This window comes from Triturus cristatus, chromosome 4_1 (genome assembly GCF_964204655.1).
Source record: "Triturus cristatus chromosome 4_1, aTriCri1.1, whole genome shotgun sequence".
NCBI classification, from domain to species: domain Eukaryota; kingdom Metazoa; phylum Chordata; class Amphibia; order Caudata; family Salamandridae; genus Triturus; species Triturus cristatus.
Genome location: NC_140585.1, coordinates 1,197,493,502 through 1,197,637,680, shown reverse-complemented (window position 1 = coordinate 1,197,637,680; position 144,179 = coordinate 1,197,493,502).

Sequence of the window (144,179 nt, the reverse complement as noted above, 5' to 3'; positions counted from 1 at the left end):
CCAATCCCAGTGTATCTAAGAAGCCGGACAGCCACGCCTGCGCCCGGGGGAGGTCCCTAGGGGGGTGACGATCCACGGTCCCAGAAACCACCGCATTGAAGTCCCCCCCAACCACCAGAAGCCCCCCCGGAAGGTCAAGGAGGAGGCGCCCTAGGTCTGCAAAAGTCGTAGACTGTAACCCCGGTGGGACGTACACTGATACAAAGACAACTACTTTACCCTCCATTCTCCCCACTAAGACAGTGTAGCGTCCCCTCTCATCATGGCGCACCCCGTCTATTTCCAACGGGAGCGAGTTCTTCACCATGATTCCCACCCCCCGTGAGCCCGACGTGAAGCCCGAGTGGGCCACCAAGCGATAGCCACGCCGATTCATGGCACAAAAGGAATTACCAATAAGGTGTGTCTCCTGCAGAAAGACCACATCTGGCGAAAGTCGTTTCAAATACTGCAGGACCACACCTCGCTTAATCCTATCCCCCAGTCCGTTAACGTTCCAGGACAATAAAGTCAGGTCCCTACCCCCCATCACATACAGAAGCCATCATTCGTCCCCCCGAGAGCACCTTAAAAACACCAATACAATAAAGGGTTTGCCTTGCGGTAAAAACGAACAACACCCCACCCCAACCCACCCATCCCAACAGAACTCCCCCCTCCCTGCACCCCTGCATGAGCCCAAACAGCCCCCCCAAAGTGCAGTGTGCCTGTCGCCCCATGAATGATTAAACTAACTAGTCCCCCAGAGGAGGAGGGAGAGCCCCTAAGAGACCCCGTACCACCTCCACAGGAGGGAGACTTAACAAACAGTCAAAAATGACGACAATGTTGTCCAGAGCGAGGCCTACTATTAGTCCCTCAGTCCTGATCCGGCGAGCCCTCCCCTCCAACCGCGCCCCCCCCACCCCCCCGGCCCCGATCCCCGGGCAAGGAGTCCAACCAGTCCCCGGCCGCCTCGGGACGATCAAAAAAGTGCGTGCGGCCATCCACCTCCACCCGCAACTTAGCTGGAAAAAGCATCGCATACTTGAGGTTCAGGTCCCGTAGACGACGTTTGACTCCGAGAAAGCTCAGCCTCTGCTTCTGGACCGCTGGGGTGAAATCAGGATAGAAGTTTACGTCCATATTGTCAAGTCTGACCGGTCCTTGTTGCCTAGAAGTCTGAAGGATAGCGTCTCTGTCCCGAAAGTTGAAAATCCGGGCAATGAGAGGCCTCGGAGGGGCTCCGGCCTTAGGTCTTCCTCCGGGAACCCTGTGGGCACGTTCCACCGCAAAGAATTTACTCAGCCCCCGGGGCTGGAGATGGGTGAGAATCAGGTCCTCCACAAACAGGTCCGCCGCCGCCTCCTCACGTCCCTCCGGCACCCCGACAATGCGGACATTGTTCCTCCGGGCCCGACCCTCGGAATCCTCCAGTCGACGATCCATCAGGGCGCTCGCCTGGCCAAGCCGGCGCACCTCCTTTTGGAGGGCCGCCACGTCCGCTGCAAGACCCGAGGTGGTGTGGGCCAAAGAATCGACCCGGTCATTGGTCTTGGATAAATCGGCCCTCACCAGGCCAACATCCACGTGGACCGAGTCAATCTTTTGCGCCAGTGTGTCAAAGCGCTGGTCCACCGAGGCCTTCATCTCGGCGATAGCGCCCATGACATCTCGCAGGGTCAGATCCGCGGGCAGCGCAGGAGCATCAGTCGGGCCCTCAGGGGACCTACGCGGTACCTCGGGAGATCCCTTCTGGAGGGTGTAGCGGTCCATGCTGTTGGACTGATGGGCTGCGCCACGGCGGGTCGATTTCACCTTTGCCCGGTCGCCATCTTGCTTTGTGGACATGGTTTCAGTCCCCAAATCGTGCCAAGCACCTCGGAAAAGGCCGACGAACCAGTTCACGGGCTCCGGGGGGGGGGGCAACCACAGGTCCGCAGGACGGATCACAGCCGGCGGGCCAGCAGGGCACCCCAACGAGGCCACACCACCGCACACCGCCCCGCAACCCAACCTCGCCTACGCAGCAAGGAGGGTGCAAAAGCGAAAGTGAAAGTGCGGGGTACGCGAGTCGCCCAGCCCTGCCCGCCGCTGTTGATCACTTTGTCTCCGGATCGCCCCGCAACTCCAATCCGGGGGGCCGGCGTGGAGAAGGCCGCAAACCTCAATCGGTGCTCCCGCCGGTGTCCGAGGTCCAATTTGGAAGCAGAAAACGGGTGACACCTCAGCTCGGGCTCACCAACACAGTCCCCTCATCTAGGACAGGATATTTTCAGGATTTATGTAGGAGGTCACGGAGGTCCTCGGGAGCCTCGCACCTACGCGGCCATCTTGGTTGCGCGCTAGGCTCCTCCTCCGAAATGGTAATTTTTTAATGTTTAATTTTTTGACTGTAAATGACTATTGCTTGTGAATTATCACTTTTGGAACTAAAAGAAGAGTGTTTAGAGTCATTTTAATGCCTGAAATTGGTCGAAATAGAAGCTTCTGAGTAGGAGAAAAAGTGTGTAAAAATGGCAATTTTGGTCACATTGAGGCTTTAAAAAGTAGTTATTCAACATGAGGCACAATCCAAATGACATTTTCAATCAATTTTTCTACAGTCCAAAAATAAATTTTCTGTTGAAAATGAGGACCTGTGACCTGTCGAACTTTCTCCAGATGGTCAGAAACGGTAATTTTTGAATGTTTAATTTTTTGACTGTGAATGACTATTGCATGTGAATTATCACTTTTGGGACTAAAACAAGAGTGTTTAGAGTCATTGTAATGCCTGAAATTGGTCGAAATAGAAGCTTCTGAGTAGGAGAAAAAGTCTGTAAAAATGGCAATTTTGGTCACATTGAGGCTTTAAAAAGTAGTTATTCAACATGAGGCACAATCCAAATGATATTTTCAATCAATTTTTCTACAGTCCAAAAATTACATTTTCTGATGAAAAACGAGGACCCGTGACCTGTCGAACTTTCTACAGATGGTCAGAAATGGTAATTTTTTAATGTTTAATTTTTTGACTGTAAATGACTATTGCATGTGAATTATCACTTTTAGACTAAAACAAGAGTGTTTAGTGTCATTTTAATGCGTGAAATTGGTCGAAATAGAAGCTTCTGAGTAGGAGAAAAAGTCTGTAAAAATGGAAATTTTGGTCACATTGAGGATTTAAAACGTAGTTATTCAACATGAGGCACATTCCAAATGACATTTTCAATCAATTTTTCTACAGTCCAAAAAATCTATTTTCTGATGAAAAAAGAGGACCCGTGACCTGTCGAACTTTCTCCAGATGGTCAGAAATGGTAATTTATTAATGTTTAATTTTGTGACTGAAAATGACTATTGCATGTGAATTATCACTTTTGGAACTCAAGCAAGAGTGTTTAGAGTCATTTGAATGCCTGAAATTGGTCGAAATAGAAGCTCCTGAGTAGGAGAAAAAGTCTGTAAAAATGGAAATTTTGGTCACATTGAGGATTTAAAAAGTAGTTATTCAACATGAGGCACAATCCAAATGACATTTTCAATCAATTTTTCTACAGTCCAAAAATCTATTTTCTGATGAAAAATGAGGACCCGTGACCTGTCGAACTTTCTCCAGATGGTCAGAAATGGTAATTTTTGAATGTTCAATTTTTTGACTGTGAATGACTATTGCATGTGAATTATCATTTTTGGAACTAAAACAAGAGTGTTTAGAGTCATTGTAATGCCTGAAATTGGTCGAAATAGAAGCTTGTGAGTAGGAGAAAAAGTCTGTAAAAATGGCAATTTTGGTCACATTGAGGCTTTAAAAAGTAGTTATTCAACATGAGGCACAATCCAAATGACATTTTCAATCAATTTTTCTACAGTCCAAAAATTCCATTTTCTGATGAAAAACGAGGACCCGTGACCTGTCGAACTTTCTCCAGATGGTCAGAAATGGTAATTTTTTAATGTTTAATTTTTTGACTGTAAATGACTATTGCATGTGAATTATCACTTTTGGAACTAAAACAAGAGTGTTTAGTGTCATTTTAATGCCTGAAATTGGTCGAAATAGAAGCTTGTGAGTAGGAGAAAAAGTCTGTAAAAATGGCAATTTTGGTCACATTGAGGCTTTAAAAAGTAGTTATTCAACATGAGGCACAATCCAAATGACATTTTCAATCAATTTTTCTACAGTCCAAAAATTCCATTTTCTGATGAAAAACGAGGACCCGTGACCTGTCGAACTTTCTACAGATGGTCAGAAATGGTAATTTTTTAATGTTTAATTTTTTGACTGTAAATGACTATTGCATGTGAAATATCATTTTTGGAACTAAAACAAGAGTGTTTAGAGTCATTGTAAAGCCTGAAAATGGTCGAAATAGAAGCTTCTGAGTAGGAGAAAAAGTCTGTAAAAATGGCAATTTTGGTCACAATGAGGCTTTAAAAAGTAGTTATTCAACATGAGGCACAATCCAAATGACATTTTCAATGAATTTTTCTACAGTCCAAAAAATCAATTTTCTGATGAAAAACGAGGACCCGTGACCTGTCGAACTTTTTCCAGATGGTCAGAAATGGTAATTTTTTAATGTTTAATTTTTTGACTGTGAATGACTATTGCATGTGAATTATCACTTTTGGGACTAAAACAAGAGTGTTTAGAGTCATTGTAATGCCTGAAATTGGTCGAAATAGAAGCTTCTGAGTAGGAGAAAAAGTCTGTAAAAATGGCAATTTTGGTCACATTGAGGCTTTAAAAAGTAGTTATTCAACATGAGGCACAATCCAAATGATATTTTCAATCAATTTTTCTACAGTCCAAAAATTCCATTTTCTGATGAAAAACGAGGACCCGTGACCTGTCGAACTTTCTACAGATGGTCAGAAATGGTAATTTTTCAATGTTTAATTTTTTGACTGTAAATGACTATTGCATGTGAATTATCACTTTTAGACTAAAACAAGAGTGTTTAGTGTCATTTTAATGCGTGAAATTGGTCGAAATAGAAGCTTCTGAGTAGGAGAAAAAGTCTGTAAAAATGGAAATTTTGGTCACATTGAGGATTTAAAACGTAGTTATTCAACATGAGGCACATTCCAAATGATATTTTCAATCAATTTTTCTACAGTCCAAAAAATCTATTTTCTGATGAAAAAAGAGGACCCGTGACCTGTCGAACTTTCTCCAGATGGTCAGAAATGGTAATTTATTAATGTTTAATTTTGTGACTGAAAATGACTATTGCATGTGAATTATCACTTTTGGAACTCAAGCAAGAGTGCTTAGAGTCATTTGAATGCCTGAAATTGGTCGAAATAGAAGCTCCTGAGTAGGAGAAAAAGTCTGTAAAAATGGAAATTTTGGTCACATTGAGGATTTAAAAAGTAGTTATTCAACATGAGGCACAATCCAAATGACATTTTCAATCAATTTTTCTACAGTCCAAAAATCTATTTTCTGATGAAAAATGAGGACCCGTGACCTGTCGAACTTTCTCCAGATGGTCAGAAATGGTAATTTTTGAATGTTCAATTTTTTGACTGTGAATGACTATTGCATGTGAATTATCATTTTTGGAACTAAAACAAGAGTGTTTAGAGTCATTGTAATGCCTGAAATTGGTCGAAATAGAAGCTTGTGAGTAGGAGAAAAAGTCTGTAAAAATGGCAATTTTGGTCACATTGAGGCTTTAAAAAGTAGTTATTCAACATGAGGCACAATCCAAATGACATTTTCAATCAATTTTTCTACAGTCCAAAAATTCAATTTTCTGATGAAAAACGAGGACCCGTGACCTGTCGAACTTTCTCCAGATGGTCAGAAATGGTAATTTTTTAATGTTTAATTTTTTGACTGTAAATGACTATTGCATGTGAATTATCACTTTTGGAACTAAAACAAGAGTGTTTAGTGTCATTTTAATGCCTGAAATTGGTCGAAATAGAAGCTTGTGAGTAGGAGAAAAAGTCTGTAAAAATGGCAATTTTGGTCACATTGAGGCTTTAAAAAGTAGTTATTCAACATGAGGCACAATCCAAATGACATTTTCAATCAATTTTTCTACAGTCCAAAAATTCCATTTTCTGATGAAAAACGAGGACCCGTGACCTGTCGAACTTTCTACAGATGGTCAGAAATGGTAATTTTTTAATGTTTAATTTTTTGACTGTAAATGACTATTGCATGTGAATTATCATTTTTGGAACTAAAACAAGAGTGTTTAGAGTCATTGTAATGCCTGAAAATGGTCGAAATAGAAGCTTCTGAGTAGGAGAAAAAGTCTGTAAAAATGGCAATTTTGGTCACAATGAGGCTTTAAAAAGTAGTTATTCAACATGAGGCACAATCCAAATGACATTTTCAATGAATTTTTCTACAGTCCAAAAAATCAATTTTCTGATGAAAAACGAGGACCCGTGGCCTGTCGAACTTTCTCCAGATGGTCAGAAATGGTAATTTTTTAATGTTTAATTTTTTGACTGTAAATGACTATTGCATGTGAATTATCACTTTTGGAACTAAAACAAGAGTGTTTAGTGTCATTTTAATGTCTGAAATTGGTCGAAATAGAAGCTTGTTAGTAGGAGAAAAAGTCTGTAAAAATGGCAATTTTGGTGACATTGAGGCTTTAAAAAGTAGTTATTCAACATGAGGCACAATCCAAATGACATTTTCAATCAATTTTTCTACAGTCCAAAAAATCCATTTTCTGATGAAAAAAGAGGACCCGTGACCTGTCGAACTTTCTCCAGATGGTCAGAAATGGTAATTTATTAATGTTTAATTTTGTGACTGAAAATGACTATTGCATGTGAATTATCACTTTTGGAAGTCAAGCAAGAGTGTTTAGAGTCATTTTAATGCCTGAAATTGGTCAAAATAGAAGCTCCTGAGTAGGAGGAAAAGTCTGTAAAAATGGCAATTTTGGTCACAATGAGGCTTTAAAAAGTAGTTATTCAACATGAGGCACAATCCAAATGACATTTTCAATCAATTTTTCTACAGTCCAAAAATAAATTTTCTGTTGAAAATGAGGACCTGTGACCTGTCGAACTTTCTCCAGATGGTCAGAAATGGTAATTTTTGAATGTTTAATTTTTTGACTGTGAATGACTATTGCATGTGAATTATCACTTTTGGGACTAAAACAAGAGTGTTTAGAGTCATTGTAATGCCTGAAATTGGTCGAAATAGAAGCTTCTGAGTAGGAGAAAAAGTCTGTAAAAATGGCAATTTTGGTCACATTGAGGCTTTAAAAAGTAGTTATTCAACATGAGGCACAATCCAAATGATATTTTCAATCAATTTTTCTACAGTCCAAAAATTCCATTTTCTGATGAAAAACGAGGACCCGTGACCTGTCGAACTTTCTACAGATGGTCAGAAATGGTAATTTTGTAATGTTTAATTTTTTGACTGTAAATGACTATTGCATGTGAATTATCACTTTTAGACTAAAACAAGAGTGTTTAGTGTCATTTTAATGCGTGAAATTGGTCGAAATAGAAGCTTCTGAGTAGGAGAAAAAGTCTGTAAAAATGGAAATTTTGGTCACATTGAGGATTTAAAACGTAGTTATTCAACATGAGGCACATTCCAAATGACATTTTCAATCAATTTTTCTACAGTCCAAAAAATCTATTTTCTGATGAAAAAAGAGGACCCGTGACCTGTCGAACTTTCTCCAGATGGTCAGAAATGGTAATTTATTAATGTTTAATTTTGTGACTGAAAATGACTATTGCATGTGAATTATCACTTTTGGAACTCAAGCAGGAGTGTTTAGAGTCATTTGAATGCCAGAAATTGGTCGAAATAGAAGCTCCTGAGTAGGAGAAAAAGTCTGTAAAAATGGAAATTTTGGTCACATTGAGGATTTAAAAAGTAGTTATTCAACATGAGGCACAATCCAAATGACATTTTCAATCAATTTTTCTACAGTCCAAAAATCTATTTTCTGATGAAAAATGAGGACCCATGACCTGTCGAACTTTCTCCAGATGGTCAGAAATGGTAATTTTTGAATGTTCAATTTTTTGACTGTGAATGACTATTGCATGTGAATTATCATTTTTGGAACTAAAACAAGAGTGTTTAGAGTCATTGTAATGCCTGAAATTTGTCGAAATAGAAGCTTGTGAGTAGGAGAAAAAGTCTGTAAAAATGGCAATTTTGGTCACATTGAGGCTTTAAAAAGTAGTTATTCAACATGAGGCACAATCCAAATGACATTTTCAATCAATTTTTCTACAGTCCAAAAATTCCATTTTCTGATGAAAAACGAGGACCCGTGACCTGTCGAACTTTCTCCAGATGGTCAGAAATGGTAATTTTTTAATGTTTAATTTTTTGACTGTAAATGACTATTGCATGTGAATTATCACTTTTGGAACTAAAACAAGAGTGTTTAGTGTCATTTTAATGCCTGAAATTGGTCGAAATAGAAGCTTGTGAGTAGGAGAAAAAGTCTGTAAAAATGGCAATTTTGGTCACATTGAGGCTTTAAAAAGTAGTTATTCAACATGAGGCACATTCCAAATGACATTTTCAATCAATTTTTCTACAGTCCAAAAATTCCATTTTCTGATGAAAAACGAGGACCCGTGACCTGTCGAACTTTCTACAGATGGTCAGAAATGGTAATTTTTTAATGTTTAATTTTTTGACTGTAAATGACTATTGCATGTGAATTATCATTTTTGGAACTAAAACAAGAGTGTTTAGAGTCATTGTAATGCCTGAAAATGGTCGAAATAGAAGCTTCTGAGTAGGAGAAAAAGTCTGTAAAAATGGCAATTTTGGTCACAATGAGGCTTTAAAAAGTAGTTATTCAACATGAGGCACAATCCAAATGACATTTTCAATGAATTTTTCTACAGTCCAAAAAATCAATTTTCTGATGAAAAACGAGGACCCGTGGCCTGTCGAACTTTCTCCAGATGGTCAGAAATGGTAATTTTTTAATGTTTAATTTTTTGACTGTAAATGACTATTGCATGTGAATTATCACTTTTGGAACTAAAACAAGAGTGTTTAGTGTCATTTTAATGTCTGAAATTGGTCGAAATAGAAGCTTGTTAGTAGGAGAAAAAGTCTGTAAAAATGGCAATTTTGGTGACATTGAGGCTTTAAAAAGTAGTTATTCAACATGAGGCACAATCCAAATGACATTTTCAATCAATTTTTCTACAGTCCAAAAAATCCATTTTCTGATGAAAAAAGAGGACCCGTGACCTGTCGAACTTTCTCCAGATGGTCAGAAATGGTAATTTATTAATGTTTAATTTTGTGACTGAAAATGACTATTGCATGTGAATTATCACTTTTGGAACTCAAGCAAGAGTGTTTAGAGTCATTTTAATGCCTGAAATTGGTCAAAATAGAAGCTCCTGAGTAGGAGGAAAAGTCTGTAAAAATGGCAATTTTGGTCACAATGAGGCTTTAAAAAGTAGTTATTCAACATGAGGCACAATCCAAATGACATTTTCAATCAATTTTTCTACAGTCCAAAAATCTATTTTCTGATGAAAAATGAGGACCCGTGACCTGTCGAACTTTCTCCAGATGGTCAGAAATGGTAATTTTTGAATGTTCAATTTTTTGACTGTGAATGACTATTGCATGTGAATTATCATTTTTGGAACTAAAACAAGAGTGTTTAGAGTCATTGTAATGCCTGAAATTGGTCGAAATAGAAGCTTCTGAGTAGGAGAAAAAGTCTGTAAAAATGGCAATTTTGGTCACAATGAGGCTTTAAAAAGTAGTTATTCAACATGAGGCACAATCCAAATGACATTTTCAATGAATTTTTCTACAGTCCAAAAAATCAATTTTCTGATGAAAAACGAGGACCCGTGACCTGTCGAACTTTCTCCAGATAGTCAGAAATGGTAATTTTTTAATGTTTAATTTTTTGACTGTAAATGACTATTGCATGTGAATTATCACTTTTGGAACTAAAACAAGAGTGTTTAGTGTCATTTTAATGCCTGAAATTGGTCGAAATAGAAGCTTGTGAGTAGGAGAAAAAGTCTGTAAAAATGGCAATTTTGGTCACATTGAGGCTTTAAAAAGTAGTTATTCAACATGAGGCACAATCCAAATGACATTTTCAATCAATTTTTCTACAGTCCAAAAATTCCATTTTCTGATGAAAAACGAGGACCCGTGACCTGTCGAACTTTCTACAGATGGTCAGAAATGGTAATTTTTTAATGTTTAATTTTTTGACTGTAAATGACTATTGCATGTGAATAATCACTTTTAGACTAAAACAAGAGTGTTTAGTGTCATTTTAATGCCTGAAATTGGTCGAAATAGAAGCTTCTGAGTAGGAGAAAAAGTCTGTAAAAATGGAAATTTTGGTCACATTGAGGATTTAAAACGTAGTTATTCAACATGAGGCACAATCCAAATGACATTTTCAATCAATTTTTCTACAGTACAAAGAATCAATTGCCTGATGAAAAAAGAGGACCCGTGACCTGTCGAATTTTCTCCAGATGGTCAGAAATGGTAATTTTTTAATGTTTAATTTTTTGACTGTAAATGACTATTGCATGTGAATTATCACTTTTAGACTAAAACAAGAGTGTTTAGTGTCATTCTAATGCCTGAAATTGGTCGAAATAGAAGCTTCTGAGTAGGAGAAAAAGTCTGTAAAAATTGAAATTTTGGTCACATTGAGGATTTAAAACGTAGTTATTCAACATGAGGCACAATCCAAATGACATTTTCAATCAATTTTTCTACAGTCCAAAAAATCAATTTTCTGATGAAAAAAGAGGACCCGTGACCTGTAGAACTTTCTCCAGATGGTCAGAAATGGTAATTTATTAATGTTTAATTTTGTGACTGAAAATGAGTATTGCATGTGAATTATCACTTTTAGACTAAAACAAGAGTGTTTAGTGTCATTTTAATGCCTGAAATTGGTCGAAATAGAAGCTTGTGAGTAGGAGAAAAAGTCTGTAAAAATGGCAATTTTGGTCACATTGAGGATTTAAAAAGTAGGTATTCAACATGAGGCACAATCCACATGACATTTTCAATACATTTTTCGACAGTCCAAAAAATCCATTTTCTGATGAAAAACGAGGACCCGTGACCTGTCGAACTTTTTCCAGATGGTCAGAAATGTTAATTTTTTAATGTTTAATTTTTTGACTGTAAATGACTATTGCATGTGAATTATCACTTTTGGAACTAAAATAAGTGTGTTTAGAGTGATTTTAATGCCTGAAATTGTTCGAAATAGAAGCTTCTGAGTAGGAGAAAAAGTCTGTAAAAATTGTAATTTTGGTCACATTGAGGCTTTAAAAAGTAGTTATTCAACATGAGGCACAATCCAAATGACATTTTCAATCAATTTTTCTACAGTCCAAAAATCTATTTTCTGATGAAAAATGAGGACCCGTGACTTGTCGAACTTTCTCCAGATGGTCAGAAATGGTAATTTTTGAATGTTTAATTTTTTGACTGTGAATGACTATTGCATGTGAATTATCATTTTTGGAACTAAAACAAGAGTGTTTAGAGTCATTGTAATGCCTGAAATTGGTCGAAATAGAAGCTTCTGAGTAGCAGAAAAAGTCTGTAAAAATGGCAATTTTGGTCACAATGAGGCTTTAAAAAGTAGTTATTCAACATGAGGCACAATCCATATGACATTTTCAATGAATTTTTCTACAGTCCAAAAAATCAATTTTCTGATGAAAAACGAGGACCCGTGACCTGTCGAACTTTCTCCAGATGGTCAGAAATGGTAATTTTTTAATGTTTAATTTTTTGACTGTAAATGACTATTGCATTTGAATTATCACTTAACTAAAACAAGAGTGTTTAGTGTCATTTTAATGCCTGAAATTGGTCGAAATAGAAGCTTGTGAGTAGGAGAAAAAGTCTGTAAAAATGGCAATTTTGGTCACATTGAGGCTTTAAAAAGTAGTTATTCAACATGAGGCACAATCCAAATGACATTTTCAATCAATTTTTCTACAGTCCAAAAATTCCATTTTCTGATGAAAAACGAGGACCCGTGACCTGTCGAACTTTCTACAGATGGTCAGAAATGGTAATTTTTTAATGTTTAATTTTTTGACTGTAAATGACTATTGCATGTGAAATATCATTTTTGGAACTAAAACAAGAGTGTTTAGAGTCATTGTAAAGCCTGAAAATGGTCGAAATAGAAGCTTCTGAGTAGGAGAAAAAGTCTGTAAAAATGGCAAGTTTGGTCACAATGAGGCTTTAAAAAGTAGTTATTCAACATGAGGCACAATCCAAATGACATTTTCAATGAATTTTTCTACAGTCCAAAAATAAATTTTCTGTTGAAAAATGAGGACATGTGACCTGTCGAACTTTCTCCAGATGGTCAGAAATGGTAATTTTTGAATGTTTAATTTTTTGACTGTGAATGACTATTGCATGTGAATTATCACTTTTGGGACTAAAACAAGAGTGTTTAGAGTCATTGTAATGCCTGAAATTGGTCGAAATAGAAGCTTCTGAGTAGGAGAAAAAGTCTGTAAAAATGGCAATTTTGGTCACATTGAGGCTTTAAAAAGTAGTTATTCAACGTGAGGCACAATCCAAATGACATTTTCAATCAATTTATCTTCTGTCCAAAAAATCAATTTTCTGATGAAAAAAGAGGACCCGTGACCTGTCGAACTTTCTCCAGATGGTCAGAAATGGTAATTTATTAATGTTTAATTTTGTGACTGAAAATGACTATTGCATGTGAATTATCACTTTTGGAACTCAAGCAAGAGTGTTTAGAGTCATTTGAATGCCTGAAATTGGTCGAAATAGAAGCTCCTGAGTAGGAGAAAAAGTCTGTAAAAATAGCAATTTTGGTCACAATGAGGCTTTAAAAAGTAGTTATTCAACATGAGGCACAATCCAAATGACATTTTCAATCAATTTTTCTACAGTCCAAAAATCTATTTTCTGATGAAAAATGAGGACCCGTGACCTGTCGAACTTTCTCCAGATGGTCAGAAATGGTAATTTTTGAATGTTTAATTTTTTGACTGTGAATGACTATTGCATGTGAATTATCATTTTTGGAACTAAAACAAGAGTGTTTAGAGTCATTGTAATGCCTGAAAATGGTCGAAATAGAAGCTTCTGAGTAGGAGAAAAAGTCTGTAAAAATGGCAATTTTGGTCACAATGAGGCTTTAAAAAGTAGTTATTCAACATGAGGCACAATCCAAATGACATTTTCAATGAATTTTTCTACAGTCCAAAAAATCAATTTTCTGATGAAAAACGAGGACCCGTGGCCTGTCGAACTTTCTCCAGATGGTCAGAAATGGTAATTTTTTAATGTTTAATTTTTTGACTGTAAATGACTATTGCATGTGAATTATCACTTTTGGAACTAAAACAAGAGTGTTTAGTGTCATTTTAATGCCTGAAATTGGTCGAAATAGAAGCTTGTGAGTAGGAGAAAAAGTCTGTAAAAATGGCAATTTTGGTCACATTGAGGCTTTAAAAAGTAGTTATTCAACATGAGGCACAATCCAAATGACATTTTCAATGAATTTTTCTACAGTCCAAAAAATCAATTTTCTGATGAAAAACGAGGACCCGTGGCCTGTCGAACTTCCTCCAGATGGTCAGAAATGGTAATTTTTTAATGTTTAATTTTTTGACTGTAAATGACTATTGCATGTGAATTATCACTTTTGGAACTAAAACAAGAGTGTTTAGTGTCATTTTAATGCCTGAAATTGGTCGAAATAGAAGCTTGTGAGTAGGAGAAAAAGTCTGTAAAAATGGCAATTTTGGTCACATTGAGGCTTTAAAAAGTAGTTATTCAACATGAGGCACAATCCAAATGACATTTTCAATCAATTTTTCTACAGTCCAAAAAATCCATTTTCTGATGAAAAAAGAGGACCCGTGACCTGTCGAACTTTCTCCAGATGGTCAGAAATGGTAATTTATTAATGTTTAATTCTGTGACTAAAAATGACTATTGCATGTGAATTATCACTTTTGGAACTCAAGCAAGACTGTTTAGAGTCATTTTAATGCCTGAAATTGGTCGAAATAGAAGCTCCTGAGTAGGAGAAAAAGTCTGTAAAAAAGGCAATTTTGGTCAAAATGAGGCTTTAAAAAGTAGTTATTCAACATGAGGCACAATCAAAATGACATTTTCAATCAATTTTTCTCCAGTCCAAAAAATCAATTTTCTGATGAAAAACGAGGACCCGTGACCTGTCGAACTTTCTCCAGATGGTCAGAAATGGTAATTTTTTAATGTTTAATTTTTTGACTGTAAATGACTATTGCTTGTGAATTATCACTTTTGGAACTAAAGAAGAGTGTTTAGAGTCATTTTAATGCCTGAAATTGGTCGAAATAGAAGCTTCTGAGTAGGAGAAAAAGTGTGTAAAAATGGCAATTTTGGTCACATTGAGGCTTTAAAAAGTAGTTATTCAACATGAGGCACAATCCAAATGACATTTTCAATCAATTTTTCTACAGTCCAAAAAATCCATTTTCTGATGAAAAACGAGGACCCGTGACCTGTCGAACTTTCTCCAGATGGTCAGAAATGGTAATTTATTAATGTTTAATTTTGTGACTAAAAATGACTATTGCATGTGAATTATCACTTTTGGAACTAAAACAAGAGTGTTTAGTGTCATTTTAATGCCTGAAATTGGTCGAAATAGAAGCTTGTGAGTAGGAGAAAAAGTCTGTAAAAATGGCAATTTTGGTCACATTGAGGCTTTAAAAAGTAGTTATTCAACATGAGGCACAATCCAAATGACATTTTCAATCAATTTTTCTACAGTCCAAAAAATCCATTTTCTGATGAAAAAAGAGGACCCGTGACCTGTCGAACTTTCTCCAGATGGTCAGAAATGGTAATTTATTAATGTTTAATGTTGTGACTAAAAATGACTATTGCATGTGAATTATCACTTTTGGGACTAAAACAAGAGTGTTTAGAGTCATTGTAATGCCTGAAATTGGTTGAAATAGAAGCTTCTGAGTAGGAGAAAAAGTCTGTAAAAATGGCAATTTTGGTCACATTGAGGCTTTAAAAAGTAGTTATTCAACATGAGGCACAATCCAAATGACATTTTCAATCAATTTTTCTACAGTCCAAAAATCTATTTTCTGATGAAAAATGAGGACCCATGACCTGTCGAACTTTCTCCAGATGGTCAGAAATGGTAATTTTTGAATGTTCAATTTTTTGACTGTGAATGACTATTGCATGTGAATTATCATTTTTGGAACTAAAACAAGAGTGTTTAGAGTCATTGTAATGCCTGAAATTGGTCGAAATAGAAGCTTGTGAGTAGGAGAAAAAGTCTGTAAAAATGGCAATTTTGGTCACAATGAGGCTTTAAAAAGTAGTTATTCAACATGAGGCACAATCCAAATGACATTTTCAATGAATTTTTCTACAGTCCAAAAAATCAATTTTCTGATGAAAAACGAGGACCCGTGACCTGTCGAACTTTCTCCAGATGGTCAGAAATGGTAATTTATTAATGTTTAATTTTGTGACTGAAAATGACTATTGCATGTGAATTATCACTTTTGGAAGTCAAGCAAGAGTGTTTAGAGTCATTTTAATGCCTGAAATTGGTCAAAATAGAAGCTCCTGAGTAGGAGGAAAAGTCTGTAAAAATGGCAATTTTGGTCACAATGAGGCTTTAAAAAGTAGTTATTCAACATGAGGCACAATCCAAATGACATTTTCAATGAATTTTTCTACAGTCCAAAAAATCAATTTTCTGATGAAAAACGAGGACCCGTGGCCTGTCGAACTTTCTCCAGATGGTCAGAAATGGTAATTTTTTAATGTTTAATTTTTTGACTGTAAATGACTATTGCATGTGAATTATCACTTTTGGAACTAAAACAAGAGTGTTTAGTGTCATTTTAATGTCTGAAATTGGTCAAAATAGAAGCTTGTTAGTAGGAGAAAAAGTCTGTAAAAATGGCAATTTTGGTGACATTGAGGCTTTAAAAAGTAGTTATTCAACATGAGGCACAATCCAAATGACATTTTCAATCAATTTTTCTACAGTCCAAAAAATCCATTTTCTGATGAAAAAAGAGGACCCGTGACCTGTCGAACTTTCTCCAGATGGTCAGAAATGGTAATTTATTAATGTTTAATTTTGTGACTGAAAATGACTATTGCATGTGAATTATCACTTTTGGAACTCAAGCAAGAGTGTTTAGAGTCATTTTAATGCCTGAAATTGGTCAAAATAGAAGCTCCTGAGTAGGAGGAAAAGTCTGTAAAAATGGCAATTTTGGTCACAATGAGGCTTTAAAAAGTAGTTATTCAACATGAGGCACAATCCAAATGACATTTTCAATCAATTTTTCTACAGTCCAAAAATCTATTTTCTGATGAAAAATGAGGACCCGTGACCTGTCGAACTTTCTCCAGATGGTCAGAAATGGTAATTTTTGAATGTTCAATTTTTTGACTGTGAATGACTATTGCATGTGAATTATCATTTTTGGAACTAAAACAAGAGTGTTTAGAGTCATTGTAATGCCTGAAATTGGTCGAAATAGAAGCTTGTGAGTAGGAGAAAAAGTCTGTAAAAATGGCAATTTTGGTCACATTGAGGCTTTAAAAAGTAGTTATTCAACATGAGGCACAATCCAAATGACATTTTCAATCAATTTTTCTACAGTCCAAAAATTCAATTTTCTGATGAAAAACGAGGACCCGTGACCTGTCGAACTTTCTCCAGATGGTCAGAAATGGTAATTTTTTAATGTTTAATTTTTTGACTGTAAATGACTATTGCATGTGAATTATCACTTTTGGAACTAAAACAAGAGTGTTTAGTGTCATTTTAATGCCTGAAATTGGTCGAAATAGAAGCTTGTGAGTAGGAGAAAAAGTCTGTAAAAATGGCAATTTTGGTCACATTGAGGCTTTAAAAAGTAGTTATTCAACATGAGGCACAATCCAAATGACATTTTCAATCAATTTTTCTACAGTCCAAAAATTCCATTTTCTGATGAAAAACGAGGACCCGTGACCTGTCGAACTTTCTACAGATGGTCAGAAATGGTAATTTTTTAATGTTTAATTTTTTGACTGTAAATGACTATTGCATGTGAATTATCATTTTTGGAACTAAAACAAGAGTGTTTAGAGTCATTGTAATGCCTGAAAATGGTCGAAATAGAAGCTTCTGAGTAGGAGAAAAAGTCTGTAAAAATGGCAATTTTGGTCACAATGAGGCTTTAAAAAGTAGTTATTCAACATGAGGCACAATCCAAATGACATTTTCAATGAATTTTTCTACAGTCCAAAAAATCAATTTTCTGATGAAAAACGAGGACCCGTGGCCTGTCGAACTTTCTCCAGATGGTCAGAAATGGTAATTTTTTAATGTTTAATTTTTTGACTGTAAATGACTATTGCATGTGAATTATCACTTTTGGAACTAAAACAAGAGTGTTTAGTGTCATTTTAATGTCTGAAATTGGTCGAAATAGAAGCTTGTTAGTAGGAGAAAAAGTCTGTAAAAATGGCAATTTTGGTGACATTGAGGCTTTAAAAAGTAGTTATTCAACATGAGGCACAATCCAAATGACATTTTCAATCAATTTTTCTACAGTCCAAAAAATCCATTTTCTGATGAAAAAAGAGGACCCGTGACCTGTCGAACTTTCTCCAGATGGTCAGAAATGGTAATTTATTAATGTTTAATTTTGTGACTGAAAATGACTATTGCATGTGAATTATCACTTTTGGAAGTCAAGCAAGAGTGTTTAGAGTCATTTTAATGCCTGAAATTGGTCAAAATAGAAGCTCCTGAGTAGGAGGAAAAGTCTGTAAAAATGGCAATTTTGGTCACAATGAGGCTTTAAAAAGTAGTTATTCAACATGAGGCACAATCCAAATGACATTTTCAATCAATTTTTCTACAGTCCAAAAATAAATTTTCTGTTGAAAATGAGGACCTGTGACCTGTCGAACTTTCTCCAGATGGTCAGAAATGGTAATTTTTGAATGTTTAATTTTTTGACTGTGAATGACTATTGCATGTGAATTATCACTTTTGGGACTAAAACAAGAGTGTTTAGAGTCATTGTAATGCCTGAAATTGGTCGAAATAGAAGCTTCTGAGTAGGAGAAAAAGTCTGTAAAAATGGCAATTTTGGTCACATTGAGGCTTTAAAAAGTAGTTATTCAACATGAGGCACAATCCAAATGATATTTTCAATCAATTTTTCTACAGTCCAAAAATTCCATTTTCTGATGAAAAACGAGGACCCGTGACCTGTCGAACTTTCTACAGATGGTCAGAAATGGTAATTTTGTAATGTTTAATTTTTTGACTGTAAATGACTATTGCATGTGAATTATCACTTTTAGACTAAAACAAGAGTGTTTAGTGTCATTTTAATGCGTGAAATTGGTCAAAATAGAAGCTTCTGAGTAGGAGAAAAAGTCTGTAAAAATGGAAATTTTGGTCACATTGAGGATTTAAAACGTAGTTATTCAACATGAGGCACATTCCAAATGACATTTTCAATCAATTTTTCTACAGTCCAAAAAATCTATTTTCTGATGAAAAAAGAGGACCCGTGACCTGTCGAACTTTCTCCAGATGGTCAGAAATGGTAATTTATTAATGTTTAATTTTGTGACTGAAAATGACTATTGCATGTGAATTATCACTTTTGGAACTCAAGCAGGAGTGTTTAGAGTCATTTGAATGCCAGAAATTGGTCGAAATAGAAGCTCCTGAGTAGGAGAAAAAGTCTGTAAAAATGGAAATTTTGGTCACATTGAGGATTTAAAAAGTAGTTATTCAACATGAGGCACAATCCAAATGACATTTTCAATCAATTTTTCTACAGTCCAAAAATCTATTTTCTGATGAAAAATGAGGACCCATGACCTGTCGAACTTTCTCCAGATGGTCAGAAATGGTAATTTTTGAATGTTCAATTTTTTGACTGTGAATGACTATTGCATGTGAATTATCATTTTTGGAACTAAAACAAGAGTGTTTAGAGTCATTGTAATGCCTGAAATTTGTCGAAATAGAAGCTTGTGAGTAGGAGAAAAAGTCTGTAAAAATGGCAATTTTGGTCACATTGAGGCTTTAAAAAGTAGTTATTCAACATGAGGCACAATCCAAATGACATTTTCAATCAATTTTTCTACAGTCCAAAAATTCCATTTTCTGATGAAAAACAAGGACCCGTGACCTGTCGAACTTTCTCCAGATGGTCAGAAATGGTAATTTTTTAATGTTTAATTTTTTGACTGTAAATGACTATTGCATGTGAATTATCACTTTTGGAACTAAAACAAGAGTGTTTAGTGTCATTTTAATGCCTGAAATTGGTCGAAATAGAAGCTTGTGAGTAGGAGAAAAAGTCTGTAAAAATGGCAATTTTGGTCACATTGAGGCTTTAAAAAGTAGTTATTCAACATGAGGCACATTCCAAATGACATTTTCAATCAATTTTTCTACAGTCCAAAAATTCCATTTTCTGATGAAAAACGAGGACCCGTGACCTGTCGAACTTTCTACAGATGGTCAGAAATGGTAATTTTTTAATGTTTAATTTTTTGACTGTAAATGACTATTGCATGTGAATTATCATTTTTGGAACTAAAACAAGAGTGTTTAGAGTCATTGTAATGCCTGAAAATGGTCGAAATAGAAGCTTCTGAGTAGGAGAAAAAGTCTGTAAAAATGGCAATTTTGGTCACAATGAGGCTTTAAAAAGTAGTTATTCAACATGAGGCACAATCCAAATGACATTTTCAATGAATTTTTCTACAGTCCAAAAAATCAATTTTCTGATGAAAAACGAGGACCCGTGGCCTGTCGAACTTTCTCCAGATGGTCAGAAATGGTAATTTTTTAATGTTTAATTTTTTGACTGTAAATGACTATTGCATGTGAATTATCACTTTTGGAACTAAAACAAGAGTGTTTAGTGTCATTTTAATGTCTGAAATTGGTCGAAATAGAAGCTTGTTAGTAGGAGAAAAAGTCTGTAAAAATGGCAATTTTGGTGACATTGAGGCTTTAAAAAGTAGTTATTCAACATGAGGCACAATCCAAATGACATTTTCAATCAATTTTTCTACAGTCCAAAAAATCCATTTTCTGATGAAAAAAGAGGACCCGTGACCTGTCGAACTTTCTCCAGATGGTCAGAAATGGTAATTTATTAATGTTTAATTTTGTGACTGAAAATGACTATTGCATGTGAATTATCACTTTTGGAACTCAAGCAAGAGTGTTTAGAGTCATTTTAATGCCTGAAATTGGTCAAAATAGAAGCTCCTGAGTAGGAGGAAAAGTCTGTAAAAATGGCAATTTTGGTCACAATGAGGCTTTAAAAAGTAGTTATTCAACATGAGGCACAATCCAAATGACATTTTCAATCAATTTTTCTACAGTCCAAAAATCTATTTTCTGATGAAAAATGAGGACCCGTGACCTGTCGAACTTTCTCCAGATGGTCAGAAATGGTAATTTTTGAATGTTCAATTTTTTGACTGTGAATGACTATTGCATGTGAATTATCATTTTTGGAACTAAAACAAGAGTGTTTAGAGTCATTGTAATGCCTGAAATTGGTCGAAATAGAAGCTTCTGAGTAGGAGAAAAAGTCTGTAAAAATGGCAATTTTGGTCACAATGAGGCTTTAAAAAGTAGTTATTCAACATGAGGCACAATCCAAATGACATTTTCAATGAATTTTTCTACAGTCCAAAAAATCAATTTTCTGATGAAAAACGAGGACCCGTGACCTGTCGAACTTTCTCCAGATAGTCAGAAATGGTAATTTTTTAATGTTTAATTTTTTGACTGTAAATGACTATTGCATGTGAATTATCACTTTTGGAACTAAAACAAGAGTGTTTAGTGTCATTTTAATGCCTGAAATTGGTCGAAATAGAAGCTTGTGAGTAGGAGAAAAAGTCTGTAAAAATGGCAATTTTGGTCACATTGAGGCTTTAAAAAGTAGTTATTCAACATGAGGCACAATCCAAATGACATTTTCAATCAATTTTTCTACAGTCCAAAAATTCCATTTTCTGATGAAAAACGAGGACCCGTGACCTGTCGAACTTTCTACAGATGGTCAGAAATGGTAATTTTTTAATGTTTAATTTTTTGACTGTAAATGACTATTGCATGTGAATAATCACTTTTAGACTAAAACAAGAGTGTTTAGTGTCATTTTAATGCCTGAAATTGGTCGAAATAGAAGCTTCTGAGTAGGAGAAAAAGTCTGTAAAAATGGAAATTTTGGTCACATTGAGGATTTAAAACGTAGTTATTCAACATGAGGCACAATCCAAATGACATTTTCAATCAATTTTTCTACAGTACAAAGAATCAATTGCCTGATGAAAAAAGAGGACCCGTGACCTGTCGAATTTTCTCCAGATGGTCAGAAATGGTAATTTTTTAATGTTTAATTTTTTGACTGTAAATGACTATTGCATGTGAATTATCACTTTTAGACTAAAACAAGAGTGTTTAGTGTCATTCTAATGCCTGAAATTGGTCGAAATAGAAGCTTCTGAGTAGGAGAAAAAGTCTGTAAAAATTGAAATTTTGGTCACATTGAGGATTTAAAACGTAGTTATTCAACATGAGGCACAATCCAAATGACATTTTCAATCAATTTTTCTACAGTCCAAAAAATCAATTTTCTGATGAAAAAAGAGGACCCGTGACCTGTAGAACTTTCTCCAGATGGTCAGAAATGGTAATTTATTAATGTTTAATTTTGTGACTGAAAATGAGTATTGCATGTGAATTATCACTTTTAGACTAAAACAAGAGTGTTTAGTGTCATTTTAATGCCTGAAATTGGTCGAAATAGAAGCTTGTGAGTAGGAGAAAAAGTCTGTAAAAATGGCAATTTTGGTCACATTGAGGATTTAAAAAGTAGGTATTCAACATGAGGCACAATCCAAATGACATTTTCAATCAATTTTTCTACAGTCCAAAAATTCCATTTTCTGATGAAAAACGAGGACCCGTGACCTGTCGAACTTTTTCCAGATGGTCAGAAATGTTAATTTTTTAATGTTTAATTTTTTGACTGTAAATGACTATTGCATGTGAATTATCACTTTTGGAACTAAAATAAGTGTGTTTAGAGTGATTTTAATGCCTGAAATTGTTCGAAATAGAAGCTTCTGAGTAGGAGAAAAAGTCTGTAAAAATTGTAATTTTGGTCACATTGAGGCTTTAAAAAGTAGTTATTCAACATGAGGCACAATCCAAATGACATTTTCAATCAATTTTTCTACAGTCCAAAAATCTATTTTCTGATGAAAAATGAGGACCCGTGACTTGTCGAACTTTCTCCAGATGGTCAGAAATGGTAATTTTTGAATGTTTAATTTTTTGACTGTGAATGACTATTGCATGTGAATTATCATTTTTGGAACTAAAACAAGAGTGTTTAGAGTCATTGTAATGCCTGAAATTGGTCGAAATAGAAGCTTCTGAGTAGCAGAAAAAGTCTGTAAAAATGGCAATTTTGGTCACAATGAGGCTTTAAAAAGTAGTTATTCAACATGAGGCACAATCCATATGACATTTTCAATGAATTTTTCTACAGTCCAAAAAATCAATTTTCTGATGAAAAACGAGGACCCGTGACCTGTCGAACTTTCTCCAGATGGTCAGAAATGGTAATTTTTTAATGTTTAATTTTTTGACTGTAAATGACTATTGCATTTGAATTATCACTTAACTAAAACAAGAGTGTTTAGTGTCATTTTAATGCCTGAAATTGGTCGAAATAGAAGCTTGTGAGTAGGAGAAAAAGTCTGTAAAAATGGCAATTTTGGTCACATTGAGGCTTTTAAAAAGTAGTTATTCAACATGAGGCACAATCCAAATGACATTTTCAATCAATTTTTCTACAGTCCAAAAATTCCATTTTCTGATGAAAAACGAGGACCCGTGACCTGTCAAACTTTGTACAGATGGTCAGAAATGGTAATTTTTTAATGTTTAATTTTTTGACAGTAAATGACTATTGCATGTGAATTATCACTTTTGGAACTCAAGCAAGAGTGTTTAGAGTCATTTCAATGCCTGAAATTGGTCAAAATAGAAGCTCCTGAGTAGGAGAAAAAGTCTGTAAAAATGGCAATTTTGGTCAAAATGAGGCTTTAACAAGTAGTTATTCAACATGAGGCACAATCCAAATGACATTTTCAATCAATTTTTCTACAGTCCAAAAATAAATTTTCTGTTGAAAAATGAGGACATGTGACCTGTCGAACTTTCTCCAGATGGTCAGAAATGGTAATTTTTGAATGTTTAATTTTTTGACTGTGAATGACTATTGCATGTGAATTATCACTTTTGGGACTAAAACAAGAGTGTTTAGAGTCATTGTAATGCCTGAAATTGGTCGAAATAGAAGCTTCTGAGTAGGAGAAAAAGTCTGTAAAAATGGCAATTTTGGTCACATTGAGGCTTTAAAAAGTAGTTATTCAACGTGAGGCACAATCCAAATGACATTTTCAATCAATTTATCTTCTGTCCAAAAAATCAATTTTCTGATGAAAAAAGAGGACCCGTGACCTGTCGAACTTTCTCCAGATGGTCAGAAATGGTAATTTATTAATGTTTAATTTTGTGACTGAAAATGACTATTGCATGTGAATTATCACTTTTGGAACTCAAGCAAGAGTGTTTAGAGTCATTTGAATGCCTGAAATTGGTCGAAATAGAAGCTCCTGAGTAGGAGAAAAAGTCTGTAAAAATAGCAATTTTGGTCACAATGAGGCTTTAAAAAGTAGTTATTCAACATGAGGCACAATCCAAATGACATTTTCAATCAATTTTTCTACAGTCCAAAAATCTATTTTCTGATGAAAAATGAGGACCCGTGACCTGTCGAACTTTCTCCAGATGGTCAGAAATGGTAATTTTTGAATGTTTAATTTTTTGACTGTGAATGACTATTGCATGTGAATTATCATTTTTGGAACTAAAACAAGAGTGTTTAGAGTCATTGTAATGCCTGAAAATGGTCGAAATAGAAGCTTCTGAGTAGGAGAAAAAGTCTGTAAAAATGGCAATTTTGGTCACAATGAGGCTTTAAAAAGTAGTTATTCAACATGAGGCACAATCCAAATGACATTTTCAATGAATTTTTCTACAGTCCAAAAAATCAATTTTCTGATGAAAAACGAGGACCCGTGGCCTGTCGAACTTTCTCCAGATGGTCAGAAATGGTAATTTTTTAATGTTTAATTTTTTGACTGTAAATGACTATTGCATGTGAATTATCACTTTTGGAACTAAAACAAGAGTGTTTAGTGTCATTTTAATGCCTGAAATTGGTCGAAATAGAAGCTTGTGAGTAGGAGAAAAAGTCTGTAAAAATGGCAATTTTGGTCACATTGAGGCTTTAAAAAGTAGTTATTCAACATGAGGCACAATCCAAATGACATTTTCAATGAATTTTTCTACAGTCCAAAAAATCAATTTTCTGATGAAAAACGAGGACCCGTGGCCTGTCGAACTTCCTCCAGATGGTCAGAAATGGTAATTTTTTAATGTTTAATTTTTTGACTGTAAATGACTATTGCATGTGAATTATCACTTTTGGAACTAAAACAAGAGTGTTTAGTGTCATTTTAATGCCTGAAATTGGTCGAAATAGAAGCTTGTGAGTAGGAGAAAAAGTCTGTAAAAATGGCAATTTTGGTCACATTGAGGCTTTAAAAAGTAGTTATTCAACATGAGGCACAATCCAAATGACATTTTCAATCAATTTTTCTACAGTCCAAAAAATCCATTTTCTGATGAAAAAAGAGGACCCGTGACCTGTCGAACTTTCTCCAGATGGTCAGAAATGGTAATTTATTAATGTTTAATTTTGTGACTAAAAATGACTATTGCATGTGAATTATCACTTTTGGAACTCAAGCAAGACTGTTTAGAGTCATTTTAATGCCTGAAATTGGTCGAAATAGAAGCTCCTGAGTAGGAGAAAAAGTCTGTAAAAAAGGCAATTTTGGTCAAAATGAGGCTTTAAAAAGTAGTTATTCAACATGAGGCACAATCAAAATGACATTTTCAATCAATTTTTCTCCAGTCCAAAAAATCAATTTTCTGATGAAAAACGAGGACCCGTGACCTGTCGAACTTTCTCCAGATGGTCAGAAATGGTAATTTTTTAATGTTTAATTTTTTGACTGTAAATGACTATTGCTTGTGAATTATCACTTTTGGAACTAAAGAAGAGTGTTTAGAGTCATTTTAATGCCTGAAATTGGTCGAAATAGAAGCTTCTGAGTAGGAGAAAAAGTGTGTAAAAATGGCAATTTTGGTCACATTGAGGCTTTAAAAAGTAGTTATTCAACATGAGGCACAATCCAAATGACATTTTCAATCAATTTTTCTACAGTCCAAAAAATCCATTTTCTGATGAAAAACGAGGACCCGTGACCTGTCGAACTTTCTCCAGATGGTCAGAAATGGTAATTTATTAATGTTTAATTTTGTGACTAAAAATGACTATTGCATGTGAATTATCACTTTTGGAACTAAAACAAGAGTGTTTAGTGTCATTTTAATGCCTGAAATTGGTCGAAATAGAAGCTTGTGAGTAGGAGAAAAAGTCTGTAAAAATGGCAATTTTGGTCACATTGAGGCTTTAAAAAGTAGTTATTCAACATGAGGCACAATCCAAATGACATTTTCAATCAATTTTTCTACAGTCCAAAAAATCCATTTTCTGATGAAAAAAGAGGACCCGTGACCTGTCGAACTTTCTCCAGATGGTCAGAAATGGTAATTTATTAATGTTTAATGTTGTGACTAAAAATGACTATTGCATGTGAATTATCACTTTTGGGACTAAAACAAGAGTGTTTAGAGTCATTGTAATGCCTGAAATTGGTTGAAATAGAAGCTTCTGAGTAGGAGAAAAAGTCTGTAAAAATGGCAATTTTGGTCACATTGAGGCTTTAAAAAGTAGTTATTCAACATGAGGCACAATCCAAATGACATTTTCAATCAATTTTTCTACAGTCCAAAAATCTATTTTCTGATGAAAAATGAGGACCCATGACCTGTCGAACTTTCTCCAGATGGTCAGAAATGGTAATTTTTGAATGTTCAATTTTTTGACTGTGAATGACTATTGCATGTGAATTATCATTTTTGGAACTAAAACAAGAGTGTTTAGAGTCATTGTAATGCCTGAAATTGGTCGAAATAGAAGCTTGTGAGTAGGAGAAAAAGTCTGTAAAAATGGCAATTTTGGTCACAATGAGGCTTTAAAAAGTAGTTATTCAACATGAGGCACAATCCAAATGACATTTTCAATGAATTTTTCTACAGTCCAAAAAATCAATTTTCTGATGAAAAACGAGGACCCGTGACCTGTCGAACTTTCTCCAGATGGTCAGAAATGGTAATTTATTAATGTTTAATTTTGTGACTGAAAATGACTATTGCATGTGAATTATCACTTTTGGAAGTCAAGCAAGAGTGTTTAGAGTCATTTTAATGCCTGAAATTGGTCAAAATAGAAGCTCCTGAGTAGGAGGAAAAGTCTGTAAAAATGGCAATTTTGGTCACAATGAGAGTTTAAAAAGTAGTTATTCAACATGAGGCACAATCCAAATGACATTTTCAATCAATTTTTCTACAGTCCAAAAATAAATTTTCTGTTGAAAATGAGGACCTGTGACCTGTCGAACTTTCTCCAGATGGTCAGAAATGGTAATTTTTGAATGTTTAATTTTTTGACTGTGAATGACTATTGCATGTGAATTATCACTTTTGGGACTAAAACAAGAGTGTTTAGAGTCATTGTAATGCCTGAAATTGGTCGAAATAGAAGCTTCTGAGTAGGAGAAAAAGTCTGTAAAAATGGCAATTTTGGTCACATTGAGGCTTTAAAAAGTAGTTATTCAACATGAGGCACAATCCAAATGATATTTTCAATCAATTTTTCTACAGTCCAAAAATTCCATTTTCTGATGAAAAACGAGGACCCGTGACCTGTCGAACTTTCTACAGATGGTCAGAAATGGTAATTTTGTAATGTTTAATTTTTTGACTGTAAATGACTATTGCATGTGAATTATCACTTTTAGACTAAAACAAGAGTGTTTAGTGTCATTTTAATGCGTGAAATTGGTCGAAATAGAAGCTTCTGAGTAGGAGAAAAAGTCTGTAAAAATGGAAATTTTGGTCACATTGAGGATTTAAAACGTAGTTATTCAACATGAGGCACATTCCAAATGACATTTTCAATCAATTTTTCTACAGTCCAAAAAATCTATTTTCTGATGAAAAAAGAGGACCCGTGACCTGTCGAACTTTCTCCAGATGGTCAGAAATGGTAATTTATTAATGTTTAATTTTGTGACTGAAAATGACTATTGCATGTGAATTATCACTTTTGGAACTCAAGCAGGAGTGTTTAGAGTCATTTGAATGCCAGAAATTGGTCGAAATAGAAGCTCCTGAGTAGGAGAAAAAGTCTGTAAAAATGGAAATTTTGGTCACATTGAGGATTTAAAAAGTAGTTATTCAACATGAGGCACAATCCAAATGACATTTTCAATCAATTTTTCTACAGTCCAAAAATCTATTTTCTGATGAAAAATGAGGACCCATGACCTGTCGAACTTTCTCCAGATGGTCAGAAATGGTAATTTTTGAATGTTCAATTTTTTGACTGTGAATGACTATTGCATGTGAATTATCATTTTTGGAACTAAAACAAGAGTGTTTAGAGTCATTGTAATGCCTGAAATTGGTCGAAATAGAAGCTTGTGAGTAGGAGAAAAAGTCTGTAAAAATGGCAATTTTGGTCACATTGAGGCTTTAAAAAGTAGTTATTCAACATGAGGCACAATCCAAATGACATTTTCAATCAATTTTTCTACAGTCCAAAAATTCCATTTTCTGATGAAAAACGAGGACCCGTGACCTGTCGAACTTTCTCCAGATGGTCAGAAATGGTAATTTTTTAATGTTTAATTTTTTGACTGTAAATGACTATTGCATGTGAATTATCACTTTTGGAACTAAAACAAGAGTGTTTAGTGTCATTTTAATGCCTGAAATTGGTCGAAATAGAAGCTTGTGAGTAGGAGAAAAAGTCTGTAAAAATGGCAATTTTGGTCACATTGAGGCTTTAAAAAGTAGTTATTCAACATGAGGCACAATCCAAATGACATTTTCAATCAATTTTTCTACAGTCCAAAAATTCCATTTTCTGATGAAAAACGAGGACCCGTGACCTGTCGAACTTTCTACAGATGGTCAGAAATGGTAATTTTTTAATGTTTAATTTTTTGACTGTAAATGACTATTGCATGTGAATTATCATTTTTGGAACTAAAACAAGAGTGTTTAGAGTCATTGTAATGCCTGAAAATGGTCGAAATAGAAGCTTCTGAGTAGGAGAAAAAGTCTGTAAAAATGGCAATTTTGGTCACAATGAGGCTTTAAAAAGTAGTTATTCAACATGAGGCACAATCCAAATGACATTTTCAATGAATTTTTCTACAGTCCAAAAAATCAATTTTCTGATGAAAAACGAGGACCCGTGGCCTGTCGAACTTTCTCCAGATGGTCAGAAATGGTAATTTTTTAATGTTTAATTTTTTGACTGTAAATGACTATTGCATGTGAATTATCACTTTTGGAACTAAAACAAGAGTGTTTAGTGTCATTTTAATGTCTGAAATTGGTCGAAATAGAAGCTTGTTAGTAGGAGAAAAAGTCTGTAAAAATGGCAATTTTGGTGACATTGAGGCTTTAAAAAGTAGTTATTCAACATGAGGCACAATCCAAATGACATTTTCAATCAATTTTTCTACAGTCCAAAAAATCCATTTTCTGATGAAAAAAGAGGACCCGTGACCTGTCGAACTTTCTCCAGATGGTCAGAAATGGTAATTTATTAATGTTTAATTTTGTGACTGAAAATGACTATTGCATGTGAATTATCACTTTTGGAACTCAAGCAAGAGTGTTTAGAGTCATTTTAATGCCTGAAATTGGTCAAAATAGAAGCTCCTGAGTAGGAGGAAAAGTCTGTAAAAATGGCAATTTTGGTCACAATGAGGCTTTAAAAAGTAGTTATTCAACATGAGGCACAATCCAAATGACATTTTCAATCAATTTTTCTACAGTCCAAAAATCTATTTTCTGATGAAAAATGAGGACCCATGACCTGTCGAACTTTCTCCAGATGGTCAGAAATGGTAATTTTTGAATGTTCAATTTTTTGACTGTGAATGACTATTGCATGTGAATTATCATTTTTGGAACTAAAACAAGAGTGTTTAGAGTCATTGTAATGCCTGAAATTGGTCGAAATAGAAGCTTGTGAGTAGGAGAAAAAGTCTGTAAAAATGGCAATTTTGGTCACATTGAGGCTTTAAAAAGTAGTTATTCAACATGAGGCACAATCCAAATGACATTTTCAATCAATTTTTCTACAGTCCAAAAATTCCATTTTCTGATGAAAAACGAGGACCCGTGACCTGTCGAACTTTCTCCAGATGGTCAGAAATGGTAATTTTTTAATGTTTAATTTTTTGACTGTAAATGACTATTGCATGTGAATTATCACTTTTGGAACTAAAACAAGAGTGTTTAGTGTCATTTTAATGCCTGAAATTGGTCGAAATAGAAGCTTGTGAGTAGGAGAAAAAGTCTGTAAAAATTGCAATTTTGGTCACATTGAGGCTTTAAAAAGTAGTTATTCAACATGAGGCACAATCCAAATGACATTTTCAATCAATTTTTCTACAGTCCAAAAATTCCATTTTCTGATGAAAAACGAGGACCCGTGACCTGTCGAACTTTCTACAGATGGTCAGAAATGGTAATTTTTTAATGTTTAATTTTTTGACTGTAAATGACTATTGCATGTGAATTATCATTTTTGGAACTAAAACAAGAGTGTTTAGAGTCATTGTAATGCCTGAAAATGGTCGAAATAGAAGCTTCTGAGTAGGAGAAAAAGTCTGTAAAAATGGCAATTTTGGTCACAATGAGGCTTTAAAAAGTAGTTATTCAACATGAGGCACAATCCAAATGACATTTTCAATGAATTTTTCTACAGTCCAAAAAATCAATTTTCTGATGAAAAACGAGGACCCGTGGCCTGTCGAACTTTCTCCAGATGGTCAGAAATGGTAATTTTTTAATGTTTAATTTTTTGACTGTAAATGACTATTGCATGTGAATTATCACTTTTGGAACTAAAACAAGAGTGTTTAGTGTCATTTTAATGTCTGAAATTGGTCGAAATAGAAGCTTGTTAGTAGGAGAAAAAGTCTGTAAAAATGGCAATTTTGGTGACATTGAGGCTTTAAAAAGTAGTTATTCAACATGAGGCACAATCCAAATGACATTTTCAATCAATTTTTCTACAGTCCAAAAAATCCATTTTCTGATGAAAAAAGAGGACCCGTGACCTGTCGAACTTTCTACAGATGGTCAGAAATGGTAATTTTTTAATGTTTAATTTTTTGACTGTAAATGACTATTGTATGTGAATTATCATTTTTGGAACTAAAACAAGAGTGTTTAGAGTCATTGTAATGCCTGAAATTGGTCGAAATAGAAGCTTCTGAGTAGGAGAAAAAGTCTGTAAAAATGGCAATTTTGGTCACAATAAGGCTTTAAAAAGTAGTTATTCAACATGAGGCACAATCCAAATGACATTTTCAATAAATTTTTCTACAGTCTAAAAAATAAATTTTCTGTTGAAAAATGAGGACCCGTGACCTGTCGAACTTTCTCCAGATGGTCAGAAATGGTAATTTTTGAATGTTTAATTTTTTGACTGTAAATGACTATTGCATGTGAATTATTACTTTTGGAACTAAAACAAGAGTGTTTAGTGTCATTTTAATGCCTGAAATTGGTCGAAATAGAAGCTTGTGAGTAGGAGAAAAAGTCTGTAAAAATGGCAATTTTGGTCACATTGAGGCTTTAAAAAGTAGTTATTCAACATGAGGCACAATCCAAATGACATTTTCAATCAATTTTTCTACAGTCCAAAAATTCCATTTTCTGATGAAAAACGAGGACCCGTGACCTGTCGAACTTTCTACAGATGGTCAGAAATGGTAATTTTTTAATGTTTAATTTTTTGACTGTAAATGACTATTGCATGTGAATTATCATTTTTGGAACTAAAACAAGAGTGTTTAGAGTCATTGTAATGCCTGAAAATGGTCGAAATAGAAGCTTCTGAGTAGGAGAAAAAGTCTGTAAAAATGGCAATTTTGGTCACAATGAGGCTTTAAAAAGTAGTTATTCAACATGAGGCACAATCCAAATGACATTTTCAATGAATTTTTCTACAGTCCAAAAAATCAATTTTCTGATGAAAAACGAGGACCCGTGGCCTGTCGAACTTTCTCCAGATGGTCAGAAATGGTAATTTTTTAATGTTTAATTTTTTGACTGTAAATGACTATTGCATGTGAATTATCACTTTTGGAACTAAAACAAGAGTGTTTAGTGTCATTTTAATGTCTGAAATTGGTCGAAATAGAAGCTTGTTAGTAGGAGAAAAAGTCTGTAAAAATGGCAATTTTGGTGACATTGAGGCTTTAAAAAGTAGTTATTCAACATGAGGCACAATCCAAATGACATTTTCAATCAATTTTTCTACAGTCCAAAAAATCCATTTTCTGATGAAAAAAGAGGACCCGTGACCTGTCGAACTTTCTCCAGATGGTCAGAAATGGTAATTTATTAATGTTTAATTTTGTGACTGAAAATGACTATTGCATGTGAATTATCACTTTTGGAAGTCAAGCAAGAGTGTTTAGAGTCATTTTAATGCCTGAAATTGGTCAAAATAGAAGCTCCTGAGTAGGAGGAAAAGTCTGTAAAAATGGCAATTTTGGTCACAATGAGGCTTTAAAAAGTAGTTATTCAACATGAGGCACAATCCAAATGACATTTTCAATGAATTTTTCTACAGTCCAAAAAATCAATTTTCTGATGAAAAACGAGGACCCGTGGCCTGTCGAACTTTCTCCAGATGGTCAGAAATGGTAATTTTTTAATGTTTAATTTTTTGACTGTAAATGACTATTGCATGTGAATTATCACTTTTGGAACTAAAACAAGAGTGTTTAGTGTCATTTTAATGTCTGAAATTGGTCAAAATAGAAGCTTGTTAGTAGGAGAAAAAGTCTGTAAAAATGGCAATTTTGGTGACATTGAGGCTTTAAAAAGTAGTTATTCAACATGAGGCACAATCCAAATGACATTTTCAATCAACTTTTCTACAGTCCAAAAAATCCATTTTCTGATGAAAAAAGAGGACCCGTGACCTGTCGAACTTTCTCCAGATGGTCAGAAATGGTAATTTATTAATGTTTAATTTTGTGACTGAAAATGACTATTGCATGTGAATTATCACTTTTGGAACTCAAGCAAGAGTGTTTAGAGTCATTTTAATGCCTGAAATTGGTCAAAATAGAAGCTCCTGAGTAGGAGGAAAAGTCTGTAAAAATGGCAATTTTGGTCACAATGAGGCTTTAAAAAGTAGTTATTCAACATGAGGCACAATCCAAATGACATTTTCAATCAATTTTTCTACAGTCCAAAAATAAATTTTCTGTTGAAAATGAGGACCTGTGACCTGTCGAACTTTCTCGAGATGGTCAGAAATGGTAATTTTTGAATGTTTAATTTTTTGACTGTGAATGACTATTGCATGTGAATTATCACTTTGGGGACTAAAACAAGAGTGTTTAGAGTCATTGTAATGCCTGAAATTGGTCGAAATAGAAGCTTCTGAGTAGGAGAAAAAGTCTGTAAAAATGGCAATTTTGGTCACATTGAGGCTTTAAAAAGTAGTTATTCAACATGAGGCACAATCCAAATGATATTTTCAATCAATTTTTCTACAGTCCAAAAATTCCATTTTCTGATGAAAAACGAGGACCCGTGACCTGTCGAACTTTCTACAGATGGTCAGAAATGGTAATTTTGTAATGTTTAATTTTTTGACTGTAAATGACTATTGCATGTGAATTATCACTTTTAGACTAAAACAAGAGTGTTTAGTGTCATTTTAATGCGTGAAATTGGTCGAAATAGAAGCTTCTGAGTAGGAGAAAAAGTCTGTAAAAATGGAAATTTTGGTCACATTGAGGATTTAAAACGTAGTTATTCAACATGAGGCACATTCCAAATGACATTTTCAATCAATTTTTCTACAGTCCAAAAAATCTATTTTCTGATGAAAAAAGAGGACCCGTGACCTGTCGAACTTTCTCCAGATGGTCAGAAATGGTAATTTATTAATGTTTAATTTTGTGACTGAAAATGACTATTGCATGTGAATTATCACTTTTGGAACTCAAGCAGGAGTGTTTAGAGTCATTTGAATGCCAGAAATTGGTCGAAATAGAAGCTCCTGAGTAGGAGAAAAAGTCTGTAAAAATGGAAATTTTGGTCACATTGAGGATTTAAAAAGTAGTTATTCAACATGAGGCACAATCCAAATGACATTTTCAATCAATTTTTCTACAGTCCAAAAATCTATTTTCTGATGAAAAATGAGGACCCATGACCTGTCGAACTTTCTCCAGATGGTCAGAAATGGTAATTTTTGAATGTTCAATTTTTTGACTGTGAATGACTATTGCATGTGAATTATCATTTTTGGAACTAAAACAAGAGTGTTTAGAGTCATTGTAATGCCTGAAATTGGTCGAAATAGAAGCTTGTGAGTAGGAGAAAAAGTCTGTAAAAATGGCAATTTTGGTCACATTGAGGCTTTAAAAAGTAGTTATTCAACATGAGGCACAATCCAAATGACATTTTCAATCAATTTTTCTACAGTCCAAAAATTCCATTTTCTGATGAAAAACGAGGACCCGTGACCTGTCGAACTTTCTCCAGATGGTCAGAAATGGTAATTTTTTAATGTTTAATTTTTTGACTGTAAATGACTATTGCATGTGAATTATCACTTTTGGAACTAAAACAAGAGTGTTTAGTGTCATTTTAATGCCTGAAATTGGTCGAAATAGAAGCTTGTGAGTAGGAGAAAAAGTCTGTAAAAATGGCAATTTTGGTCACATTGAGGCTTTAAAAAGTAGTTATTCAACATGAGGCACAATCCAAATGACATTTTCAATCAATTTTTCTACAGTCCAAAAATTCCATTTTCTGATGAAAAACGAGGACCCGTGACCTGTCGAACTTTCTACAGATGGTCAGAAATGGTAATTTTTTAATGTTTAATTTTTTGACTGTAAATGACTATTGCATGTGAATTATCATTTTTGGAACTAAAACAAGAGTGTTTAGAGTCATTGTAATGCCTGAAAATGGTCGAAATAGAAGCTTCTGAGTAGGAGAAAAAGTCTGTAAAAATGGCAATTTTGGTCACAATGAGGCTTTAAAAAGTAGTTATTCAACATGAGGCACAATCCAAATGACATTTTCAATGAATTTTTCTACAGTCCAAAAAATCAATTTTCTGATGAAAAACGAGGACCCGTGGCCTGTCGAACTTTCTCCAGATGGTCAGAAATGGTAATTTTTTAATGTTTAATTTTTTGACTGTAAATGACTATTGCATGTGAATTATCACTTTTGGAACTAAAACAAGAGTGTTTAGTGTCATTTTAATGTCTGAAATTGGTCGAAATAGAAGCTTGTTAGTAGGAGAAAAAGTCTGTAAAAATGGCAATTTTGGTGACATTGAGGCTTTAAAAAGTAGTTATTCAACATGAGGCACAATCCAAATGACATTTTCAATCAATTTTTCTACAGTCCAAAAAATCCATTTTCTGATGAAAAAAGAGGACCCGTGACCTGTCGAACTTTCTCCAGATGGTCAGAAATGGTAATTTATTAATGTTTAATTTTGTGACTGAAAATGACTATTGCATGTGAATTATCACTTTTGGAACTCAAGCAAGAGTGTTTAGAGTCATTTTAATGCCTGAAATTGGTCAAAATAGAAGCTCCTGAGTAGGAGGAAAAGTCTGTAAAAATGGCAATTTTGGTCACAATGAGGCTTTAAAAAGTAGTTATTCAACATGAGGCACAATCCAAATGACATTTTCAATCAATTTTTCTACAGTCCAAAAATCTATTTTCTGATGAAAAATGAGGACCCGTGACCTGTCGAACTTTCTCCAGATGGTCAGAAATGGTAATTTTTGAATGTTCAATTTTTTGACTGTGAATGACTATTGCATGTGAATTATCATTTTTGGAACTAAAACAAGAGTGTTTAGAGTCATTGTAATGCCTGAAATTGGTCGAAATAGAAGCTTCTGAGTAGGAGAAAAAGTCTGTAAAAATGGCAATTTTGGTCACAATGAGGCTTTAAAAAGTAGTTATTCAACATGAGGCACAATCCAAATGACATTTTCAATGAATTTTTCTACAGTCCAAAAAATCAATTTTCTGATGAAAAACGAGGACCCGTGACCTGTCGAACTTTCTCCAGATAGTCAGAAATGGTAATTTTTTAATGTTTAATTTTTTGACTGTAAATGACTATTGCATGTGAATTATCACTTTTGGAACTAAAACAAGAGTGTTTAGTGTCATTTTAATGCCTGAAATTGGTCGAAATAGAAGCTTGTGAGTAGGAGAAAAAGTCTGTAAAAATGGCAATTTTGGTCACATTGAGGCTTTAAAAAGTAGTTATTCAACATGAGGCACAATCCAAATGACATTTTCAATCAATTTTTCTACAGTCCAAAAATTCCATTTTCTGATGAAAAACGAGGACCCGTGACCTGTCGAACTTTCTACAGATGGTCAGAAATGGTAATTTTTTAATGTTTAATTTTTTGACTGTAAATGACTATTGCATGTGAATTATCATTTTTGGAACTAAAACAAGAGTGTTTAGAGTCATTGTAATGCCTGAAATTGGTCGAAATAGAAGCTTCTGAGTAGGAGAAAAAGTCTGTAAAAATGGCAATTTTGGTCACAATAAGGCTTTAAAAAGTAGTTATTCAACATGAGGCACAATCCAAATGACATTTTCAATAAATTTTTCTACAGTCTAAAAAATAAATTTTCTGTTGAAAAATGAGGACCCGTGACCTGTCGAACTTTCTCCAGATGGTCAGAAATGGTAATTTTTGAATGTTTAATTTTTTGACTGTAAATGACTATTGCATTTGAATTATCACTTTTGGAACTAAAACAAGAGTGTTTAGTGTCATTTTAATGCCTGAAATTGGTCGAAATAGAAGCTTGTGAGTAGGAGAAAAAGTCTGTAAAAATGGCAATTTTGGTCACATTGAGGCTTTAAAAAGTAGTTATTCAACATGAGGCACAATCCAAATGACATTTTCAATCAATTTTTCTACAGTCCAAAAATTCCATTTTCTGATGAAAAACGAGGACCCGTGACCTGTCGAACTTTCTACAGATGGTCAGAAATGGTAATTTTTTAATGTTTAATTTTTTGACTGTAAATGACTATTGCATGTGAATAATCACTTTTAGACTAAAACAAGAGTGTTTAGTGTCATTTTAATGCCTGAAATTGGTCGAAATAGAAGCTTCTGAGTAGGAGAAAAAGTCTGTAAAAATGGAAATTTTGGTCACATTGAGGATTTAAAACGTAGTTATTCAACATGAGGCACAATCCAAATGACATTTTCAATCAATTTTTCTACAGTACAAAGAATCAATTTCCTGATGAAAAAAGAGGACCCGTGACCTGTCGAACGTTCTCCAGATGGTCAGAAATGGTAATTTATTAATGTTTAATTTTGTGACTGTGAATGACTATTGCATGTGAATTATCATTTTTGGAACTAAAACAATAGTGTTTAGAGTCATTGTAATGCCTGAAATTGGTCGAAATAGAAGCTTCTGAGTAGGAGAAAAAGTATGTAAAAATGGCAATTTTGGTCACAATGAGGCTTTAAAAAGTAGTTATTCAACATGAGGCACAATCCAAATGACATTTTCAATGAATTTTTCTACAGTCCAAAAAATCAATTTTCTGATGAAAAACGAGGACCGGTGACCTGTCGAATTTTCTCCAGATGGTCAGAAATGGTAATTTTTTAATGTTTAATTTTTTGACTGTAAATGACTATTGCATGTGAATTATCACTTTTAGACTAAAACAAGAGTGTTTAGTGTCATTCTAATGCCTGAAATTGGTCGAAATAGAAGCTTCTGAGTAGGAGAAAAAGTCTGTAAAAATTGAAATTTTGGTCACATTGAGGATTTAAAACGTAGTTATTCAACATGAGGCACAATCCAAATGACATTTTCAATCAATTTTTCTACAGTCCAAAAAATCAATTTTCTGATGAAAAAAGAGGACCCGTGACCTGTAGAACTTTCTCCAGATGGTCAGAAATGGTAATTTATTAATGTTTAATTTTGTGACTGAAAATGAGTATTGCATGTGAATTATCACTTTTAGACTAAAACAAGAGTGTTTAGTGTCATTTTAATGCCTGAAATTGGTCGAAATAGAAGCTTCTGAGTAGGAGAAAAAGTCTGTAAAAATGGCAATTTTGGTCACAATAAGGCTTTAAAAAGTAGTTATTCAACATGAGGCACAATCCAAATGACATTTTCAATAAATTTTTCTACAGTCTAAAAAATAAATTTTCTGTTGAAAAATGAGGACCCGTGACCTGTCGAACTTTCTCCAGATGGTCAGAAATGGTAATTTTTGAATGTTTAATTTTTTGACTGTAAATGACTATTGCATTTGAATTATCACTTTTGGAACTAAAACAAGAGTGTTTAGTGTCATTTTAATGCCTGAAATTGGTCGAAATAGAAGCTTGTGAGTAGGAGAAAAAGTCTGTAAAAATGGCAATTTTGGTCACATTGAGGCTTTAAAAAGTAGTTATTCAACATGAGGCACAATCCAAATGACATTTTCAATCAATTTTTCTACAGTCCAAAAATTCCATTTTCTGATGAAAAACGAGGACCCGTGACCTGTCGAACTTTCTACAGATGGTCAGAAATGGTAATTTTTTAATGTTTAATTTTTTGACTGTAAATGACTATTGCATGTGAATAATCACTTTTAGACTAAAACAAGAGTGTTTAGTGTCATTTTAATGCCTGAAATTGGTCGAAATAGAAGCTTCTGAGTAGGAGAAAAAGTCTGTAAAAATGGAAATTTTGGTCACATTGAGGATTTAAAACGTAGTTATTCAACATGAGGCACAATCCAAATGACATTTTCAATCAATTTTTCTACAGTACAAAGAATCAATTTCCTGATGAAAAAAGAGGACCCGTGACCTGTCGAACGTTCTCCAGATGGTCAGAAATGGTAATTTATTAATGTTTAATTTTGTGACTGTGAATGACTATTGCATGTGAATTATCATTTTTGGAACTAAAACAATAGTGTTTAGAGTCATTGTAATGCCTGAAATTGGTCGAAATAGAAGCTTCTGAGTAGGAGAAAAAGTATGTAAAAATGGCAATTTTGGTCACAATGAGGCTTTAAAAAGTAGTTATTCAACATGAGGCACAATCCAAATGACATTTTCAATGAATTTTTCTACAGTCCAAAAAATCAATTTTCTGATGAAAAACGAGGACCGGTGACCTGTCGAATTTTCTCCAGATGGTCAGAAATGGTAATTTTTTAATGTTTAATTTTTTGACTGTAAATGACTATTGCATGTGAATTATCACTTTTAGACTAAAACAAGAGTGTTTAGTGTCATTCTAATGCCTGAAATTGGTCGAAATAGAAGCTTCTGAGTAGGAGAAAAAGTCTGTAAAAATTGAAATTTTGGTCACATTGAGGATTTAAAACGTAGTTATTCAACATGAGGCACAATCCAAATGACATTTTCAATCAATTTTTCTACAGTCCAAAAAATCAATTTTCTGATGAAAAAAGAGGACCCGTGACCTGTAGAACTTTCTCCAGATGGTCAGAAATGGTAATTTATTAATGTTTAATTTTGTGACTGAAAATGAGTATTGCATGTGAATTATCACTTTTAGACTAAAACAAGAGTGTTTAGTGTCATTTTAATGCCTGAAATTGGTCGAAATAGAAGCTTGTGAGTAGGAGAAAAAGTCTGTAAAAATGGCAATTTTGGTCACATTGAGGATTTAAAAAGTAGGTATTCAACATGAGGCACAATCCACATGACATTTTCAATACATTTTTCGACAGTCCAAAAAATCCATTTTCTGATGAAAAACGAGGACCCGTGACCTGTCGAACTTTTTCCAGATGGTCAGAAATGTTAATTTTTTAATGTTTAATTTTTTGACTGTAAATGACTATTGCATGTGAATTATCACTTTTGGAACTAAAATAAGTGTGTTTAGAGTGATTTTAATGCCTGAAATTGTTCGAAATAGAAGCTTCTGAGTAGGAGAAAAAGTCTGTAAAAATTGTAATTTTGGTCACATTGAGGCTTTAAAAAGTAGTTATTCAACATGAGGCACAATCCAAATGACATTTTGAATCAATTTTTCTACAGTCCAAAAATCTATTTTCTGATGAAAAATGAGGACCCGTGACTTGTCGAACTTTCTCCAGATGGTCAGAAATGGTAATTTTTGAATGATTAATTTTTTGACTGTGAATGACTATTGCATGTGAATTATCATTTTTGGAACTAAAACAAGAGTGTTTAGAGTCATTGTAATGCCTGAAATTGGTCGAAATAGAAGCTTCTGAGTAGGAGAAAAAGTCTGTAAAAATGGCAATTTTGGTCACAATGAGGCTTTAAAAAGTAGTTATTCAACATGAGGCACAATCCATATGACATTTTCAATGAATTTTTCTACAGTCCAAAAAATCAATTTTCTGATGAAAAACGAGGACCCGTGACCTGTCGAACTTTCTCCAGATGGTCAGAAATGGTAATTTTTTAATGTTTAATTTTTTGACTGTAAATGACTATTGCATTTGAATTATCACTTAACTAAAACAAGAGTGTTTAGTGTCATTTTAATGCCTGAAATTGGTCGAAATAGAAGCTTGTGAGTAGGAGAAAAAGTCTGTAAAAATGGCAATTTTGGTCACATTGAGGCTTTAAAAAGTAGTTATTCAACATGAGGCACAATCCAAATGACATTTTCAATCAATTTTTCTACAGTCCAAAAATTCCATTTTCTGATGAAAAACGAGGACCCGTGACCTGTCAAACTTTGTACAGATGGTCAGAAATGGTAATTTTTTAATGTTTAATTTTTTGACAGTAAATGACTATTGCATGTGAATTATCACTTTTGGAACTCAAGCAAGAGTGTTTAGAGTCATTTCAATGCCTGAAATTGGTCAAAATAGAAGCTCCTGAGTAGGAGAAAAAGTCTGTAAAAATGGCAATTTTGGTCAAAATGAGGCTTTAACAAGTAGTTATTCAACATGAGGCACAATCCAAATGACGTTTTCAATCAATTTTTCTACAGTCCAAAAATAAATTTTCTGTTGAAAAATGAGGACATGTGACCTGTCGAACTTTCTCCAGATGGTCAGAAATGGTAATTTTTGAATGTTTAATTTTTTGACTGTGAATGACTATTGCATGTGAATTATCACTTTTGGGACTAAAACAAGAGTGTTTAGAGTCATTGTAATGCCTGAAATTGGTCGAAATAGAAGCTTCTGAGTAGGAGAAAAAGTCTGTAAAAATGGCAATTTTGGTCACATTGAGGCTTTAAAAAGTAGTTATTCAACGTGAGGCACAATCCAAATGACATTTTCAATCAATTTATCTTCTGTCCAAAAAATCAATTTTCTGATGAAAAAAGAGGACCCGTGACCTGTCGAACTTTCTCCAGATGGTCAGAAATGGTAATTTATTAATGTTTAATTTTGTGACTGAAAATGACTATTGCATGTGAATTATCACTTTTGGAACTCAAGCAAGAGTGTTTAGAGTCATTTGAATGCCTGAAATTGGTCGAAATAGAAGCTCCTGAGTAGGAGAAAAAGTCTGTAAAAATGGCAATTTTGGTCACAATGAGGCTTTAAAAAGTAGTTATTCAACATGAGGCACAATCCAAATGACATTTTCAATCAATTTTTCTACAGTCCAAAAATCTATTTTCTGATGAAAAATGAGGACCCGTGACCTGTCGAACTTTCTCCAGATGGTCAGAAATGGTAATTTTTGAATGTTTAATTTTTTGACTGTGAATGACTATTGCATGTGAATTATCATTTTTGGAACTAAAACAAGAGTGTTTAGAGTCATTGTAATGCCTGAAAATGGTCGAAATAGAAGCTTCTGAGTAGGAGAAAAAGTCTGTAAAAATGGCAATTTTGGTCACAATGAGGCTTTAAAAAGTAGTTATTCAACATGAGGCACAATCCAAATGACATTTTCAATGAATTTTTCTACAGTCCAAAAAATCAATTTTCTGATGAAAAACGAGGACCCGTGGCCTGTCGAACTTTCTCCAGATGGTCAGAAATGGTAATTTTTTAATGTTTAATTTTTTGACTGTAAATGACTGTTGCATGTGAATTATCACTTTTGGAACTAAAACAAGAGTGTTTAGTGTCATTTTAATGCCTGAAATTGGTCGAAATAGAAGCTTGTGAGTAGGAGAAAAAGTCTGTAAAAATGGCAATTTTGGTCACATTGAGGCTTTAAAAAGTAGTTATTCAACATGAGGCACAATCCAAATGACATTTTCAATGAATTTTTCTACAGTCCAAAAAATCAATTTTCTGATGAAAAACGAGGACCCGTGGCCTGTCGAACTTCCTCCAGATGGTCAGAAATGGTAATTTTTTAATGTTTAATTTTTTGACTGTAAATGACTATTGCATGTGAATTATCACTTTTGGAACTAAAACAAGAGTGTTTAGTGTCATTTTAATGCCTGAAATTGGTCGAAATAGAAGCTTGTGAGTAGGAGAAAAAGTCTGTAAAAATGGCAATTTTGGTCACATTGAGGCTTTAAAAAGTAGTTATTCAACATGAGGCACAATCCAAATGACATTTTCAATCAATTTTTCTACAGTCCAAAAAATCCATTTTCTGATGAAAAACGAGGACCCGTGACCTGTCGAACTTTCTCCAGATGGTCAGAAATGGTAATTTTTTAATGTTTAATTTTTTGACTGTAAATGACTATTGCTTGTGAATTATCACTTTTGGAACTAAAGAAGAGTGTTTAGAGTCATTTTAATGCCTGAAATTGGTCGAAATAGAAGCTTCTGAGTAGGAGAAAAAGTGTGTAAAAATGGCAATTTTGGTCACATTGAGGCTTTAAAAAGTAGTTATTCAACATGAGGCACAATCCAAATGACATTTTCAATCAATTTTTCTACAGTCCAAAAAATCCATTTTCTGATGAAAAAAGAGGACCCGTGACCTGTCGAACTTTCTCCAGATGGTCAGAAATGGTAATTTATTAATGTTTAATTTTGTGACTAAAAATGACTATTGCATGTGAATTATCACTTTTGGAACTAAAACAAGAGTGTTTAGTGTCATTTTAATGCCTGAAATTGGTCGAAATAGAAGCTTGTGAGTAGGAGAAAAAGTCTGTAAAAATGGCAATTTTGGTCACATTGAGGCTTTAAAAAGTAGTTATTCAACATGAGGCACAATCCAAATGACATTTTCAATCAATTTTTCTACAGTCCAAAAAATCCATTTTCTGATGAAAAAAGAGGACCCGTGACCTGTCGAACTTTCTCCAGATGGTCAGAAATGGTAATTTATTAATGTTTAATGTTGTGACTAAAAATGACTATTGCATGTGAATTATCACTTTTGGAACTCAAGCAAGAGTGTTTAGAGTCATTTTAATGCCTGAAATTGGTCAAAATAGAAGCTCCTGAGTAGGAGAAAAAGTCTGTAAAAAAGGCAATTTTGGTCAAAATGAGGCTTTAACAAGTAGTTATTCAACATGAGGCACAATCCAAATGACATTTTCAATCAATTTTTCTCCAGTCCAAAAAATCCATTTTCTGATGAAAAACGAGGACCCGTGACCTGTCGAACTTTCTCCAGATGGTCAGAAATGGTAATTTTTTAATGTTTAATTTTTTGACTGTAAATGACTATTGCTTGTGAATTATCACTTTTGGAACTAAAAGAAGAGTGTTTAGAGTCATTTTAATGCCTGAAATTGGTCGAAATAGAAGCTTCTGAGTAGGAGAAAAAGTGTGTAAAAATGGCAATTTTGGTAACATTGAGGCTTTAAAAAGTAGTTATTCAACATGAGGCACAATCCAAATGACATTTTCAATCAATTTTTCTACAGTCCAAAAATAAATTTTCTGTTGAAAATGAGGACATGTGACCTGTCGAACTTTCTCCAGATGGTCAGAAATGGTAATTTTTGAATGTTTAATTTTTTGACTGTGAATGACTATTGCATGTGAATTATCACTTTTGGGACTAAAACAAGAGTGTTTAGAGTCATTGTAATGCCTGAAATTGGTTGAAATAGAAGCTTCTGAGTAGGAGAAAAAGTCTGTAAAAATGGCAATTTTGGTCACATTGAGGCTTTAAAAAGTAGTTATTCAACATGAGGCACAATCCAAATGATATTTTCAATCAATTTTTCTACAGTCCAAAAATTCCATTTTCTGATGAAAAACGAGGACCCGTGACCTGTCGAACTTTCTACAGATGGTCAGAAATGGTAATTTTTTAATGTTTAATTTTTTGACTGTAAATGACTATTGCATGTGAATTATCACTTTTAGACTAAAACAAGAGTGTTTAGTGTCATTTTAATGCGTGAAATTGGTCGAAATAGAAGCTTCTGAGTAGGAGAAAAAGTCTGTAAAAATGGAAATTTTGGTCACATTGAGGATTTAAAACGTAGTTATTCAACATGAGGCACATTCCAAATGACATTTTCAATAAATTTTTCTACAGTCCAAAAAATCTATTTTCTGATGAAAAAAGAGGACCCGTGACCTGTCGAACTTTCTCCAGATGGTCAGAAATGGTAATTTATTAATGTTTAATTTTGTGACTGAAAATGACTATTGCATGTGAATTATCACTTTTGGAACTCAAGCAAGAGTGTTTAGAATCATTTGAATGCCAGAAATTGGTCGAAATAGAAGCTCCTGAGTAGGAGAAAAAGTCTGTAAAAATGGAAATTTTGGTCACATTGAGGATTTAAAAAGTAGTTATTCAACATGAGGCACAATCCAAATGACATTTTCAATCAATTTTTCTACAGTCCAAAAATCTATTTTCTGATGAAAAATGAGGACCCATGACCTGTCGAACTTTCTCCAGATGGTCAGAAATGGTAATTTTTGAATGTTCAATTTTTTGACTGTGAATGACTATTGCATGTGAATTATCATTTTTGGAACTAAAACAAGAGTGTTTAGAGTCATTGTAATGCCTGAAATTGGTCGAAATAGAAGCTTGTGAGTAGGAGAAAAAGTCTGTAAAAATGGCAATTTTGGTCACATTGAGGCTTTAAAAAGTAGTTATTCAACATGAGGCACAATCCAAATGACATTTTCAATCAATTTTTCTACAGTCCAAAAATTCCATTTTCTGATGAAAAACGAGGACCCGTGACCTGTCGAACTTTCTCCAGATGGTCAGAAATGGTAATTTTTTAATGTTTAATTTTTTGACTGTAAATGACTATTGCATGTGAATTATTACTTTTGGAACTAAAACAAGAGTGTTTAGTGTCATTTTAATGCCTGAAATTGGTCGAAATAGAAGCTTGTGAGTAGGAGAAAAAGTCTGTAAAAATGGCAATTTTGGTCACATTGAGGCTTTAAAAAGTAGTTATTCAACATGAGGCACAATCCAAATGACATTTTCAATCAATTTTTCTACAGTCCAAAAATTCCATTTTCTGATGAAAAACGAGGACCCGTGACCTGTCGAACTTTCTACAGATGGTCAGAAATGGTAATTTTTTAATGTTTAATTTTTTGACTGTAAATGACTATTGCATGTGAATTATCATTTTTGGAACTAAAACAAGAGTGTTTAGAGTCATTGTAATGCCTGAAAATGGTCGAAATAGAAGCTTCTGAGTAGGAGAAAAAGTCTGTAAAAATGGCAATTTTGGTCACAATGAGGCTTTAAAAAGTAGTTATTCAACATGAGGCACAATCCAAATGACATTTTCAATGAATTTTTCTACAGTCCAAAAAATCAATTTTCTGATGAAAAACGAGGACCCGTGGCCTGTCGAACTTTCTCCAGATGGTCAGAAATGGTAATTTTTTAATGTTTAATTTTTTGACTGTAAATGACTATTGCATGTGAATTATCACTTTTGGAACTAAAACAAGAGTGTTTAGTGTCATTTTAATGTCTGAAATTGGTCGAAATAGAAGCTTGTTAGTAGGAGAAAAAGTCTGTAAAAATGGCAATTTTGGTGACATTGAGGCTTTAAAAAGTAGTTATTCAACATGAGGCACAATCCAAATGACATTTTCAATCAATTTTTCTACAGTCCAAAAAATCCATTTTCTGATGAAAAAAGAGGACCCGTGACCTGTCGAACTTTCTCCAGATGGTCAGAAATGGTAATTTATTAATGTTTAATTTTGTGACTGAAAATGACTATTGCATGTGAATTATCACTTTTGGAAGTCAAGCAAGAGTGTTTAGAGTCATTTTAATGCCTGAAATTGGTCAAAATAGAAGCTCCTGAGTAGGAGGAAAAGTCTCTAAAAATGGCAATTTTGGTCACAATGAGGCTTTAAAAAGTAGTTATTCAACATGAGGCACAATCCAAATGACATTTTCAATCAATTTTTCTACAGTCCAAAAATCTATTTTCTGATGAAAAATGAGGACCCGTGACCTGTCGAACTTTCTCCAGATGGTCAGAAATGGTAATTTTTGAATGTTCAATTTTTTGACTGTGAATGACTATTGCATGTGAATTATCATTTTTGGAACTAAAACAAGAGTGTTTAGAGTCATTGTAATGCCTGAAATTGGTCGAAATAGAAGCTTCTGAGTAGGAGAAAAAGTCTGTAAAAATGGCAATTTTGGTCACAATGAGGCTTTAAAAAGTAGTTATTCAACATGAGGCACAATCCAAATGACATTTTCAATGAATTTTTCTACAGTCCAAAAAATCAATTTTCTGATGAAAAACGAGGACCCGTGGCCTGTCGAACTTTCTCCAGATGGTCAGAAATGGTAATTTTTTAATGTTTAATTTTTTGACTGTAAATGACTATTGCATGTGAATTATCACTTTTGGAACTAAAACAAGAGTGTTTAGTGTCATTTTAATGTCTGAAATTGGTCGAAATAGAAGCTTGTTAGTAGGAGAAAAAGTCTGTAAAAATGGCAATTTTGGTGACATTGAGGCTTTAAAAAGTAGTTATTCAACATGAGGCACAATCCAAATGACATTTTCAATCAATTTTTCTACAGTCCAAAAAATCCATTTTCTGATGAAAAAAGAGGACCCGTGACCTGTCGAACTTTCTCCAGATGGTCAGAAATGGTAATTTATTAATGTTTAATTTTGTGACTGAAAATGACTATTGCATGTGAATTATCACTTTTGGAAGTCAAGCAAGAGTGTTTAGAGTCATTTTAATGCCTGAAATTGGTCAAAATAGAAGCTCCTGAGTAGGAGGAAAAGTCTGTAAAAATGGCAATTTTGGTCACAATGAGGCTTTAAAAAGTAGTTATTCAACATGAGGCACAATCCAAATGACATTTTCAATGAATTTTTCTACAGTCCAAAAAATCAATTTTCTGATGAAAAACGAGGACCCGTGGCCTGTCGAACTTTCTCCAGATGGTCAGAAATGGTAATTTTTTAATGTTTAATTTTTTGACTGTAAATGACTATTGCATGTGAATTATCACTTTTGGAACTAAAACAAGAGTGTTTAGTGTCATTTTAATGTCTGAAATTGGTCAAAATAGAAGCTTGTTAGTAGGAGAAAAAGTCTGTAAAAATGGCAATTTTGGTGACATTGAGGCTTTAAAAAGTAGTTATTCAACATGAGGCACAATCCAAATGACATTTTCAATCAATTTTTCTACAGTCCAAAAAATCCATTTTCTGATGAAAAAAGAGGACCCGTGACCTGTCGAACTTTCTCCAGATGGTCAGAAATGGTAATTTATTAATGTTTAATTTTGTGACTGAAAATGACTATTGCATGTGAATTATCACTTTTGGAACTCAAGCAAGAGTGTTTAGAGTCATTTTAATGCCTGAAATTGGTCAAAATAGAAGCTCCTGAGTAGGAGGAAAAGTCTGTAAAAATGGCAATTTTGGTCACAATGAGGCTTTAAAAAGTAGTTATTCAACATGAGGCACAATCCAAATGACATTTTCAATCAATTTTTCTACAGTCCAAAAATAAATTTTCTGTTGAAAATGAGGACCTGTGACCTGTCGAACTTTCTCCAGATGGTCAGAAATGGTATTTTTTGAATGTTTAATTTTTTGACTGTGAATGACTATTGCATGTGAATTATCACTTTGGGGACTAAAACAAGAGTGTTTAGAGTCATTGTAATGCCTGAAATTGGTCGAAATAGAAGCTTCTGAGTAGGAGAAAAAGTCTGTAAAAATGGCAATTTTGGTCACATTGAGGCTTTAAAAAGTAGTTATTCAACATGAGGCACAATCCAAATGATATTTTCAATCAATTTTTCTACAGTCCAAAAATTCCATTTTCTGATGAAAAACGAGGACCCGTGACCTGTCGAACTTTCTACAGATGGTCAGAAATGGTAATTTTGTAATGTTTAATTTTTTGACTGTAAATGACTATTGCATGTGAATTATCACTTTTAGACTAAAACAAGAGTGTTTAGTGTCATTTTAATGCGTGAAATTGGTCGAAATAGAAGCTTCTGAGTAGGAGAAAAAGTCTGTAAAAATGGAAATTTTGGTCACATTGAGGATTTAAAACGTAGTTATTCAACATGAGGCACATTCCAAATGACATTTTCAATCAATTTTTCTACAGTCCAAAAAATCTATTTTCTGATGAAAAAAGAGGACCCGTGACCTGTCGAACTTTCTCCAGATGGTCAGAAATGGTAATTTATTAATGTTTAATTTTGTGACTGAAAATGACTATTGCATGTGAATTATCACTTTTGGAACTCAAGCAGGAGTGTTTAGAGTCATTTGAATGCCAGAAATTGGTCGAAATAGAAGCTCCTGAGTAGGAGAAAAAGTCTGTAAAAATGGAAATTTTGGTCACATTGAGGATTTAAAAAGTAGTTATTCAACATGAGGCACAATCCAAATGACATTTTCAATCAATTTTTCTACAGTCCAAAAATCTATTTTCTGATGAAAAATGAGGACCCATGACCTGTCGAACTTTCTCCAGATGGTCAGAAATGGTAATTTTTGAATGTTCAATTTTTTGACTGTGAATGACTATTGCATGTGAATTATCACTTTTGGAACTAAAACAAGAGTGTTTAGTGTCATTTTAATGCCTGAAATTGGTCGAAATAGAAGCTTGTGAGTAGGAGAAAAAGTCTGTAAAAATGGCAATTTTGGTCACATTGAGGCTTTAAAAAGTAGTTATTCAACATGAGGCACAATCCAAATGACATTTTCAATCAATTTTTCTACAGTCCAAAAATTCCATTTTCTGATGAAAAACGAGGACCCGTGACCTGTCGAACTTTCTCCAGATGGTCAGAAATGGTAATTTTTTAATGTTTAATTTTTTGACTGTAAATGACTATTGCATGTGAATTATCACTTTTGGAACTAAAACAAGAGTGTTTAGTGTCATTTTAATGCCTGAAATTGGTCGAAATAGAAGCTTGTGAGTAGGAGAAAAAGTCTGTAAAAATGGCAATTTTGGTCACATTGAGGCTTTAAAAAGTAGTTATTCAACATGAGGCACAATCCAAATGACATTTTCAATCAATTTTTCTACAGTCCAAAAATTCCATTTTCTGATGAAAAACGAGGACCCGTGACCTGTCGAACTTTCTACAGATGGTCAGAAATGGTAATTTTTTAATGTTTAATTTTTTGACTGTAAATGACTATTGCATGTGAATTATCATTTTTGGAACTAAAACAAGAGTGTTTAGAGTCATTGTAATGCCTGAAAATGGTCGAAATAGAAGCTTCTGAGTAGGAGAAAAAGTCTGTAAAAATGGCAATTTTGGTCACAATGAGGCTTTAAAAAGTAGTTATTCAACATGAGGCACAATCCAAATGACATTTTCAATGAATTTTTCTACAGTCCAAAAAATCAATTTTCTGATGAAAAACGAGGACCCGTGGCCTGTCGAACTTTCTCCAGATGGTCAGAAATGGTAATTTTTTAATGTTTAATTTTTTGACTGTAAATGACTATTGCATGTGAATTATCACTTTTGGAACTAAAACAAGAGTGTTTAGTGTCATTTTAATGTCTGAAATTGGTCGAAATAGAAGCTTGTTAGTAGGAGAAAAAGTCTGTAAAAATGGCAATTTTGGTGACATTGAGGCTTTAAAAAGTAGTTATTCAACATGAGGCACAATCCAAATGACATTTTCAATCAATTTTTCTACAGTCCAAAAAATCCATTTTCTGATGAAAAAAGAGGACCCGTGACCTGTCGAACTTTCTCCAGATGGTCAGAAATGGTAATTTATTAATGTTTAATTTTGTGACTGAAAATGACTATTGCATGTGAATTATCACTTTTGGAACTCAAGCAAGAGTGTTTAGAGTCATTTTAATGCCTGAAATTGGTCAAAATAGAAGCTCCTGAGTAGGAGGAAAAGTCTGTAAAAATGGCAATTTTGGTCACAATGAGGCTTTAAAAAGTAGTTATTCAACATGAGGCACAATCCAAATGACATTTTCAATCAATTTTTCTACAGTCCAAAAATCTATTTTCTGATGAAAAATGAGGACCCGTGACCTGTCGAACTTTCTCCAGATGGTCAGAAATGGTAATTTTTGAATGTTCAATTTTTTGACTGTGAATGACTATTGCATGTGAATTATCATTTTTGGAACTAAAACAAGAGTGTTTAGAGTCATTGTAATGCCTGAAATTGGTCGAAATAGAAGCTTCTGAGTAGGAGAAAAAGTCTGTAAAAATGGCAATTTTGGTCACAATGAGGCTTTAAAAAGTAGTTATTCAACATGAGGCACAATCCAAATGACATTTTCAATGAATTTTTCTACAGTCCAAAAAATCAATTTTCTGATGAAAAACGAGGACCCGTGACCTGTCGAACTTTCTCCAGATAGTCAGAAATGGTAATTTTTTAATGTTTAATTTTTTGACTGTAAATGACTATTGCATGTGAATTATCACTTTTGGAACTAAAACAAGAGTGTTTAGTGTCATTTTAATGCCTGAAATTGGTCGAAATAGAAGCTTGTGAGTAGGAGAAAAAGTCTGTAAAAATGGCAATTTTGGTCACATTGAGGCTTTAAAAAGTAGTTATTCAACATGAGGCACAATCCAAATGACATTTTCAATCAATTTTTCTACAGTCCAAAAATTCCATTTTCTGATGAAAAACGAGGACCCGTGACCTGTCGAACTTTCTACAGATGGTCAGAAATGGTAATTTTTTAATGTTTAATTTTTTGACTGTAAATGACTATTGCATGTGAATTATCATTTTTGGAACTAAAACAAGAGTGTTTAGAGTCATTGTAATGCCTGAAATTGGTCGAAATAGAAGCTTCTGAGTAGGAGAAAAAGTCTGTAAAAATGGCAATTTTGGTCACAATAAGGCTTTAAAAAGTAGTTATTCAACATGAGGCACAATCCAAATGACATTTTCAATAAATTTTTCTACAGTCTAAAAAATAAATTTTCTGTTGAAAAATGAGGACCCGTGACCTGTCGAACTTTCTCCAGATGGTCAGAAATGGTAATTTTTGAATGTTTAATTTTTTGACTGTAAATGACTATTGCATTTGAATTATCACTTTTGGAACTAAAACAAGAGTGTTTAGTGTCATTTTAATGCCTGAAATTGGTCGAAATAGAAGCTTGTGAGTAGGAGAAAAAGTCTGTAAAAATGGCAATTTTGGTCACATTGAGGCTTTAAAAAGTAGTTATTCAACATGAGGCACAATCCAAATGACATTTTCAATCAATTTTTCTACAGTCCAAAAATTCCATTTTCTGATGAAAAACGAGGACCCGTGACCTGTCGAACTTTCTACAGATGGTCAGAAATGGTAATTTTTTAATGTTTAATTTTTTGACTGTAAATGACTATTGCATGTGAATAATCACTTTTAGACTAAAACAAGAGTGTTTAGTGTCATTTTAATGCCTGAAATTGGTCGAAATAGAAGCTTCTGAGTAGGAGAAAAAGTCTGTAAAAATGGAAATTTTGGTCACATTGAGGATTTAAAACGTAGTTATTCAACATGAGGCACAATCCAAATGACATTTTCAATCAATTTTTCTACAGTACAAAGAATCAATTTCCTGATGAAAAAAGAGGACCCGTGACCTGTCGAACGTTCTCCAGATGGTCAGAAATGGTAATTTATTAATGTTTAATTTTGTGACTGTGAATGACTATTGCATGTGAATTATCATTTTTGGAACTAAAACAATAGTGTTTAGAGTCATTGTAATGCCTGAAATTGGTCGAAATAGAAGCTTCTGAGTAGGAGAAAAAGTATGTAAAAATGGCAATTTTGGTCACAATGAGGCTTTAAAAAGTAGTTATTCAACATGAGGCACAATCCAAATGACATTTTCAATGAATTTTTCTACAGTCCAAAAAATCAATTTTCTGATGAAAAACGAGGACCGGTGACCTGTCGAATTTTCTCCAGATGGTCAGAAATGGTAATTTTTTAATGTTTAATTTTTTGACTGTAAATGACTATTGCATGTGAATTATCACTTTTAGACTAAAACAAGAGTGTTTAGTGTCATTCTAATGCCTGAAATTGGTCGAAATAGAAGCTTCTGAGTAGGAGAAAAAGTCTGTAAAAATTGAAATTTTGGTCACATTGAGGATTTAAAACGTAGTTATTCAACATGAGGCACAATCCAAATGACATTTTCAATCAATTTTTCTACAGTCCAAAAAATCAATTTTCTGATGAAAAAAGAGGACCCGTGACCTGTAGAACTTTCTCCAGATGGTCAGAAATGGTAATTTATTAATGTTTAATTTTGTGACTGAAAATGAGTATTGCATGTGAATTATCACTTTTAGACTAAAACAAGAGTGTTTAGTGTCATTTTAATGCCTGAAATTGGTCGAAATAGAAGCTTGTGAGTAGGAGAAAAAGTCTGTAAAAATGGCAATTTTGGTCACATTGAGGATTTAAAAAGTAGGTATTCAACATGAGGCACAATCCACATGACATTTTCAATACATTTTTCGACAGTCCAAAAAATCCATTTTCTGATGAAAAACGAGGACCCGTGACCTGTCGAACTTTTTCCAGATGGTCAGAAATGTTAATTTTTTAATGTTTAATTTTTTGACTGTAAATGACTATTGCATGTGAATTATCACTTTTGGAACTAAAATAAGTGTGTTTAGAGTGATTTTAATGCCTGAAATTGTTCGAAATAGAAGCTTCTGAGTAGGAGAAAAAGTCTGTAAAAATTGTAATTTTGGTCACATTGAGGCTTTAAAAAGTAGTTATTCAACATGAGGCACAATCCAAATGACATTTTGAATCAATTTTTCTACAGTCCAAAAATCTATTTTCTGATGAAAAATGAGGACCCGTGACTTGTCGAACTTTCTCCAGATGGTCAGAAATGGTAATTTTTGAATGTTTAATTTTTTGACTGTGAATGACTATTGCATGTGAATTATCATTTTTGGAACTAAAACAAGAGTGTTTAGAGTCATTGTAATGCCTGAAATTGGTCGAAATAGAAGCTTCTGAGTAGGAGAAAAAGTCTGTAAAAATGGCAATTTTGGTCACAATGAGGCTTTAAAAAGTAGTTATTCAACATGAGGCACAATCCATATGACATTTTCAATGAATTTTTCTACAGTCCAAAAAATCAATTTTCTGATGAAAAACGAGGACCCGTGACCTGTCGAACTTTCTCCAGATGGTCAGAAATGGTAATTTTTTAATGTTTAATTTTTTGACTGTAAATGACTATTGCATTTGAATTATCACTTAACTAAAACAAGAGTGTTTAGTGTCATTTTAATGCCTGAAATTGGTCGAAATAGAAGCTTGTGAGTAGGAGAAAAAGTCTGTAAAAATGGCAATTTTGGTCACATTGAGGCTTTAAAAAGTAGTTATTCAACATGAGGCACAATCCAAATGACATTTTCAATCAATTTTTCTACAGTCCAAAAATTCCATTTTCTGATGAAAAACGAGGACCCGTGACCTGTCAAACTTTGTACAGATGGTCAGAAATGGTAATTTTTTAATGTTTAATTTTTTGACAGTAAATGACTATTGCATGTGAATTATCACTTTTGGAACTCAAGCAAGAGTGTTTAGAGTCATTTCAATGCCTGAAATTGGTCAAAATAGAAGCTCCTGAGTAGGAGAAAAAGTCTGTAAAAATGGCAATTTTGGTCAAAATGAGGCTTTAACAAGTAGTTATTCAACATGAGGCACAATCCAAATGACATTTTCAATCAATTTTTCTACAGTCCAAAAATAAATTTTCTGTTGAAAAATGAGGACATGTGACCTGTCGAACTTTCTCCAGATGGTCAGAAATGGTAATTTTTGAATGTTTAATTTTTTGACTGTGAATGACTATTGCATGTGAATTATCACTTTTGGGACTAAAACAAGAGTGTTTAGAGTCATTGTAATGCCTGAAATTGGTCGAAATAGAAGCTTCTGAGTAGGAGAAAAAGTCTGTAAAAATGGCAATTTTGGTCACATTGAGGCTTTAAAAAGTAGTTATTCAACGTGAGGCACAATCCAAATGACATTTTCAATCAATTTATCTTCTGTCCAAAAAATCAATTTTCTGATGAAAAAAGAGGACCCGTGACCTGTCGAACTTTCTCCAGATGGTCAGAAATGGTAATTTATTAATGTTTAATTTTGTGACTGAAAATGACTATTGCATGTGAATTATCACTTTTGGAACTCAAGCAAGAGTGTTTAGAGTCATTTGAATGCCTGAAATTGGTCGAAATAGAAGCTCCTGAGTAGGAGAAAAAGTCTGTAAAAATGGCAATTTTGGTCACAATGAGGCTTTAAAAAGTAGTTATTCAACATGAGGCACAATCCAAATGACATTTTCAATCAATTTTTCTACAGTCCAAAAATCTATTTTCTGATGAAAAATGAGGACCCGTGACCTGTCGAACTTTCTCCAGATGGTCAGAAATGGTAATTTTTGAATGTTTAATTTTTTGACTGTGAATGACTATTGCATGTGAATTATCATTTTTGGAACTAAAACAAGAGTGTTTAGAGTCATTGTAATGCCTGAAAATGGTCGAAATAGAAGCTTCTGAGTAGGAGAAAAAGTCTGTAAAAATGGCAATTTTGGTCACAATGAGGCTTTAAAAAGTAGTTATTCAACATGAGGCACAATCCAAATGACATTTTCAATGAATTTTTCTACAGTCCAAAAAATCAATTTTCTGATGAAAAACGAGGACCCGTGGCCTGTCGAACTTTCTCCAGATGGTCAGAAATGGTAATTTTTTAATGTTTAATTTTTTGACTGTAAATGACTATTGCATGTGAATTATCACTTTTGGAACTAAAACAAGAGTGTTTAGTGTCATTTTAATGCCTGAAATTGGTCGAAATAGAAGCTTGTGAGTAGGAGAAAAAGTCTATAAAAATGGCAATTTTGGTCACATTGAGGCTTTAAAAAGTAGTTATTCAACATGAGGCACAATCCAAATGACATTTTCAATGAATTTTTCTACAGTCCAAAAAATCAATTTTCTGATGAAAAACGAGGACCCGTGGCCTGTCGAACTTCCTCCAGATGGTCAGAAATGGTAATTTTTTAATGTTTAATTTTTTGACTGTAAATGACTATTGCATGTGAATTATCACTTTTGGAACTAAAACAAGAGTGTTTAGTGTCATTTTAATGCCTGAAATTGGTCGAAATAGAAGCTTGTGAGTAGGAGAAAAAGTCTGTAAAAATGGCAATTTTGGTCACATTGAGGCTTTAAAAAGTAGTTATTCAACATGAGGCACAATCCAAATGACATTTTCAATCAATTTTTCTACAGTCCAAAAAATCCATTTTCTGATGAAAAACGAGGACCCGTGACCTGTCGAACTTTCTCCAGATGGTCAGAAATGGTAATTTTTTAATGTTTAATTTTTTGACTGTAAATGACTATTGCTTGTGAATTATCACTTTTGGAACTAAAGAAGAGTGTTTAGAGTCATTTTAATGCCTGAAATTGGTCGAAATAGAAGCTTCTGAGTAGGAGAAAAAGTGTGTAAAAATGGCAATTTTGGTCACATTGAGGCTTTAAAAAGTAGTTATTCAACATGAGGCACAATCCAAATGACATTTTCAATCAATTTTTCTACAGTCCAAAAAATCCATTTTCTGATGAAAAAAGAGGACCCGTGACCTGTCGAACTTTCTCCAGATGGTCAGAAATGGTAATTTATTAATGTTTAATTTTGTGACTAAAAATGACTATTGCATGTGAATTATCACTTTTGGAACTAAAACAAGAGTGTTTAGTGTCATTTTAATGCCTGAAATTGGTCGAAATAGAAGCTTGTGAGTAGGAGAAAAAGTCTGTAAAAATGGCAATTTTGGTCACATTGAGGCTTTAAAAAGTAGTTATTCAACATGAGGCACAATCCAAATGACATTTTCAATCAATTTTTCTACAGTCCAAAAAATCCATTTTCTGATGAAAAAAGAGGACCCGTGACCTGTCGAACTTTCTCCAGATGGTCAGAAATGGTAATTTATTAATGTTTAATGTTGTTACTAAAAATGACTATTGCATGTGAATTATCACTTTTGGAACTCAAGCAAGAGTGTTTAGAGTCATTTTAATGCCTGAAATTGGTCAAAATAGAAGCTCCTGAGTAGGAGAAAAAGTCTGTAAAAAAGGCAATTTTGGTCAAAATGAGGCTTTAACAAGTAGTTATTCAACATGAGGCACAATCCAAATGACATTTTCAATCAATTTTTCTCCAGTCCAAAAAATCCATTTTCTGATGAAAAACGAGGACCCGTGACCTGTCGAACTTTCTCCAGATGGTCAGAAATGGTAATTTTTTAATGTTTAATTTTTTGACTGTAAATGACTATTGCTTGTGAATTATCACTTTTGGAACTAAAAGAAGAGTGTTTAGAGTCATTTTAATGCCTGAAATTGGTCGAAATAGAAGCTTCTGAGTAGGAGAAAAAGTGTGTAAAAATGGCAATTTTGGTAACATTGAGGCTTTAAAAAGTAGTTATTCAACATGAGGCACAATCCAAATGACATTTTCAATCAATTTTTCTACAGTCCAAAAATAAATTTTCTGTTGAAAATGAGGACATGTGACCTGTCGAACTTTCTCCAGATGGTCAGAAATGGTAATTTTTGAATGTTTAATTTTTTGACTGTGAATGACTATTGCATGTGAATTATCACTTTTGGGACTAAAACAAGAGTGTTTAGAGTCATTGTAATGCCTGAAATTGGTTGAAATAGAAGCTTCTGAGTAGGAGAAAAAGTCTGTAAAAATGGCAATTTTGGTCACATTGAGGCTTTAAAAAGTAGTTATTCAACATGAGGCACAATCCAAATGATATTTTCAATCAATTTTTCTACAGTCCAAAAATTCCATTTTCTGATGAAAAACGAGGACCCGTGACCTGTCGAACTTTCTACAGATGGTCAGAAATGGTAATTTTTTAATGTTTAATTTTTTGACTGTAAATGACTATTGCATGTGAATTATCACTTTTAGACTAAAACAAGAGTGTTTAGTGTCATTTTAATGCGTGAAATTGGTCGAAATAGAAGCTTCTGAGTAGGAGAAAAAGTCTGTAAAAATGGAAATTTTGGTCACATTGAGGATTTAAAACGTAGTTATTCAACATGAGGCACATTCCAAATGACATTTTCAATAAATTTTTCTACAGTCCAAAAAATCTATTTTCTGATGAAAAAAGAGGACCCGTGACCTGTCGAACTTTCTCCAGATGGTCAGAAATGGTAATTTATTAATGTTTAATTTTGTGACTGAAAATGACTATTGCATGTGAATTATCACTTTTGGAACTCAAGCAAGAGTGTTTAGAATCATTTGAATGCCAGAAATTGGTCGAAATAGAAGCTCCTGAGAAGGAGAAAAAGTCTGTAAAAATGGAAATTTTGGTCACATTGAGGATTTAAAAAGTAGTTATTCAACATGAGGCACAATCCAAATGACATTTTCAATCAATTTTTCTACAGTCCAAAAATCTATTTTCTGATGAAAAATGAGGACCCATGACCTGTCGAACTTTCTCCAGATGGTCAGAAATGGTAATTTTTGAATGTTCAATTTTTTGACTGTGAATGACTATTGCATGTGAATTATCATTTTTGGAACTAAAACAAGAGTGTTTAGAGTCATTGTAATGCCTGAAATTGGTCGAAATAGAAGCTTGTGAGTAGGAGAAAAAGTCTGTAAAAATGGCAATTTTGGTCACATTGAGGCTTTAAAAAGTAGTTATTCAACATGAGGCACAATCCAAATGACATTTTCAATCAATTTTTCTACAGTCCAAAAATTCCATTTTCTGATGAAAAACGAGGACCCGTGACCTGTCGAACTTTCTCCAGATGGTCAGAAATGGTAATTTTTTAATGTTTAATTTTTTGACTGTAAATGACTATTGCATGTGAATTATTACTTTTGGAACTAAAACAAGAGTGTTTAGTGTCATTTTAATGCCTGAAATTGGTCGAAATAGAAGCTTGTGAGTAGGAGAAAAAGTCTGTAAAAATGGCAATTTTGGTCACATTGAGGCTTTAAAAAGTAGTTATTCAACATGAGGCACAATCCAAATGACATTTTCAATCAATTTTTCTACAGTCCAAAAATTCCATTTTCTGATGAAAAACGAGGACCCGTGACCTGTCGAACTTTCTACAGATGGTCAGAAATGGTAATTTTTTAATGTTTAATTTTTTGACTGTAAATGACTATTGCATGTGAATTATCATTTTTGGAACTAAAACAAGAGTGTTTAGAGTCATTGTAATGCCTGAAAATGGTCGAAATAGAAGCTTCTGAGTAGGAGAAAAAGTCTGTAAAAATGGCAATTTTGGTCACAATGAGGCTTTAAAAAGTAGTTATTCAACATGAGGCACAATCCAAATGACATTTTCAATGAATTTTTCTACAGTCCAAAAAATCAATTTTCTGATGAAAAACGAGGACCCGTGGCCTGTCGAACTTTCTCCAGATGGTCAGAAATGGTAATTTTTTAATGTTTAATTTTTTGACTGTAAATGACTATTGCATGTGAATTATCACTTTTGGAACTAAAACAAGAGTGTTTAGTGTCATTTTAATGCCTGAAATTGGTCGAAATAGAAGCTTCTGAGTAGGAGAAAAAGTCTGTAAAAATTGTAATTTTGGTCACATTGAGGCTTTAAAAAGTAGTTATTCAACATGAGGCACAATCCAAATGACATTTTCAATCAATTTTTCTACAGTCCAAAAATTCCATTTTCTGATGAAAAACGAGGACCCGTGACCTGTCGAACTTTCTACAGATGGTCAGAAATGGTAATTTTTTAATGTTTAATTTTTTGACTGTAAATGACTATTGCATGTGAAATATCATTTTTGGAACTAAAACAAGAGTGTTTAGAGTCATTGTAATGCCTGAAAATGGTCGAAATAGAAGCTTCTGAGTAGGAGAAAAAGTCTGTAAAAATGGCAATTTTGGTCACAATGAGGCTTTAAAAAGTAGTTATTCAACATGAGGCACAATCCAAATGACATTTTCAATGAATTTTTCTACAGTCCAAAAAATCAATTTTCTGATGAAAAACGAGGACCCGTGACCTGTCGAACTTTTTCCAGATGGTCAGAAATGGTAATTTTTTAATGTTTAATTTTTTGACTGTGAATGACTATTGCATGTGAATTATCACTTTTGGGACTAAAACAAGAGTGTTTAGAGTCATTGTAATGCCTGAAATTGGTCGAAATAGAAGCTTCTGAGTAGGAGAAAAAGTCTGTAAAAATGGCAATTTTGGTCACATTGAGGCTTTAAAAAGTAGTTATTCAACATGAGGCACAATCCAAATGATATTTTCAATCAATTTTTCTACAGTCCAAAAATTCCATTTTCTGATGAAAAACGAGGACCCGTGACCTGTCGAACTTTCTACAGATGGTCAGAAATGGTAATTTTTCAATGTTTAATTTTTTGACTGTAAATGACTATTGCATGTGAATTATCACTTTTAGACTAAAACAAGAGTGTTTAGTGTCATTTTAATGCGTGAAATTGGTCGAAATAGAAGCTTCTGAGTAGGAGAAAAAGTCTGTAAAAATGGAAATTTTGGTCACATTGAGGATTTAAAACGTAGTTATTCAACATGAGGCACATTCCAAATGACATTTTCAATCAATTTTTCTACAGTCCAAAAAATCTATTTTCTGATGAAAAAAGAGGACCCGTGACCTGTCGAACTTTCTCCAGATGGTCAGAAATGGTAATTTATTAATGTTTAATTTTGTGACTGAAAATGACTATTGCATGTGAATTATCACTTTTGGAACTCAAGCAAGAGTGTTTAGAGTCATTTGAATGCCTGAAATTGGTCGAAATAGAAGCTCCTGAGTAGGAGAAAAAGTCTGTAAAAATGGAAATTTTGGTCACATTGAGGATTTAAAAAGTAGTTATTCAACATGAGGCACAATCCAAATGACATTTTCAATCAATTTTTCTACAGTCCAAAAATCTATTTTCTGATGAAAAATGAGGACCCGTGACCTGTCGAACTTTCTCCAGATGGTCAGAAATGGTAATTTTTGAATGTTCAATTTTTTGACTGTGAATGACTATTGCATGTGAATTATCATTTTTGGAACTAAAACAAGAGTGTTTAGAGTCATTGTAATGCCTGAAATTGGTCGAAATAGAAGCTTGTGAGTAGGAGAAAAAGTCTGTAAAAATGGCAATTTTGGTCACATTGAGGCTTTAAAAAGTAGTTATTCAACATGAGGCACAATCCAAATGACATTTTCAATCAATTTTTCTACAGTCCAAAAATTCCATTTTCTGATGAAAAACGAGGACCCGTGACCTGTCGAACTTTCTCCAGATGGTCAGAAATGGTAATTTTTTAATGATTAATTTTTTGACTGTAAATGACTATTGCATGTGAATTATCACTTTTGGAACTAAAACAAGAGTGTTTAGTGTCATTTTAATGCCTGAAATTGGTCGAAATAGAAGCTTGTGAGTAGGAGAAAAAGTCTGTAAAAATGGCAATTTTGGTCACATTGAGGCTTTAAAAAGTAGTTATTCAACATGAGGCACAATCCAAATGACATTTTCAATCAATTTTTCTACAGTCCAAAAATTCCATTTTCTGATGAAAAACGAGGACCCGTGACCTGTCGAACTTTCTACAGATGGTCAGAAATGGTAATTTTTTAATGTTTAATTTTTTGACTGTAAATGACTATTGCATGTGAATTATCATTTTTGGAACTAAAACAAGAGTGTTTAGAGTCATTGTAATGCCTGAAAATGGTCGAAATAGAAGCTTCTGAGTAGGAGAAAAAGTCTGTAAAAATGGCAATTTTGGTCACAATGAGGCTTTAAAAAGTAGTTATTCAACATGAGGCACAATCCAAATGACATTTTCAATGAATTTTTCTACAGTCCAAAAAATCAATTTTCTGATGAAAAACGAGGACCCGTGGCCTGTCGAACTTTCTCCAGATGGTCAGAAATGGTAATTTTTTAATGTTTAATTTTTTGACTGTAAATGACTATTGCATGTGAATTATCACTTTTGGAACTAAAACAAGAGTGTTTAGTGTCATTTTAATGTCTGAAATTGGTCGAAATAGAAGCTTGTTAGTAGGAGAAAAAGTCTGTAAAAATGGCAATTTTGGTGACATTGAGGCTTTAAAAAGTAGTTATTCAACATGAGGCACAATCCAAATGACATTTTCAATCAATTTTTCTACAGTCCAAAAAATCCATTTTCTGATGGAAAAAGAGGACCCGTGACCTGTCGAACTTTCTCCAGATGGTCAGAAATGGTAATTTATTAATGTTTAATTTTGTGACTGAAAATGACTATTGCATGTGAATTATCACTTTTGGAAGTCAAGCAAGAGTGTTTAGAGTCATTTTAATGCCTGAAATTGGTCAAAATAGAAGCTCCTGAGTAGGAGGAAAAGTCTGTAAAAATGGCAATTTTGGTCACAATGAGGCTTTAAAAAGTAGTTATTCAACATGAGGCACAATCCAAATGACATTTTCAATCAATTTTTCTACAGTCCAAAAATAAATTTTCTGTTGAAAATGAGAACCTGTGACCTGTCGAACTTTCTCCAGATGGTCAGAAATGGTAATTTTTGAATGTTTAATTTTTTGACTGTGAATGACTATTGCATGTGAATTATCACTTTTGGGACTAAAACAAGAGTGTTTAGAGTCATTGTAATGCCTGAAATTGGTCGAAATAGAAGCTTCTGAGTAGGAGAAAAAGTCTGTAAAAATGGCAATTTTGGTCACATTGAGGCTTTAAAAAGTAGTTATTCAACATGAGGCACAATCCAAATGATATTTTCAATCAATTTTTCTACAGTCCAAAAATTCCATTTTCTGATGAAAAACGAGGACCCGTGACCTGTCGAACTTTCTACAGATGGTCAGAAATGGTAATTTTGTAATGTTTAATTTTTTGACTGTAAATGACTATTGCATGTGAATTATCACTTTTAGACTAAAACAAGAGTGTTTAGTGTCATTTTAATGCGTGAAATTGGTCGAAATAGAAGCTTCTGAGTAGGAGAAAAAGTCTGTAAAAATGGAAATTTTGGTCACATTGAGGATTTAAAACGTAGTTATTCAACATGAGGCACATTCCAAATGACATTTTCAATCAATTTTTCTACAGTCCAAAAAATCTATTTTCTGATGAAAAAAGAGGACCCGTGACCTGTCGAACTTTCTCCAGATGGTCAGAAATGGTAATTTATTAATGTTTAATTTTGTGACTGAAAATGACTATTGCATGTGAATTATCACTTTTGGAACTCAAGCAGGAGTGTTTAGAGTCATTTGAATGCCAGAAATTGGTCGAAATAGAAGCTCCTGAGTAGGAGAAAAAGTCTGTAAAAATGGAAATTTTGGTCACATTGAGGATTTAAAAAGTAGTTATTCAACATGAGGCACAATCCAAATGACATTTTCAATCAATTTTTCTACAGTCCAAAAATCTATTTTCTGATGAAAAATGAGGACCCATGACCTGTCGAACTTTCTCCAGATGGTCAGAAATGGTAATTTTTGAATGTTCAATTTTTTGACTGTGAATGACTATTGCATGTGAATTATCATTTTTGGAACTAAAACAAGAGTGTTTAGAGTCATTGTAATGCCTGAAATTGGTCGAAATAGAAGCTTGTGAGTAGGAGAAAAAGTCTGTAAAAATGGCAATTTTGGTCACATTGAGGCTTTAAAAAGTAGTTATTCAACATGAGGCACAATCCAAATGACATTTTCAATCAATTTTTCTACAGTCCAAAAATTACATTTTCTGATGAAAAACGAGGACCCGTGACCTGTCGAACTTTCTCCAGATGGTCAGAAATGGTAATTTTTTAATGTTTAATTTTTTGACTGTAAATGACTATTGCATGTGAATTATCACTTTTGGAACTAAAACAAGAGTGTTTAGTGTCATTTTAATGCCTGAAATTGGTCGAAATAGAAGCTTGTGAGTAGGAGAAAAAGTCTGTAAAAATGGCAATTTTGGTCACATTGAGGCTTTAAAAAGTAGTTATTCAACATGAGGCACAATCCAAATGACATTTTCAATCAATTTTTCTACAGTCCAAAAATTCCATTTTCTGATGAAAAACGAGGACCCGTGACCTGTCGAACTTTCTACAGATGGTCAGAAATGGTAATTTTTTAATGTTTAATTTTTTGACTGTAAATGACTATTGCATGTGAATTATCATTTTTGGAACTAAAACAAGAGTGTTTAGAGTCATTGTAATGCCTGAAAATGGTCGAAATAGAAGCTTCTGAGTAGGAGAAAAAGTCTGTAAAAATGGCAATTTTGGTCACAATGAGGCTTTAAAAAGTAGTTATTCAACATGAGGCACAATCCAAATGACATTTTCAATGAATTTTTCTACAGTCCAAAAAATCAATTTTCTGATGAAAAACGAGGACCCGTGGCCTGTCGAACTTTCTCCAGATGGTCAGAAATGGTAATTTTTTAATGTTTAATTTTTTGACTGTAAATGACTATTGCATGTGAATTATCACTTTGGAACTAAAACAAGAGTGTTTAGTGTCATTTTAATGTCTGAAATTGGTCGAAATAGAAGCTTGTTAGTAGGAGAAAAAGTCTGTAAAAATGGCAATTTTGGTGACATTGAGGCTTTAAAAAGTAGTTATTCAACATGAGGCACAATCCAAATGACATTTTCAATCAATTTTTCTACAGTTCAAAAAATCCATTTTCTGATGAAAAAAGAGGACCCGTGACCTGTCGAACTTTCTCCAGATGGTCAGAAATGGTAATTTATTAATGTTTAATTTTGTGACTGAAAATGACTATTGCATGTGAATTATCACTTTTGGAACTCAAGCAAGAGTGTTTAGAGTCATTTTAATGCCTGAAATTGGTCAAAATAGAAGCTCCTGAGTAGGAGGAAAAGTCTGTAAAAATGGCAATTTTGGTCAAAATGAGGCTTTAAAAAGTAGTTATTCAACATGAGGCACAATCCAAATGACATTTTCAATCAATTTTTCTACAGTCCAAAAATCTATTTTCTGATGAAAAATGAGGACCCGTGACCTGTCGAACTTTCTCCAGATGGTCAGAAATGGTAATTTTTGAATGTTCAATTTTTTGACTGTGAATGACTATTGCATGTGAATTATCATTTTTGGAACTAAAATAAGAGTGTTTAGAGTCATTGTAATGCCTGAAATTGGTCGAAATAGAAGCTTCTGAGTAGGAGAAAAAGTCTGTAAAAATGGCAATTTTGGTCACAATGAGGCTTTAAAAAGTAGTTATTCAACATGAGGCACAATCCAAATGACATTTTCAATGAATTTTTCTACAGTCCAAAAAATCAATTTTCTGATGAAAAACGAGGACCCGTGACCTGTCGAACTTTCTCCAGATAGTCAGAAATGGTAATTTTTTAATGTTTAATTTTTTGACTGTAAATGACTATTGCATGTGAATTATCACTTTTGGAACTAAAACAAGAGTGTTTAGTGTCATTTTAATGCCTGAAATTGGTCGAAATAGAAGCTTGTGAGTAGGAGAAAAAGTCTGTAAAAATGGCAATTTTGGTCACATTGAGGCTTTAAAAAGTAGTTATTCAACATGAGGCACAATCCAAATGACATTTTCAATCAATTTTTCTACAGTCCAAAAATTCCATTTTCTGATGAAAAACGAGGACCCGTGACCTGTCGAACTTTCTACAGATGGTCAGAAATGGTAATTTTTTAATGTTTAATTTTTTGACTGTAAATGACTATTGCATGTGAATAATCACTTTTAGACTAAAACAAGAGTGTTTAGTGTCATTTTAATGCCTGAAATTGGTCGAAATAGAAGCTTCTGAGTAGGAGAAAAAGTCTGTAAAAATGGAAATTTTGGTCACATTGAGGATTTAAAACGTAGTTATTCAACATGAGGCACAATCCAAATGACATTTTCAATCAATTTTTCTACAGTACAAAGAATCAATTTCCTGATGAAAAAAGAGGACCCGTGACCTGTCGAATTTTCTCCAGATGGTCAGAAATGGTAATTTTTTAATGTTTAATTTTTTGACTGTAAATGACTATTGCATGTGAATTATCACTTTTAGACTAAAACAAGAGTGTTTAGTGTCATTCTAATGCCTGAAATTGGTCGAAATAGAAGCTTCTGAGTAGGAGAAAAAGTCCGTAAAAATTGAAATTTTGGTCACATTGAGGATTTAAAACGTAGTTATTCAACATGAGGCACAATCCAAATGACATTTTCAATCAATTTTTCTACAGTCCAAAAAATCAATTTTCTGATGAAAAAAGAGGACCCGTGACCTGTAGAACTTTCTCCAGATGGTCAGAAATGGTAATTTATTAATGTTTAATTTTGTGACTGAAAATGAGTATTGCATGTGAATTATCACTTTTAGACTAAAACAAGAGTGTTTAGTGTCATTTTAATGCCTGAAATTGGTCGAAATAGAAGCTTGTGAGTAGGAGAAAAAGTCTGTAAAAATGGCAATTTTGGTCACATTGAGGATTTAAAAAGTAGGTATTCAACATGAGGCACAATCCACATGACATTTTCAATACATTTTTCGACAGTCCAAAAAATCCATTTTCTGATGAAAAACGAGGACCCGTGACCTGTCGAACTTTTTCCAGATGGTCAGAAATGTTAATTTTTTAATGTTTAATTTTTTGACTGTAAATGAATATTGCATGTGAATTATCACTTTTGGAACTAAAATAAGTGTGTTTAGAGTGATTTTAATGCCTGAAATTGTTCGAAATAGAAGCTTCTGAGTAGGAGAAAAAGTCTGTAAAAATTGTAATTTTGGTCACATTGAGGCTTTAAAAAGTAGTTATTCAACATGAGGCACAATCCAAATGACATTTTCAATCAATTTTTCTACAGTCCAAAAATCTATTTTCTGATGAAAAATGAGGACCCGTGACTTGTCGAACTTTCTCCAGATGGTCAGAAATGGTAATTTTTGAATGTTTAATTTTTTGACTGTGAATGACTATTGCATGTGAATTATCATTTTTGGAACTAAAACAAGAGTGTTTAGAGTCATTGTAATGCCTGAAATTGGTCGAAATAGAAGCTTCTGAGTAGCAGAAAAAGTCTGTAAAAATGGCAATTTTGGTCACAATGAGGCTTTAAAAAGTAGTTATTCAACATGAGGCACAATCCATATGACATTTTCAATGAATTTTTCTACAGTCCAAAAAATCAATTTTCTGATGAAAAACGAGGACCCGTGACCTGTCGAACTTTCTCCAGATGGTCAGAAATGGTAATTTTTTAATGTTTAATTTTTTGACTGTAAATGACTATTGCATTTGAATTATCACTTAACTAAAACAAGAGTGTTTAGTGTCATTTTAATGCCTGAAATTGGTCGAAATAGAAGCTTGTGAGTAGGAGAAAAAGTCTGTAAAAATGGCAATTTTGGTCACATTGAGGCTTTAAAAAGTAGTTATTCAACATGAGGCACAATCCAAATGACATTTTCAATCAATTTTTCTACAGTCCAAAAATTCCATTTTCTGATGAAAAACGAGGACCCGTGACCTGTCAAACTTTGTACAGATGGTCAGAAATGGTAATTTTTTAATGTTTAATTTTTTGACAGTAAATGACTATTGCATGTGAATTATCACTTTTGGAACTCAAGCAAGAGTGTTTAGAGTCATTTCAATGCCTGAAATTGGTCAAAATAGAAGCTCCTGAGTAGGAGAAAAAGTCTGTAAAAATGGCAATTTTGGTCAAAATGAGGCTTTAACAAGTAGTTATTCAACATGAGGCACAATCCAAATGACATTTTCAATCAATTTTTCTACAGTCCAAAAATAAATTTTCTGTTGAAAAATGAGGACATGTGACCTGTCGAACTTTCTCCAGATGGTCAGAAATGGTAATTTTTGAATGTTTAATTTTTTGACTGTGAATGACTATTGCATGTGAATTATCACTTTTGGGACTAAAACAAGAGTGTTTAGAGTCATTGTAATGCCTGAAATTGGTCGAAATAGAAGCTTCTGAGTAGGAGAAAAAGTCTGTAAAAATGGCAATTTTGGTCACATTGAGGCTTTAAAAAGTAGTTATTCAACGTGAGGCACAATCCAAATGACATTTTCAATCAATTTATCTTCTGTCCAAAAAATCAATTTTCTGATGAAAAAAGAGGACCCGTGACCTGTCGAACTTTCTCCAGATGGTCAGAAATGGTAATTTATTAATGTTTAATTTTGTGACTGAAAATGACTATTGCATGTGAATTATCACTTTTGGAACTCAAGCAAGAGTGTTTAGAGTCATTTGAATGCCTGAAATTGGTCGAAATAGAAGCTCCTGAGTAGGAGAAAAAGTCTGTAAAAATAGCAATTTTGGTCACAATGAGGCTTTAAAAAGTAGTTATTCAACATGAGGCACAATCCAAATGACATTTTCAATCAATTTTTCTACAGTCCAAAAATCTATTTTCTGATGAAAATTGAGGACCCGTGACCTGTCGAACTTTCTCCAGATGGTCAGAAATGGTAATTTTTGAATGTTTAATTTTTTGACTGTGAATGACTATTGCATGTGAATTATCATTTTTGGAACTAAAACAAGAGTGTTTAGAGTCATTGTAATGCCTGAAAATGGTCGAAATAGAAGCTTCTGAGTAGGAGAAAAAGTCTGTAAAAATGGCAATTTTGGTCACAATGAGGCTTTAAAAAGTAGTTATTCAACATGAGGCACAATCCAAATGACATTTTCAATGAATTTTTCTACAGTCCAAAAAATCAATTTTCTGATGAAAAACGAGGACCCGTGGCCTGTCGAACTTTCTCCAGATGGTCAGAAATGGTAATTTTTTAATGTTTAATTTTTTGACTGTAAATGACTATTGCATGTGAATTATCACTTTTGGAACTAAAACAAGAGTGTTTAGTGTCATTTTAATGCCTGAAATTGGTCGAAATAGAAGCTTGTGAGTAGGAGAAAAAGTCTGTAAAAATGGCAATTTTGGTCACATTGAGGCTTTAAAAAGTAGTTATTCAACATGAGGCACAATCCAAATGACATTTTCAATGAATTTTTCTACAGTCCAAAAAATCAATTTTCTGATGAAAAACGAGGACCCGTGGCCTGTCGAACTTCCTCCAGATGGTCAGAAATGGTAATTTTTTAATGTTTAATTTTTTGACTGTAAATGACTATTGCATGTGAATTATCACTTTTGGAACTAAAACAAGAGTGTTTAGTGTCATTTTAATGCCTGAAATTGGTCGAAATAGAAGCTTGTGAGTAGGAGAAAAAGTCTGTAAAAATGGCAATTTTGGTCACATTGAGGCTTTAAAAAGTAGTTATTCAACATGAGGCACAATCCAAATGACATTTTCAATCAATTTTTCTACAGTCCAAAAAATCCATTTTCTGATGAAAAAAGAGGACCCGTGACCTGTCGAACTTTCTCCAGATGGTCAGAAATGGTAATTTATTAATGTTTAATTTTGTGACTAAAAATGACTATTGCATGTGAATTATCACTTTTGGAACTCAAGCAAGAGTGTTTAGAGTCATTTTAATGCCTGAAATTGGTCGAAATAGAAGCTCCTGAGTAGGAGAAAAAGTCTGTAAAAAAGGCAATTTTGGTCAAAATGAGGCTTTAAAAAGTAGTTATTCAACATGAGGCACAATCAAAATGACATTTTCAATCAATTTTTCTCCAGTCCAAAAAATCAATTTTCTGATGAAAAACGAGGACCCGTGACCTGTCGAACTTTCTCCAGATGGTCAGAAATGGTAATTTTTTAATGTTTAATTTTTTGACTGTAAATGACTATTGCTTGTGAATTATCACTTTTGGAACTAAAGAAGAGTGTTTAGAGTCATTTTAATGCCTGAAATTGGTCGAAATAGAAGCTTCTGAGTAGGAGAAAAAGTGTGTAAAAATGGCAATTTTGGTCACATTGAGGCTTTAAAAAGTAGTTATTCAACATGAGGCACAATCCAAATGACATTTTCAATCAATTTTTCTACAGTCCAAAAAATCCATTTTCTGATGAAAAACGAGGACCCGTGACCTGTCGAACTTTCTCCAGATGGTCAGAAATGGTAATTTATTAATGTTTAATTTTGTGACTAAAAATGACTATTGCATGTGAATTATCACTTTTGGAACTAAAACAAGAGTGTTTAGTGTCATTTTAATGCCTGAAATTGGTCGAAATAGAAGCTTGTGAGTAGGAGAAAAAGTCTGTAAAAATGGCAATTTTGGTCACATTGAGGCTTTAAAAAGTAGTTATTCAACATGAGGCACAATCCAAATGACATTTTCAATCAATTTTTCTACAGTCCAAAAAATCCATTTTCTGATGAAAAAAGAGGACCCGTGACCTGTCGAACTTTCTCCAGATGGTCAGAAATGGTAATTTATTAATGTTTAATGTTGTGACTAAAAATGACTATTGCATGTGAATTATCACTTTTGGGACTAAAACAAGAGTGTTTAGAGTCATTGTAATGCCTGAAATTGGTTGAAATAGAAGCTTCTGAGTAGGAGAAAAAGTCTGTAAAAATGGCAATTTTGGTCACATTGAGGCTTTAAAAAGTAGTTATTCAACATGAGGCACAATCCAAATGACATTTTCAATCAATTTTTCTACAGTCCAAAAATCTATTTTCTGATGAAAAATGAGGACCCATGACCTGTCGAACTTTCTCCAGATGGTCAGAAATGGTAATTTTTGAATGTTCAATTTTTTGACTGTGAATGACTATTGCATGTGAATTATCATTTTTGGAACTAAAACAAGAGTGTTTAGAGTCATTGTAATGCCTGAAATTGGTCGAAATAGAAGCTTGTGAGTAGGAGAAAAAGTCTGTAAAAATGGCAATTTTGGTCACATTGAGGCTTTAAAAAGTAGTTATTCAACATGAGGCACAATCCAAATGACATTTTCAATCAATTTTTCTACAGTCCAAAAATTCCATTTTCTGATGAAAAACGAGGACCCGTGACCTGTCGAACTTTCTCCAGATGGTCAGAAATGGTAATTTTTTTATGTTTAATTTTTTGACTGTAAATGACTATTGCATGTGAATTATTACTTTTGGAACTAAAACAAGAGTGTTTAGTGTCATTTTAATGCCTGAAATTGGTCGAAATAGAAGCTTGTGAGTAGGAGAAAAAGTCTGTAAAAATGGCAATTTTGGTCACATTGAGGCTTTAAAAAGTAGTTATTCAACATGAGGCACAATCCAAATGACATTTTCAATGAATTTTTCTACAGTCCAAAAAATCAATTTTCTGATGAAAAACGAGGACCCGTGACCTGTCGAACTTTTTCCAGATGGTCAGAAATGGTAATTTTTTAATGTTTAATTTTTTGACTGTGAATGACTATTGCATGTGAATTATCACTTTTGGGACTAAAACAAGAGTGTTTAGAGTCATTGTAATGCCTGAAATTGGTCGAAATAGAAGCTTCTGAGTAGGAGAAAAAGTCTGTAAAAATGGCAATTTTGGTCACATTGAGGCTTTAAAAAGTAGTTATTCAACATGAGGCACAATCCAAATGATATTTTCAATCAATTTTTCTACAGTCCAAAAATTCCATTTTCTGATGAAAAACGAGGACCCGTGACCTGTCGAACTTTCTACAGATGGTCAGAAATGGTAATTTTTCAATGTTTAATTTTTTGACTGTAAATGACTATTGCATGTGAATTATCACTTTTAGACTAAAACAAGAGTGTTTAGTGTCATTTTAATGCGTGAAATTGGTCGAAATAGAAGCTTCTGAGTAGGAGAAAAAGTCTGTAAAAATGGAAATTTTGGTCACATTGAGGATTTAAAACGTAGTTATTCAACATGAGGCACATTCCAAATGACATTTTCAATCAATTTTTCTACAGTCCAAAAAATCTATTTTCTGATGAAAAAAGAGGACCCGTGACCTGTCGAACTTTCTCCAGATGGTCAGAAATGGTAATTTATTAATGTTTAATTTTGTGACTGAAAATGACTATTGCATGTGAATTATCACTTTTGGAACTCAAGCAAGAGTGTTTAGAGTCATTTGAATGCCTGAAATTGGTCGAAATAGAAGCTCCTGAGTAGGAGAAAAAGTCTGTAAAAATGGAAATTTTGGTCACATTGAGGATTTAAAAAGTAGTTATTCAACATGAGGCACAATCCAAATGACATTTTCAATCAATTTTTCTACAGTCCAAAAATCTATTTTCTGATGAAAAATGAGGACCCGTGACCTGTCGAACTTTCTCCAGATGGTCAGAAATGGTAATTTTTGAATGTTCAATTTTTTGACTGTGAATGACTATTGCATGTGAATTATCATTTTTGGAACTAAAACAAGAGTGTTTAGAGTCATTGTAATGCCTGAAATTGGTCGAAATAGAAGCTTGTGAGTAGGAGAAAAAGTCTGTAAAAATGGCAATTTTGGTCACATTGAGGCTTTAAAAAGTAGTTATTCAACATGAGGCACAATCCAAATGACATTTTCAATCAATTTTTCTACAGTCCAAAAATTCCATTTTCTGATGAAAAACGAGGACCCGTGACCTGTCGAACTTTCTCCAGATGGTCAGAAATGGTAATTTTTTAATGTTTAATTTTTTGACTGTAAATGACTATTGCATGTGAATTATCATTTTTGGAACTAAAACAAGAGTGTTTAGAGTCATTGTAATGCCTGAAAATGGTCGAAATAGAAGCTTCTGAGTAGGAGAAAAAGTCTGTAAAAATGGCAATTTTGGTCACAATGAGGCTTTAAAAAGTAGTTATTCAACATGAGGCACAATCCAAATGACATTTTCAATGAATTTTTCTACAGTCCAAAAAATCAATTTTCTGATGAAAAACGAGGACCCGTGGCCTGTCGAACTTTCTCCAGATGGTCAGAAATGGTAATTTTTTAATGTTTAGTTTTTTGACTGTAAATGACTATTGCATGTGAATTATCACTTTTGGAACTAAAACAAGAGTGTTTAGTGTCATTTTAATGTCTGAAATTGGTCGAAATAGAAGCTTGTTAGTAGGAGAAAAAGTCTGTAAAAATGGCAATTTTGGTGACATTGAGGCTTTAAAAAGTAGTTATTCAACATGAGGCACAATCCAAATGACATTTTCAATCAATTTTTCTACAGTCCAAAAAATCCATTTTCTGATGAAAAAAGAGGACCCGTGACCTGTCGAACTTTCTCCAGATGGTCAGAAATGGTAATTTATTAATGTTTAATTTTGTGACTGAAAATGACTATTGCATGTGAATTATCACTTTTGGAAGTCAAGCAAGAGTGTTTAGAGTCATTTTAATGCCTGAAATTGGTCAAAATAGAAGCTCCTGAGTAGGAGGAAAAGTCTGTAAAAATGGCAATTTTGGTCACAATGAGGCTTTAAAAAGTAGTTATTCAACATGAGGCACAATCCAAATGACATTTTCAATCAATTTTTCTACAGTCCAAAAATAAATTTTCTGTTGAAAATGAGGACCTGTGACCTGTCGAACTTTCTCCAGATGGTCAGAAATGGTAATTTTTGAATGTTTAATTTTTTGACTGTGAATGACTATTGCATGTGAATTATCACTTTTGGGACTAAAACAAGAGTGTTTAGAGTCATTGTAATGCCTGAAATTGGTCGAAATAGAAGCTTCTGAGTAGGAGAAAAAGTCTGTAAAAATGGCAATTTTGGTCACATTGAGGCTTTAAAAAGTAGTTATTCAACATGAGGCACAATCCAAATGATATTTTCAATCAATTTTTCTACAGTCCAAAAATTCCATTTTCTGATGAAAAACGAGGACCCGTGACCTGTCGAACTTTCTACAGATGGTCAGAAATGGTAATTTTGTAATGTTTAATTTTTTGACTGTAAATGACTATTGCATGTGAATTATCACTTTTAGACTAAAACAAGAGTGTTTAGTGTCATTTTAATGCGTGAAATTGGTCGAAATAGAAGCTTCTGAGTAGGAGAAAAAGTCTGTAAAAATGGAAATTTTGGTCACATTGAGGATTTAAAACGTAGTTATTCAACATGAGGCACATTCCAAATGACATTTTCAATCAATTTTTCTACAGTCCAAAAAATCTATTTTCTGATGAAAAAAGAGGACCCGTGACCTGTCGAACTTTCTCCAGATGGTCAGAAATGGTAATTTATTAATGTTTAATTTTGTGACTGAAAATGACTATTGCATGTGAATTATCACTTTTGGAACTCAAGCAGGAGTGTTTAGAGTCATTTGAATGCCAGAAATTGGTCGAAATAGAAGCTCCTGAGTAGGAGAAAAAGTCTGTAAAAATGGAAATTTTGGTCACATTGAGGATTTAAAAAGTAGTTATTCAACATGAGGCACAATCCAAATGACATTTTCAATCAATTTTTCTACAGTCCAAAAATCTATTTTCTGATGAAAAATGAGGACCCATGACCTGTCGAACTTTCTCCAGATGGTCAGAAATGGTAATTTTTGAATGTTCAATTTTTTGACTGTGAATGACTATTGCATGTGAATTATCATTTTTGGAACTAAAACAAGAGTGTTTAGAGTCATTGTAATGCCTGAAATTGGTCGAAATAGAAGCTTGTGAGTAGGAGAAAAAGTCTGTAAAAATGGCAATTTTGGTCACATTGAGGCTTTAAAAAGTAGTTATTCAACATGAGGCACAATCCAAATGACATTTTCAATCAATTTTTCTACAGTCCAAAAATTCCATTTTCTGATGAAAAACGAGGACCCGTGACCTGTCGAACTTTCTCCAGATGGTCAGAAATGGTAATTTTTTAATGTTTAATTTTTTGACTGTAAATGACTATTGCATGTGAATTATCACTTTTGGAACTAAAACAAGAGTGTTTAGTGTCATTTTAATGCCTGAAATTGGTCGAAATAGAAGCTTGTGAGTAGGAGAAAAAGTCTGTAAAAATGGCAATTTTGGTCACATTGAGGCTTTAAAAAGTAGTTATTCAACATGAGGCACAATCCAAATGACATTTTCAATCAATTTTTCTACAGTCCAAAAATTCCATTTTCTGATGAAAAACGAGGACCCGTGACCTGTCGAACTTTCTACAGATGGTCAGAAATGGTAATTTTTTAATGTTTAATTTTTTGACTGTAAATGACTATTGCATGTGAATTATCATTTTTGGAACTAAAACAAGAGTGTTTAGAGTCATTGTAATGCCTGAAAATGGTCGAAATAGAAGCTTCTGAGTAGGAGAAAAAGTCTGTAAAAATGGCAATTTTGGTCACAATGAGGCTTTAAAAAGTAGTTATTCAACATGAGGCACAATCCAAATGACATTTTCAATGAATTTTTCTACAGTCCAAAAAATCAATTTTCTGATGAAAAACGAGGACCCGTGGCCTGTCGAACTTTCTCCAGATGGTCAGAAATGGTAATTTTTTAATGTTTAATTTTTTGACTGTAAATGACTATTGCATGTGAATTATCACTTTTGGAACTAAAACAAGAGTGTTTAGTGTCATTTTAATGTCTGAAATTGGTCGAAATAGAAGCTTGTTAGTAGGAGAAAAAGTCTGTAAAAATGGCAATTTTGGTGACATTGAGGCTTTAAAAAGTAGTTATTCAACATGAGGCACAATCCAAATGACATTTTCAATCAATTTTTCTACAGTCCAAAAAATCCATTTTCTGATGAAAAAAGAGGACCCGTGACCTGTCGAACTTTCTCCAGATGGTCAGAAATGGTAATTTATTAATGTTTAATTTTGTGACTGAAAATGACTATTGCATGTGAATTATCACTTTTGGAACTCAAGCAAGAGTGTTTAGAGTCATTTTAATGCCTGAAATTGGTCAAAATAGAAGCTCCTGAGTAGGAGGAAAAGTCTGTAAAAATGGCAATTTTGGTCACAATGAGGCTTTAAAAAGTAGTTATTCAACATGAGGCACAATCCAAATGACATTTTCAATCAATTTTTCTACAGTCCAAAAATCTATTTTCTGATGAAAAATGAGGACCTGTGACCTGTCGAACTTTCTCCAGATGGTCAGAAATGGTAATTTTTGAATGTTCAATTTTTTGACTGTGAATGACTATTGCATGTGAATTATCATTTTTGGAACTAAAACAAGAGTGTTTAGAGTCATTGTAATGCCTGAAATTGGTCGAAATAGAAGCTTCTGAGTAGGAGAAAAAGTCTGTAAAAATGGCAATTTTGGTCACAATGAGGCTTTAAAAAGTAGTTATTCAACATGAGGCACAATCCAAATGACATTTTCAATGAATTTTTCTACAGTCCAAAAAATCAATTTTCTGATGAAAAACGAGGACCCGTGACCTGTCGAACTTTCTCCAGATAGTCAGAAATGGTAATTTTTTAATGTTTAATTTTTTGACTGTAAATGACTATTGCATGTGAATTATCACTTTTGGAACTAAAACAAGAGTGTTTAGTGTCATTTTAATGCCTGAAATTGGTCGAAATAGAAGCTTGTGAGTAGGAGAAAAAGTCTGTAAAAATGGCAATTTTGGTCACATTGAGGCTTTAAAAAGTAGTTATTCAACATGAGGCACAATCCAAATGACATTTTCAATCAATTTTTCTACAGTCCAAAAATTCCATTTTCTGATGAAAAACGAGGACCCGTGACCTGTCGAACTTTCTACAGATGGTCAGAAATGGTAATTTTTTAATGTTTAATTTTTTGACTGTAAATGACTATTGCATGTGAATAATCACTTTTAGACTAAAACAAGAGTGTTTAGTGTCATTTTAATGCCTGAAATTGGTCGAAATAGAAGCTTCTGAGTAGGAGAAAAAGTCTGTAAAAATGGAAATTTTGGTCACATTGAGGATTTAAAACGTAGTTATTCAACATGAGGCACAATCCAAATGACATTTTCAATCAATTTTTCTACAGTACAAAGAATCAATTTCCTGATGAAAAAAGAGGACCCGTGACCTGTCGAATTTTCTCCAGATGGTCAGAAATGGTAATTTTTTAATGTTTAATTTTTTGACTGTAAATGACTATTGCATGTGAATTATCACTTTTAGACTAAAACAAGAGTGTTTAGTGTCATTCTAATGCCTGAAATTGGTCGAAATAGAAGCTTCTGAGTAGGAGAAAAAGTCCGTAAAAATTGAAATTTTGGTCACATTGAGGATTTAAAACGTAGTTATTCAACATGAGGCACAATCCAAATGACATTTTCAATCAATTTTTCTACAGTCCAAAAAATCAATTTTCTGATGAAAAAAGAGGACCCGTGACCTGTAGAACTTTCTCCAGATGGTCAGAAATGGTAATTTATTAATGTTTAATTTTGTGACTGAAAATGAGTATTGCATGTGAATTATCACTTTTAGACTAAAACAAGAGTGTTTAGTGTCATTTTAATGCCTGAAATTGGTCGAAATAGAAGCTTGTGAGTAGGAGAAAAAGTCTGTAAAAATGGCAATTTTGGTCACATTGAGGATTTAAAAAGTAGGTATTCAACATGAGGCACAATCCACATGACATTTTCAATACATTTTTCGACAGTCCAAAAAATCCATTTTCTGATGAAAAACGAGGACCCGTGACCTGTCGAACTTTTTCCAGATGGTCAGAAATGTTAATTTTTTAATGTTTAATTTTTTGACTGTAAATGACTATTGCATGTGAATTATCACTTTTGGAACTAAAATAAGTGTGTTTAGAGTGATTTTAATGCCTGAAATTGTTCGAAATAGAAGCTTCTGAGTAGGAGAAAAAGTCTGTAAAAATTGTAATTTTGGTCACATTGAGGCTTTAAAAAGTAGTTATTCAACATGAGGCACAATCCAAATGACATTTTCAATCAATTTTTCTACAGTCCAAAAATCTATTTTCTGATGAAAAATGAGGACCCGTGACTTGTCGAACTTTCTCCAGATGGTCAGAAATGGTAATTTTTGAATGTTTAATTTTTTGACTGTGAATGACTATTGCATGTGAATTATCATTTTTGGAACTAAAACAAGAGTGTTTAGAGTCATTGTAATGCCTGAAATTGGTCGAAATAGAAGCTTCTGAGTAGCAGAAAAAGTCTGTAAAAATGGCAATTTTGGTCACAATGAGGCTTTAAAAAGTAGTTATTCAACATGAGGCACAATCCATATGACATTTTCAATGAATTTTTCTACAGTCCAAAAAATCAATTTTCTGATGAAAAACGAGGACCCGTGACCTGTCGAACTTTCTCCAGATGGTCAGAAATGGTAATTTTTTAATGTTTAATTTTTTGACTGTAAATGACTATTGCATTTGAATTATCACTTAACTAAAACAAGAGTGTTTAGTGTCATTTTAATGCCTGAAATTGGTCGAAATAGAAGCTTGTGAGTAGGAGAAAAAGTCTGTAAAAATGGCAATTTTGGTCACATTGAGGCTTTAAAAAGTAGTTATTCAACATGAGGCACAATCCAAATGACATTTTCAATCAATTTTTCTACAGTCCAAAAATTCCATTTTCTGATGAAAAACGAGGACCCGTGACCTGTCAAACTTTGTACAGATGGTCAGAAATGGTAATTTTTTAATGTTTAATTTTTTGACAGTAAATGACTATTGCATGTGAATTATCACTTTTGGAACTCAAGCAAGAGTGTTTAGAGTCATTTCAATGCCTGAAATTGGTCAAAATAGAAGCTCCTGAGTAGGAGAAAAAGTCTGTAAAAATGGCAATTTTGGTCAAAATGAGGCTTTAACAAGTAGTTATTCAACATGAGGCACAATCCAAATGACATTTTCAATCAATTTTTCTACAGTCCAAAAATAAATTTTCTGTTGAAAAATGAGGACATGTGACCTGTCGAACTTTCTCCAGATGGTCAGAAATGGTAATTTTTGAATGTTTAATTTTTTGACTGTGAATGACTATTGCATGTGAATTATCACTTTTGGGACTAAAACAAGAGTGTTTAGAGTCATTGTAATGCCTGAAATTGGTCGAAATAGAAGCTTCTGAGTAGGAGAAAAAGTCTGTAAAAATGGCAATTTTGGTCACATTGAGGCTTTAAAAAGTAGTTATTCAACGTGAGGCACAATCCAAATGACATTTTCAATCAATTTATCTTCTGTCCAAAAAATCAATTTTCTGATGAAAAAAGAGGACCCGTGACCTGTCGAACTTTCTCCAGATGGTCAGAAATGGTAATTTATTAATGTTTAATTTTGTGACTGAAAATGACTATTGCATGTGAATTATCACTTTTGGAACTCAAGCAAGAGTGTTTAGAGTCATTTGAATGCCTGAAATTGGTCGAAATAGAAGCTCCTGAGTAGGAGAAAAAGTCTGTAAAAATAGCAATTTTGGTCACAATGAGGCTTTAAAAAGTAGTTATTCAACATGAGGCACAATCCAAATGACATTTTCAATCAATTTTTCTACAGTCCAAAAATCTATTTTCTGATGAAAAATGAGGACCCGTGACCTGTCGAACTTTCTCCAGATGGTCAGAAATGGTAATTTTTGAATGTTTAATTTTTTGACTGTGAATGACTATTGCATGTGAATTATCATTTTTGGAACTAAAACAAGAGTGTTTAGAGTCATTGTAATGCCTGAAAATGGTCGAAATAGAAGCTTCTGAGTAGGAGAAAAAGTCTGTAAAAATGGCAATTTTGGTCACAATGAGGCTTTAAAAAGTAGTTATTCAACATGAGGCACAATCCAAATGACATTTTCAATGAATTTTTCTACAGTCCAAAAAATCAATTTTCTGATGAAAAACGAGGACCCGTGGCCTGTCGAACTTTCTCCAGATGGTCAGAAATGGTAATTTTTTAATGTTTAATTTTTTGACTGTAAATGACTATTGCATGTGAATTATCACTTTTGGAACTAAAACAAGAGTGTTTAGTGTCATTTTAATGCCTGAAATTGGTCGAAATAGAAGCTTGTGAGTAGGAGAAAAAGTCTGTAAAAATGGCAATTTTGGTCACATTGAGGCTTTAAAAAGTAGTTATTCAACATGAGGCACAATCCAAATGACATTTTCAATGAATTTTTCTACAGTCCAAAAAATCAATTTTCTGATGAAAAACGAGGACCCGTGGCCTGTCGAACTTCCTCCAGATGGTCAGAAATGGTAATTTTTTAATGTTTAATTTTTTGACTGTAAATGACTATTGCATGTGAATTATCACTTTTGGAACTAAAACAAGAGTGTTTAGTGTCATTTTAATGCCTGAAATTGGTCGAAATAGAAGCTTGTGAGTAGGAGAAAAAGTCTGTAAAAATTGCAATTTTGGTCACATTGAGGCTTTAAAAAGTAGTTATTCAACATGAGGCACAATCCAAATGACATTTTCAATCAATTTTTCTACAGTCCAAAAAATCCATTTTCTGATGAAAAAAGAGGACCCGTGACCTGTCGAACTTTCTCCAGATGGTCAGAAATGGTAATTTATTAATGTTTAATTTTGTGACTAAAAATGACTATTGCATGTGAATTATCACTTTTGGAACTCAAGCAAGAGTGTTTAGTCATTTTAATGCCTGAAATTGGTCGAAATAGAAGCTCCTGAGTAGGAGAAAAAGTCTGTAAAAAAGGCAATTTTGGTCAAAATGAGGCTTTAAAAAGTAGTTATTCAACATGAGGCACAATCAAAATGACATTTTCAATCAATTTTTCTCCAGTCCAAAAAATCAATTTTCTGATGGAAAACGAGGACCCGTGACCTGTCGAACTTTCTCCAGATGGTCAGAAATGGTAATTTTTTAATGTTTAATTTTTTGACTGTAAATGACTATTGCTTGTGAATTATCACTTTTGGAACTAAAGAAGAGTGTTTAGAGTCATTTTAATGCCTGAAATTGGTCGAAATAGAAGCTTCTGAGTAGGAGAAAAAGTGTGTAAAAATGGCAATTTTGGTCACATTGAGGCTTTAAAAAGTAGTTATTCAACATGAGGCACAATCCAAATGACATTTTCAATCAATTTTTCTACAGTCCAAAAAATCCATTTTCTGATGAAAAACGAGGACCCGTGACCTGTCGAACTTTCTCCAGATGGTCAGAAATGGTAATTTATTAATGTTTAATTTTGTGACTAAAAATGACTATTGCATGTGAATTATCACTTTTGGAACTAAAACAAGAGTGTTTAGTGTCATTTTAATGCCTGAAATTGGTCGAAATAGAAGCTTGTGAGTAGGAGAAAAAGTCTGTAAAAATGGCAATTTTGGTCACATTGAGGCTTTAAAAAGTAGTTATTCAACATGAGGCACAATCCAAATGACATTTTCAATCAATTTTTCTACAGTCCAAAAAATCCATTTTCTGATGAAAAAAGAGGACCCGTGACCTGTCGAACTTTCTCCAGATGGTCAGAAATGGTAATTTATTAATGTTTAATGTTGTGACTAAAAATGACTATTGCATGTGAATTATCACTTTTGGGACTAAAACAAGAGTGTTTAGAGTCATTGTAATGCCTGAAATTGGTTGAAATAGAAGCTTCTGAGTAGGAGAAAAAGTCTGTAAAAATGGCAATTTTGGTCACATTGAGGCTTTAAAAAGTAGTTATTCAACATGAGGCACAATCCAAATGACATTTTCAATCAATTTTTCTACAGTCCAAAAATCTATTTTCTGATGAAAAATGAGGACCCATGACCTGTCGAACTTTCTCCAGATGGTCAGAAATGGTAATTTTTGAATGTTCAATTTTTTGACTGTGAATGACTATTGCATGTGAATTATCATTTTTGGAACTAAAACAAGAGTGTTTAGAGTCATTGTAATGCCTGAAATTGGTCGAAATAGAAGCTTGTGAGTAGGAGAAAAAGTCTGTAAAAATGGCAATTTTGGTCACATTGAGGCTTTAAAAAGTAGTTATTCAACATGAGGCACAATCCAAATGACATTTTCAATCAATTTTTCTACAGTCCAAAAATTCCATTTTCTGATGAAAAACGAGGACCTGTGACCTGTCGAACTTTCTCCAGATGGTCAGAAATGGTAATTTTTTAATGTTTAATTTTTTGACTGTAAATGACTATTGCATGTGAATTATTACTTTTGGAACTAAAACAAGAGTGTTTAGTGTCATTTTAATGCCTGAAATTGGTCGAAATAGAAGCTTGTGAGTAGGAGAAAAAGTCTGTAAAAATGGCAATTTTGGTCACATTGAGGCTTTAAAAAGTAGTTATTCAACATGAGGCACAATCCAAATGACATTTTCAATCAATTTTTCTACAGTCCAAAAATTCCATTTTCTGATGAAAAACGAGGACCCGTGACCTGTCGAACTTTCTACAGATGGTCAGAAATGGTAATTTTTTAATGTTTAATTTTTTGACTGTAAATGACTATTACATGTGAATTATCATTTTTGGAACTAAAACAAGAGTGTTTAGAGTCATTGTAATGCCTGAAAATGGTCGAAATAGAAGCTTCTGAGTAGGAGAAAAAGTCTGTAAAAATGGCAATTTTGGTCACAATGAGGCTTTAAAAAGTAGTTATTCAACATGAGGCACAATCCAAATGACATTTTCAATGAATTTTTCTACAGTCCAAAAAATCAATTTTCTGATGAAAAACGAGGACCCGTGGCCTGTCGAACTTTCTCCAGATGGTCAGAAATGGTAATTTTTTAATGTTTAATTTTTTGACTGTAAATGACTATTGCATGTGAATTATCACTTTTGGAACTAAAACAAGAGTGTTTAGTGTCATTTTAATGTCTGAAATTGGTCGAAATAGAAGCTTGTTAGTAGGAGAAAAAGTCTGTAAAAATGGCAATTTTGGTGACATTGAGGCTTTAAAAAGTAGTTATTCAACATGAGGCACAATCCAAATGACATTTTCAATCAATTTTTCTACAGTCCAAAAAATCCATTTTCTGATGAAAAAAGAGGACCCGTGACCTGTCGAACTTTCTCCAGATGGTCAGAAATGGTAATTTATTAATGTTCAATTTTGTGACTGAAAATGACTATTGCATGTGAATTATCACTTTTGGAAGTCAAGCAAGAGTGTTTAGAGTCATTTTAATGCCTGAAATTGGTCAAAATAGAAGCTCCTGAGTAGGAGGAAAAGTCTGTAAAAATGGCAATTTTGGTCACAATGAGGCTTTAAAAAGTAGTTATTCAACATGAGGCACAATCCAAATGACATTTTCAATGAATTTTTCTACAGTCCAAAAAATCAATTTTCTGATGAAAAACGAGGACCCGTGGCCTGTCGAACTTTCTCCAGATGGTCAGAAATGGTAATTTTTTAATGTTTAATTTTTTGACTGTAAATGACTATTGCATGTGAATTATCACTTTTGGAACTAAAACAAGAGTGTTTAGTGTCATTTTAATGTCTGAAATTGGTCAAAATAGAAGCTTGTTAGTAGGAGAAAAAGTCTGTAAAAATGGCAATTTTGGTGACATTGAGGCTTTAAAAAGTAGTTATTCAACATGAGGCACAATCCAAATGACATTTTCAATCAATTTTTCTACAGTCCAAAAAATCCATTTTCTGATGAAAAAAGAGGACCCGTGACCTGTCGAACTTTCTCCAGATGGTCAGAAATGGTAATTTATTAATGTTTAATTTTGTGACTGAAAATGACTATTGCATGTGAATTATCACTTTTGGAACTCAAGCAAGAGTGTTTAGAGTCATTTTAATGCCTGAAATTGGTCAAAATAGAAGCTCCTGAGTAGGAGGAAAAGTCTGTAAAAATGGCAATTTTGGTCACAATGAGGCTTTAAAAAGTAGTTATTCAACATGAGGCACAATCCAAATGACATTTTCAATCAATTTTTCTACAGTCCAAAAATAAATTTTCTGTTGAAAATGAGGACCTGTGACCTGTCGAACTTTCTCCAGATGGTCAGAAATGGTAATTTTTGAATGTTTAATTTTTTGACTGTGAATGACTATTGCATGTGAATTATCACTTTTGGGACTAAAACAAGAGTGTTTAGAGTCATTGTAATGCCTGAAATTGGTCGAAATAGAAGCTTCTGAGTAGGAGAAAAAGTCTGTAAAAATGGCAATTTTGGTCACATTGAGGCTTTAAAAAGTAGTTATTCAACATGAGGCACAATCCAAATGATATTTTCAATCAATTTTTCTACAGTCCAAAAATTCCATTTTCTGATGAAAAACGAGGACCCGTGACCTGTCGAACTTTCTACAGATGGTCAGAAATGGTAATTTTGTAATGTTTAATTTTTTGACTGTAAATGACTATTGCATGTGAATTATCACTTTTAGACTAAAACAAGAGTGTTTAGTGTCATTTTAATGCGTGAAATTGGTCGAAATAGAAGCTTCTGAGTAGGAGAAAAAGTCTGTAAAAATGGAAATTTTGGTCACATTGAGGATTTAAAACGTAGTTATTCAACATGAGGCACATTCCAAATGACATTTTCAATCAATTTTTCTACAGTCCAAAAAATCTATTTTCTGATGAAAAAAGAGGACCCGTGACCTGTCGAACTTTCTCCAGATGGTCAGAAATGGTAATTTATTAATGTTTAATTTTGTGACTGAAAATGACTATTGCATGTGAATTATCACTTTTGGAACTCAAGCAGGAGTGTTTAGAGTCATTTGAATGCCAGAAATTGGTCGAAATAGAAGCTCCTGAGTAGGAGAAAAAGTCTGTAAAAATGGAAATTTTGGTCACATTGAGGATTTAAAAAGTAGTTATTCAACATGAGGCACAATCCAAATGACATTTTCAATCAATTTTTCTACAGTCCAAAAATCTATTTTCTGATGAAAAATGAGGACCCATGACCTGTCGAACTTTCTCCAGATGGTCAGAAATGGTAATTTTTAAATGTTCAATTTTTTGACTGTGAATGACTATTGCATGTGAATTATCATTTTTGGAACTAAAACAAGAGTGTTTAGAGTCATTGTAATGCCTGAAATTGGTCGAAATAGAAGCTTGTGAGTAGGAGAAAAAGTCTGTAAAAATGGCAATTTTGGTCACATTGAGGCTTTAAAAAGTAGTTATTCAACATGAGGCACAATCCAAATGACATTTTCAATCAATTTTTCTACAGTCCAAAAATTCCATTTTCTGATGAAAAACGAGGACCCGTGACCTGTCGAACTTTCTCCAGATGGTCAGAAATGGTAATTTTTTAATGTTTAATTTTTTGACTGTAAATGACTATTGCATGTGAATTATCACTTTTGGAACTAAAACAAGAGTGTTTAGTGTCATTTTAATGCCTGAAATTGGTCGAAATAGAAGCTTGTGAGTAGGAGAAAAAGTCTGTAAAAATGGCAATTTTGGTCACATTGAGGCTTTAAAAAGTAGTTATTCAACATGAGGCACAATCCAAATGACATTTTCAATCAATTTTTCTACAGTCCAAAAATTCCATTTTCTGATGAAAAACGAGGACCCGTGACCTGTCGAACTTTCTACAGATGGTCAGAAATGGTAATTTTTTAATGTTTAATTTTTTGACTGTAAATGACTATTGCATGTGAATTATCATTTTTGGAACTAAAACAAGAGTGTTTAGAGTCATTGTAATGCCTGAAAATGGTCGAAATAGAAGCTTCTGAGTAGGAGAAAAAGTCTGTAAAAATGGCAATTTCGGTCACAATGAGGCTTTAAAAAGTAGTTATTCAACATGAGGCACAATCCAAATGACATTTTCAATGAATTTTTCTACAGTCCAAAAAATCAATTTTCTGATGAAAAACGAGGACCCGTGGCCTGTCGAACTTTCTCCAGATGGTCAGAAATGGTAATTTTTTAATGTTTAATTTTTTGACTGTAAATGACTATTGCATGTGAATTATCACTTTTGGAACTAAAACAAGAGTGTTTAGTGTCATTTTAATGTCTGAAATTGGTCGAAATAGAAGCTTGTTAGTAGGAGAAAAAGTCTGTAAAAATGGCAATTTTGGTGACATTGAGGCTTTAAAAAGTAGTTATTCAACATGAGGCACAATCCAAATGACATTTTCAATCAATTTTTCTACAGTCCAAAAAATCCATTTTCTGATGAAAAAAGAGGACCCGTGACCTGTCGAACTTTCTCCAGATGGTCAGAAATGGTAATTTATTAATGTTTAATTTTGTGACTGAAAATGACTATTGCATGTGAATTATCACTTTTGGAACTCAAGCAAGAGTGTTTAGAGTCATTTTAATGCCTGAAATTGGTCAAAATAGAAGCTCCTGAGTAGGAGGAAAAGTCTGTAAAAATGGCAATTTTGGTCACAATGAGGCTTTAAAAAGTAGTTATTCAACATGAGGCACAATCCAAATGACATTTTCAATCAATTTTTCTACAGTCCAAAAATCTATTTTCTGATGAAAAATGAGGACCCGTGACCTGTCGAACTTTCTCCAGATGGTCAGAAATGGTAATTTTTGAATGTTCAATTTTTTGACTGTGAATGACTATTGCATGTGAATTATCATTTTTGGAACTAAAACAAGAGTGTTTAGAGTCATTGTAATGCCTGAAATTGGTCGAAATAGAAGCTTCTGAGTAGGAGAAAAAGTCTGTAAAAATGGCAATTTTGGTCACAATGAGGCTTTAAAAAGTAGTTATTCAACATGAGGCACAATCCAAATGACATTTTCAATGAATTTTTCTACAGTCCAAAAAATCAATTTTCTGATGAAAAACGAGGACCCGTGACCTGTCGAACTTTCTCCAGATAGTCAGAAATGGTAATTTTTTAATGTTTAATTTTTTGACTGTAAATGACTATTGCATGTGAATTATCACTTTTGGAACTAAAACAAGAGTGTTTAGTGTCATTTTAATGCCTGAAATTGGTCGAAATAGAAGCTTGTGAGTAGGAGAAAAAGTCTGTAAAAATGGCAATTTTGGTCACATTGAGGCTTTAAAAAGTAGTTATTCAACATGAGGCACAATCCAAATGACATTTTCAATCAATTTTTCTACAGTCCAAAAATTCCATTTTCTGATGAAAAACGAGGACCCGTGACCTGTCGAACTTTCTACAGATGGTCAGAAATGGTAATTTTTTCATGTTTAATTTTTTGACTGTAAATGACTATTGCATGTGAATTATCATTTTTGGAACTAAAACAAGAGTGTTTAGAGTCATTGTAATGCCTGAAATTGGTCGAAATAGAAGCTTCTGAGTAGGAGAAAAAGTCTGTAAAAATGGCAATTTTGGTCACAATAAGGCTTTAAAAAGTAGTTATTCAACATGAGGCACAATCCAAATGACATTTTCAATAAATTTTTCTACAGTCTAAAAAATAAATTTTCTGTTGAAAAATGAGGACCCGTGACCTGTCGAACTTTCTCCAGATGGTCAGAAATGGTAATTTTTGAATGTTTAATTTTTTGACTGTAAATGACTATTGCATTTGAATTATCACTTTTGGAACTAAAACAAGAGTGTTTAGTGTCATTTTAATGCCTGAAATTGGTCGAAATAGAAGCTTGTGAGTAGGAGAAAAAGTCTGTAAAAATGGCAATTTTGGTCACATTGAGGCTTTAAAAAGTAGTTATTCAACATGAGGCACAATCCACATGACATTTTCAATACATTTTTCGACAGTCCAAAAAATCCATTTTCTGATGAAAAACGAGGACCCGTGACCTGTCTGTAAAAGTCTGTAAAAAAGGCAATTTTGGTCAAAATGAGGCTTTAAAAAGTAGTTATTCAACATGAGGCACAATCAAAATGACATTTTCAATCAATTTTTCTCCAGTCCAAAAAATCAATTTTCTGATGAAAAACGAGGACCCGTGACCTGTCGAACTTTCTCCAGATGGTCAGAAATGGTAATTTTTTAATGTTTAATTTTTTGACTGTAAATGACTATTGCTTGTGAATTATCACTTTTGGAACTAAAGAAGAGTGTTTAGAGTCATTTTAATGCCTGAAATTGGTCGAAATAGAAGCTTCTGAGTAGGAGAAAAAGTCTGTAAAAATGGAAATTTTGGTCACATTGAGGATTTAAAACGTAGTTATTCAACATGAGGCACATTCCAAATGACATTTTCAATCAATTTTTCTACAGTCCAAAAAATCTATTTTCTGATGAAAAAAGAGGACCCGTGACCTGTCGAACTTTCTCCAGATGGTCAGAAATGGTAATTTATTAATGTTTAATTTTGTGACTGAAAATGACTATTGCATGTGAATTATCACTTTTGGAACTCAAGCAGGAGTGTTTAGAGTCATTTGAATGCCAGAAATTGGTCGAAATAGAAGCTCCTGAGTAGGAGAAAAAGTCTGTAAAAATGGAAATTTTGGTCACATTGAGGATTTAAAAAGTAGTTATTCAACATGAGGCACAATCCAAATGACATTTTCAATCAATTTTTCTACAGTCCAAAAATCTATTTTCTGATGAAAAATGAGGAACCATGACCTGTCGAACTTTCTCCAGATGGTCAGAAATGGTAATTTTTAAATGTTCAATTTTTTGACTGTGAATGACTATTGCATGTGAATTATCATTTTTGGAACTAAAACAAGAGTGTTTAGAGTCATTGTAATGCCTGAAATTGGTCGAAATAGAAGCTTGTGAGTAGGAGAAAAAGTCTGTAAAAATGGCAATTTTGGTCACATTGAGGCTTTAAAAAGTAGTTATTCAACATGAGGCACAATCCAAATGACATTTTCAATCAATTTTTCTACAGTCCAAAAATTCCATTTTCTGATGAAAAACGAGGACCCGTGACCTGTCGAACTTTCTCCAGATGGTCAGAAATGGTAATTTTTTAATGTTTAATTTTTTGACTGTAAATGACTATTGCATGTGAATTATCACTTTTGGAACTAAAACAAGAGTGTTTAGTGTCATTTTAATGCCTGAAATTGGTCGAAATAGAAGCTTGTGAGTAGGAGAAAAAGTCTGTAAAAATGGCAATTTTGGTCACATTGAGGCTTTAAAAAGTAGTTATTCAACATGAGGCACAATCCAAATGACATTTTCAATCAATTTTTCTACAGTCCAAAAATTCCATTTTCTGATGAAAAACGAGGACCCGTGACCTGTCGAACTTTCTACAGATGGTCAGAAATGGTAATTTTTTAATGTTTAATTTTTTGACTGTAAATGACTATTGCATGTGAATTATCATTTTTGGAACTAAAACAAGAGTGTTTAGAGTCATTGTAATGCCTGAAAATGGTCGAAATAGAAGCTTCTGAGAAGGAGAAAAAGTCTGTAAAAATGGCAATTTCGGTCACAATGAGGCTTTAAAAAGTAGTTATTCAACATGAGGCACAATCCAAATGACATTTTCAATGAATTTTTCTACAGTCCAAAAAATCAATTTTCTGATGAAAAACGAGGACCCGTGGCCTGTCGAACTTTCTCCAGATGGTCAGAAATGGTAATTTTTTAATGTTTAATTTTTTGACTGTAAATGACTATTGCATGTGAATTATCACTTTTGGAACTAAAACAAGAGTGTTTAGTGTCATTTTAATGTCTGAAATTGGTCGAAATAGAAGCTTGTTAGTAGGAGAAAAAGTCTGTAAAAATGGCAATTTTGGTGACATTGAGGCTTTAAAAAGTAGTTATTCAACATGAGGCACAATCCAAATGACATTTTCAATCAATTTTTCTACAGTCCAAAAAATCCATTTTCTGATGAAAAAAGAGGACCCGTGACCTGTCGAACTTTCTCCAGATGGTCAGAAATGGTAATTTATTAATGTTTAATTTTGTGACTGAAAATGACTATTGCATGTGAATTATCACTTTTGGAACTCAAGCAAGAGTGTTTAGAGTCATTTTAATGCCTGAAATTGGTCAAAATAGAAGCTCCTGAGTAGGAGGAAAAGTCTGTAAAAATGGCAATTTTGGTCACAATGAGGCTTTAAAAAGTAGTTATTCAACATGAGGCACAATCCAAATGACATTTTCAATCAATTTTTCTACAGTCCAAAAATCTATTTTCTGATGAAAAATGAGGACCCGTGACCTGTCGAACTTTCTCCAGATGGTCAGAAATGGTAATTTTTGAATGTTCAATTTTTTGACTGTGAATGACTATTGCATGTGAATTATCATTTTTGGAACTAAAACAAGAGTGTTTAGAGTCATTGTAATGCCTGAAATTGGTCGAAATAGAAGCTTCTGAGTAGGAGAAAAAGTCTGTAAAAATGGCAATTTTGGTCACAATGAGGCTTTAAAAAGTAGTTATTCAACATGAGGCACAATCCAAATGACATTTTCAATGAATTTTTCTACAGTCCAAAAAATCAATTTTCTGATGAAAAACGAGGACCCGTGACCTGTCGAACTTTCTCCAGATAGTCAGAAATGGTAATTTTTTAATGTTTAATTTTTTGACTGTAAATGACTATTGCATGTGAATTATCACTTTTGGAACTAAAACAAGAGTGTTTAGTGTCATTTTAATGCCTGAAATTGGTCGAAATAGAAGCTTGTGAGTAGGAGAAAAAGTCTGTAAAAATGGCAATTTTGGTCACATTGAGGCTTTAAAAAGTAGTTATTCAACATGAGGCACAATCCAAATGACATTTTCAATCAATTTTTCTACAGTCCAAAAATTCCATTTTCTGATGAAAAACGAGGACCCGTGACCTGTCGAACTTTCTACAGATGGTCAGAAATGGTAATTTTTTCATGTTTAATTTTTTGACTGTAAATGACTATTGCATGTGAATTATCATTTTTGGAACTAAAACAAGAGTGTTTAGAGTCATTGTAATGCCTGAAATTGGTCGAAATAGAAGCTTCTGAGTAGGAGAAAAAGTCTGTAAAAATGGCAATTTTGGTCACAATAAGGCTTTAAAAAGTAGTTATTCAACATGAGGCACAATCCAAATGACATTTTCAATAAATTTTTCTACAGTCTAAAAAATAAATTTTCTGTTGAAAAATGAGGACCCGTGACCTGTCGAACTTTCTCCAGATGGTCAGAAATGGTAATTTTTGAATGTTTAATTTTTTGACTGTAAATGACTATTGCATTTGAATTATCACTTTTGGAACTAAAACAAGAGTGTTTAGTGTCATTTTAATGCCTGAAATTGGTCGAAATAGAAGCTTGTGAGTAGGAGAAAAAGTCTGTAAAAATGGCAATTTTGGTCACATTGAGGCTTTAAAAAGTAGTTATTCAACATGAGGCACAATCCACATGACATTTTCAATACATTTTTCGACAGTCCAAAAAATCCATTTTCTGATGAAAAACGAGGACCCGTGACCTGTCTGTAAAAGTCTGTAAAAAAGGCAATTTTGGTCAAAATGAGGCTTTAAAAAGTAGTTATTCAACATGAGGCACAATCAAAATGACATTTTCAATCAATTTTTCTCCAGTCCAAAAAATCAATTTTCTGATGAAAAACGAGGACCCGTGACTTGTCGAACTTTCTCCAGATGGTCAGAAATGGTAATTTTTTAATGTTTAATTTTTTGACTGTAAATGACTATTGCTTGTGAATTATCACTTTTGGAACTAAAGAAGAGTGTTTAGAGTCATTTTAATGCCTGAAATTGGTCGAAATAGAAGCTTCTGAGTAGGAGAAAAAGTGTGTAAAAATGGCAATTTTGGTCACATTGAGGCTTTAAAAAGTAGTTATTCAACATGAGGCACAATCCAAATGACATTTTCAATCAATTTTTCTACAGTCCAAAAAATCCATTTTCTGATGAAAAACGAGGACCCGTGACCTGTCGAACTTTCTCCAGATGGTCAGAAATGGTAATTTATTAATGTTTAATTTTGTGACTAAAAATGACTATTGCATGTGAATTATCACTTTTGGAACTAAAACAAGAGTGTTTAGTGTCATTTTAATGCCTGAAATTGGTCGAAATAGAAGCTTGTGAGTAGGAGAAAAAGTCTGTAAAAATGGCAATTTTGGTCACATTGAGGCTTTAAAAAGTAGTTATTCAACATGAGGCACAATCCAAATGACATTTTCAATCAATTTTTCTACAGTCCAAAAAATCCATTTTCTGATGAAAAAAGAGGACCCGTGACCTGTCGAACTTTCTCCAGATGGTCAGAAATGGTAATTTATTAATGTTTAATGTTGTGACTAAAAATGACTATTGCATGTGAATTATCACTTTTGGGACTAAAACAAGAGTGTTTAGAGTCATTGTAATGCCTGAAATTGGTTGAAATAGAAGCTTCTGAGTAGGAGAAAAAGTCTGTAAAAATGGCAATTTTGGTCACATTGAGGCTTTAAAAAGTAGTTATTCAACATGAGGCACAATCCAAATGACATTTTCAATCAATTTTTCTACAGTCCAAAAATCTATTTTCTGATGAAAAATGAGGACCCATGACCTGTCGAACTTTCTCCAGATGGTCAGAAATGGTAATTTTTGAATGTTCAATTTTTTGACTGTGAATGACTATTGCATGTGAATTATCATTTTTGGAACTAAAACAAGAGTGTTTAGAGTCATTGTAATGCCTGAAATTGGTCGAAATAGAAGCTTGTGAGTAGGAGAAAAAGTCTGTAAAAATGGCAATTTTGGTCACATTGAGGCTTTAAAAAGTAGTTATTCAACATGAGGCACAATCCAAATGACATTTTCAATCAATTTTTCTACAGTCCAAAAATTCCATTTTCTGATGAAAAACGAGGACCTGTGACCTGTCGAACTTTCTCCAGATGGTCAGAAATGGTAATTTTTTAATGTTTAATTTTTTGACTGTAAATGACTATTGCATGTGAATTATTACTTTTGGAACTAAAACAAGAGTGTTTAGTGTCATTTTAATGCCTGAAATTGGTCGAAATAGAAGCTTGTGAGTAGGAGAAAAAGTCTGTAAAAATGGCAATTTTGGTCACATTGAGGCTTTAAAAAGTAGTTATTCAACATGAGGCACAATCCAAATGACATTTTCAATCAATTTTTCTACAGTCCAAAAATTCCATTTTCTGATGAAAAACGAGGACCCGTGACCTGTCGAACTTTCTACAGATGGTCAGAAATGGTAATTTTTTAATGTTTAATTTTTTGACTGTAAATGACTATTACATGTGAATTATCATTTTTGGAACTAAAACAAGAGTGTTTAGAGTCATTGTAATGCCTGAAAATGGTCGAAATAGAAGCTTCTGAGTAGGAGAAAAAGTCTGTAAAAATGGCAATTTTGGTCACAATGAGGCTTTAAAAAGTAGTTATTCAACATGAGGCACAATCCAAATGACATTTTCAATGAATTTTTCTACAGTCCAAAAAATCAATTTTCTGATGAAAAACGAGGACCCGTGGCCTGTCGAACTTTCTCCAGATGGTCAGAAATGGTAATTTTTTAATGTTTAATTTTTTGACTGTAAATGACTATTGCATGTGAATTATCACTTTTGGAACTAAAACAAGAGTGTTTAGTGTCATTTTAATGTCTGAAATTGGTCGAAATAGAAGCTTGTTAGTAGGAGAAAAAGTCTGTAAAAATGGCAATTTTGGTGACATTGAGGCTTTAAAAAGTAGTTATTCAACATGAGGCACAATCCAAATGACATTTTCAATCAATTTTTCTACAGTCCAAAAAATCCATTTTCTGATGAAAAAAGAGGACCCGTGACCTGTCGAACTTTCTCCAGATGGTCAGAAATGGTAATTTATTAATGTTCAATTTTGTGACTGAAAATGACTATTGCATGTGAATTATCACTTTTGGAAGTCAAGCAAGAGTGTTTAGAGTCATTTTAATGCCTGAAATTGGTCAAAATAGAAGCTCCTGAGTAGGAGGAAAAGTCTGTAAAAATGGCAATTTTGGTCACAATGAGGCTTTAAAAAGTAGTTATTCAACATGAGGCACAATCCAAATGACATTTTCAATGAATTTTTCTACAGTCCAAAAAATCAATTTTCTGATGAAAAACGAGGACCCGTGGCCTGTCGAACTTTCTCCAGATGGTCAGAAATGGTAATTTTTTAATGTTTAATTTTTTGACTGTAAATGACTATTGCATGTGAATTATCACTTTTGGAACTAAAACAAGAGTGTTTAGTGTCATTTTAATGTCTGAAATTGGTCAAAATAGAAGCTTGTTAGTAGGAGAAAAAGTCTGTAAAAATGGCAATTTTGGTGACATTGAGGCTTTAAAAAGTAGTTATTCAACATGAGGCACAATCCAAATGACATTTTCAATCAATTTTTCTACAGTCCAAAAAATCCATTTTCTGATGAAAAAAGAGGACCCGTGACCTGTCGAACTTTCTCCAGATGGTCAGAAATGGTAATTTATTAATGTTTAATTTTGTGACTGAAAATGACTATTGCATGTGAATTATCACTTTTGGAACTCAAGCAAGAGTGTTTAGAGTCATTTTAATGCCTGAAATTGGTCAAAATAGAAGCTCCTGAGTAGGAGGAAAAGTCTGTAAAAATGGCAATTTTGGTCACAATGAGGCTTTAAAAAGTAGTTATTCAACATGAGGCACAATCCAAATGACATTTTCAATCAATTTTTCTACAGTCCAAAAATAAATTTTCTGTTGAAAATGAGGACCTGTGACCTGTCGAACTTTCTCCAGATGGTCAGAAATGGTAATTTTTGAATGTTTAATTTTTTGACTGTGAATGACTATTGCATGTGAATTATCACTTTTGGGACTAAAACAAGAGTGTTTAGAGTCATTGTAATGCCTGAAATTGGTCGAAATAGAAGCTTCTGAGTAGGAGAAAAAGTCTGTAAAAATGGCAATTTTGGTCACATTGAGGCTTTAAAAAGTAGTTATTCAACATGAGGCACAATCCAAATGATATTTTCAATCAATTTTTCTACAGTCCAAAAATTCCATTTTCTGATGAAAAACGAGGACCCGTGACCTGTCGAACTTTCTACAGATGGTCAGAAATGGTAATTTTGTAATGTTTAATTTTTTGACTGTAAATGACTATTGCATGTGAATTATCACTTTTAGACTAAAACAAGAGTGTTTAGTGTCATTTTAATGCGTGAAATTGGTCGAAATAGAAGCTTCTGAGTAGGAGAAAAAGTCTGTAAAAATGGAAATTTTGGTCACATTGAGGATTTAAAACGTAGTTATTCAACATGAGGCACATTCCAAATGACATTTTCAATCAATTTTTCTACAGTCCAAAAAATCTATTTTCTGATGAAAAAAGAGGACCCGTGACCTGTCGAACTTTCTCCAGATGGTCAGAAATGGTAATTTATTAATGTTTAATTTTGTGACTGAAAATGACTATTGCATGTGAATTATCACTTTTGGAACTCAAGCAGGAGTGTTTAGAGTCATTTGAATGCCAGAAATTGGTCGAAATAGAAGCTCCTGAGTAGGAGAAAAAGTCTGTAAAAATGGAAATTTTGGTCACATTGAGGATTTAAAAATTAGTTATTCAACATGAGGCACAATCCAAATGACATTTTCAATCAATTTTTCTACAGTCCAAAAATCTATTTTCTGATGAAAAATGAGGACCCATGACCTGTCGAACTTTCTCCAGATGGTCAGAAATGGTAATTTTTAAATGTTCAATTTTTTGACTGTGAATGACTATTGCATGTGAATTATCATTTTTGGAACTAAAACAAGAGTGTTTAGAGTCATTGTAATGCCTGAAATTGGTCGAAATAGAAGCTTGTGAGTAGGAGAAAAAGTCTGTAAAAATGGCAATTTTGGTCACATTGAGGCTTTAAAAAGTAGTTATTCAACATGAGGCACAATCCAAATGACATTTTCAATCAATTTTTCTACAGTCCAAAAATTCCATTTTCTGATGAAAAACGAGGACCCGTGACCTGTCGAACTTTCTCCAGATGGTCAGAAATGGTAATTTTTTAATGTTTAATTTTTTGACTGTAAATGACTATTGCATGTGAATTATCACTTTTGGAACTAAAACAAGAGTGTTTAGTGTCATTTTAATGCCTGAAATTGGTCGAAATAGAAGCTTGTGAGTAGGAGAAAAAGTCTGTAAAAATGGCAATTTTGGTCACATTGAGGCTTTAAAAAGTAGTTATTCAACATGAGGCACAATCCAAATGACATTTTCAATCAATTTTTCTACAGTCCAAAAATTCCATTTTCTGATGAAAAACGAGGACCCGTGACCTGTCGAACTTTCTACAGATGGTCAGAAATGGTAATTTTTTAATGTTTAATTTTTTGACTGTAAATGACTATTGCATGTGAATTATCATTTTTGGAACTAAAACAAGAGTGTTTAGAGTCATTGTAATGCCTGAAAATGGTCGAAATAGAAGCTTCTGAGTAGGAGAAAAAGTCTGTAAAAATGGCAATTTCGGTCACAATGAGGCTTTAAAAAGTAGTTATTCAACATGAGGCACAATCCAAATTACATTTTCAATGAATTTTTCTACAGTCCAAAAAATCAATTTTCTGATGAAAAACGAGGACCCGTGGCCTGTCGAACTTTCTCCAGATGGTCAGAAATGGTAATTTTTTAATGTTTAATTTTTTGACTGTAAATGACTATTGCATGTGAATTATCACTTTTGGAACTAAAACAAGAGTGTTTAGTGTCATTTTAATGTCTGAAATTGGTCGAAATAGAAGCTTGTTAGTAGGAGAAAAAGTCTGTAAAAATGGCAATTTTGGTGACATTGAGGCTTTAAAAAGTAGTTATTCAACATGAGGCACAATCCAAATGACATTTTCAATCAATTTTTCTACAGTCCAAAAAATCCATTTTCTGATGAAAAAAGAGGACCCGTGACCTGTCGAACTTTCTCCAGATGGTCAGAAATGGTAATTTATTAATGTTTAATTTTGTGACTGAAAATGACTATTGCATGTGAATTATCACTTTTGGAACTCAAGCAAGAGTGTTTAGAGTCATTTTAATGCTGAAATTGGTCAAAATAGAAGCTCCTGAGTAGGAGGAAAAGTCTGTAAAAATGGCAATTTTGGTCACAATGAGGCTTTAAAAAGTAGTTATTCAACATGAGGCACAATCCAAATGACATTTTCAATCAATTTTTCTACAGTCCAAAAATCTATTTTCTGATGAAAAATGAGGACCCGTGACCTGTCCGAACTTTCTCCAGATGGTCAGAAATGGTAATTTTTGAATGTTCAATTTTTTGACTGTGAATGACTATTGCATGTGAATTATCATTTTGGAACTAAAACAAGAGTGTTTAGAGTCATTGTAATGCTGAAATTGGTCGAAATAGAAGCTTCTGAGTAGGAGAAAAAGTCTGTAAAAATGGCAATTTTGGTCACAATGAGGCTTTAAAAAGTAGTTATTCAACATGAGGCACAATCCAAATGACATTTTCAATGAATTTTTCTACAGTCCAAAAAATCAATTTTCTGATGAAAAACGAGGACCCGTGACCTGTCGAACTTTCTCCAGATAGTCAGAAATGGTAATTTTTTAATGTTTAATTTTTTGACTGTAAATGACTATTGCATGTGAATTATCACTTTTGGAACTAAAACAAGAGTGTTTAGTGTCATTTTAATGCCTGAAATTGGTCGAAATAGAAGCTTGTGAGTAGGAGAAAAAGTCTGTAAAAATGGCAATTTTGGTCACATTGAGGCTTTAAAAAGTAGTTATTCAACATGAGGCACAATCCAAATGACATTTTCAATCAATTTTTCTACAGTCCAAAAATTCCATTTTCTGATGAAAAACGAGGACCCGTGACCTGTCGAACTTTCTACAGATGGTCAGAAATGGTAATTTTTTCATGTTTAATTTTTTGACTGTAAATGACTATTGCATGTGAATTATCATTTTTGGAACTAAAACAAGAGTGTTTAGAGTCATTGTAATGCCTGAAATTGGTCGAAATAGAAGCTTCTGAGTAGGAGAAAAAGTCTGTAAAAATGGCAATTTTGGTCACAATAAGGCTTTAAAAAGTAGTTATTCAACATGAGGCACAATCCAAATGACATTTTCAATAAATTTTTCTACAGTCTAAAAAATAAATTTTCTGTTGAAAAATGAGGACCCGTGACCTGTCGAACTTTCTCCAGATGGTCAGAAATGGTAATTTTTGAATGTTTAATTTTTTGACTGTAAATGACTATTGCATTTGAATTATCACTTTTGGAACTAAAACAAGAGTGTTTAGTGTCATTTTAATGCCTGAAATTGGTCGAAATAGAAGCTTGTGAGTAGGAGAAAAAGTCTGTAAAAATGGCAATTTTGGTCACATTGAGGCTTTAAAAAGTAGTTATTCAACATGAGGCACAATCCACATGACATTTTCAATACATTTTTCGACAGTCCAAAAAATCCATTTTCTGATGAAAAACGAGGACCCGTGACCTGTCTGTAAAAGTCTGTAAAAAAGGCAATTTTGGTCAAAATGAGGCTTTAAAAAAGTAGTTATTCAACATGAGGCACAATCAAAATGACATTTTCAATCAATTTTTCTCCAGTCCAAAAAATCAATTTTCTGATGAAAAACGAGGACCCGTGACCTGTCGAACTTTCTCCAGATGGTCAGAAATGGTAATTTTTTAATGTTTAATTTTTTGACTGTAAATGACTATTGCTTGTGAATTATCACTTTTGGAACTAAAGAAGAGTGTTTAGAGTCATTTTAATGCCTGAAATTGGTCGAAATAGAAGCTTCTGAGTAGGAGAAAAAGTGTGTAAAAATGGCAATTTTGGTCACATTGAGGCTTTAAAAAGTAGTTATTCAACATGAGGCACAATCCAAATGACATTTTCAATCAATTTTTCTACAGTCCAAAAAATCCATTTTCTGATGAAAAACGAGGACCCGTGACCTGTCGAACTTTCTCCAGATGGTCAGAAATGGTAATTTATTAATGTTTAATTTTGTGACTAAAAATGACTATTGCATGTGAATTATCACTTTTGGAACTAAAACAAGAGTGTTTAGTGTCATTTTAATGCCTGAAATTGGTCGAAATAGAAGCTTGTGAGTAGGAGAAAAAGTCTGTAAAAATGGCAATTTTGGTCACATTGAGGCTTTAAAAAGTAGTTATTCAACATGAGGCACAATCCAAATGACATTTTCAATCAATTTTTCTACAGTCCAAAAAATCCATTTTCTGATGAAAAAAGAGGACCCGTGACCTGTCGAACTTTCTCCAGATGGTCAGAAATGGTAATTTATTAATGTTTAATGTTGTGACTAAAAATGACTATTGCATGTGAATTATCACTTTTGGGACTAAAACAAGAGTGTTTAGAGTCATTGTAATGCCTGAAATTGGTTGAAATAGAAGCTTCTGAGTAGGAGAAAAAGTCTGTAAAAATGGCAATTTTGGTCACATTGAGGCTTTAAAAAGTAGTTATTCAACATGAGGCACAATCCAAATGACATTTTCAATCAATTTTTCTACAGTCCAAAAATCTATTTTCTGATGAAAAATGAGGACCCATGACCTGTCGAACTTTCTCCAGATGGTCAGAAATGGTAATTTTTGAATGTTCAATTTTTTGACTGTGAATGACTATTGCATGTGAATTATCATTTTTGGAACTAAAACAAGAGTGTTTAGAGTCATTGTAATGCCTGAAATTGGTCGAAATAGAAGCTTGTGAGTAGGAGAAAAAGTCTGTAAAATGGCAATTTTGGTCACATTGAGGCTTTAAAAAGTAGTTATTCAACATGAGGCACAATCCAAATGACATTTTCAATCAATTTTTCTACAGTCCAAAAATTCCATTTTCTGATGAAAAACGAGGACCCGTGACCTGTCGAACTTTCTCCAGATGGTCAGAAATGGTAATTTTTTAATGTTTAATTTTTTGACTGTAAATGACTATTGCATGTGAATTATTACTTTTGGAACTAAAACAAGAGTGTTTAGTGTCATTTTAATGCCTGAAATTGGTCGAAATAGAAGCTTGTGAGTAGGAGAAAAAGTCTGTAAAAATGGCAATTTTGGTCACATTGAGGCTTTAAAAAGTAGTTATTCAACATGAGGCACAATCCAAATGACATTTTCAATCAATTTTTCTACAGTCCAAAAATTCCATTTTCTGATGAAAAACGAGGACCCGTGACCTGTCGAACTTTCTACAGATGGTCAGAAATGGTAATTTTTTAATGTTTAATTTTTTGACTGTAAATGACTATTGCATGTGAATTATCATTTTTGGAACTAAAACAAGAGTGTTTAGAGTCATTGTAATGCCTGAAAATGGTCGAAATAGAAGCTTCTGAGTAGGAGAAAAAGTCTGTAAAAATGGCAATTTTGGTCACAATGAGGCTTTAAAAAGTAGTTATTCAACATGAGGCACAATCCAAATGACATTTTCAATGAATTTTTCTACAGTCCAAAAAATCAATTTTCTGATGAAAAACGAGGACCCGTGGCCTGTCGAACTTTCTCCAGATGGTCAGAAATGGTAATTTTTTAATGTTTAATTTTTTGACTGTAAATGACTATTGCATGTGAATTATCACTTTTGGAACTAAAACAAGAGTGTTTAGTGTCATTTTAATGTCTGAAATTGGTCGAAATAGAAGCTTGTTAGTAGGAGAAAAAGTCTGTAAAAATGGCAATTTTGGTGACATTGAGGCTTTAAAAAGTAGTTATTCAACATGAGGCACAATCCAAATGACATTTTCAATCAATTTTTCTACAGTCCAAAAAATCCATTTTCTGATGAAAAAAGAGGACCCGTGACCTGTCGAACTTTCTCCAGATGGTCAGAAATGGTAATTTATTAATGTTCAATTTTGTGACTGAAAATGACTATTGCATGTGAATTATCACTTTTGGAAGTCAAGCAAGAGTGTTTAGAGTCATTTTAATGCCTGAAATTGGTCAAAATAGAAGCTCCTGAGTAGGAGGAAAAGTCTGTAAAAATGGCAATTTTGGTCACAATGAGGCTTTAAAAAGTAGTTATTCAACATGAGGCACAATCCAAATGACATTTTCAATGAATTTTTCTACAGTCCAAAAAATCAATTTTCTGATGAAAAACGAGGACCCGTGGCCTGTCGAACTTTCTCCAGATGGTCAGAAATGGTAATTTTTTAATGTTTAATTTTTTGACTGTAAATGACTATTGCATGTGAATTATCACTTTTGGAACTAAAACAAGAGTGTTTAGTGTCATTTTAATGTCTGAAATTGGTCAAAATAGAAGCTTGTTAGTAGGAGAAAAAGTCTGTAAAAATGGCAATTTTGGTGACATTGAGGCTTTAAAAAGTAGTTATTCAACATGAGGCACAATCCAAATGACATTTTCAATCAATTTTTCTACAGTCCAAAAAATCCATTTTCTGATGAAAAAAGAGGACCCGTGACCTGTCGAACTTTCTCCAGATGGTCAGAAATGGTAATTTATTAATGTTTAATTTTGTGACTGAAAATGACTATTGCATGTGAATTATCACTTTTGGAACTCAAGCAAGAGTGTTTAGAGTCATTTTAATGCCTGAAATTGGTCAAAATAGAAGCTCCTGAGTAGGAGGAAAAGTCTGTAAAAATGGCAATTTTGGTCACAATGAGGCTTTAAAAAGTAGTTATTCAACATGAGGCACAATCCAAATGACATTTTCAATCAATTTTTCTACAGTCCAAAAATAAATTTTCTGTTGAAAATGAGGACCTGTGACCTGTCGAACTTTCTCCAGATGGTCAGAAATGGTAATTTTTGAATGTTTAATTTTTTGACTGTGAATGACTATTGCATGTGAATTATCACTTTTGGGACTAAAACAAGAGTGTTTAGAGTCATTGTAATGCCTGAAATTGGTCGAAATAGAAGCTTCTGAGTAGGAGAAAAAGTCTGTAAAAATGGCAATTTTGGTCACATTGAGGCTTTAAAAAGTAGTTATTCAACATGAGGCACAATCCAAATGATATTTTCAATCAATTTTTCTACAGTCCAAAAATTCCATTTTCTGATGAAAAACGAGGACCCGTGACCTGTCGAACTTTCTACAGATGGTCAGAAATGGTAATTTTGTAATGTTTAATTTTTTGACTGTAAATGACTATTGCATGTGAATTATCACTTTTAGACTAAAACAAGAGTGTTTAGTGTCATTTTAATGCGTGAAATTGGTCGAAATAGAAGCTTCTGAGTAGGAGAAAAAGTCTGTAAAAATGGAAATTTTGGTCACATTGAGGATTTAAAACGTAGTTATTCAACATGAGGCACATTCCAAATGACATTTTCAATCAATTTTTCTACAGTCCAAAAAATCTATTTTCTGATGAAAAAAGAGGACCCGTGACCTGTCGAACTTTCTCCAGATGGTCAGAAATGGTAATTTATTAATGTTTAATTTTGTGACTGAAAATGACTATTGCATGTGAATTATCACTTTTGGAACTCAAGCAGGAGTGTTTAGAGTCATTTGAATGCCAGAAATTGGTCGAAATAGAAGCTCCTGAGTAGGAGAAAAAGTCTGTAAAAATGGAAATTTTGGTCACATTGAGGATTTAAAAAGTAGTTATTCAACATGAGGCACAATCCAAATGACATTTTCAATCAATTTTTCTACAGTCCAAAAATCTATTTTCTGATGAAAAATGAGGACCCATGACCTGTCGAACTTTCTCCAGATGGTCAGAAATGGTAATTTTTAAATGTTCAATTTTTTGACTGTGAATGACTATTGCATGTGAATTATCATTTTTGGAACTAAAACAAGAGTGTTTAGAGTCATTGTAATGCCTGAAATTGGTCGAAATAGAAGCTTGTGAGTAGGAGAAAAAGTCTGTAAAAATGGCAATTTTGGTCACATTGAGGCTTTAAAAAGTAGTTATTCAACATGAGGCACAATCCAAATGACATTTTCAATCAATTTTTCTACAGTCCAAAAATTCCATTTTCTGATGAAAAACGAGGACCCGTGACCTGTCGAACTTTCTCCAGATGGTCAGAAATGGTAATTTTTTAATGTTTAATTTTTTGACTGTAAATGACTATTGCATGTGAATTATCACTTTTGGAACTAAAACAAGAGTGTTTAGTGTCATTTTAATGCCTGAAATTGGTCGAAATAGAAGCTTGTGAGTAGGAGAAAAAGTCTGTAAAAATGGCAATTTTGGTCACATTGAGGCTTTAAAAAGTAGTTATTCAACATGAGGCACAATCCAAATGACATTTTCAATCAATTTTTCTACAGTCCAAAAATTCCATTTTCTGATGAAAAACGAGGACCCGTGACCTGTCGAACTTTCTACAGATGGTCAGAAATGGTAATTTTTTAATGTTTAATTTTTTGACTGTAAATGACTATTGCATGTGAATTATCATTTTTGGAACTAAAACAAGAGTGTTTAGAGTCATTGTAATGCCTGAAAATGGTCGAAATAGAAGCTTCTGAGTAGGAGAAAAAGTCTGTAAAAATGGCAATTTTGGTCACAATGAGGCTTTAAAAAGTAGTTATTCAACATGAGGCACAATCCAAATGACATTTTCAATGAATTTTTCTACAGTCCAAAAAATCAATTTTCTGATGAAAAACGAGGACCCGTGGCCTGTCGAACTTTCTCCAGATGGTCAGAAATGGTAATTTTTTAATGTTTAATTTTTTGACTGTAAATGACTATTGCATGTGAATTATCACTTTTGGAACTAAAACAAGAGTGTTTAGTGTCATTTTAATGTCTGAAATTGGTCGAAATAGAAGCTTGTTAGTAGGAGAAAAAGTCTGTAAAAATGGCAATTTTGGTGACATTGAGGCTCTAAAAAGTAGTTATTCAACATGAGGCACAATCCAAATGACATTTTCAATCAATTTTTCTACAGTCCAAAAAATCCATTTTCTGATGAAAAAAGAGGACCCGTGACCTGTCGAACTTTCTCCAGATGGTCAGAAATGGTAATTTATTAATGTTTAATTTTGTGACTGAAAATGACTATTGCATGTGAATTATCACTTTTGGAACTCAAGCAAGAGTGTTTAGAGTCATTTTAATGCCTGAAATTGGTCAAAATAGAAGCTCCTGAGTAGGAGGAAAAGTCTGTAAAAATGGCAATTTTGGTCACAATGAGGCTTTAAAAAGTAGTTATTCAACATGAGGCACAATCCAAATGACATTTTCAATCAATTTTTCTACAGTCCAAAAATCTATTTTCTGATGAAAAATGAGGACCCGTGACCTGTCGAACTTTCTCCAGATGGTCAGAAATGGTAATTTTTGAATAATCAATTTTTTGACTGTGAATGACTATTGCATGTGAATTATCATTTTTGGAACTAAAACAAGAGTGTTTAGAGTCATTGTAATGCCTGAAATTGGTCGAAATAGAAGCTTCTGAGTAGGAGAAAAAGTCTGTAAAAATGGCAATTTTGGTCACAATGAGGCTTTAAAAAGTAGTTATTCAACATGAGGCACAATCCAAATGACATTTTCAATGAATTTTTCTACAGTCCAAAAAATCAATTTTCTGATGAAAAACGAGGACCCGTGACCTGTCGAACTTTCTCCAGATAGTCAGAAATGGTAATTTTTTAATGTTTAATTTTTTGACTGTAAATGACTATTGCATGTGAATTATCACTTTTGGAACTAAAACAAGAGTGTTTAGTGTCATTTTAATGCCTGAAATTGGTCGAAATAGAAGCTTGTGAGTAGGAGAAAAAGTCTGTAAAAATGGCAATTTTGGTGACATTGAGGCTTTAAAAAGTAGTTATTCAACATGAGGCACAATCCAAATGACATTTTCAATCAATTTTTCTACAGTCCAAAAATTCCATTTTCTGATGAAAAACGAGGACCCGTGACCTGTCGAACTTTCTACAGATGGTCAGAAATGGTAATTTTTTAATGTTTAATTTTTTGACTGTAAATGACTATTGCATGTGAATTATCATTTTTGGAACTAAAACAAGAGTGTTTAGAGTCATTGTAATGCCTGAAATTGGTCGAAATAGAAGCTTCTGAGTAGGAGAAAAAGTCTGTAAAAATGGCAATTTTGGTCACAATAAGGCTTTAAAAAGTAGTTATTCAACATGAGGCACAATCCAAATGACATTTTCAATAAATTTTTCTACAGTCTAAAAAATAAATTTTCTGTTGAAAAATGAGGACCCGTGACCTGTCGAACTTTCTCCAGATGGTCAGAAATGGTAATTTTTGAATGTTTAATTTTTTGACTGTAAATGACTATTGCATTTGAATTATCACTTTTGGAACTAAAACAAGAGTGTTTAGTGTCATTTTAATGCCTGAAATTGGTCGAAATAGAAGCTTGTGAGTAGGAGAAAAAGTCTGTAAAAATGGCAATTTTGGTCACATTGAGGCTTTAAAAAGTAGTTATTCAACATGAGGCACAATCCAAATGATATTTTCAATCAATTTTTCTACAGTCCAAAAATTCAATTTTCTGATGAAAAACGAGGACCCGTGACCTGTCGAACTTTCTACAGATGGTCAGAAATGGTAATTTTTTAATGTTTAATTTTTTGACTGTAAATGACTATTGCATGTGAATAATCACTTTTAGACTAAAACAAGAGTGTTTAGTGTCATTTTAATGCCTGAAATTGGTCGAAATAGAAGCTTCTGAGTAGGAGAAAAAGTCTGTAAAAATGGAAATTTTGGTCACATTGAGGATTTAAAACGTAGTTATTCAACATGAGGCACAATCCAAATGACATTTTCAATCAATTTTTCTACAGTACAAAGAATCAATTTCCTGATGAAAAAAGAGGACCCGTGACCTGTCGAACGTTCTCCAGATGGTCAGAAATGGTAATTTATTAATGTTTAATTTTGGGACTGTGAATGACTATTGCATGTGAATTATCATTTTTGGAACTAAAACAATAGTGTTTAGAGTCATTGTAATGCCTGAAATTGGTCGAAATAGAAGCTTCTGAGTAGGAGAAAAAGTATGTAAAAATGGCAATTTTGGTCACAATGAGGCTTTAAAAAGTAGTTATTCAACATGAGGCACAATCCAAATGACATTTTCAATGAATTTTTCTACAGTCCAAAAAATCAATTTTCTGATGAAAAAAGAGGACCCGTGACCTGTCGAACTTTCTCCAGATGGTCAGAAATGGTAATTTTTGAATGTTTAATTTTTTGACTGTAAATGACTATTGCATTTGAATTATCACTTTTGGAACTAAAACAAGAGTGTTTAGTGTCATTTTAATGCCTGAAATTGGTCGAAATAGAAGCTTGTGAGTAGGAGAAAAAGTCTGTAAAAATGGCAATTTTGGTCACATTGAGGCTTTAAAAAGTAGTTATTCAACATGAGGCACAATCCAAATGACATTTTCAATCAATTTTTCTACAGTCCAAAAATTCAATTTTCTGATGAAAAACGAGGACCCGTGACCTGTCGAACTTTCTACAGATGGTCAGAAATGGTAATTTTTTAATGTTTAATTTTTTGACTGTAAATGACTATTGCATGTGAATAATCACTTTTAGACTAAAACAAGAGTGTTTAGTGTCATTTTAATGCCTGAAATTGGTCGAAATAGAAGCTTCTGAGTAGGAGAAAAAGTCTGTAAAAATGGAAATTTTGGTCACATTGAGGATTTAAAACGTAGTTATTCAACATGAGGCACAATCCAAATGACATTTTCAATCAATTTTTCTACAGTACAAAGAATCAATTTCCTGATGAAAAAAGAGGACCCGTGACCTGTCGAACGTTCTCCAGATGGTCAGAAATGGTAATTTATTAATGTTTAATTTTGGGACTGTGAATGACTATTGCATGTGAATTATCATTTTTGGAACTAAAACAATAGTGTTTAGAGTCATTGTAATGCCTGAAATTGGTCGAAATAGAAGCTTCTGAGTAGGAGAAAAAGTATGTAAAAATGGCAATTTTGGTCACAATGAGGCTTTAAAAAGTAGTTATTCAACATGAGGCACAATCCAAATGACATTTTCAATGAATTTTTCTACAGTCCAAAAAATCAATTTTCTGATGAAAAACGAGGACCGGTGACCTGTCGAATTTTCTCCAGATGGTCAGAAATGGTAATTTTTTAATGTTTAATTTTTTGACTGTAAATGACTATTGCATGTGAATTATCACTTTTAGACTAAAACAAGAGTGTTTAGTGTCATTCTAATGCCTGAAATTGGTCGAAATAGAAGCTTCTGAGTAGGAGAAAAAGTCTGTAAAAATTGAAATTTTGGTCACATTGAGGATTTAAAACGTAGTTATTCAACATGAGGCACAATCCAAATGACATTTTCAATCAATTTTTCTACAGTCCAAAAAATCAATTTTCTGATGAAAAAAGAGGACCCGTGACCTGTAGAACTTTCTCCAGATGGTCAGAAATGGTAATTTATTAATGTTTAATTTTGTGACTGAAAATGAGTATTGCATGTGAATTATCACTTTTAGACTAAAACAAGAGTGTTTAGTGTCATTTTAATGCCTGAAATTGGTCGAAATAGAAGCTTGTGAGTAGGAGAAAAAGTCTGTAAAAATGGCAATTTTGGTCACATTGAGGATTTAAAAAGTAGGTATTCAACATGAGGCACAATCCACATGACATTTTCAATACATTTTTCGACAGTCCAAAAAATCCATTTTCTGATGAAAAACGAGGACCCGTGACCTGTCGAACTTTTTCCAGATGGTCAGAAATGTTAATTTTTTAATGTTTAATTTTTTGACTGTAAATGACTATTGCATGTGAATTATCACTTTTGGAACTAAAATAAGTGTGTTTAGAGTGATTTTAATGCCTGAAATTGTTCGAAATAGAAGCTTCTGAGTAGGAGAAAAAGTCTGTAAAAATTGTAATTTTGGTCACATTGAGGCTTTAAAAAGTAGTTATTCAACATGAGGCACAATCCAAATGACATTTTGAATCAATTTTTCTACAGTCCAAAAATCTATTTTCTGATGAAAAATGAGGACCCGTGACTTGTCGAACTTTCTCCAGATGGTCAGAAATGGTAATTTTTGAATGTTTAATTTTTTGACTGTGAATGACTATTGCATGTGAATTATCATTTTTGGAACTAAAACAAGAGTGTTTAGAGTCATTGTAATGCCTGAAATTGGTCGAAATAGAAGCTTCTGAGTAGGAGAAAAAGTCTGTAAAAATGGCAATTTTGGTCACAATGAGGCTTTAAAAAGTAGTTATTCAACATGAGGCACAATCCATATGACATTTTCAATGAATTTTTCTACAGTCCAAAAAATCAATTTTCTGATGAAAAACGAGGACCCGTGACCTGTCGAACTTTCTCCAGATGGTCAGAAATGGTAATTTTTTAATGTTTAATTTTTTGACTGTAAATGACTATTGCATTTGAATTATCACTTAACTAAAACAAGAGTGTTTAGTGTCATTTTAATGCCTGAAATTGGTCGAAATAGAAGCTTGTGAGTAGGAGAAAAAGTCTGTAAAAATGGCAATTTTGGTCACATTGAGGCTTTAAAAAGTAGTTATTCAACATGAGGCACAATCCAAATGACATTTTCAATCAATTTTTCTACAGTCCAAAAATTCCATTTTCTGATGAAAAACGAGGACCCGTGACCTGTCAATCTTTGTACAGATGGTCAGAAATGGTAATTTTTTAATGTTTAATTTTTTGACAGTAAATGACTATTGCATGTGAATTATCACTTTTGGAACTCAAGCAAGAGTGTTTAGAGTCATTTCAATGCCTGAAATTGGTCAAAATAGAAGCTCCTGAGTAGGAGAAAAAGTCTCTAAAAATGGCAATTTTGGTCAAAATGAGGCTTTAACAAGTAGTTATTCAACATGAGGCACAATCCAAATGACATTTTCAATCAATTTTTCTACAGTCCAAAAATAAATTTTCTGTTGAAAAATGAGGACATGTGACCTGTCGAACTTTCTCCAGATGGTCAGAAATGGTAATTTTTGAATGTTTAATTTTTTGACTGTGAATGACTATTGCATGTGAATTATCACTTTTGGGACTAAAACAAGAGTGTTTAGAGTCATTGTAATGCCTGAAATTGGTCGAAATAGAAGCTTCTGAGTAGGAGAAAAAGTCTGTAAAAATGGCAATTTTGGTCACATTGAGGCTTTAAAAAGTAGTTATTCAACGTGAGGCACAATCCAAATGACATTTTCAATCAATTTATCTTCTGTCCAAAAAATCAATTTTCTGATGAAAAAAGAGGACCCGTGACCTGTCGAACTTTCTCCAGATGGTCAGAAATGGTAATTTATTAATGTTTAATTTTGTGACTGAAAATGACTATTGCATGTGAATTATCACTTTTGGAACTCAAGCAAGAGTGTTTAGAGTCATTTGAATGCCTGAAATTGGTCGAAATAGAAGCTCCTGAGTAGGAGAAAAAGTCTGTAAAAATGGCAATTTTGGTCACAATGAGGCTTTAAAAAGTAGTTATTCAACATGAGGCACAATCCAAATGACATTTTCAATCAATTTTTCTACAGTCCAAAAATCTATTTTCTGATGAAAAATGAGGACCCGTGACCTGTCGAACTTTCTCCAGATGGTCAGAAATGGTATTTTTGAATGTTTAATTTTTTGACTGTGAATGACTATTGCATGTGAATTATCATTTTTGGAACTAAAACAAGAGTGTTTAGAGTCATTGTAATGCCTGAAAATGGTCGAAATAGAAGCTTCTGAGTAGGAGAAAAAGTCTGTAAAAATGGCAATTTTGGTCACAATGAGGCTTTAAAAAGTAGTTATTCAACATGAGGCACAATCCAAATGACATTTTCAATGAATTTTTCTACAGTCCAAAAAATCAATTTTCTGATGAAAAACGAGGACCCGTGGCCTGTCGAACTTTCTCCAGATGGTCAGAAATGGTAATTTTTTAATGTTTAATTTTTTGACTGTAAATGACTATTGCATGTGAATTATCACTTTTGGAACTAAAACAAGAGTGTTTAGTGTCATTTTAATGCCTGAAATTGGTCGAAATAGAAGCTTGTGAGTAGGAGAAAAAGTCTGTAAAAATGGCAATTTTGGTCACATTGAGGCTTTAAAAAGTAGTTATTCAACATGAGGCACAATCCAAATGACATTTTCAATGAATTTTTCTACAGTCCAAAAAATCAATTTTCTGATGAAAAACGAGGACCCGTGGCCTGTCGAACTTCCTCCAGATGGTCAGAAATGGTAATTTTTTAATGTTTAATTTTTTGACTGTAAATGACTATTGCATGTGAATTATCACTTTTGGAACTAAAACAAGAGTGTTTAGTGTCATTTTAATGCCTGAAATTGGTCGAAATAGAAGCTTGTGAGTAGGAGAAAAAGTCTGTAAAAATGGCAATTTTGGTCACATTGAGGCTTTAAAAAGTAGTTATTCAACATGAGGCACAATCCAAATGACATTTTCAATCAATTTTTCTACAGTCCAAAAAATCCATTTTCTGATGAAAAACGAGGACCCGTGACCTGTCGAACTTTCTCCAGATGGTCAGAAATGGTAATTTTTTAATGTTTAATTTTTTGACTGTAAATGACTATTGCTTGTGAATTATCACTTTTGGAACTAAAGAAGAGTGTTTAGAGTCATTTTAATGCCTGAAATTGGTCGAAATAGAAGCTTCTGAGTAGGAGAAAAAGTGTGTAAAAATGGCAATTTTGGTCACATTGAGGCTTTAAAAAGTAGTTATTCAACATGAGGCACAATCCAAATGACATTTTCAATCAATTTTTCTACAGTCCAAAAAATCCATTTTCTGATGAAAAAAGAGGACCCGTGACCTGTCGAACTTTCTCCAGATGGTCAGAAATGGTAATTTATTAATGTTTAATTTTGTGACTAAAATGACTATTGCATGTGAATTATCACTTTTGGAACTAAAACAAGAGTGTTTAGTGTCATTTTAATGCCTGAAATTGGTCGAAATAGAAGCTTGTGAGTAGGAGAAAAAGTCTGTAAAAATGGCAATTTTGGTCACATTGAGGCTTTAAAAAGTAGTTATTCAACATGAGGCACAATCCAAATGACATTTTCAATCAATTTTTCTACAGTCCAAAAAATCCATTTTCTGATGAAAAAAGAGGACCCGTGACCTGTCGAACTTTCTCCAGATGGTCAGAAATGGTAATTTATTAATGTTTAATGTTGTGACTAAAAATGACTATTGCATGTGAATTATCACTTTTGGAACTCAAGCAAGAGTGTTTAGAGTCATTTTAATGCCTGAAATTGGTCAAAATAGAAGCTCCTGAGTAGGAGAAAAAGTCTGTAAAAAAGGCAATTTTGGTCAAAATGAGGCTTTAACAAGTAGTTATTCAACATGAGGCACAATCCAAATGACATTTTCAATCAATTTTTCTCCAGTCCAAAAAATCCATTTTCTGATGAAAAACGAGGACCCGTGACCTGTCGAACTTTCTCCAGATGGTCAGAAATGGTAATTTTTTAATGTTTAATTTTTTGACTGTAAATGACTATTGCTTGTGAATTATCACTTTTGGAACTAAAAGAAGAGTGTTTAGAGTCATTTTAATGCCTGAAATTGGTCGAAATAGAAGCTTCTGAGTAGGAGAAAAAGTGTGTAAAAATGGCAATTTTGGTCACATTGAGGCTTTAAAAAGTAGTTATTCAACATGAGGCACAATCCAAATGACATTTTCAATCAATTTTTCTACAGTCCAAAAATAAATTTTCTGTTGAAAATGAGGACATGTGACCTGTCGAACTTTCTCCAGATGGTCAGAAATGGTAATTTTTGAATGTTTAATTTTTTGACTGTGAATGACTATTGCATGTGAATTATCACTTTTGGGACTAAAACAAGAGTGTTTAGAGTCATTGTAATGCCTGAAATTGGTTGAAATAGAAGCTTCTGAGTAGGAGAAAAAGTCTGTAAAAATGGCAATTTTGGTCACATTGAGGCTTTAAAAAGTAGTTATTCAACATGAGGCACAATCCAAATGATATTTTCAATCAATTTTTCTACAGTCCAAAAATTCCATTTTCTGATGAAAAACGAGGACCCGTGACCTGTCGAACTTTCTACAGATGGTCAGAAATGGTAATTTTTTAATGTTTAATTTTTTGACTGTAAATGACTATTGCATGTGAATTATCACTTTTAGACTAAAACAAGAGTGTTTAGTGTCATTTTAATGCGTGAAATTGGTCGAAATAGAAGCTTCTGAGTAGGAGAAAAAGTCTGTAAAAATGGAAATTTTGGTCACATTGAGGATTTAAAACGTAGTTATTCAACATGAGGCACATTCCAAATGACATTTTCAATAAATTTTTCTACAGTCCAAAAAATCTATTTTCTGATGAAAAAAGAGGACCCGTGACCTGTCGAACTTTCTCCAGATGGTCAGAAATGGTAATTTATTAATGTTTAATTTTGTGACTGAAAATGACTATTGCATGTGAATTATCACTTTTGGAACTCAAGCAAGAGTGTTTAGAATCATTTGAATGCCAGAAATTGGTCGAAATAGAAGCTCCTGAGTAGGAGAAAAAGTCTGTAAAAATGGAAATTTTGGTCACATTGAGGATTTAAAAAGTAGTTATTCAACATGAGGCACAATCCAAATGACATTTTCAATCAATTTTTCTACAGTCCAAAAATCTATTTTCTGATGAAAAATGAGGACCCATGACCTGTCGAACTTTCTCCAGATGGTCAGAAATGGTAATTTTTGAATGTTCAATTTTTTGACTGTGAATGACTATTGCATGTGAATTATCATTTTTGGAACTAAAACAAGAGTGTTTAGAGTCATTGTAATGCCTGAAATTGGTCGAAATAGAAGCTTGTGAGTAGGAGAAAAAGTCTGTAAAAATGGCAATTTTGGTCACATTGAGGCTTTAAAAAGTAGTTATTCAACATGAGGCACAATCCAAATGACATTTTCAATCAATTTTTCTACAGTCCAAAAATTCCATTTTCTGATGAAAAACGAGGACCCGTGACCTGTCGAACTTTCTCCAGATGGTCAGAAATGGTAATTTTTTAATGTTTAATTTTTTGACTGTAAATGACTATTGCATGTGAATTATTACTTTTGGAACTAAAACAAGAGTGTTTAGTGTCATTTTAATGCCTGAAATTGGTCGAAATAGAAGCTTGTGAGTAGGAGAAAAAGTCTGTAAAAATGGCAATTTTGGTCACATTGAGGCTTTAAAAAGTAGTTATTCAACATGAGGCACAATCCAAATGACATTTTCAATCAATTTTTCTACAGTCCAAAAATTCCATTTTCTGATGAAAAACGAGGACCCGTGACCTGTCGAACTTTCTACAGATGGTCAGAAATGGTAATTTTTTAATGTTTAATTTTTTGACTGTAAATGACTATTGCATGTGAATTATCATTTTTGGAACTAAAACAAGAGTGTTTAGAGTCATTGTAATGCCTGAAAATGGTCGAAATAGAAGCTTCTGAGTAGGAGAAAAAGTCTGTAAAAATGGCAATTTTGGTCACAATGAGGCTTTAAAAAGTAGTTATTCAACATGAGGCACAATCCAAATGACATTTTCAATGAATTTTTCTACAGTCCAAAAAATCAATTTTCTGATGAAAAACGAGGACCCGTGGCCTGTCGAACTTTCTCCAGATGGTCAGAAATGGTAATTTTTTAATGTTTAATTTTTTGACTGTAAATGACTATTGCATGTGAATTATCACTTTTGGAACTAAAACAAGAGTGTTTAGTGTCATTTTAATGTCTGAAATTGGTCGAAATAGAAGCTTGTTAGTAGGAGAAAAAGTCTGTAAAAATGGCAATTTTGGTGACATTGAGGCTTTAAAAAGTAGTTATTCAACATGAGGCACAATCCAAATGACATTTTCAATCAATTTTTCTACAGTCCAAAAAATCCATTTTCTGATGAAAAAAGAGGACCCGTGACCTGTCGAACTTTCTCCAGATGGTCAGAAATGGTAATTTATTAATGTTTAATTTTGTGACTGAAAATGACTATTGCATGTGAATTATCACTTTTGGAAGTCAAGCAAGAGTGTTTAGAGTCATTTTAATGCCTGAAATTGGTCAAAATAGAAGCTCCTGAGTAGGAGGAAAAGTCTCTAAAAATGGCAATTTTGGTCACAATGAGGCTTTAAAAAGTAGTTATTCAACATGAGGCACAATCCAAATGACATTTTCAATCAATTTTTCTACAGTCCAAAAATCTATTTTCTGATGAAAAATGAGGACCCGTGACCTGTCGAACTTTCTCCAGATGGTCAGAAATGGTAATTTTTGAATGTTCAATTTTTTGACTGTGAATGACTATTGCATGTGAATTATCATTTTTGGAACTAAAACAAGAGTGTTTAGAGTCATTGTAATGCCTGAAATTGGTCGAAATAGAAGCTTCTGAGTAGGAGAAAAAGTCTGTAAAAATGGCAATTTTGGTCACAATGAGGCTTTAAAAAGTAGTTATTCAACATGAGGCACAATCCAAATGACATTTTCAATGAATTTTTCTACAGTCCAAAAAATCAATTTTCTGATGAAAAACGAGGACCCGTGACCTGTCGAACTTTCTCCAGATAGTCAGAAATGGTAATTTTTTAATGTTAAATTTTTTGACTGTAAATGACTATTGCATGTGAATTATCACTTTTGGAACTAAAACAAGAGTGTTTAGTGTCATTTTAATGCCTGAAATTGGTCGAAATAGAAGCTTCTGAGTAGGAGAAAAAGTCTGTAAAAATTGTAATTTTGGTCACATTGAGGCTTTAAAAAGTAGTTATTCAACATGAGGCACAATCCAAATGACATTTTCAATCAATTTTTCTACAGTCCAAAAATCTATTTTCTGATGAAAAATGAGGACCCGTGACCTGTCGAACTTTCTCCAGATGGTCAGAAATGGTAATTTTTGAATGTTTAATTTTTTGACTGTGAATGACTATTGCATGTGAATTATCATTTTTGGAACTAAAACAAGAGTGTTTAGAGTCATTGTAATGCCTGAAAATGGTCGAAATAGAAGCTTCTGAGTAGGAGAAAAAGTCTGTAAAAATGGCAATTTTGGTCACAATGAGGCTTTAAAAAGTAGTTATTCAACATGAGGCACAATCCAAATGACATTTTCAATGAATTTTTCTACAGTCCAAAAAATCAATTTTCTGATGAAAAACGAGGACCCGTGGCCTGTCGAACTTTCTCCAGATGGTCAGAAATGGTAATTTTTTAATGTTTAATTTTTTGACTGTAAATGACTATTGCATGTGAATTATCACTTTTGGAACTAAAACAAGAGTGTTTAGTGTCATTTTAATGCCTGAAATTGGTCGAAATAGAAGCTTGTGAGTAGGAGAAAAAGTCTGTAAAAATGGCAATTTTGGTCACATTGAGGCTTTAAAAAGTAGTTATTCAACATGAGGCACAATCCAAATGACATTTTCAATGAATTTTTCTACAGTCCAAAAAATCAATTTTCTGATGAAAAACGAGGACCCGTGGCCTGTCGAACTTCCTCCAGATGGTCAGAAATGGTAAATTTTTAATGTTTAATTTTTTGACTGTAAATGACTATTGCATGTGAATTATCACTTTTGGAACTAAAACAAGAGTGTTTAGTGTCATTTTAATGCCTGAAATTGGTCGAAATAGAAGCTTGTGAGTAGGAGAAAAAGTCTGTAAAAATGGCAATTTTGGTCACATTGAGGCTTTAAAAAGTAGTTATTCAACATGAGGCACAATCCAAATGACATTTTCAATCAATTTTTCTACAGTCCAAAAAATCCATTTTCTGATGAAAAAAGAGGACCCGTGACCTGTCGAACTTTCTCCAGATGGTCAGAAATGGTAATTTATTAATGTTTAATTTTGTGACTAAAAATGACTATTGCATGTGAATTATCACTTTTGGAACTCAAGCAAGAGTGTTTAGAGTCAATTTAATGCCTGAAATTGGTCGAAATAGAAGCTCCTGAGTAGGAGAAAAAGTCTGTAAAAAAGGCAATTTTGGTCAAAATGAGGCTTTAAAAAGTAGTTATACAACATGAGGCACAATCAAAATGACATTTTCAATCAATTTTTCTCCAGTCCAAAAAATCCATTTTCTGATGAAAAACGAGGACCCGTGACCTGTCGAACTTTCTCCAGATGGTCAGAAATGGTAATTTTTTAATGTTTAATTTTTTGACTGTAAATGACTATTGCTTGTGAATTATCACTTTTGGAACTAAAGAAGAGTGTTTAGAGTCATTTTAATGCCTGAAATTGGTCGAAATAGAAGCTTCTGAGTAGGAGAAAAAGTGTGTAAAAATGGCAATTTTGGTCACATTGAGGCTTTAAAAAGTAGTTATTCAACATGAGGCACAATCCAAATGACATTTTCAATCAATTTTTCTACAGTCCAAAAAATCAATTTTCTGATGAAAAACGAGGACCCGTGGCCTGTCGAACTTTCTCCAGATGGTCAGAAATGGTAATTTTTTAATGTTTAATTTTTTGACTGTAAATGACTATTGCATGTGAATTATCACTTTTGGAACTAAAACAAGAGTGTTTAGTGTCATTTTAATGCCTGAAATTGGTCGAAATAGAAGCTTGTGAGTAGGAGAAAAAGTCTGTAAAAATGGCAATTTTGGTCACATTGAGGCTTTAAAAAGTAGTTATTCAACATGAGGCACAATCCAAATGACATTTTCAATCAATTTTTCTACAGTCCAAAAAATCCATTTTCTGATGAAAAAAGAGGACCCGTGACCTGTCGAACTTTCTCCAGATGGTCAGAAATGGTAATTTATTAATGTTTAATGTTGTGACTAAAAATGACTATTGCATGTGAATTATCACTTTTGGAACTCAAGCAAGAGTGTTTAGAGTCATTTTAATGCCTGAAATTGGTCAAAATAGAAGCTCCTGAGTAGGAGAAAAAGTCTGTAAAAAAGGCAATTTTGGTCAAAATGAGGCTTTAACAAGTAGTTATTCAACATGAGGCACAATCCAAATGACATTTTCAATCAATTTTTCTCCAGTCCAAAAAATCCATTTTCTGATGAAAAACGAGGACCCGTGACCTGTCGAACTTTCTCCAGATGGTCAGAAATGGTAATTTTTTAATGTTTAATTTTTTGACTGTAAATGACTATTGCTTGTGAATTATCACTTTTGGAACTAAAAGAAGAGTGTTTAGAGTCATTTTAATGCCTGAAATTGGTCGAAATAGAAGCTTCTGAGTAGGAGAAAAAGTGTGTAAAAATGGCAATTTTGGTCACATTGAGGCTTTAAAAAGTAGTTATTCAACATGAGGCACAATCCAAATGACATTTTCAATCAATTTTTCTACAGTCCAAAAATAAATTTTCTGTTGAAAATGAGGACCTGTGACCTGTCGAACTTTCTCCAGATGGTCAGAAATGGTAATTTTTGAATGTTTAATTTTTTGACTGTGAATGACTATTGCATGTGAATTATCACTTTTGGGACTAAAACATGAGTGTTTAGAGTCATTGTAATGCCTGAAATTGGTTGAAATAGAAGCTTCTGAGTAGGAGAAAAAGTCTGTAAAAATGGCAATTTTGGTCACATTGAGGCTTTAAAAAGTAGTTATTCAACATGAGGCACAATCCAAATGATATTTTCAATCAATTTTTCTACAGTCCAAAAATTCAATTTTCTGATGAAAAACGAGGACCCGTGACCTGTCGAACTTTCTACAGATGGTCAGAAATGGTAATTTTTTAATGTTTAATTTTTTGACTGTAAATGACTATTGCATGTGAATTATCACTTTTAGACTAAAACAAGAGTGTTTAGTGTCATTTTAATGCGTGAAATTGGTCGAAATAGAAGCTTCTGAGTAGGAGAAAAAGTCTGTAAAAATGGAAATTTTGGTCACATTGAGGATTTAAAACGTAGTTATTCAACATGAGGCACATTCCAAATGACATTTTCAATCAATTTTTCTACAGTCCAAAAAATCTATTTTCTGATGAAAAAAGAGGACCCGTGACCTGTCGAACTTTCTCCAGATGGTCAGAAATGGTAATTTATTAATGTTTAATTTTGTGACTGAAAATGACTATTGCATGTGAATTATCACTTTTGGAACTCAAGCAAGAGTGTTTAGAATCATTTGAATGCCAGAAATTGGTCGAAATAGAAGCTCCTGAGTAGGAGAAAAAGTCTGTAAAAATGGAAATTTTGGTCACATTGAGGATTTAAAAAGTAGTTATTCAACATGAGGCACAATCCAAATGACATTTTCAATCAATTTTTCTACAGTCCAAAAATCTATTTTCTGATGAAAAATGAGGACCCATGACCTGTCGAACTTTCTCCAGATGGTCAGAAATGGTAATTTTTGAATGTTCAATTTTTTGACTGTGAATGACTATTGCATGTGAATTATCATTTTTGGAACTAAAACAAGAGTGTTTAGAGTCATTTTAATGCCTGAAATTGGTCGAAATAGAAGCTTGTGATTAGGAGAAAAAGTCTGTAAAAATGGCAATTTTGGTCACATTGAGGCTTTAAAAAGTAGTTATTCAACATGAGGCACAATCCAAATGACATTTTCAATCAATTTTTCTACAGTCCAAAAATTCCATTTTCTAATGAAAAACGAGGACCCCTGACCTGTCGAACTTTCTACAGATGGTCAGAAATGGTAATTTTTTAATGTTTAATTTTTTGACTGTAAATGACTATTGCATGTGAATTATCATTTTTGGAACTAAAACAAGAGTGTTTAGAGTCATTGTAATGCCTGAAAATGGTCGAAATAGAAGCTTCTGAGTAGGAGAAAAAGTCTGTAAAAATGGCAATTTTGGTCACAATGAGGCTTTAAAAAGTAGTTATTCAACATGAGGCACAATCCAAATGACATTTTCAATGAATTTTTCTACAGTCCAAAAATTCCATTTTCTGATGAAAAACGAGGAACCGTGACCTGTCGAACTTTCTACAGATGGTCAGAAATGGTAATTTTTTAATGTTTAATTTTTTGACTGTAAATGACTATTGCATGTGAATTATTACTTTTGGAACTAAAACAAGAGTGTTTAGTGTCATTTTAATGCCTGAAATTGGTCGAAATAGAAGCTTGTGAGTAGGAGAAAAAGTCTGTAAAAATGGCAATTTTGGTCACATTGAGGCTTTAAAAAGTAGTTATTCAACATGAGGCACAATCCAAATGACATTTTCAATCAATTTTTCTACAGTCCAAAAATTCCATTTTCTGATGAAAAACGAGGACCCGTGACCTGTCGAACTTTCTACAGATGGTCAGAAATGGTAATTTTTTAATGTTTAATTTTTTGACTGTAAATGACTATTGCATGTGAATTATCATTTTTGGAACTAAAACAAGAGTGTTTAGAGTCATTGTAATGCCTGAAAATGGTCGAAATAGAAGCTTCTGAGTAGGAGAAAAAGTCTGTAAAAATGGCAATTTTGGTCACAATGAAGCTTTAAAAAGTAGTTATTCAACATGAGGCACAATCCAAATGACATTTTCAATGAATTTTTCTACAGTCCAAAAAATCAATTTTCCGATGAAAAACGAGGACCCGTGGCCTGTCGAACTTTCTCCAGATGGTCAGAAATGGTAATTTTTTAATGTTTAATTTTTTGACTGTAAATGACTATTGCATGTGAATTATCACTTTTGGAACTAAAACAAGAGTGTTTAGTGTCATTTTAATGTCTGAAATTGGTCGAAATAGAAGCTTGTTAGTAGGAGAAAAAGTCTGTAAAAATGGCAATTTTGGTGACATTGAGGCTTTAAAAAGTAGTTATTCAACATGAGGCACAATCCAAATGACATTTTCAATCAATTTTTCTACAGTCCAAAAAATCCATTTTCTGATGAAAAAAGAGGACCCGTGACCTGTCGAACTTTCTCCAGATGGTCAGAAATGGTAATTTATTAATGTTTAATTTTGTGACTGAAAATGACTATTGCATGTGAATTATCACTTTTGGAAGTCAAGCAAGAGTGTTTAGAGTCATTTTAATGCCTGAAATTGGTCAAAATAGAAGCTCCTGAGTAGGAGGAAAAGTCTGTAAAAATGGCAATTTTGGTCACAATGAGGCTTTAAAAAGTAGTTATTCAACATGAGGCACAATCCAAATGACATTTTCAATGAATTTTTCTACAGTCCAAAAAATCAATTTTCTGATGAAAAACGAGGACCCGTGACCTGTCGAACTTTCTCCAGATAGTCAGAAATGGTAATTTTTTAATGTTTAATTTTTTGACTGCAAATGACTATTGCATGTGAATTATCACTTTTGGAACTAAAACAAGAGTGTTTAGTGTCATTTTAATGCCTGAAATTGGTCGAAATAGAAGCTTCTGAGTAGGAGAAAAAGTCTGTAAAAATTGTAATTTTGGTCACATTGAGGCTTTAAAAAGTAGTTATTCAACATGAGGCACAATCCAAATGACATTTTCAATCAATTTTTCTACAGTCCAAAAATCTATTTTCTGATGAAAAATGAGGACCCGTGACCTGTCGAACTTTCTCCAGATGGTCAGAAATGGTAATTTTTGAATGTTTAATTTTTTGACTGTGAATGACTATTGCATGTGAATTATCATTTTTGGAACTAAAACAAGAGTGTTTAGAGTCATTGTAATGCCTGAAAATGGTCGAAATAGAAGCTTCTGAGTAGGAGAAAAAGTCTGTAAAAATGGCAATTTTGGTCACAATGAGGCTTTAAAAAGTAGTTATTCAACATGAGGCACAATCCAAATGACATTTTCAATGAATTTTTCTACAGTCCAAAAAATCAATTTTCTGATGAAAAACGAGGACCCGTGGCCTGTCGAACTTTCTCCAGATGGTCAGAAATGGTAATTTTTTAATGTTTAATTTTTTGACTGTAAATGACTATTGCATGTGAATTATCACTTTTGGAACTAAAACAAGAGTGTTTAGTGTCATTTTAATGCCTGAAATTGGTCGAAATAGAAGCTTGTGAGTAGGAGAAAAAGTCTGTAAAAATGGCAATTTTGGTCACATTGAGGCTTTAAAAAGTAGTTATTCAACATGAGGCACAATCCAAATGACATTTTCAATGAATTTTTCTACAGTCCAAAAAATCAATTTTCTGATGAAAAACGAGGACCCGTGGCCTGTCGAACTTCCTCCAGATGGTCAGAAATGGTAAATTTTTAATGTTTAATTTTTTGACTGTAAATGACTATTGCATGTGAATTATCACTTTTGGAACTAAAACAAGAGTGTTTAGTGTCATTTTAATGCCTGAAATTGGTCGAAATAGAAGCTTGTGAGTAGGAGAAAAAGTCTGTAAAAATGGCAATTTTGGTCACATTGAGGCTTTAAAAAGTAGTTATTCAACATGAGGCACAATCCAAATGACATTTTCAATCAATTTTTCTACAGTCCAAAAAATCCATTTTCGGATGAAAAAAGAGGACCCGTGACCTGTCGAACTTTCTCCAGATGGTCAGAAATGGTAATTTATTAATGTTTAATTTTGTGACTAAAAATGACTATTGCATGTGAATTATCACTTTTGGAACTCAAGCAAGAGTGTTTAGAGTCAATTTAATGCCTGAAATTGGTCGAAATAGAAGCTCCTGAGTAGGAGAAAAAGTCTGTAAAAAAGGCAATTTTGGTCAAAATGAGGCTTTAAAAAGTAGTTATACAACATGAGGCACAATCAAAATCGCATTTTCAATCAATTTTTCTCCAGTCCAAAAAATCCATTTTCTGATGAAAAACAAGGACCCGTGACCTGTCGAACTTTCTCCAGATGGTCAGAAATGGTAATTTTTTAATGTTTAATTTTTTGACTGTAAATGACTATTGCTTGTGAATTATCACTTTTGGAACTAAAGAAGAGTGTTTAGAGTCATTTTAATGCCTGAAATTGGTCGAAATAGAAGCTTCTGAGTAGGAGAAAAAGTGTGTAAAAATGGCAATTTTGGTCACATTGAGGCTTTAAAAAGTAGTTATTCAACATGAGGCACAATCCAAATGACATTTTCAATCAATTTTTCTACAGTCCAAAAAATCAATTTTCTGATGAAAAACGAGGACCCGTGACCTGTCGAACTTTCTCCAGATGGTCAGAAATGGTAATTTTTTAATGTTTAATTTTTTGACTGTAAATGACTATTGCATGTGAATTATCACTTTTGGAACTAAAACAAGAGTGTTTAGTGTCATTTTAATGCCTGAAATTGGTCGAAATAGAAGCTTGTGAGTAGGAGAAAAAGTCTGTAAAAATGGCAATTTTGGTCACATTGAGGCTTTAAAAAGTAGTTATTCAACATGAGGCACAATCCAAATGACATTTTCAATCAATTTTTCTACAGTCCAAAAAATCCATTTTCTGATGAAAAAAGAGGACCCGTGACCTGTCGAACTTTCTCCAGATGGTCAGAAATGGTAATTTATTAATGTTTTATGTTGTGACTAAAAATGACTATTGCATGTGAATTATCACTTTTGGAACTCAAGCAAGAGTGTTTAGAGTCATTTTAATGCCTGAAATTGGTCAAAATAGAAGCTCCTGAGTAGGAGAAAAAGTCTGTAAAAAAGGCAATTTTGGTCAAAATGAGGCTTTAACAAGTAGTTATTCAACATGAGGCACAATCCAAATGACATTTTCAATCAATTTTTCTCCAGTCCAAAAAATCCATTTTCTGATGAAAAACGAGGACCCGTGACCTGTCGAACTTTCTCCAGATGGTCAGAAATGGTAATTTTTTAATGTTTAATTTTTTGACTGTAAATGACTATTGCTTGTGAATTATCACTTTTGGAACTAAAAGAAGAGTGTTTAGAGTCATTTTAATGCCTGAAATTGGTCGAAATAGAAGCTTCTGAGTAGGAGAAAAAGTGTGTAAAAATGGCAATTTTGGTCACATTGAGGCTTTAAAAAGTAGTTATTCAACATGAGGCACAATCCAAATGACATTTTCAATCAATTTTTCTACAGTCCAAAAATAAATTTTCTGTTGAAAATGAGGACCTGTGACCTGTCGAACTTTCTCCAGATGGTCAGAAATGGTAATTTTTGAATGTTTAATTTTTTGACTGTGAATGACTATTGCATGTGAATTATCACTTTTGGGACTAAAACAAGAGTGTTTAGAGTCATTGTAATGCCTGAAATTGGTTGAAATAGAAGCTTCTGAGTAGGAGAAAAAGTCTGTAAAAATGGCAATTTTGGTCACATTGAGGCTTTAAAAAGTAGTTATTCAACATGAGGCCAATCCAAATGATATTTTCAATCAATTTTTCTACAGTCCAAAAATTCAATTTTCTGATGAAAAACGAGGACCCGTGACCTGTCGAACTTTCTACAGATGGTCAGAAATGGTAATTTTTTAATGTTTAATTTTTTGACTGTAAATGACTATTGCATGTGAATTATCACTTTTAGACTAAAACAAGAGTGTTTAGTGTCATTTTAATGCGTGAAATTGGTCGAAATAGAAGCTTCTGAGTAGGAGAAAAAGTCTGTAAAAATGGAAATTTTGGTCACATTGAGGATTTAAAACGTAGTTATTCAACATGAGGCACATTCCAAATGACATTTTCAATCAATTTTTCTACAGTCCAAAAAATCTATTTTCTGATGAAAAAAGAGGACCCGTGACCTGTCAAACTTTCTCCAGATGGTCAGAAATGGTAATTTATTAATGTTTAATTTTGTGACTGAAAATGACTATTGCATGTGAATTATCACTTTTGGAACTCAAGCAAGAGTGTTTAGAATCATTTGAATGCCAGAAATTGGTCGAAATAGAAGCTCCTGAGTAGGAGAAAAAGTCTGTAAAAATGGAAATTTTGGTCACATTGAGGATTTAAAAAGTAGTTATTCAACATGAGGCACAATCCAAATGACATTTTCAATCAATTTTTCTACAGTCCAAAAATCTATTTTCTGATGAAAAATGAGGACCCATGACCTGTCGAACTTTCTCCAGATGGTCAGAAATGGTAATTTTTGAATGTTCAATTTTTTGACTGTGAATGACTATTGCATGTGAATTATCATTTTTGGAACTAAAACAAGAGTGTTTAGAGTCATTGTAATGCCTGAAATTGGTCGAAATAGAAGCTTGTGAGTAGGAGAAAAAGTCTGTAAAAATGGCAATTTTGGTCTCATTGAGGCTTTAAAAAGTAGTTATTCAACATGAGGCACAATCCAAATGACATTTTCAATCAATTTTTCTACAGTCCAAAAATTCCATTTTCTGATGAAAAACGAGGACCCGTGACCTGTCGAACTTTCTCCAGATGGTCAGAAATGGTAATTTTTTAATGTTTAATTTTTTGACTGTAAATGACTATTGCATGTGAATTATTACTTTTGGAACTAAAACAAGAGTGTTTAGTGTCATTTTAATGCCTGAAATTGGTCGAAATAGAAGCTTGTGATTAGGAGAAAAAGTCTGTAAAAATGGCAATTTTGGTCACATTGAGGCTTTAAAAAGTAGTTATTCAACATGAGGCACAATCCAAATGACATTTTCAATCAATTTTTCTACAGTCCAAAAATTCCATTTTCTAATGAAAAACGAGGACCCGTGACCTGTCGAACTTTCTACAGATGGTCAGAAATGGTAATTTTTTAATGTTTAATTTTTTGACTGTAAATGACTATTGCATGTGAATTATCATTTTTGGAACTAAAACAAGAGTGTTTAGAGTCATTGTAATGCCTGAAAATGGTCGAAATAGAAGCTTCTGAGTAGGAGAAAAAGTCTGTAAAAATGGCAATTTTGGTCACAATGAGGCTTTAAAAAGTAGTTATTCAACATGAGGCACAATCCAAATGACATTTTCAATGAATTTTTCTACAGTCCAAAAAATCAATTTTCTGATGAAAAACGAGGACCCGTGGCCTGTCGAACTTTCTCCAGATGGTCAGAAATGGTAATTTTTTAATGTTTAATTTTTTGACTGTAAATGACTATTGCATGTGAATTATCACTTTTGGAACTAAAACAAGAGTGTTTAGTGTCATTTTAATGTCTGAAATTGGTCGAAATAGAAGCTTGTTAGTAGGAGAAAAAGTCTGTAAAAATGGCAATTTTGGTGACATTGAGGCTTTAAAAAGTAGTTATTCAACATGAGGCACAATCCAAATGACATTTTCAATCAATTTTTCTACAGTCCAAAAAATCCATTTTCTGATGAAAAAAGAGGACCCGTGACCTGTCGAACTTTCTCCAGATGGTCAGAAATGGTAATTTATTAATGTTTAATTTTGTGACTGAAAATGACTATTGCATGTGAATTATCACTTTTGGAAGTCAAGCAAGAGTGTTTAGAGTCATTTTAATGCCTGAAATTGGTCAAAATAGAAGCTCCTGAGTAGGAGGAAAAGTCTGTAAAAATGGCAATTTTGGTCACAATGAGGCTTTAAAAAGTAGTTATTCAACATGAGGCACAATCCAAATGACATTTTCAATCAATTTTTCTACAGTCCAAAAATCTATTTTCTGATGAAAAATGAGGACCCGTGACCTGTCGAACTTTCTCCAGATGGTCAGAAATGGTAATTTTTGAATGTTCAATTTTTTGACTGTGAATGACTATTGCATGTGAATTATCATTTTTGGAACTAAAACAAGAGTGTTTAGAGTCATTGTAATGCCTGAAATTGGTCGAAATAGAAGCTTCTGAGTAGGAGAAAAAGTCTGTAAAAATTGCAATTTTGGTCACAATGAGGCTTTAAAAAGTAGTTATTCAACATGAGGCACAATCCAAATGACATTTTCAATGAATTTTTCTACAGTCCAAAAAATCAATTTTCTGATGAAAAACGAGGACCCGTGACCTGTCGAACTTTCTCCAGATAGTCAGAAATGGTAATTTTTTAATGTTTAATTTTTTGACTGTAAATGACTATTGCATGTGAATTATCACTTTTGGAACTAAAACAAGAGTGTTTAGTGTCATTTTAATGCCTGAAATTGGTCGAAATAGAAGCTTCTGAGTAGGAGAAAAAGTCTGTAAAAATTGTAATTTTGGTCACATTGAGGCTTTAAAAAGTAGTTATTCAACATGAGGCACAATCCAAATGACATTTTCAATCAATTTTTCTACAGTCCAAAAATCTATTTTCTGATGAAAAATGAGGACCCGTGACCTGTCGAACTTTCTCCAGATGGTCAGAAATGGTAATTTTTGAATGTTTAATTTTTTGACTGTGAATGACTATTGCATGTGAATTATCATTTTTGGAACTCAAGCAAGAGTGTTTAGAGTCATTTTAATGCCTGAAATTGGTCAAAATAGAAGCTCCTGAGTAGGAGAAAAAGTCTGTAAAAAAGGCAATTTTGGTCAAAATGAGGCTTTAACAAGTAGTTATTCAACATGAGGCACAATCCAAATGACATTTTCAATCAATTTTTCTCCAGTCCAAAAAATCCATTTTCTGATGAAAAACAAGGACCCGTGACCTGTCGAACTTTCTCCAGATGGTCAGAAATGGTAATTTTTTAATGTTTAATTTTTTGACTGTAAATGACTATTGCTTGTGAATTATCACTTTTGGAACTAAAAGAAGAGTGTTTAGAGTCATTTTAATGCCTGAAATTGGTCGAAATAGAAGCTTCTGAGTAGGAGAAAAAGTCTGTAAAAAAGGCAATTTTGGTCAAAATGAGGCTTCAACAAGTAGTTATTCAACATGAGGCACAATCCAAATGATATTTTCAATCAATTTTTCTACAGTCCAAAAATAAATTTTCTGTTGAAAATGAGGACCTGTGACCTGTCGAACTTTCTCCAGATGGTCAGAAATGGTAATTTTTGAATGTTTAATTTTTTGACTGTGAATGACTATTGCATGTGAATTATCACTTTTGGGACTAAAACAAGAGTGTTTAGAGTCATTGTAATGCCTGAAATTGGTTGAAATAGAAGCTTCTGAGTAGGAGAAAAAGTCTGTAAAAATGGCAATTTTGGTCACATTGAGGCTTTAAAAAGTAGTTATTCAACATGAGGCACAATCCAAATGATATTTTCAATCAATTTTTCTACAGTCCAAAAATTCAATTTTCTGATGAAAAACGAGGACCCGTGACCTGTCGAACTTTCTACAGATGGTCAGAAATGGTAATTTTTTAATGTTTAATTTTTTGACTGTAAATGACTATTGCATGTGAATTATCACTTTTAGACTAAAACAAGAGTGTTTAGTGTCATTTTAATGCCTGAAATTGGTCGAAATAGAAGCTTCTGAGTAGGAGAAAAAGTCTGTAAAAATGGAAATTTTGGTCACATTGAGGATTTAAAACGTAGTTATTCAACATGAGGCACATTCCAAATGACATTTTCAATCAATTTTTCTACAGTCCAAAAAATCTATTTTCTGATGAAAAAAGAGGACCCGTGACCTGTCGAACTTTCTCCAGATGGTCAGAAATGGTAATTTATTAATGTTTAATTTTGTGACTGAAAATGACTATTGCATGTGAATTATCACTTTTGGAACTCAAGCAAGAGTGTTTAGAATCATTTGAATGCCAGAAATTGGTCGAAATAGAAGCTCCTGAGTAGGAGAAAAAGTCTATAAAAATGGAAATTTTGGTCACATTGAGGATTTAAAAAGTAGTTATTCAACATGAGGCACAATCCAAATGACATTTTCAATCAATTTTTCTACAGTCCAAAAATCTATTTTCTGATGAAAAATGAGGACCCATGACCTGTCGAACTTTCTCCAGATGGTCAGAAATGGTAATTTTTGAATGTTCAATTTTTTGACTGTGAATGACTATTGCATGTGAATTATCATTTTTGGAACTAAAACAAGAGTGTTTAGAGTCATTGTAATGCCTGAAATTGGTCGAAATAGAAGCTTGTGAGTAGGAGAAAAAGTCTGTAAAAATGGCAATTTTGGTCTCATTGAGGCTTTAAAAAGTAGTTATTCAACATGAGGCACAATCCAAATGACATTTTCAATCAATTTTTCTACAGTCCAAAAATTCCATTTTCTGATGAAAAACGAGGACCCGTGACCTGTCGAACTTTCTCCAGATGGTCAGAAATGGTAATTTTTTAATGTTTAATTTTTTGACTGTAAATGACTATTGCATGTGAATTATTACTTTTGGAACTAAAACAAGAGTGTTTAGTGTCATTTTAATGCCTGAAATTGGTCGAAATAGAAGCTTGTGATTAGGAGAAAAAGTCTGTAAAAATGGCAATTTTGGTCACATTGAGGCTTTAAAAAGTAGTTATTCAACATGAGGCACAATCCAAATGACATTTTCAATCAATTTTTCTACAGTCCAAAAAATCCATTTTCTGATGAAAAAAGAGGACCCGTGACCTGTCGAACTTTCTCCAGATGGTCAGAAATGGTAATTTATTAATGTTTAATTTTGTGACTAAAAATGACTATTGCATGTGAATTATCACTTTTGGAACTCAAGCAAGAGTGTTTAGAGTCATTTTAATGCCTGAAATTGGTCGAAATAGAAGCTCCTGAGTAGGAGAAAAAGTCTGTAAAAAAGGCAATTTTGGTCAAAATGAGGCTTTAAAAAGTAGTTATTCAACATGAGGCACAATCAAAATGACATTTTCAATCAATTTTTCTCCAGTCCAAAAAATCCATTTTCTGATGAAAAACGAGGACCCGTGACCTGTCGAACTTTCTCCAGATGGTCAGAAATGGTAATTTTTTAATGTTTAATTTTTTGACTGTAAATGACTATTGCTTGTGAATTATCACTTTTGGAACTAAAGAAGAGTGTTTAGAGTCATTTTAATGCCTGAAATTGGTCGAAATAGAAGCTTCTGAGTAGGAGAAAAAGTGTGTAAAAATGGCAATTTTGGTCACATTGAGGCTTTAAAAAGTAGTTATTCAACATGAGGCACAATCCAAATGACATTTTCAATCAATTTTTCTACAGTCCAAAAATCTATTTTCTGATGAAAAATGAGGACCCATGACCTGTCGAACTTTCTCCAGATGGTCAGAAATGGTAATTTTTGAATGTTCAATTTTTTGACTGTGAATGACTATTGCATGTGAATTATCATTTTTGGAACTAAAACAAGAGTGTTTAGAGTCATTGTAATGCCTGAAATTGGTCGAAATAGAAGCTTGTGAGTAGGAGAAAAAGTCTGTAAAAATGGCAATTTTGGTCACAGTGAGGCTTTAAAAAGTAGTTATTCAACATGAGGCACAATCCAAATGACATTTTCAATCAATTTTTCTACAGTCCAAAAATTCCATTTTCTGATGAAAAACGAGGACCCGTGACCTGTCGAACTTTCTCCAGATGGTCAGAAATGGTAATTTTTTAATGTTTAATTTTTTGACTGTAAATGACTATTGCATGTGAATTATTACTTTTGGAACTAAAACAAGAGTGTTTAGTGTCATTTTAATGCCTGAAAATGGTCGAAACAGAAGCTTCTGAGTAGGAGAAAAAGTCTGTAAAAATGGCAATTTTGGTCACAATGAGGCTTTAAAAAGTAGTTATTCAACATGAGGCACAATCCAAATGACATTTTCAATGAATTTTTCTACAGTCCAAAAAATCAATTTTCTGATGAAAAACGAGGACCCGTGGCCTGTCGAACTTTCTCCAGATGGTCAGAAATGGTAATTTTTTAATGTTTAATTTTTTGACTGTAAATGACTATTGCATGTGAATTATCACTTTTGGAACTAAAACAAGAGTGTTTAGTGTCATTTTAATGTCTGAAATTGGTCGAAATAGAAGCTTGTTAGTAGGAGAAAAAGTCTGTAAAAATGGCAATTTTGGTGACATTGAGGCTTTAAAAAGTAGTTATTCAACATGAGGCACAATCCAAATGACATTTTCAATCAATTTTTCTACAGTCCAAAAAATCCATTTTCTGATGAAAAAAGAGGACCCGTGACCTGTCGAACTTTCTCCAGATGGTCAGAAATGGTAATTTATTAATGTTTAATTTTGTGACTGAAAATGACTATTGCATGTGAATTATCACTTTTGGAACTCAAGCAAGAGTGTTTAGAGTCATTTTAATGCCTGAAATTGGTCAAAATAGAAGCTCCTGAGTAGGAGGAAAAGTCTGTAAAAATGGCAATTTTGGTCACAATGAGGCTTTAAAAAGTAGTTATTCAACATGAGGCACAATCCAAATGACATTTTCAATCAATTTTTCTACAGTCCAAAAATCTATTTTCTGATGAAAAATGAGGACCCGTGACCTGTCGAACTTTCTCCAGATGGTCAGAAATGGTAATTTTTGAATGTTCAATTTTTTGACTGTGAATGACTATTGCATGTGAATTATCATTTTTGGAACTAAAACAAGAGTGTTTAGAGTCATTGTAATGCCTGAAATTGGTCGAAATAGAAGCTTCTGAGTAGGAGAAAAAGTCTGTAAAAATGGCAATTTTGGTCACAATGAGGCTTTAAAAAGTAGTTATTCAACATGAGGCACAATCCAAATGACATTTTCAATGAATTTTTCTACAGTCCAAAAAATCAATTTTCTGATGAAAAACGAGGACCCGTGACCTGTCGATCTTTCTCCAGATAGTCAGAAATGGTAATTTTTTAATGTTTAATTTTTTGACTGTAAATGACTATTGCATGTGAATTATCACTTTTGGAACTAAAACAAGAGTGTTTAGTGTCATTTTAATGCCTGAAATTGGTCGAAATAGAAGCTTCTGAGTAGGAGAAAAAGTCTGTAAAAATTGTAATTTTGGTCACATTGAGGCTTTAAAAAGTAGTTATTCAACATGAGGCACAATCCAAATGACATTTTCAATCAATTTTTCTACAGTCCAAAAATCTATTTTCTGATGAAAAATGAGGACCCGTGACCTGTCGAACTTTCTCCAGATGGTCAGAAATGGTAATTTTTGAATGTTTAATTTTTTGACTGTGAATGACTATTGCATGTGAATTATCATTTTTGGAACTAAAACAAGAGTGTTTAGAGTCATTGTAATGCCTGAAAATGGTCGAAATAGAAGCTTCTGAGTAGGAGAAAAAGTCTGTAAAAATGGCAATTTTGGTCACAATGAGGCTTTAAAAAGTAGTTATTCAACATGAGGCACAATCCAAATGACATTTTCAATGAATTTTTCTACAGTCCAAAAAATCAATTTTCTGATGAAAAACGAGGACCCGTGGCCTGTCGAACTTTCTCCAGATGGTCAGAAATGGTAATTTTTTAATGTTTAATTTTTTGACTGTAAATGACTATTGCATGTGAATTATCACTTTTGGAACTAAAACAAGAGTGTTTAGTGTCATTTTAATGCCTGAAATTGGTCGAAATAGAAGCTTGTGAGTAGGAGAAAAAGTCTGTAAAAATGGCAATTTTGGTCACATTGAGGCTTTAAAAAGTAGTTATTCAACATGAGGCACAATCCAAATGACATTTTCAATGAATTTTTCTACAGTCCAAAAAATCAATTTTCTGATGAAAAACGAGGACCCGTGGCCTGTCGAACTTCCTCCAGATGGTCAGAAATGGTAATTTTTTAATGTTTAATTTTTTGACTGTAAATGACTATTGCATGTGAATTATCACTTTTGGAACTATACAAGAGTGTTTAGTGTCATTTTAATGCCTGAAATTGGTCGAAATAGAAGCTTGTGAGTAGGAGAAAAAGTCTGTAAAAATTGCAATTTTGGTCACATTGAGGCTTTAAAAAGTAGTTATTCAACATGAGGCACAATCCAAATGACATTTTCAATCAATTTTTCTACAGTCCAAAAAATCCATTTTCTGATGAAAAAAGAGGACCCGTGACCTGTCGAACTTTCTCCAGATGGTCAGAAATGGTAATTTATTAATGTTTAATTTTGTGACTAAAAATGACTATTGCATGTGAATTATCACTTTTGGAACTCAAGCAAGAGTGTTTAGAGTCATTTTAATGCCTGAAATTGGTCGAAATAGAAGCTCCTGAGTAGGAGAAAAAGTCTGTAAAAAAGGCAATTTTGGTCAAAATGAGGCTTTAAAAAGTAGTTATTCAACATGAGGCACAATCAAAATGACATTTTCAATCAATTTTTCTCCAGTCCAAAAAATCCATTTTCTGATGAAAAACGAGGACCCGTGACCTGTCGAACTTTCTCCAGATGGTCAGAAATGGTAATTTTTTAATGTTTAATTTTTTGACTGTAAATGACTATTGCTTGTGAATTATCACTTTTGGAACTAAAGAAGAGTGTTTAGAGTCATTTTAATGCCTGAAATTGGTCGAAATAGAAGCTTCTGAGTAGGAGAAAAAGTGTGTAAAAATGGCAATTTTGGTCACATTGAGGCTTTAAAAAGTAGTTATTCAACATGAGGCACAATCCAAATGACATTTTCAATCAATTTATCTACAGTCCAAAAATAAATTTTCTGTTGAAAATGAGGACCTGTGACCTGTCGAACTTTCTCCAGATGGTCAGAAATGGTAATTTTTGAATGTTTAAATTTTTTTGACTGTGAATGACTATTGCATGTGAATTATCACTTTTGGGACTAAAACAAGAGTGTTTAGAGTCATTGTAATGCCTGAAATTGGTCGAAATAGAAGCTTCTGAGTAGGAGAAAAAGTCTGTAAAAATGGCAATTTTGGTCACAATGAGGCTTTAAAAAGTAGTTATTCAACATGAGGCACAATCCAAATGACATTTTCAATGAATTTTTCTACAGTCCAAAAAATCAATTTTCTGATGAAAAACGAGGACCCGTGACCTGTCGATCTTTCTCCAGATAGTCAGAAATGGTAATTTTTTAATGTTTAATTTTTTGACTGTAAATGACTATTGCATGTGAATTATCACTTTTGGAACTAAAACAAGAGTGTTTAGTGTCATTTTAATGCCTGAAATTGGTCGAAATAGAAGCTTCTGAGTAGGAGAAAAAGTCTGTAAAAATTGTAATTTTGGTCACATTGAGGCTTTAAAAAGTAGTTATTCAACATGAGGCACAATCCAAATGACATTTTCAATCAATTTTTCTACAGTCCAAAAATCTATTTTCTGATGAAAAATGAGGACCCGTGACCTGTCGAACTTTCTCCAGATGGTCAGAAATGGTAATTTTTGAATGTTTAATTTTTTGACTGTGAATGACTATTGCATGTGAATTATCATTTTTGGAACTAAAACAAGAGTGTTTAGAGTCATTGTAATGCCTGAAAATGGTCGAAATAGAAGCTTCTGAGTAGGAGAAAAAGTCTGTAAAAATGGCAATTTTGGTCACAATGAGGCTTTAAAAAGTAGTTATTCAACATGAGGCACAATCCAAATGACATTTTCAATGAATTTTTCTACAGTCCAAAAAATCAATTTTCTGATGAAAAACGAGGACCCGTGGCCTGTCGAACTTTCTCCAGATGGTCAGAAATGGTAATTTTTTAATGTTTAATTTTTTGACTGTAAATGACTATTGCATGTGAATTATCACTTTTGGAACTAAAACAAGAGTGTTTAGTGTCATTTTAATGCCTGAAATTGGTCGAAATAGAAGCTTGTGAGTAGGAGAAAAAGTCTGTAAAAATGGCAATTTTGGTCACATTGAGGCTTTAAAAAGTAGTTTTTCAACATGAGGCACAATCCAAATGACATTTTCAATGAATTTTTCTACGATCCAAAAAATCAATTTTCTGATGAAAAACGAGGACCCGTGGCCTGTCGAACTTCCTCCAGATGGTCAGAAATGGTAATTTTTTAATGTTTAATTTTTTGACTGTAAATGACTATTGCATGTGAATTATCACTTTTGGAACTATACAAGAGTGTTTAGTGTCATTTTAATGCCTGAAATTGGTCGAAATAGAAGCTTGTGAGTAGGAGAAAAAGTCTGTAAAAATTGCAATTTTGGTCACATTGAGGCTTTAAAAAGTAGTTATTCAACATGAGGCACAATCCAAATGACATTTTCAATCAATTTTTCTACAGTCCAAAAAATCCATTTTCTGATGAAAAAAGAGGACCCGTGACCTGTCGAACTTTCTCCAGATGGTCAGAAATGGTAATTTATTAATGTTTAATTTTGTGACTAAAAATGACTATTGCATGTGAATTATCACTTTTGGAACTCAAGCAAGAGTGTTTAGAGTCATTTTAATGCCTGAAATTGGTCGAAATAGAAGCTCCTGAGTAGGAGAAAAAGTCTGTAAAAAAGGCAATTTTGGTCAAAATGAGGCTTTAAAAAGTAGTTATTCAACATGAGGCACAATCAAAATGACATTTTCAATCAATTTTTCTCCAGTCCAAAAAATCCATTTTCTGATGAAAAACGAGGACCCGTGACCTGTCGAACTTTCTCCAGATGGTCAGAAATGGTAATTTTTTAATGTTTAATTTTTTGACTGTAAATGACTATTGCTTGTGAATTATCACTTTTGGAACTAAAGAAGAGTGTTTAGAGTCATTTTAATGCCTGAAATTGGTCGAAATAGAAGCTTCTGAGTAGGAGAAAAAGTGTGTAAAAATGGCAATTTTGGTCACATTGAGGCTTTAAAAAGTAGTTATTCAACATGAGGCACAATCCAAATGACATTTTCAATCAATTTATCTACAGTCCAAAAATAAATTTTCTGTTGAAAATGAGGACCTGTGACCTGTCGAACTTTCTCCAGATGGTCAGAAATGGTAATTTTTGAATGTTTAAAATTTTTTGACTGTGAATGACTATTGCATGTGAATTATCACTTTTGGGACTAAAACAAGAGTGTTTAGAGTCATTGTAATGCCTGAAATTGGTCGAAATAGAAGCTTCTGAGTAGGAGAAAAAGTCTGTAAAAATGACAATTTTGGTCACATCGAGGCTTTAAAAAGTAGTTATTCAACGTGAGGCACAATCCAAATGACATTTTCAATCAATTTATCTTCTGTCCAAAAAATCAATTTTCTGATGAAAAAAGAGGACCCGTGACCTGTCGAACTTTCTCCAGATGGTCAGAAATGGTAATTTATTAATGTTTAATTTTGTGACTGAAAATGACTATTGCATATGAATTATCACTTTTGGAACTCAAGCAAGAGTGTTTAGAGTCATTTGAATGCCTGAAATTGGTCGAAATAGAAGCTCCTGAGTAGGAGAAAAAGTCTGTAAAAATGGCAATTTTTGTTCACAATGAGGCTTTAACAAGTAGTTATTCAACATGAGGCACAATCCAAATGACATTTTCAATCAATTTTTCTCCAGTCCAAAAAATCCATTTTCTGATGAAAAATGAGGACCCGTGACCTGTCGAACTTTCTCCAGATGGTCAGAAATGGTAATTTTTTAATGTTTAATTTTTTGACTGTAAATGACTATTGCTTGTGAATTATCACTTTTGGAACTAAAAGAAGAGTGTTTGGAGTCATGTTAATGCCTGAAATTGGTCGAAATAGAAGTTTCTGAAGAGGAGAAAAAGTCTGTAAAAATTGTAATTTTGGTCACATTGAGGCTTTAAAAAGTAGTTATTCAACATGAGGCACAATCCAAATGACATTTTCAATCAATTTTTCTACAGTCCAAAAATCTATTTTCTGATGAAAAATGAGGACCCGTGACCTGTCGAACTTTCTCCAGATGGTCAGAAATGGTAATTTTTGAATGTTTAATTTTTTGACTGTGAATGACTATTGCATGTGAATTATCATTTTTGGAACTAAAACAAGAGTGTTTAGAGTCATTGTAATGCCTGAAAATGGTCGAAATAGTAGCTTCTGAGTAGGAGAAAAAGTCTGTAAAAATGGCAATTTTGGTCACAATGAGGCTTTAAAAAGTAGTTATTCAACATGAGGCACAATCCAAATGACATTTTCAATGAATTTTTCTACAGTCCAAAAAATCAATTTTCTGATGAAAAACGAGGACCCGTGGCCTGTCGAACTTTCTCCAGATGGTCAGAAATGGTAATTTTTTAATGTTTAATTTTTTGACTGTAAATGACTATTGCATGTGAATTATCACTTTTGGAACTAAAACAAGAGTGTTTAGTGTCATTTTAATGCCTGAAATTGGTCGAAATAGAAGCTTGTGAGTAGGAGAAAAAGTCTGTAAAAATGGCAATTTTGGTCACATTGAGGCTTTAAAAAGTAGTTATTCAACATGAGGCACAATCCAAATGACATTTTCAATCAATTTTTCTACAGTCCAAAAAATCCATTTTCTGATGAAAAAAGAGGACCCGTGACCTGTCGAACTTTCTCCAGATGGTCAGAAATGGTAATTTTTTAATGTTTAATTTTTTGACTGTAAATGACTATTGCTTGTGAATTATCACTTTTGGAACTAAAGAAGAGTGTTTAGAGTCATTTTAATGCCTGAAATTGGTCGAAATAGAAGCTTCTGAGTAGGAGAAAAAGTGTGTAAAAATGGCAATTTTGGTCACATTGAGGCTTTAAAAAGTAGTTATTCAACATGAGGCACAATCCAAATGACATTTTCAATCAATTTATCTACAGTCCAAAAATAAATTTTCTGTTGAAAATGAGGACCTGTGACCTGTCGAACTTTCTCCAGATGGTCAGAAATGGTAATTTTTGAATGTTTAAAATTTTTTGACTGTGAATGACTATTGCATGTGAATTATCACTTTTGGGACTAAAACAAGAGTGTTTAGAGTCATTGTAATGCCTGAAATTGGTCGAAATAGAAGCTTCTGAGTAGGAGAAAAAGTCTGTAAAAATGGCAATTTTGGTCACATTGAGGCTTTAAAAAGTAGTTATTCAACGTGAGGCACAATCCAAATGACATTTTCAATCAATTTATCTTCTGTCCAAAAAATCAATTTTCTGATGAAAAAAGAGGACCCGTGACCTGTCGAACTTTCTCCAGATGGTCAGAAATGGTAATTTATTAATGTTTAATTTTGTGACTGAAAATGACTATTGCATATGAATTATCACTTTTGGAACTCAAGCAAGAGTGTTTAGAGTCATTTGAATGCCTGAAATTGGTCGAAATAGAAGCTCCTGAGTAGGAGAAAAAGTCTGTAAAAATGGCAATTTTTGTTCACAATGAGGCTTTAACAAGTAGTTATTCAACATGAGGCACAATCCAAATGACATTTTCAATCAATTTTTCTCCAGTCCAAAAAATCCATTTTCTGATGAAAAATGAGGACCCGTGACCTGTCGAACTTTCTCCAGATGGTCAGAAATGGTAATTTTTTAATGTTTAATTTTTTGACTGTAAATGACTATTGCTTGTGAATTATCACTTTTGGAACTAAAAGAAGAGTGTTTGGAGTCATGTTAATGCCTGAAATTGGTCGAAATAGAAGTTTCTGAGGAGGAGAAAAAGTCTGTAAAAATTGTAATTTTGGTCACATTGAGGCTTTAAAAAGTAGTTATTCAACATGAGGCACAATCCAAATGACATTTTCAATCAATTTTTCTACAGTCCAAAAATCTATTTTCTGATGAAAAATGAGGACCTGTCGAACTTTCTCCAGATGGTCAGAAATGGTAATTTTTGAATGTTTAATTTTTTGACTGTGAATGACTATTGCATGTGAATTATCATTTTTGGAACTAAAACAAGAGTGTTTAGAGTCATTGTAATGCCTGAAAATGGTCGAAATAGAAGCTTCTGAGTAGGAGAAAAAGTCTGTAAAAATGGCAATTTTGGTCACAATGAGGCTTTAAAAAGTAGTTATTCAACATGAGGCACAATCCAAATGACATTTTCAATGAATTTTTCTACAGTCCAAAAAATCAATTTTCTGATGAAAAACGAGGACCCGTGGCCTGTCGAACTTTCTCCAGATGGTCAGAAATGGTAATTTTTTAATGTTTAATTTTTTGACTGTAAATGACTATTGCATGTGAATTATCACTTTTGGAACTAAAACAAGAGTGTTTAGTGTCATTTTAATGCCTGAAATTGGTCGAAATAGAAGCTTCTGAGTAGGAGAAAAAGTCTGTAAAAATGGCAATTTTGGTCACATTGAGGCTTTAAAAAGTAGTTATTCAACGTGAGGCACAATCCAAATGACATTTTCAATCAATTTATCTTCTGTCCAAAAAATCAATTTTCTGATGAAAAAAGAGGACCCGTGACCTGTCGAACTTTCTCCAGATGGTCAGAAATGGTAATTTATTAATGTTTAATGTTGTGACTAAAAATGACTATTGCATGTGAATTATCACTTTTGGAACTCAAGCAAGAGTGTTTAGAGTCATTTTAATGCCTGAAATTGGTCAAAATAGAAGCTCCTGAGTAGGAGAAAAAGTCTGTAAAAAAGGCAATTTTGGTCAAAATGAGGCTTTAACAAGTAGTTCTTCAACATGAGGCACAATCCAAATGACATTTTCAATCAATTTTTCTCCAGTCCAAAAAATCCATTTTCTGATGAAAAACGAGGACCCGTGACCTGTCGAACTTTCTCCAGATGGTCAGAAATGGTAATTTTTTAATGTTTAATTATTTGACTGTAAATGACTATTGCTTGTGAATTATCACTTTTGGAACTAAAAGAAGAGTGTTTAGAGTCATTTTAATGCCTGAAATTGGTCGAAATAGAAGCTTCTGAGTAGGAGAAAAAGTGTGTACAAATGGCAATTTTGGTCACATTGAGGCTTTAAAAAGAAGTTATTCAACATGAGGCACAATCCAAATGACATTTTCAATCAATTTTTCTACAGTCCAAAAATAAATTTTCTGTTGAAAATGAGGACCTGTGACCTGTCGAACTTTCTCCAGATGGTCAGAAATGGTAATTTTTGAATGTTTAATTTTTTGACTGTGAATGACTATTGCATGTGAATTATCACTTTTGGGACTAAAACAAGAGTGTTTAGAGTCATTGTAATGCCTGAAATTGGTCGAAATAGAAGCTTCTGAGTAGGAGAAAAAGTCTGTAAAAATGGCAATTTTGGTCACATTGAGGCTTTAAAAAGTAGTTATTCAACATGAGGCACAATCCAAATGATATTTTCAATCAATTTTTCTACAGTCCAAAAATTCCATTTTCTGATGAAAAACGAGGACCCGTGACCTGTCGAACTTTCTACAGATGGTCAGAAATGGTAATTTTTTAATGTTTAATTTTTTGACTGTAAATGACTATTGCATGTGAATTATCACTTTTAGACTAAAACAAGAGTGTTTAGTGTCATTTTAATGCGTGAAATTGTTCGAAATAGAAGCTTCTGAGTAGGAGAAAAAGTCTGTAAAAATGGAAATTTTGGTCACATTGAGGATTTAAAACGTAGTTATTCAACATGAGGCCCATTCCAAATGACATTTTCAATCAATTTTTCTACAGTCCAAAAAATCTATTTTCTGATGAAAAAAGAGGACCCGTGACCTGTCGAACTTTCTCCAGATGGTCAGGAATGATAATTTATTAATGTTTAATTTTGTGACTGAAAATGACTATTGCATGTGAATTATCACTTTTGGAACTCAAGCAAGAGTGTTTAGAGTCATTTGAATGCCTGAAATTGGTCGAAATAGAAGCTCCTAAATAGGAGAAAAAGTCTGTAAAAATGGAAATTTTGGTCACATTGAGGATTTAAAAAGTAGTTATTCAAGATGAGGCACAATCCAAATGACATTTTCAATCAATTTTTCTACAGTCCAAAAATCTATTTTCTGATGAAAAATGAGGACCCGTGACCTGTCGAACTTTCTCCAGATGGTCAGAAATGGTAATTTTTGAATGTTCAGCTTTTTGACTGTGAATGACTATTGCATGTGAATTATCATTTTTGGAACTGAAACAAGAGTGTTTAGAGTCATTGTAATGCCTGAAATTGGTCGAAATAGAAGCTTCTGAGTAGGAGAAAAAGTCTGTAAAAATGGCAATTTTGGTCACATTGAGGCTTTAAAAAGTAGTTATTCAACATGAGGCACAATCCAAATGACATTTTCAATCAATTTTTCTACAGTCCAAAAAATCCATTTTCTGATGAAAAAAGAGGACCCGTGACCTGTCGAACTTTCTCCAGATGGTCAGAAATGGTAATTTATTAATGTTTAATTTTGTGACTAAAAATGACTATTGCATGTGAATTATCACTTTTGGAACTCAAGCAAGAGTGTTTAGAGTCATTTTAATGCCTGAAATTGGTCGAAATAGAAGCTCCTGAGTAGGAGAAAAAGTCTGTAAAAAAGGCAATTTTGGTCAAAATGAGGCTTTAAAAAGTAGTTATTCAACATGAGGCACAATCAAAATGACATTTTCAATCAATTTTTCTCCAGTCCAAAAAATCCATTTTCTGATGAAAAACGAGGACCCGTGACCTGTCGAACTTTCTCCAGATGGTCAGAAATGGTAATTTTTTAATGTTTAATTTTTTGACTGTAAATGACTATTGCTTGTGAATTATCACTTTTGGAACTAAAGAAGAGTGTTTAGAGTCATTTTAATGCCTGAAATTGGTCGAAATAGAAGCTTCTGAGTAGGAGAAAAAGTGTGTAAAAATGGCAATTTTGGTCACATTGAGGCTTTAAAAAGTAGTTATTCAACATGAGGCACAATCCAAATGACATTTTCAATCAATTTTTCTACAGTCCAAAAATACATTTTCTGTTGAAAATGAGGACCTGTGACCTGTCGAACTTTCTCCAGATGGTCAGAAATGGTAATTTTTGAATGTTTAATTTTTTGACTGTGAATGACTATTGCATGTGAATTATCACTTTTGGGACTAAAACAAGAGTGTTTAGAGTCATTGTAATGCCTGAAATTGGTCGAAATAGAAGCTTCTGAGTGGGAGAAAAAGTCTGTAAAAATGGCAATTTTGGTCACATCGAGGCTTTAAAAAGTAGTTATTCAACGTGAGGCACAATCCAAATGACATTTTCAATCAATTTATCTTCTGTCCAAAAAATCAATTTTCTGATGAAAAAAGAGGACCCGTGACCTGTCGAACTTTCTCCAGATGGTCAGAAATGGTAATTTATTAATGTTTAATTTTGTGACTGAAAATGACTATTGCATGTGAATTATCACTTTTGGAACTCAAGCAAGAGTGTTTAGAGTCATTTGAATGCCTGAAATTGGTCGAAATAGAAGCTCCTGAGTTGGAGAAAAAGTCTGTAAAAATGGCAATTTTGGTCACAATGAGGCTTTAACAAGTAGTTATTCAACATGAGGCACAATCCAAATGACATTTTCAATCAATTTTTCTCCAGTCCAAAAAATCGATTTTCTGATGAAAAACGAGGACCCGTGACCTGTCGAACTTTCTCCAGATGGTCAGAAATGGTAATTTTTTAATGTTTAATTTTTTGACTGTAAATGACTATTGCTTGTGAATTATCACTTTTGGAACTAAAAGAAGAGTGTTTGGAGTCATGTTAATGCCTGAAATTGGTCGAAATAGAAGTTTCTGAGGAGGAGAAAAAGTCTGTAAAAATTGTAATTTTGGTCACATTGAGGCTTTAAAAAGTAGTTATTCAACATGAGGCACAATCCAAATGACATTTTCAATCAATTTTTCTACAGTCCAAAAATCTATTTTCTGATGAAAAATGAGGACCCGTGACCTGTCGAACTTTCTCCAGATGGTCAGAAATGGTAATTTTTGAATGTTTAATTTTTTGACTGTGAATGACTATTGCATGTGAATTATCATTTTTGGAACTAAAACAAGAGTGTTTAGAGTCATTGTAATGCCTGAAAATGGTCGAAATAGAAGCTTCTGAGTAGGAGAAAAAGTCTGTAAAAATGGCAATTTTGGTCACAATGAGGCTTTAAAAAGTAGTTATTCAACATGAGGCACAATCCAAATGACATTTTCAATGAATTTTTCTACAGTCCAAAAAATCAATTTTCTGATGAAAAACGAGGACCCGTGGCCTGTCGAACTTTCTCCAGATGGTCAGAAATGGTAATTTTTTAATGTTTAATTTTTTGACTGTAAATGACTATTGCATGTGAATTATCACTTTTGGAACTAAAACAAGAGTGTTTAGTGTCATTTTAATGCCTGAAATTGGTCGAAATAGAAGCTTGTGAGTAGGAGAAAAAGTCTGTAAAAATGGCAATTTTGGTCACATTGAGGCTTTAAAAAGTAGTTATTCAACATGAGGCACAATCCAAATGACATTTTCAATCAATTTTTCTACAGTCCAAAAAATCAATTTTCTGATGAAAAAAGAGGACCCGTGACCTGTCGAACTTTCTCCAGATGGTCAGAAATGGTAATTTATTAATGTTTAATGTTGTGACTAAAAATGACTATTGCATGTGAATTATCACTTTTGGAACTCAAGCAAGAGTGTTTAGAGTCATTTTAATGCCTGAAATTGGTCAAAATAGAAGCTCCTGAGTAGGAGAAAAAGTCTGTAAAAAAGGCAATTTTGGTCAAAATGAGGCTTTAACAAGTAGTTATTCAACATGAGGCACAATCCAAATGACATTTTCAATCAATTTTTCTCCAGTCCAAAAAATCCATTTTCTGATGAAAAACGAGGACCCGTGACCTGTCGAACTTTCTCCAGATGGTCAGAAATGGTAATTTTTTAATGTTTAATTTTTTGACTGTAAATGACTATTGCTTGTGAATTATCACTTTTGGAACTAAAAGAAGAGTGTTTAGAGTCATTTTAATGCCTGAAATTGGTCGAAATAGAAGCTTCTGAGTAGGAGAAAAAGTGTGTAAAAATGGCAATTTTGGTCACATTGAGGCTTTAAAAAGTAGTTATTCAACATGAGGCACAATCCAAATGACATTTTCAATCAATTTTTCTACAGTCCAAAAATAAATTTTCTGTTGAAAATGAGGACCTGTGACCTGTCGAACTTTCTCCAGATGGTCAGAAATGGTAATTTTTGAATGTTTAATTTTTTGACTGTGAATGACTATTGCATGTGAATTATCACTTTTGGGACTAAAACAAGAGTGTTTAGAGTCATTGTAATGCCTGAAATTGGTCGAAATAGAAGCTTCTGAGTAGGAGAAAAAGTCTGTAAAAATGGCAATTTTGGTCACATTGAGGCTTTAAAAAGTAGTTATTCAACATGAGGCACAATCCAAATGATATTTTCAATCAATTTTTCTACAGTCCAAAAATTCCATTTTCTGATGAAAAACAGGACCCGTGACCTGTCGAACTTTCTACAGATGGTCAGAAATGGTAATTTTTTAATGTTTAATTTTTTGACTGTAAATGACTATTGCATGTGAATTATCACTTTTAGACTAAAACAAGAGTGTTTAGTGTCATTTTAATGCGTGAAATTGGTCGAAATAGAAGCTTCTGAGTAGGAGAAAAAGTCTGTAAAAATGGAAATTTTGGTCACATTGAGGATTTAAAACGTAGTTATTCAACATGAGGCACATTCCAAATGACATTTTCAATCAATTTTTCTACAGTCCAAAAAATCTATTTTCTGATGAAAAAAGAGGACCCGTGACCTGTCGAACTTTCTCCAGATGGTCAGAAATGGTAATTTATTAATGTTTAATTTTGTGACTGAAAATGACTATTGCATGTGAATTATCACTTTTGGAACTCAAGCAAGAGTGTTTAGAGTCATTTGAATGCCTGAAATTGGTCGAAATAGAAGCTCCTGAGTAGGAGAAAAAGTCTGTAAAAATGGAAATTTTGGTCACATTGAGGATTTAAAAAGTAGTTATTCAACATGAGGCACAATCCAAATGACATTTTCGATCAATTTTTCTACAGTCCAAAAATCTATTTTCTGATGAAAAATGAGGACCCGTGACCTGTCGAACTTTCTCCAGATGGTCAGAAATGGTAATTTTTGAATGTTCAATTTTTTGACTTTGAATGACTATTGCATGTGAATTATCATTTTTGGAACTGAAACAAGAGTGTTTAGAGTCATTGTAATGCCTGAAATTGGTCGAAATAGAAGCTTGTGAGTAGGAGAAAAAGTCTGTAAAAATGGCAATTTTGGTCACATTGAGGCTTTAAAAAGTAGTTATTCAACATGAGGCACAATCCAAATGACATTTTCAATCAATTTTTCTACAGTCCAAAAATTCCATTTTCTGATGAAAAACGAGGACCCGTGACCTGTCGAACTTTCTCCAGATTGTCAGAAATGGTAATTTTTTAATGTTTAATTTTTTGACTGTATGACTATTGCATGTGAATTATCACTTTTGGAACTAAAACAAGAGTGTTTAGTGTCATTTTAATGCCTGAAATTGGTCGAAATAGAAGCTTGTGAGTAGGAGAAAAAGTCTGTAAAAATGGCAATTTTGGTCACATTGAGGCTTTAAAAAGTAGTTATTCAACATGAGGCACAATCCAAATGACATTTTCAATCAATTTTTCTACAGTCCAAAAATTCCATTTTCTGATGAAAAACGAGGACCCGTGACCTGTCGAACTTTCTACAGATGGTCAGAAATGGTAATTTTTTAATGTTTAATTTTTTGACTGTAAATGACTATTGCATGTGAATTATCATTTTTGGAACTAAAACAAGGGTGTTTAGAGTCATTGTAATGCCTGAAAATGGTCGAAATAGAAGCTTCTGAGTAGGAGAAAAAGTCTGTAAAAATGGCAATTTTGGTCACAATGAGGCTTTAAAAAGTAGTTATTCAACATGAGGCACAATCCAAATGACATTTTCAATGAATTTTTCTACAGTCCAAAAAATCAATTTTCTGATGAAAAACGAGGACCCGTGGCGTGTCGAACTTTCTCCAGATGGTCAGAAATGGTAATTTTTTAATGTTTAATTTTTTGACTGTAAATGACTATTGCATGTGAATTATCACTTTTGGAACTAAAACAAGAGTGTTTAGTGTCATTTTAATGTCTGAAATTGGTCGAAATAGAAGCTTGTTAGTAGGAGAAAAAGTCTGTAAAAATGGCAATTTTGGTGACATTGAGGCTTTAAAAAGTAGTTATTCAACATGAGGCACAATCCAAATGACATTTTCAATCAATTTTTCTACAGTCCAAAAAATCCATTTTCTGATGAAAAAAGAGGACCCGTGACCTGTCGAACTTTCTCCAGATGGTCAGAAATGGTAATTTATTAATGTTTAATTTTGTGACTGAAAATGACTATTGCATGTGAATTATCACTTTTGGAACTCAAGCAAGAGTGTTTAGAGTCATTTTAATGCCTGAAATTGGTCAAAATAGAAGCTCCTAGGGAAGGAGGAAAAGTCTGTAAAAATGGCAATTTTGGTCACAATGAGGCTTTAAAAAGTAGTTATTCAACATGAGGCACAATCCAAATGACATTTTCAATCAATTTTTCTACAGTCCAAAAATCTATTTTCTGATGAAAAATGAGGACCCATGACCTGTCGAACTTTCTCCAGATGGTCAGAAATGGTAATTTTTGAATGTTTAATTTTTTGACTGTGAATGACTATTGCATGTGAATTATCATTTTTGGAACTAAAACAAGAGTGTTTAGAGTCATTGTAATGCCTGAAAATGGTCGAAATAGAAGCTTCTGAGTAGGAGAAAAAGTCTGTAAAAATGGCAATTTTGGTCACAATGAGGCTTTAAAAAGTAGTTATTCAACATGAGGCACAATCCAAATGACATTTTCAATGAATTTTTCTACAGTCCAAAAAATCAATTTTCTGATGAAAAACGAGGACCCGTGGCCTGTCGAACTTTCTCCAGATGGTCAGAAATGGTAATTTTTTAATGTTTAATTTTTTGACTGTAAATGACTATTGCATGTGAATTATCACTTTTGGAACTAAAACAAGAGTGTTTAGTGTCATTTTAATGCCTGAAATTGGTCGAAATAGAA